The 134163-nt window shown below is 43.5% G+C and overlaps 1 protein-coding gene across 1 annotated transcript; it reads left to right on the forward strand.

The window, feature by feature from the left end:
* Positions 1–26694: 26694 nt before the first annotated feature.
* On the forward strand, positions 26695–83318 carry LOC309566934 (NXPE family member 1-like; the record flags this gene model as incomplete). The annotated part of the gene is made up of 8 exons (XM_082272262.1): positions 26695–26728; positions 29294–29358; positions 42024–42061; positions 59824–59923; positions 69143–69855; positions 75766–75827; positions 79164–79382; positions 82783–83318. The coding sequence occupies 8 exons, from the start codon at positions 26695–26697 to the stop codon at positions 83316–83318; spliced, it is 1767 nt and encodes a 588-aa protein (XP_082128388.1).
* Between the last annotated feature and the right edge of the window lie 50845 nt (positions 83319–134163).

Genomic DNA, 134163 nt, shown 5'->3' on the forward strand with positions numbered 1-134163 from the left:
TGCGCTGGTGGCCCCATGCGGTCAGTAACAGCTGATGTATGTCTTTTTCTCGTTGCTGCCAAGACTTCTTCACAGGATCGAGGCGGAAGGGATTCCCGTCATTCTTGTGGCTCTGGACTGGCCTCCCGAGCTTGGTACGCCGACCTGATCAGGCTAGTCTCAGACGCTCCTTGGAGACTTCCTCTCAGGGAGGATTTACTATCTCAGGGGCCTATCTTCCATCCTGCTTTACGGTCGCTGGCATTGCCGGCGTGGCTGTTGAAAGCCAGGTGCTGAAGGACAGGGGTTTGTTTGCTTCAGTAATTCCTACTCTGCTTAAAGCGAGGAAAGTGACTTCTAGGAAGATCTATCATCGTATGTGAAAGTCGTATATTGCGTGGTGTGAGTCTATTGGGGCTTTTCCTCGCTCTTACTTGGTGGCTTGGATCTTGGCTTTCCTTCAACGGGGAGTTAATCAAAAGTTGGCGTTGAGTACTATCAAGGGTCAGGTCTCGGCCTTGGCAATCTTCTTCCAAAGGCCATTAGCCACCCATTCCCTGGTGGGTAACTTCATCCAGGGGGTGCGACACTTGGTACCTCCGGTGCGACCTCCGTTGCCACCTTGGGACCTTAATTTGGTGCTGTCGGTTCTCCAGAAACCTCCTTTTGAAAGTATTCAGGGGATTCTCCTGCTTACCTTATCCCAGAAGGTGGCTGCCTTGGTGGCTATTACTTCTGCGCGCAGGGTGTCTGAAGTTGGTGGTTCACAGGGATAAAGTAGTACTTCGTTCGAATCCGTCCTTCCTTCCGCCGGTTGTTTCCAGTTTGCACTTAAATGAGGACATCGTGTTACCCTCTTTGTGTCCTAAGCCTAAACATCCTAAGGAATTTGCACTGCATACTTTGGATGTGGTTCAGGCAATCAAGGTGTACTTGGCAACTACTGAGTCTTTTCAGAAGTCGGATTTGTTCTTTGTACTCGGGGATGGCTCAAAGAAAGGGCTACCTGCATCTGCTGCGACTATTTCTAGATGGATCAGACACAGTGGTTCAGGCTTATTCAGTTAAGGGTCATGTTTCTCCTTCCCCTGTTAAGGCGCATTCTACTCCGGCGCTTAGTGCTTCCTGGGCTTTTCGTCATCAGGCTTCTGTGCTTCAGGTTTGCAAGGTCGTCTGTTCATACCTTCACAAAATTTTATAAGGTGAATCTGCTGGCATCTGCAGATCCCTGTTTCGGCCGCAAAGTTTTACAGGCTGCTGTTTAAGGGGGTTTGTTAGTCTCCTCCCATGAGGGTGAGTCCTGTGTTGCCTATGGTTTAGTCTTGGGGACTTATTTTTCTGCTGTTCCCACTCCTCATTATATGGCACTGCTTTGGGACGTCCCTACTGATCTGAAGCTCAAGAGACGGCGTCCATCAATGAACGATGGAGAAAATTGGATTTTGTCCGTAAAAATCCTTTTCTCTGAATTTCATTGACGAATGCCATACCTACCCCTCTATTTTGAGTTGGGTTGATATTATTTTCTCTGACACTGCTTTGATACAAAACTGACATCCTATAGCAGGGAGAGAGGGTTTACCCCCTGGGACTGCCCATAGGCATAGCCAGAACTTTTTTCTGCCTAGTGTCCTACTCCTGTAGGGCACAGCATAACCCTACTGATATGAAGCTCAGAAGACTGCGTCCGTGAACTTCAGAGAAAAGGATTTTACGGTAAGACAAAAATCCAATTTTTTTTTTTTTTTCTTCCTCTGTGGTGTTTAATAGTCGTAAAATGAGACTGTGAGAATCCAAGCAGTGTACCCACAAACAAATCTAAAAAAAACCTACAATATGCAGTTAAATGCTCAATGTATTAGCCAGCACAGTGAATAACAACCTGCTCACTTTTACTGTTACAGCCTGTGGAACGCAGGTGTGTGTTCCACACAGCTAAAGTGACGTTGCTGCAAACAAGCCCTGCCCAGCATGTTTTGTTAGTCTTAGGCTGTGGTGGGCCCTGCTGTAGTGTATTGTTGTTCACCGTGCTGGCTAATACACCGGGCATGTAAATGCATACTTGTTGTTTTGTTTTATTAAAGACGGAATTACACTATTCTTTTTACGGCTGTTAAATACCAGAGAGGAGGAGGGGGGGAAAAATGTAGGAATTTAAAGAGTTGGGTGTAATAAATGGATGTCGCCTGAATTGTGGGATTTGTTGCTTCTAGGAGGAGAGAAATGACGAGACCTAGCGGGTCATTAACAATGGAAAGCTCCGATGCTTCTGTTAATAAGATGCAGTGTATAACAGCTCAAGCCTGTATCAACCAAACATCTATCATAGTTCAGGAGTAAGTCTTGTCCAGAGCAATAGAAAAAAGAAACCAAACTAATGGCGCTTTTCCACTGCATAGAACCGTACCGGCTCGGCACGCTTTTGTGCTTTTCCACTGCGGTACCGCATGGTATAGGGTCGGAACGGTTCGGTATGGTACGGTATAGGTTTGCTTTTCCACTGCATGGAACCGAACGGTACGGTACGGTACGGCTCTGAAAAAACAGTACCTACTCGATTGTGGTTCCAACAGGTACCAAACTGGTACCATATCCCACAATCCTTTGCATGCAGTCACTACTAGCCACTGATTGGTCAGAGAATCACACCCACCCCGTTGTTATCCCACCCACTTAACTTTAGTACTACTTTAGTGGAAAAGCAAACCTATACCGTACCGTACCGAACCGTTCCGACACTATACCATGCGGTACCGCAGTGGAAAAGCAAACCGGGCCAAGCAGGGCCGAGTAGAGCCGAGCCGGTACTAGCCGGTACTTGCAGTGGAAAAGTGCCATAAATATCCCCAAAAAAGAAATGTAGGCAAGGTGTTGTACATCAGCGATGATCAACTACGTAACGTAATGGAGAAAAGTAGGGGGAAGGGTGGGTGACAGGGAGGAGAGAATAGCCCTTCACTGATATGAATCAAATATCTCTTAGAGGGGAGCTAGTACCCCGAAGCGTTCAAAAATATACAAAAAGGAATAAGTTAAATAGGTAAAATTAATTTACTGACAGACTAAAGTACAAAAGTTGGAGTTGCTGTAAGCTCTCCAGCAGGTCCATGTAAAATGGACTTTCTCTGAGTCAGTGCTATCTTCTGCTACACGAGTCTCCATTGCCATAATGTTATTGTGTATCTGCACCCATTTCAGGATATGAGGAGGGGCAGTAAATTTCCAGTGCTTAGAGAAAGTGACCCACACAGGCACTGGCGTAGAATGCCCTTATTGCTAGAAAAGGATCCAGGTAGGATCTGGCAATTTCAGGAGAAGCGTGGACATCATAGGTAAACATTTCAATATAATAAACAAACTTTTTGCCAAAAAGCAGAAATCAGGCAGCATCCCCACCAGATTTTTAAGATAGATCCCTCACTCTCCCCACACCACTCCAGTGGGTCTTGGGTAAAGAAGGGAAAAACATGCTGTAGGTCCACCGGGGTCCTGTACCATAAGAATAGGATGTTATAACTGTCTTAATTTTTTCAGGAAAAAAAAAAAAAAAGAGAGCGTTTGAAAGTTAATATAAAGCATTTCTGCCAGTTGTCTGCCGAGAATGTCCTGTGTAAAGAGGCTTCCCGCTTAGCAATAAACAGTCCATCTTGGGAAGTTTCCACTCTCAACCTGCCATACAACAGAGAAACAGTGTGATCTAGAAGGTCAATCTGCAAGAATAGTGATTCCAACAGTGTGGCAGAAAAATGTAATGAGGATCGGATTTAAACCGATGAAGAAAGCCAGTAAGTTGTGATGAGGAGAGGCAGGTGTGGTTAGACAGTGTTACCACTGATTAATAATCTAGGGCTTTAGTGATGGTATAGTCCAGGGGCAAGTTTTGCAGCTGTAGCCAATGTGTGCATGATAGAGAAATTGTATTAGTTTGTAGGCCAGGGCCAAAAGAGGGATTGTCAAAAATGGGTGTCAAAAGGCCTTTATGATGGGGAAAGATTGTGGGGTATGACAAATTGTCCCAAACAGAGAGGAAATGATAAACCGAAAATGGTAAAGGGGAGGAGTGAGACCACTGAGTGGAGGTAAGCTAGGGTAGTGCTTATAGATCAAATGTAGAGACAGCTTGTTTTGTTGGACTAAGTACTTATCAGCAGAACAGTAGAAGCAGGCTCGATGATAGAGGGAAAAGTCGGAAAGACCTAGGCATCCTGCCTCTTTAGGTTTCACAAGAACTGCTATTTTCAGGTGAGGCTGACAAGATCTCCAGAATACACCTTCCAAAAAGGCTGACCTGATTCCCTAGGCCAAGTTCAGAAGAGACTGTCCACAGCCCAAAGGTCTCTAGAGTGCCTTTTTTTTTTTTTTTTACCCACACTAGGTCTATGTTGGTTTAAGAACTCTGGTCTACTTCCTGAAATGTTCATGATGAGCAAGTTTCTTAACCTGAAAGTCAGGGTGGAGACTGCTTGTCTCCGACTACACTGACACAGGTACCCACGGTGACAGTGACAGCTGTTATCTCTTCCCAACAGAAGCTACAAGTCAGGGGCAAGAGGAGTTGCACAGAGAGACTGAGGATGAGCTGTGACTGAGGCTCTGCTCATTACCCCTGCCTGGAGAGAAGAATGAGGGGAGTTGTCACTGGCTGCAGTATTAGGGGGGGATGGCCAGCAGGGAGCAGAAAGGAATTGTGTGCAAATTAGTTCCAAGAGAAACTGGGCGTAGAGCTGTAGAACTGTGTCCTGAAGGAGAACAAAGCGGAAGCATGGGCAACAGAACAAGTCTCACATGGAAAGCTAAGAAGAGAGGTTTTGCTGGAGGGATCACTGACTGAGAGGAGAGACCCTTGAGGCTGCTGGTATAGGACTGTGTGCCACAGTTGGTGACCATGCTTACTGTTTCTCTGTCCAAAAGGAACTGCAAGGCCCAGTGCTGCACCTACATCCAGATTGCCTGCGGTTATACCTGGGGTGGCGGTTATAGTGGTCAGGACTGTTGTATAGCCCCTGTATATATATATTTTAGGAGGGGTATTCCATATTGGTATGTATGCTCAGGGCTCGACAAACCCCGGGTGCCAGGTCGCATTGGCAACTAGAATTAGCAGCCTGGTGCCTGGGTTACCCTGCAGAAGGTGTCTTGTTGCCAGGCATCCCAGGTCTCCTGTAAGGTGCGGAAGTCTCCTGCATGCGGGCTGTGGCTCCCTGACACCTGCAAGTGCTGCTTTTGCATGCGGAAGACTCCTGCACCTCGCAGGAGACCTGGGATGTCCGGTGACAGAACGGTGTTTGTCAACTGTGACAGAATGGAGCCAATGCTTCCTGTGTAGCTCCGACCCTGTCCTCTCGCAGGCGCAGTGATATCAAAAGCACTGCGTCTGTGACAGGAGAGATACAGGAAGCATTGGCTCGGTATGCTTCCTCCTGCTCTGTGAGCTCCGCCAGCATTTACCGCCAGCCGTACCCACAGCAGTACCAGCAATAAGTACCCACATCAGTACCTGCCAGCAGTACCAGCAAGAAGTAACCACATCAGTACCCGTCAGCATTAAGTCACATGTGCTAGGGGTGTAACTAGCCCCCAGCACTTAATTTGTAAATATCCCAGCATGTGCAGTATTTCTGATTCCTACCACCATGACCAGTTCAAATCACTAGTGGTCATGGTGGTTGAAGTGTTTCTTTAAATCTCTCAGAAGAAGTAAACAATGTACACACGGGTCAAAGGCTGGGCAACATCAGCCGGTTCATTAAAAACTGGCCACCTTTAGGCCCATGTGTATGGCAGCCGGTCTGACAGAAGTCGGCCATTCAGGATGCGCAAAAAAAAAAAAAAAACTGGCTCCTAACTTTTTTAGCTAGCTGGCTGGCTTTCAACGAAATTTCTCAAGCCCTGTGCATGCACATCTGTGTTGCACGCATATCTGTTGCTCACGCCTGTGCATCTGTCGCCCGCATTGGCGCCAAGCGGGGTATTTAAACTGAGCCTGTGCTATGCTTCAGTGCTGTCTTGTCAACAACATTCCCATGAATGTCTGCAACCTGTTATTCTGCATCTGACTGTTACTGACCCAGCTTGTCTTGACTATTCCTGAATTCTCCCTGCATTGAAAAATATAACTAACTATGAATGAATGTGACAGCTGCCCCTTTAAGTGTGAATCACCCTAAAATATCAAAAACCAAAATAAAGTAAGCACTTTCCTCCTTAAAAATACATGTTATTCCAATCTGTTCTGAACCACAAATGTTATAAAAAAAAAAATACAAACACATATACAGATAGCGTGATATGTGATAATTGTGAAATACATGAAAAAATATAGTTTTATATAATAAATATCAATAAAAATGCTTTGTGTGGGTTCCTCAATAGAGTCCAAAATGTTGCCAACTAAACCCATAGTTTCATCCAACCGTGCTTCTTTTAAGGTGATCCTGAGCAAAACACAATCGGTGCTCCACCACAAGTGCCTCTTTGAGACCATAGGGTTTTGGTGCACTCACCAAAACCCTATGGTCACCAGGACTAAAAGCTGCCTTATTATTGAGCCAATAAGATCAGATGAACAGGGTCAATCCTCCTCTGACCATCATTTCTTCCTCCAACTGCTGTGTTCTCCCATGAATGGATAAACCAAAATTCACTCATAAAAGAGATGACCGGATAATCGTGCAACACCGTTTTATTCAAAGTTCTTTGTTCACTAAAAATATATCCCACAGTCAGTTGCGCTTATGTAATTAAGTGTTCAGACCGACACCAGCTGGACCCACTTGTATGCACATATAAAGGGCCCATAAATATGTTCCATTGCACTGCCGTTCCTCTGACCAAGCCTCGGCGCGCTTTCCACTACACTCGGATCTGACGTCGCTGGCAAGACAAACAAGCAGTCTCCGGGACTTTCTCATGACGCTAGACAGCTAAATGTATTGAGGTCGGGTAGCTGCCCATTTGCCTTGGATTGCCAGTGACGTCAGATCCGAGTGTAGTGAAATGCACGCCGAGGCTTGGTAAGAGGAACGGCGGTGCAATTGAACAGTTGGACAGATTTTTGGGCACTTTGTGTGCATACAAGCAGGTCCAGCTGGTGCCGATCTGGGCACTTTATTTTAAATAAGGGCAATTGACTGTGGGATAAGTTTTTTTTTTTTAGTGAACAAATAATTTTTTATTAAAAGGTGTTGCACGATTATCCGGTCATCTCTTTTCTGTGTGAATTTTAGTTTATCCATTCATGGGAGAATACGGCAGTTGGAGGAAGAAATGATGGTCAGAGGAGAAGGAGTGACCCTGTTTATCTGATCTTATTGGCTCAATAATAGGGCATTTTTTGGTCCTGCTGACCATAGGGTTCTGGTGAGTGCATTCATAGAGGCACTTGTGGTGGAGCACTGATTGTGTTTTTGCTCAGGATCAACTTAATAGAAGCACGGTGGATGGGGACTATATGTTTAGTTGAAACAATTCTGGACTCTATTGAGGAACCCACACAAAGAATTTTCACTGATGTTTATTATATAAGATTAATTTTTTTTATTTTTTAATGTCTTTCACAAATTTCACATATCACGCTATCTGTATATGTATTTTTTTTTTTTTATAAGATTTATTATTTGTATATGTATTCAATATAACATCAATAGTAGGTAAAAAATTGGACGAATGATAAGGGAATATATCCAAGAATTTGCTGAAGATAGCAATATCATTAGCAGTAATCAGTATGAGTTTATGAAGGGCCGTTCTTGCCAGATCAATCTGTTAACATTCTACGAGGAAGTGAGCTGCCAGCTAGATGGGGGGGGGGAGGCCTGTGGATGTGGTGTATCTGGATTTTGCAAAAGCATTTCATTCAGTTCCCCATAAACGCTTAAATTGCAAGCTGAGGTCTGCAGGCATGGACCATAGGGTTTGTTTTTGGATAGAAAACTGGCTACAGGGGCGCGTCCAAATGGTAGTGATAAATACCATGTACTCAGACTGGTCTGGAGTGGTAAGTGGGGTACCCCAAGGCTCTGTCTTGGGACCAATTCTGTTTAATTTATTCATAAATGATATAGAGGTTGGTATAAATGGCTCAATCTCAGTTTTTACGGACAACACAAAAATAAGCAGGGCAATAACTTCACATCAGGATATAGAAATTTTTACAGAAAGACCTGAGCAAAATAATGGAGTGGGCGACTACATGGCAAATGAGGTTTAATGTGGAGAAATGTATTGTAATGCACTTAGGGGCTAAAAATATAAATGAAAACTACTCTCTAGGGAGAGAGCCTCTGGGGGAATCAAGGATGGAGAAAGATCTGGGGGTCCTATTAGAAGATAAACTGAGCAGTAGCATGTAGCTACCAAAGCCAGCAGTATATATGCATACATAAAAAAAAGGGATATACTCCAGCGATAAAACTATAATCCTGCCACTAAAAAAATTTAGTCCAGACACATCTGGAGTATTCTGTCCAGTTCTGGTCACCAGTCCTCAGAAGGAATGTCCTGGAGCTGGAGAGAGGCCGAAGAAGAGCAACAAAATTAATACAGGAATTGGAGGACTTCAAATATGGGGAACGACTACAAGCACTAAATTTATTCTCGCTGGAGAAGAGACACTTGAGGGGAGACTTGATAGTGATTTACAAATATGTAAATGGTGATCCCAGCATACGAAAAAAAAAAAAAAACTATTCAGTCTCAAAGAGTGTAAGAGGATACAGGGCCACACAATGAGATTGGAGGGGAAGCGGTTTAACCTAAAGCTGTGCTTTTCACATTAGGATGTGGAACTCTTTTCCACAATTGGTGGTGTCAGCAGGGAGTATTGATATTTGTAACCCTTTCCCCACCAGGCCTTGTGCTCCACTTTTAAACTTAGCTGGCCAGGCCATTTTTGCAATTTTTCCATTGCTTTTTTTATTTTTCCCTTACAGCTTTCAGAGTTTGTTAAAGACCCCCCCAAACCATATATTTTCTGAAAGCATATGATCAATAGAATACAAATGACGTGCTACTGATTTTTAGGGCACAATGACATTTGGGCAAATGTTTATAAAAACAATTTCCCTTTCTTTCATTGACAGAGTTCCTGATTCTTTTTAACTATTGGGATATACTGCCCCCTACAGGAGTAGGACACTAGGCAGGAAAAAGCTTGACTATGCCTATGGGCAGTCCCAGGGAGTATACACCCACTCTCAGCTATAGTCAGGAGTAAGGACCTAGTTCCTTGCTGGGATCTCTGGTCCTGGCAATTTTTTTTTTCTCTAAATCTAATTTTTTTTTCTCTTTATTATTTTGAACTACAATCAAGTGTCGGACTAAACGACGAACTTGATAATATAGATCCTTGGGGTCTATTCATCGGAACCTATGTGAGGATGGCTGAAGCCAATGCCTGCCGCAATGCATCGGCCTTCCCCCTCCGCTGCCCCTGGGTGGTCGGCTCTGCTGGGGCTCGCGTCCTGGCGGCCGGGCAACTTTAAAAATTTAGGACTGCGGTCTGCAGCCTATTAAGCCATGCAGCCAAGTCAGGCACCACCGTCGGGGGCGACCTCAGTGCGTGTAGCTGAAACCCCCACTCTTCCTTTGGGCAACTGCTGGGCTGAGGATCTGTGAAATTGCGGCTGGGCCCCCACAAAAATGTAAAACAAAAAAAACAAGCGCTCTTAGGTATAGGCTATGCTCAACTATAACAAAGCGTTCCAGCTTGGTCCTTGGCACCCAGCCGAACCCGGGAGATGGACGATTCACTGCACAGCGTCTATCCGTCCACCTAGACCGGCTCAAGGATCTCCATCCTCCAGGACCCCTGGACTTACACCTGACATACCACCGGAGTTTCTAAGCCCTAACTACTTTCAACTATGTGAGTTGATACTATATGTCTTATGCTTACCAATAAATGCTGCACTTAGAGGCGCTCTGTTGTTTTTCCTTTCCCACAAAAATTTAGGCCGCGTTTTGCGGCCTACTGGGCCACATGGTCAGCTTGGCACCTCCCTTGGACCAGGTGGCGCTGTGGATGCGCTTTTTTTTTTTAATGACAGTCTTGCCGCCTTTATTGTTTGGGACACCTTCCTTGTTTTAGCGAGGGTACCCTGCCTGCGCGTTCACGTCACGGCAGGCGGATCCCTTTTAAAGGGGCTATGTCCTATGGAGGGCTCGGAGGGTGAACCCCCCCTTTTTTTTTTTTTTTTGCATGGTCCAATAGGTGGTCAATTTGTGGCCCTTGGCCGGTGTCCCCTTTGCAGGATTGCAGTCGGCGGCCTCCCCTGATTGTTTTGTTTTCGGGTTAAGCTCAGTATATACTACTGGGTCTGCATCCTCTGCTCCTCTAGCCACGCTTATATAGGCGCTGGTGGATGCACTGTTTGTGTCAGTGCGTGAAACTTTAAAATTGGAGGCTGCAGCTGATGCCACATCTAAGGCACCGGTTCTTTTTGGCACCCACAGGCCCTCCAAAGCGGCGAGGGTGTTCCTCTTTCCGCTTACCTTGACAACATTGTCACAAAACAGTGGTTGCTAGGTGTTTTTTGCTTGTGGTATTCTGGATGGTATTCTGGTATGAGGATTTACTGCGTAAAAGGTGGACAGCCCCACCTGTAGTGGACTCACCGGTTTCCAGGTCAAATTGAGGTACCTTCATCCCGGTTGGGGAGTCCCCGACCTTTACAGGTCCAGCTAATAAGAGGGATGATGCTCTGGCCCACCATGTGTGCGCTGTGGCTAGTTCCGCAATTAGGCCGGTTATTACTATTGCCCTGTTGTCGCGAACTCTGACCGAGTGGGCTAGGCATTTATGCCAGGACCTTTGCGGAGCCATCGGACCGGTTGGTCCAGGGGCTACAGTTTGTCTGTGATGCCTCTTTGGATGCAGGTTCTTTTGATTTCTAGGCTGTATATATCAGCAGTGGTCCTTCAGGGTATTGTTTGTCTGAAATGCTGGTCTGCGGACTAGACTTTTAAGAAGGCCTTATCTGATCTCCCTCTTGTAGGGGATCACCTGTTTGGAGCTTCCTTGGATGATATCGCTTAGGGTCTCACAGGTGGGAAGAGTACTCTTCTTCCGCAGGCTACCAAGGGCAAGGAGCCCTTTCGTAGACGTGGGCCAATCTTCTCGGCTCCTAAGTGGCCTCTTCGTCTCTCAGGATCTCAAGACAAGGGATCAAAAGTCTACCAGAGATTCCGAGAGGACCTTGTCTGGCAAGCCATGAGCGTGCTCTTCCAGACCTGCCTACAAGGTTGCCTCTGCATGAAGGGGCGCCCTCACCCATATGTGGGGTGGGTGGACATCTTCGCTGGTTTCCGGATCCATGGACCTCCTTGGTACAGGAGAAGTGGGTCCACAAAGTTATTCAATCAGGCTACGAGATCGAGTTCGGCTTCTGTTCGAGTTCTGTTGTGGCAGTGCCAGACTTGTTATTTTAAGGGGTGATTGTTCAGGTTCCAACTTCAGAACATTTTCAAGGGTTTTTTACTCAAACCTCTTTACAGTCCCCAGGAAGGAAGGCAGGGTACGTCCAATTCTGGACCTCAAGACGCTAAGCTGCTTTTCGCGAGTACAGAAGTTCTGCATGGAGTATATTCATATGGTAGTGGCGTTCCTACATCAGGGGGATTTCGTCTCACTTTTTTTTTTTTTTACATCAAGGAAGTCTACCTGCAGATTGTAATATCCACTGGTCACCAGCGCTTCCTCTGTTTTGCCGTGGATGAGGAGCATTATCAGTTTGTGGCATTGACCTTTGGTCTCACCTCGGCACCTGGTCTTCACTGGAGTGTTGGTCCCAGTGCTGGCATTGTTTAAGTCAGCGGGGGATCGCGGTACTGGTATACCTGGATGATCTTCTTCTGCGAGCAGAGTCTCTGACTGCTCTGATGGACAACTGGAGATTTCTCTGCGAACTCTGAGGGAGTTTGTGGGATCCTGTACATTCAGGAGTCTGCTTTGGTTCTGTCCACGAAAAATGGCCTATCTGGGCCTGACTCTGGACTCGGCCTCAGCCAGAGTGTTTCTTCCTCGGGAAAAACTCCAGACATTGCAGGAGGCAGTTCAGCTGCTGTTGTTTAGCAGACGGTAACCTCTCCGGGCTTGCATGCGCGTGCTGGGCCTGATGGTGTCCACCCTCGAGGCGGTCTGTTTGCACAGTTTCACACAAGATCTCTGCTAAAGAGATTCTGGTAAAATGGGTCAAGGATTCACAATCTCTAGAGGTGACTTTGCTCTCTGGCACTTTGACAGGGAAATATCTTTCTCCTCCTGTACTGGACGGTTGGCTCCATGGATGCCAGCCTGTTCAGGTGGGGAGGTGTCCTAAGCACAGACATGCTCAGGGGGTCTGGACTCTGACAAAGCCCAGATTTCCGATTTGGTGTACTGGAACTCTGAGCGATCAGACTTTGTCTGGCTCATTGGACAATTGTCTTCAGGGGTGTCTGGTACAAATTGATTCAGACGATGCCATGGCCGTGGTCTAGGTCAATCACCAAGGTGGCACAAGGAGTGTCCTGGTGGCTCAGTGAATTTTAAGGTGGGCTGACTGATTCGTTCCAGCCCTCTCAAACTTCTGCCAAGACTCCTGTACAGGATTCAGGCTGAAGGGTTTCCGGCCATTCTAGTGGGTCCAGACTGGCCTCGACAGTCTTGGTATGCTGTTCTGGTACAGCTGAACGCCGATGTTCCTTGGGGACTTCCTCTCAGGGAGGATTTGCTGTCCCAAGGACCAATCTTCCATCCTGCTTTACAGTCTCTGGCTTTAACGGCTTGGCTGTTGAATGCTAGGTGCTGAAGGATGGAGGTTTGTTTGAATCTGTGATTTCTACGCTGTAAAAAAGCTAGGAAATCTGCCTCTAGGAAGATCTACCATTGTACGTGGAAGACGTACATTGGGTGGTGTGAGTCTCTTGGGGTTCATCCTCGATCCTTCTCAGTGGATTGGATCTTAACCTTCCTTTTCTGTCTGACATTTGTTTCTTTCAGTGCAGGCTCCTTTGCCACCCTGGAATCATAATGTGGTGCTTTCAGCTCTACTGAAGTTTCTTTTTAAGTTTCTTTCCCTGCTAACTTTGCTCCAGAAGGTGGCCTTCTTTGGTGGCTATCACCTCTGCATGCAGGGTGTCGGAACTGATGGCGTTAACCTTGTGAAGCACCATAAGGTGAACGACAGGTTAAGGTGGTGCTTTGCCTCTGTCCGTTATTCATTCCTAAGATGGTCTCTGACTGTAATTTGAATGAAGACATTGTGTTGCCTTCAATGTGTCTCAGGCCTAAACATCCTAAGGAAATTGCCTTGCATGTCTTGGATGTGATCTGGGCAATTAGGGTGTACTTGGCAACTACGGAGTCTTTTAGGAAGACAGACTCTATTTGCGCTCATGGACGGACCTCACAAAGGGTTGTATGCTTCTTCTGCGACCATTTCCAGAGGGATCAGATAGACGGTGGTTCAGACCTATTGCATCATGGGTCAGGTTCCTCCTTTCCCTGTTTAGGCGCACTCCACTAGGGCGATTAGTGTCTCCTGGCCTTTCCGTCTTCAAGCGTCTGTGATGCAGGTTTTGCAAGGCGGCCACCTGGTCATCGGTGCACACTTTCACAAAGTTTTTTGTAAAGTGGTTGTGTTGGCATCTGTGGATGCTTCTTTTGGCTGAAAGGTTTTACTAGCTGCTGTTTAGAGGACCTGGTCCTCTTTGAGGGTTTATTGTTTTTCAGGTGAGCTCCAGTTGTTTATGGTTGAGCTCTGTTACCTGGTTGGCTATGGTTAGCCTCAGGAATTTTTTCCTGATGTTTTCGACTCCTGTTTAATACTGCTTTGGGACGTCCCACTGGTTAAGAAGAGTCAGGAGCTGTGTCCATCAATCAATGAAAGAGAAAATGGGATTTTTGACTTACCGTACAATCCATTTCTCTGATGTTCATTGACGGACACAGCACCCACCGCTCTGTGGAGTTGGCTTTCTTCTGACACTGCTTGTAACAAAACTGAGTGCCTATATCTGAGAGTGGGTGTATACCCCCTGCGACTGTCCATAGGCATAGTCAATCTTTTTCCTGCCTAGTGTCCTACTCCTGTAGGGGGGCAGTATATCCCAATGGTTAATAGGAATCAGGAGCTGTGTCCGTCAATGAACACCAGAGGAATGGATTTTACGGTAAGTCAAAATCCAGTTTTTTGCTAAAAATATACTAAAATCATTATTAGCAGATAAAATACAGCACATTTTACAAAAGTCCTGCTAAATATAAAAGCTAACCTGTATTGAGTTAATAAGTAACCACATTTTAAATTGTGCCTTTTTTGAGAAATGGTGAAAATCGAACATATGCAAAAATGGAAATATCCAAATTTCTCAAATCTAGAGGTTTTCATTGTTCCCTTACAGCTTTCAGAGTTTGTTTAAGACCCCCCAAACCATATATTTTCTAAAGCTCATGGGCCTGTAAAATTTTAACTCCCTGCGATATTTGCGCAATTGTTTATCAATACGACATATTCACTAAAAATTCTCTAAATTCATTTTTAGCAGATATAAACACAGAAAATTTTACAAAATCCCTGCTAAATTCCTACTAAACACAAAAGCTTAACCTGTATTGAGTTAATACCAAACATTTGTAATTTTTAAATGACGCCACTTTGCAAAAATGGTGAAAATTGAACGTATGCAAAAATGTAAATAACCACATTTCTCTAAAAAAATCTTAAGGTTTTAATTTTTCCCTTACAGCTTTCAGAGTTTGTTTAAAGACTCCCCAAACCATATATTTTCTGAAAGCACAGGACGAGTAGAATAAGATGCTACTGATTTTTTTAGGCCTCACGATATTTGTGCAAATGTTTCCAAAATCAATATTTGATAAAAAATACACTAAAATCATTTATAGCAGATACACACAGCAAATTTTACAAAATTCCTGCTAAATTCCTACTAAATAAAAAGCTTAACTTGTATTAAGGTAATAAATAACAAATATTTGTAAATTTTTAATTGCACCTTTTTGCAAAATGGGGAAAACCGAACGTACACAAAACTGTAAAAAAAAAAAAATTCTCTAAAAATCTGGAGTTTTTCATTCTTCGCTTTCAGCTTCCAGCATTATTAAAAAACCATTACCATGAATAACAATTGGGACATATACTAGAGAGACAGCTAAGATCCGAAAGTTATAAGTTCTTCACCACATACTTACCGTAGACACGAATAGCCCGGTATACCAACATTCAAGACTCTGCCACATGCACTCCTAGAACCCACCACCACCGGTTTGAGACCACACCAAACTACAAGGATTTCTCCCCCTTAGCTCCCAGTGCCAAATTCATGATGTGTATATCTTTGTCTCTCAGTTCCAGAGACTGGCATATGTCATACTTGATTGTTTTGTTGATACTACTTGCCAAAGTGCCTTTGTATTTCCAGTTTACTGTTGTACTCTGTACTTTTTGTATTTTATATGTTCAATAAAAAGTTTGAAACAAAAAAGAAAAAAGTGGATTCATACTAGGGATGCACGGATCCGATATTAGGATTGGATGTCGGCGCCGATATGGCCATAAAAGCTGGATCGGGGGATCTGTAAAATTAACAGATCCATGGGCCTATCCGGTTTTGCTCTTTACATTGCTGTGAGGGACAAGAGAACAGCTGTCAAAGTAAAAAAGTCGCCTGACAAGTCGTATTAGTGTGAACCGGCACTCAGTCTCCCAGTTAAGTAAACACAATGAATACAATGTATCTTTTCGTTCCGCCGGAGGAGGGAAGTTTAACCTCTTAAATGCACAATTGTTATAAGGTATCTGCTGATACCGATACCGAGCCATAAGTATTATTTTGTTAACCGGTTGCCGGCGGTCAGCCCCGGCCAGGCAGAGTGACGTATGGATACGTCACTCGCTTATCACTGACTTGAGAGCCAATTGCGGGCGGGCGCGCGCCCGCCGCGGCTTGTTCACTGACAAGTCAGTGCGTGTGACCGGCGGACCCGATGTCCGCCGGTCACACTACGATCGCTCCGGTGAAGGGAGAAAGGCGGAGCGGCTTATGTAAACAAGCCGCCCGTCATTCTCCCTGGTGTAAAAATGAAGATCAGACGGTTCTATGTAGGACCGTTGATCTTTGTTTTTACACCAATAGCAATGTCCCTATACAGTTAGAATCACGCCCCTAGGACACACTTAACCCCTCCCTGTCCAATACAGTTAACCCCTTCCCTGCCAGTGTCATTTTTGCAGTAACAGTGCATATGTATAGCACTGATTACTGCAGTAATGTCACTGGTAACCCCAAAAGTCAAATGTCAGTCAAGGGTCCGATCTGTCCGCCGCAATGTTGCAGTACCGAAAAAAAATCGCAGATCGCCGCCATTACGCGTTAAATAAAAAAACACCAAAAATGACAAAAAATCTTTCCCTTTGTTAGTAAACGCGATAACTTTTGCGCAAACCAATCAAAATACGCTTTTTGCGATTTTTTTTTTTTTTTTTTTTTTTTTTACCAAACACATGTAGCATAAAACAAATTGAAAAAAGAGAAGTGATTGGGACCAAAATAGGACTACAAACACTCGCCCAGCGCTCTTAATGAGGGAGATATAACCACAAACTAGATCAAGGTATTGACAGTAAATCACATAAAATTTTGCTGATCGCAGCCGCTGTGTTAAAAACAATATATATAAATGATTAAATAAATACTGTAAAAGTACATAAAGTATAGTCCAGCATTAAATTGCTTCCAGCAGCGCACAATATATCACCATATATTGTAGACCATAAAATCCTTAAAAGGAACAAAACTGTCCTCAGGCACAATAAAATGTTCTTAAAAATTCTCCAGACAGTTCATAAGGTGCTGATAATAATGATCCCCGGTGCAAAGATGTCAGTAGTTAGGCTCCAACCTTCACCACACCAAACGTGACCCCCCTAAGAGTGGGCACTCACCGGAAATATTATAAACACACGCCTGTAAGCATAGGTAGCTTGGAACCTTTACACCCTTGGATATCCACGTCACTACCAGATGACTTCCACATACGTATTCCAATATAGGATTCAGATGTGTCATGGAAATAAAGATGGGGGCACAATAGCGTGATACTGTTTCAACATTTATTGCACAAATCACACCCAAAACACCCCAAATCCAATACGCTTACATATAAACAGAATTTTTCAAGCAGAATAAAAGTAACCCGTTGGTTAAGGCCAGCTCACCACGGCTGCATTGAAGATAATCACGACTCCACTGTTTCATGAGAATGTTCAAGCCCCCTTAAAGGTGAGATCCGGATGCCAGCCAAAGCCACTTGTGGTTACCAGGGAGACAGCATGCCTGTGTCCTGACGCGTTTCGTCCGTGTGGACTTCTACTGTGGTCCTCAGTAGAAGTCATCTGGTAGTGACGTGGATATCCAAGGGTGTAAAGGGTCCAAGCTACCTATGCTTACAGGCGTGTGTTTATAATATTTCCGGTGAGTGCCCACTCTTAGGGGGGTCACGTTTGGTATGGTGAAGGTTGGAGCCTAACTACTGACATCTTTGCACCGGGGATCATTATTATCAGCACCTTATGAACTGTCTGGAGAATTTTTAAGATCATAAAACAAATTGGCCGAAAATGTTAAAAAATTTTGATTTTTACATTTTTTTTATGGGAATTTCATATAAAAAAATGTGAAAAATAGTTATTTTTGCAAAATTGACGCTCTTTTTTTGTTTATAGCGCATGATCAAAAAAATCGCACAGGTGATCAAATACCACCAAAAGAAAGCTCTGTTTGTAGGAAAAAAAGGACGTCAAATTCGTTTAGGTTCAGCGTCGCACGACCGCGCAATTGTCCGTTAAAGTCACTCAGTAAAAAATCGCAAAAAAACCCCTGGTCTTTTAGCAGCCAAATCCTACGGGGCTTAAGTGGTTAAAAGCTCACAAAACAGTACCTCGGGATCGTCAATTTCACAAAGCAAAAGATCGGGATTGGGACCAAAAAAGTTTGATCGGTGCATTCCAAATTCATACATGTCAAAATGTACAAAATTCCTACTAAATATAAAAGTTAAAACTGTATTGAGTTAATAAATAACAAATATTTGAACATTTTAAATTGCACCTTTTTGTGAAATGGTGAAAACTGAATGTATGCAAAACTGTAAAATAAAAACAATTTACTCTGAAAATTCAGAGGTTACCATTTTTCATCTACAGCTTTCAGAATTTGAAAAGTCCCCTCAGGCTCGTTTCACATTGGTGCGATGCGAGAAACCCTGCAAATCCAGTGTGGGTTCCCACATTGCACCTGAATCGCTGGCAGTTCACACTTCCCTCTGAAAACTGCTGTGGGTGTCTATTCAAAGTTGATGACACCCCCCAGATCAGTTTGCAGATTGCAGTGCAAACTGTGATTTTGGACAGGAATCTAATCCGATTCTGGTGTGGACAAAAAAAAAAAAAGAAAAAAGGGCTCTGCATGAGATTGGTCCAAATGCGATATAAATTCAGCCGCCATACAATTTGTATGGCTGAATTTGCATCGCACAGACATTGCATGTGATCTGCACAGCAATGCGCTGCGAATCACATGTGATGTCTGGCATTGCACCAGTGTAAACCGGCCCTCAAACCAAACATTTCCTGAAAGCACATGACCTGTAGAATAAAAAAAGTGCTACTGATTTTTTGGGCCCCACAATAGTTGCGCAAATGTTCATCATATCACTATTTTTACAAAAAATACACTAAAATCATTGATAGTGCACATAAACACAACATAACTTACAAAATTCCTACTAAATTACTACTAAAGCATCCTTCACATGAGGCATACTAAAGTGTATGCCCATGGAGGGCAATGTTTACCCCCACAATGACGCACAGGTGTTCCGTGCATCCCCGTAAGGCAGTCCCATTTATGTCAATTGGGATGGAACGGCTGCACAGACATAGCTGCTGTTCACCATCTGACATCAGTGTGGGTGTGGGTGTATGACCCGGAACGCAGACAGTGTGCGCTCGGGGACATGCAAGCAGACCTACATGGATGTCAAATTGGGAGTTTCGGCTCTGTTCGTGCAGCTTCTACATCCCAAATGACATCAATAGGACTGCCTGCACAGATGCACGGAACACCTGTCCATCCCTGTAAAGGTACGCTGTGTATGCCCGGTGTTAACAAGGCCTTAGGCCCCTTTCACACAAGTTGACCGATCGGGTCTGCCTGCCTGTTTTTCAAGCGAGCCCAATCAGTCCACCCATTGTTTTCTATGGAGAGGCTGATGTAAATGGAAATGTGTCCCTTTACACCCACCTGTATCCGATCCGGTCCACTAAAAACAGATGGATGGGGATCCCATTCCCCATCCATCTAGCTGATCCAATCGGATGGAAATGGACAGGTGGCCCGTTTCCATCCGACCGCCCCAAAGAGAACAGCAGGCTGTGTCTGTGTTCACTCTTCATCAGTGGAGCGGACGTGGACCTGTCATCCCCCTGCTTTACAATTATATATATATATATATATATATATATATATATATTTTTTTTTTTTTTGGGGGGGCACAGGGGTCTTTGGTGAGATATCAGAGGTCTAACCAAACCCCCTCTTTTTCTGAGACAGAGAAAGGGACTTAGTCTCTTTCGTTCAAATGAATTTTATTGCAAATTTTTCAAACAACCAGGGTAAAGGAACGAACAGGTATTAATCACAATGCTGCATAAAAGAAAACATTTCCAATAACAGTAAAATTTGAGCATCCTTTAGAGCAGGTTCAAGCTACAGACACAGTTTATTAATTGCAGATGTATGGAATGCGAACGTGTGGAGTGCTCCCTAGTGGCTCAAATAGGTATTGCCTATAGCAAGTAATACAGATTATAATATGTTCCCGGGATGTAATCTATGGCCATCTAGCGTTCAAAACCACCATTGCAGGGACTGTATTTCTCAGGTGAGATCATGTGGAGAAGTGCGTATCATACCATTGTATCCATGTTTGCCATCTGGATTTCTCCCTTTGATAGAGCTCATGAGTGGGAGCCATCAGCAGGTCAAAGGTTTTGTGTGTTTGGGTAGTATTGATAATCTCCAGGAGGGAGGGGGGTTGTTTGTCTTTCCATTTTCTTGTAATGCGGGGAGTATATTTATTACCATTTTACGGGATTTTAACGGGATTCATTCGATTGACAGGTTCAGTAGAGGGAGGGATGCGGATCCCCATAATCTTAGAGATCAAGTCAAACACATCCTCCCATAGGGTGAGTATAGGGGGACATGTCCACATTATGTGTTTAAGCGTGCCCAGGAGGCCACAACCTCTCCAACAGGTGGAAGGGGCTGTGGGGGCAAATCTCGCAATCACGGATGGCATGAGGTACCACCTGAGGGTTAGCTTTAAGTGCAGTTCCCTAAGTGACGTGCTTAGTGTGGTTTTGTAGCCTGATGTCAGTTCTGTTTTCCACTGGGACGGAGTGAACATGACCCCCAAGTCTTGTTCCCATTTAGTGAGAGGGTGGGTTTTGGTGAATGTGTATTTTTCACCCAGTAGAGGGTATATAAGCTATATGCCTCTGGCTATCGGTACGGGTGATGTCAGATACCTCCATATGGTAGTGGGTATTTTGGCCCTAAGCTAAGGGTTGCGATGTAGACAGGAAGCTATTTGTCGATATCTATACCATTCCCCGGGCTCCAGGTGCAGTTCAGATGATAGTTGTGAGAAGGGTTTCAGTAGGTCATCTTGGTATAGAGCAGGCATGTCCAACCTGCGGCCCGGAACCCCAGGCAATGCGGCCCACTGCCCCCTGACATTTTTTTTTGTTGCTGGTGAGGAAGGAAATCGGGTCGGGGCATGTCCACAGCGGCTTCCAACTAACGGTAGGCAGAGGCTGCCTCAGAGAGGAGGGGGGGGGGGGTTGGGGGGATGTGAGCATGTGCAGTGTTTCTGACTCCTACCACCATGACCACTTCAAATCACTGAAGTGGTCATGGTGGTTAGAGCATTCCTTTAATATCTCTCAGAAGAATTAAACCTCCGTATACTGATTCCATTTCATTTGATTATCCTCTAGTTGTGTTAAATTAGTGCATGGGGTGCGGCCGCGCGGGAAGGGCGCGGCGGCATTTTATTTCTTATATACCTTAACTTTAGTATATATTTTATATGCGGCCCGAGAACATTTCTCTACACTCAATGTGGCCCAGGGAAGCCAAAAGGTTGGACACCCATGGTATAGAGCATCTGGAGAGATATGGGTAGATTTACTCCATGCATTTAGGTTAACGTCAGGGATAACCTGCAGTATGCTCAGTAGCGGTAGGGAAATAGTGGTGAGCGGCGTGCTCTTCCATCTGGTGTGTGTCAGGTGGATCCATGCCATTGCTGACGCTGTCTACTGCACAACCAGGTACGAAGGTTGGAGTGGGGGATCAGATCCCGTTCTATCATTCCCCATAAATTTTCAGGGGTTGATTGGAACCACGTGCGCATTTGCGACAGTAGGGTAGCCATATAGTATTCCATCAGATTTGGCATGGAGGCACCAACCACATCCTTGGTTTTCATTAAAATGGTTCTATCGCATCTGGCCCTTTTACCCTGCCATAAGTAGCGGGAGAGCATACCTTGAAGTGAGTGGATGAATGATTTGGGAATGGGAATAGGCAGGGATCTATATAGGTAGAGTAACTTGGGTAGGGTGCACATCTTAAAGGCAGCTAACCTTCCCGACCAGGTGAGTTCAAATTTGGAGAGGGACTGGAGTTCTTTAGACATTTGGGATTTAAAGGGGGCATAGTTGGCCTGGAATAAGTGTTTAGTGGATCTGGTGAGCTTTATACCTAAATAGGTTATGCTGGCAAAGGTCCACTTGTAAGGAAAGGAGCGCGTGAGAAGATTTCTCGTTGTGCCATCCACTCCTAGGTCTAAAATGTGGGATTTAGCTTTCCATCACTTTATAAAGAGATATGTCACCAAATTCTGGGAGAATACTCTTAATACGCGGTAAGGTAGCAGTGGGGTTTGATATCATCAGGAGGACATCGTCAGCAAAAAGGCTGATGCGATGCTACTGGGTGCCTACTGTGATGCCTGTAATGCGGGGTCAGTCCTTATTTTTTGGGCTAGAGGCTCTATAGCCAGGTTAAAAATCAGAGGAGACAGGGGGAAGCCCTGTCTCGTCCCGTTCGTGATGTCGAATGGTGTGGACAGTAGGTTATCTACCAGGACCTGGGCCGAGGGGTGCGCGTACAGGGCTAGTATAGCTGAGTGCATTCTACCATCTATGCTGAAGCGCTTAAGCACCTCACGTAGATAGCCCCAATGGACCCTATCGAACGCCTTCTCTGCGTCCAGAGAGAGGAGCAGAGAAGGCGTTCTAGTGGTGTCCACGGCATGTATAATGTTGATGAGCCTCCTGGTAGCGTCCGCTGACTGTCTACCCTTAGTGAAACCTGCTTGATCTTTGTGTATAAGTTGCGGTAAATATGTCATTAGTCTAGTGGCTACAGTTTTGGCATAAATTTTAATGTTCGTATTAATGGGAAATCGGGTGGAAGTTTTGTGGAGAATTAGGTTCTTTCCCTGGTTTAGGCAGGGTGATAATGGTTGCTTTAACCACTTAAGCCCCGGAAGATTTTACCCCCTTCCTGACCAGGGGGCTTTTTGAGATTTTTTTTTTTACTGCGTCAATTTAATTTGTGACGCTGTACCTAAACGAATTTGATGTCCTTTTTTTCCCACAAACAAAGCTTTCTTTTGGTGGTATTTGATCACCTGTGCGATTTTTACTTTTTGTGCTATAAACAAAAAAAGAACGTAAATTTTGTAAAAACAATATTTTTCAAATTTTTTTATATGAAATTCCCCCCAAAAAAATGTAAAAATCAAAATTTTTTAACATTTTTGGCCAATTTGTTTTCTGCTACATATGTTTGGTAAAAAAAATCGCAAAAAGCTTATTTTGATTGGTTTGCGCAAAAGTTATTGCGTTTACTAACTAAGGGAAAGATTTCTGTCATTTTTGGTGTTTATTTTTTTTAACGCGTAATGGCGGCGATCTTCGATTTTTTTTTTTTGCGGTACTGCGACATTGCGGCGGACAGATCGGACCCTTAACTGACATTTTTGACACTTTTGGGGTTACCAGTGACATTACTGCAGTAATCAGTGCTATACATATGCACTGTTACTGCAAAATGACACTGGTAGTGAAGGGGTTAATTTATTTGAGAGGGAGGGGTGGTGTGTGTCCCTAGGGGCGTGATTCTTACTGTGATTGGCTGTGGCTTGAGCTGTAGGAACAGTGATCAACGGTCCTACATAGTAGAACCGTATGATCACTGTTTCTACACAGGGGAGAATGACAGGTGGCTTGTTTACATCAGTCGCCTGACTTTCTCCCTCTGCACCGACGATCGGGTCCGCCGGTCACACGCATGGACTTGCTGGGGAACGAGCCGGGGCGGGAGCGTGCCTCCGCGGGCGTGCGCTCGCCCGCTATTGGCTCCCAAGCAAGTGACAGGCTAGTGACGTATATATACATCACTTTGCCTGGCCGGGGCTGACTTCCGACGTATATCGTCGTGCGGCGGTCGGCAACCGGTTAAGCTTTGCTGATGGGAACGAGGCTGTCAAGGCAGCATCATTAAAGACTGCACATAGGTGTGGTGCTAGGATGTCTTTGAGTTGTTTATAATATTCATTAATCATGCCGTCCGGGCCTGGGGATTTTCCGGTGGGCAAGGACATGATTGCTAAGCATATTTCGTCTACTGTAAAGTGGATGTTAAGTTGTGCTAGTTGCTCAGGAGATAGTGTAGGGAGAGTTATGGAGTCAAGAAAGGCATTTATGAGTTCCGGCGTGGGGGAGGTGGATTGGGCAGCTTGGAGGTTGTATAGGGAATCATAGTAGCTACTGAAAGCATTTGCGATATCTCTAGGGTCGTGTAATGTTTCGCCCGTGATCGGATGTATAATGGAGTTGATCTTACTTTTAGTGCGTTGGCCTTTTAATTTGGCGGCTAACAGCTTACCCGCCTTGTTGCTAGTGGCATAGTATTTTGCTTTGGACCTTTGGAGGTTTCGTTCGTATGTGTTGAGTAGATGAGACCTAAGTTCCTGTCTAAGCGCAGTAAGCTTCTGTTTAAGGTCTGCTGTGGGATTGGACTGGTTTAGGGACTCTACAGAGGCTATTTCCCGAGTGAGCCTGTCTATATGTTGTGACCGTTTTTTGTTCGTTCTGTGTTGCAGTTGCATCAACATTCCCCTACTGAATGCCTTATGGGCGTTCCAGAGAACCGCGGATCCCGATACCGACCCCACATTATTATGGAAAAATTCCGATACAGATTGTCAGGGCAATCCGGCATTTTCAGTTATTTTAAGTATGTCAGCCCTCGCCCGCCACGGTTTGTGCGTGTGAATGTTGGATGAAATGGTTATAGAAATGCTCACAGGAGCATGATCTGACCAAGTTATAGGGGCTATCTCGGAGTCCGCGGTCCTCTGAAGGAGTACTTTATCAGTTAAAATCACATCTATACATGCATATGCATTGTGAACAGCAGAGTGGTGGGAAAACTCCCTGCCTAGGGGATGATGGCACCTACACACATCGTATAGGTCATTTTTGTGGATAAAACCTTGTAGGGACTGCTGATGTCTGGTGGTCTTAGACGAGGTGTCCATGAGTCTGTCTGGTGGCAGATTAAAGTCTCCACAAATTATCAGGGGCCCTTTTTGGACGGATTGGATGGTTTTGATCGTGCGGTTCAGAAACCGTAGTTGGTGAACATTGGGGGTATAGACAGATACCAGGGTCAGTGTGGACCCATCAATAGAGCATACCACAATGAGGTATCTTCCGTTGGGGTCTGCAGTGGAAGATATGAGGCGGAAGTCAATCGTTTTGTGGATTGCTATCAGGACCCCCTTACGTTTTTTGGAGCATGAGGCCGTAAAGACGGCGGGAAAGTCTCTGTGTGTACAGGCAGGCGCATGAGATTCCAAGAAGTGAGTCTCCTGGGCACAGATAATCTTGGCTTTGTGCCTTGCGGCCGTGCGCCACAGGGAGGCATGTTTGGCTGGGTGATTTAAGCCGTTAACGTTCAGTGACAATACTTTAACTGACATTGAATAGTAAGAGCTTGCGTGTTGTGTAGTTACTCACATATTTCAAGACGTTCTTGTTGCAGTTGGTGGTGGTGAGAGTGTCTTGACTTGGTAGGAGGCTTTCGGTGGAGGAGGTGCTGTACAAGATGGAGATCCTTGCAGTGTTACCAGTTGTGTTGAAGGTCAGGTAAGTCGTGCGCACAATATTCATCGCTGGGGCGTTGGATGTACCTGCATAGGGGAAGAAGGGGAAACAAGGAACAAAACAAACCAACAGGAAACACAAAGGCATAGTGGAGATTGCTGGCATGAGTTGCCTTCTCCTGTTGGGGGTAAAGACAGTTTTTAGCCAAACGGGCTGGATGGCTCCAGGCATTTCCGATGTGACAGACAGGATTCCAGGGGTGTAGACCAAGAGCCGAGGGAGCAGTCAGATGTAGGTTTTCAAGTGTCTCTCGGATTGTATGGGGGCACTGTGTGCCACTGCTGGGGCACTCTACTCTGGGATTTTTTCGCACCCGCCGGAGGAGCAGTTTCAGGGATTATTCCCCACGATTTGAGCAGGGATAGACCTCTTTCCAGGGTGGTTATGGAGTGTGATGCTCCATTTCTCTCCACTACTATCTTTGAGGGGTGCTTCCATTTATAAGGGAGATTGTGGTTCCTTAGAGCTTTCGTGATAGTGGACAATTGCCTCCTCATGTCCAGAGTGTGTTTGGAGAGGTCAGCAAAAATTTAAAACGTTGGAGTATGGGTCAGGAAGCTGGCCTAGTAGCCCAGATTTGTGCAGGATGGATTCCTTTGTTTGGTAGAATTTCACTCGCAGTAGGGTGTCGCGAGGTGTTTGCTGGGGGAGAAATGGGGGCTTTGGAACCCTATGGATGTGATCTATGGTAAGCTCCAGAGGGGTCGCTCCAGGGAGAATTGCTGTGAAAACATCAAGGGCAAATTTGTGTAGCTCAGCAGGTGGCACAGATTCAGGGATGCCCCGTATCTTTAGATTATTTCTTCTGGAGCGATCCTCCAGATTGGCAATCTTTGCTTTAAGCCATTGGCGTTCCACCACATTCTCTTCCTGTGCCTCTACCAGGTCATTGACTGTAGTGACTATGTCAGACATAGAGGATTCCACATTATGCACTCTATCACCCAGTGAATGTACCTCTGCAGTGAATCTGTTAGCAAGTGTCAGGATGTCTGATTGCAGGGAGGTATGGAGAGTGAACATCATGTCTTTAAGAGCAGTGTCCAGGATGGGTTGTCCCACAGTGGGGAAAGCAGCTATGGGAGATGTCCCTAAGGAGACCGGTAATAAAGAGGTGGCTGTGCGGCCTGGGACTGAGGCCTGGTAGTGGGGTTCCAGCCTGATTTTAGATTTTTCAGGGCTACTGCATGATGGGCTGGAGGGCTCCGAGGTGTGGGGGGAGAGAGTACCTTCATGCAGGTGTCCCCCTGAAGGGGTATCCTCCGGGAGGTCCGAGTAGTGGACCCGCTGCCTCTCCGGGATGGCAAGGCCTGGGCTGCCGGCGCCATCTTGTCGACCGCGCCAGGGTGGCGGCGGGAAGAAAGCCGTGAGTTTCTTCGCCCCCTTCTCGTCCTTGCGCTTCCTAGACATGTCGGCAGGGTCTGTGCAGCTTCTGGGTGAGAGTAAGATCTGAATCTTGTCTCTAGTGCTGGATTAGCTGTGCCTGGAGCCGGAGCGACAGATTAGGCATCCATCAAGGTCCCGTGCTGGCCACGCCCCCCCCCCTTAAAGTCTCTTTCTCTGCAGCACTTTACATGAATTAATAAGGAGTCTGTATAGAGACTCCTCGTTCATTCATAAACTGACAGTCTGATATAGTAACACTCAGTTTACTGTGATTAGCTGAGCTGTCAGTGGACACAGGTGTGATCGGTAGCGATGGCTGCCTAAAGCCACTCCACTACAGGAAGGGGACTGGTAAATCACATGACTAGGGATGACCTTGCGGTTCGCCCGGCGGTCGGTTCGCGGCGAACTTTGCTACTTCGCAGCCCGCCGATTTTTGCAAACATATGGCGTTGTTCACGGCGGTCATATTAGTTTACATTGGGGAGTACTTTGACCCATGACACAGCCATCAGGTGGAACGGGACAGCCAATTGAAACATTGCAGCACATGGACATACACCCTACCCTGTAAATAGACCTGAGCTGGCGGCCGTTTCACATTCTGCTTTTTGTCAGTGTAGGGAGAGGTCTGCTGTGTGCAGCAGGGACAGATAGTTAGTGACACAAATCGCTCTGTTAAAGTCCACAAAAGTCCTTTTATGGGCTGGTATTTGGTATAGGTCTACAGTCTCTTTTGTCAGTGTAGGGAGAGGTCTGCTGTGTGCACCAGGGACAGATTTGTCAGTGACACAAATCGCTCTGTTAAGGTCCACAAAAGTCATTTTAAGGACTGGTATTTGTTATAGTTGTGCAGTGCACTATATAGGGGTGTAATCCACTTATAATATACTTTGTAATATAGAAAGCATATTATAGTGGATTTGTATTGTGCAGCAGTGTGACTGCTGTGTTGAGAGTTTCTGCAGCAATACTACAAACAGTGACAAAAGCACTTTTAAAGTATTATAACTGGTGTGATAGACCAGTGGCCCCCCAATACCACATATTGAAGTGGGTTGTTATTTAACAGTATACTTTTATAAGAGTGTATTTTAGTCCTGCAAAAAATTGGCCTCTTTTGCTGCGTTAACTGTGCTGTACACAGTGACAACAGTTACTGGCCAATTATTTGTAGAACTGGTGCGATAAACCTGTGGCCCCCCAATACCACGGATTGAAGCGGGGTGTTATATACCTTGTTCCACATATACTGCGCTTCTCTAGAGACTTTTGTCACAGGGTAATTTAAAAAATGACAGGCAGAGGAAGAGGCAGTCCCTTGCACAGTGGTGGTAGGGGTAGGGCAGGAGCAGTAGGCCAGAGCCAAAGTGTGAAGTTTCAGAAGGTGCGTTTGATTACCTCAAAGGACGCACCAGACTTGGTTGAGTAGCTCACTCAGCCTTCCTCTTCTGCACCCTCCTCTTCCTCACTATCTGCACCCTCTTCACTCTCTGCTGTGTGCACCCTAAAAGACACCACCAACACCACCACCACCATATACCCTCCGCTTGAGTTACTGGAATTATTTTCCGATCCATCACAAGACATTTGCGATGTGCAGCCATTGTTGGCATCGGATCAGGAAGAGGAGGTAGCAACAGCCGCCACGCAGCAGTCTGATGACAGTACCCAGATCAGCCCAAGGAGGTTGGTCTCCGCTGTTGCTGCCTACTCCGAGATCTCGAATGTTAGTGGTGGGGAAGGTGACATGGATGATGACGTGTCTATGGATGTCACGTGGGTGGCCACAAGAGAGGAAGAGGAGGGGAGTTCAGAGGGAGAGACGGACCAACAGATAGGGAGGAGAAGCAGGCGGAACTTGCAAAAGCAGACTGCAAATGTATCAGGAGCGAGCCTGCAACCATGTACAGTCACATCTGGCACTCCCAGGACGCTGACACATGGCTCCGCAGTGTGGGCTTTTTTAATGTGTCCGCTGCTGACAATAGTGTTGCCATCTGCAGCCTTTGCAGTTAACCCATAAGTCGCGGTAAGCCCAACACTCACCTAGGGATGACCGCCTTAAGAAGGCACCTGAACTCCCATCACCGAGCCCAGTGGGAGCAACACCGTCAGAACCCATAAAGCCACACTCCAGGCTCTCACCGTCCAGCCTCTTCTCCTTCTCCTCTCTCCTCGCAATTGTCCTCCACTTCACCTTCCATGATGACGTCGTCACATTGTTCTAGAAAAAGGCAGGAACGTAAAAAAATGATGATGCCGGATAACCCTCTTGCCCAGCGTTTGACTGCTGGCTTGTCGGAACTGATAACCCGCCAACTACCCGCCAGACCATCCAGTTACATCTATCTTTCACCATCTCCCCAAAGTTCATAAGGGCTTAGATCCAGTTTTGGGGAGACCCATTGTTTCTGGGATTGGATCTCTCTGTGAAAAATTGTGTGAATGGTTGGACGGTCAATTACAGGACCTTGTACTAGAACTCCCCAGCTACTTAAGGGATACTAAACATCTTTTAAACATTATGGATGCATTTTCATGGACGGAAGACTACATCTGGATTACATGCGATGTTTCCAGTTTATATTCCTCTATACCCCATGATCTTGCTGTTACAGCCATAGATACTTTTCTCAAACAGCGCACTCATTTCAATGCCGAACTACAAGCCTACATTCTTGAGGTATTGTCATTTCTTTTGCAACACAATTTCTTTTCATTTGATGGTAATTTTTACCTCCAAAGGTGTGGGGCAGCGATGGGGGCTAAGTTCTCCCCCTCTCTCGCCAACCTATACATGGGTTGGTGGGAGAGACCCCACATCTTTGGAGGTGACAATCCATTTAGAGATCGAATTGCACTTTACTATCGCTACATAGACGACCTCATCTTTGTCTGTCACAATAGTGTGAATTTGGATGATTTTTTGTTACATTTAAATCACAACTCTTTGAATTTAAAGTTTACAGGCACTTCAAGTGCACAAAAAATAGAATTCTTGGATGTTGTGTTAAGTCATGAAAACAACAGAATCACATCCAATTTATATAGGAAACCTTTGTCCGGTAACAGTTTACTACACGCACACTCTAGTCATCCAATTCACACGATTAAGGGCATCCCTGTAGGACAATTTCTTAGAGTTCGCAGGATTTGCAGTAGCTTACAAGACTTTAAGAAACAAGCGACATTATTATATCATCGTTTTTTGGACAGAGGCTATCCTAAATGGATGTTAAATAGGGCTTATTCTATCGCCTTAAATAAAGATCGCTCAGATCTCCTAACATTAGATAGCTCAAGAAACCCATGTCACACACAACAAGATATTGTTCCCCGGAACAACCATAGGAACACAACATGGAAAAATGCCAGAAAATCTAGGAGTCCCAAAAAAACGATTCCCTTGATCACACTATCTTTGCCCTACAGTTTAGAGTTTAACAAGATAAAAAAGATCATTCTGAAGCAATTGCCCACATTATATACAGATGATATTTGTGCAAATGTTCTTGAAGATGGGGTGAATATAGTAGCAAAGAGGGCAGCCACCTTGGGTAATTCCCTGTCTCCCAGTCTTTATATTTCTGAAAAACCCAATACATCTAGGACATGGCTCTACTGTAAAGGGAATTTCAAGTGTGGCATGTCAGATTGTGTCACCTGCCCACACATTACCAGCGGGGACAATTTTGTCTCTACTTATGATGGGAGGATATACACCATCAAAGATTTTTTCAACTGTAACACAAAATACCTCATTTATTTAATTTCATGTAAATCATGCTCCATGCAATACGTAGGCAGAACCACCCGTAGATTAAAAGATCGGTTCAGAGAGCACCTTAGTGACATCCGTACTTTAAAATCCACTAACATAGCTAAACATTTCAACAATATACATCAAGGAGATATGTCTTTAGTACAGGTCCAAATCATTGACCGTATCACCAGACCTCCTCGAGGTGGTGACATTTTTAAACTACTCTGCAAAAGGGAGGTTTTTTTGGATTTTTAAGTTACACACACGTATACCTCATGGGTTAAACTGGGAATGGGATGTCACTCATTTTTATGAGTGATCTCCCTCCCTCGGCGTCTTTTAACATCTATAACCCATTTCTTTTGGTTTTCATTTGCTCTTTACCCAGTCTGAGCTCAACTTCCCACATCATATTCATGTGCTATTTTCTTGCTTAAACAGGGAACAAATATACTTATCTATTTATAGCGTCCTCGTTCTGTTTCTGATATCAGTGGTTATTGTTATATGTCCACATGTGTGCATTTACAATTTACATGACATCCATCAAATGCGGTCATTGACTATTCTGACCACTTGTTTTCATTACAGTTATGAGGGTCCTCCGTTCATCTCTTTCCCGTTGGTTTTTGGTCCCATGAACTCGCTGCTTCGTTGGCATTAATTAACTATTTATCAGTCTTAATTTTCATGTTTGCCTTCGACTGCCATTATGTGTCTTTTACTAATGCAGCATGTGTTGATATTATTACCCTTGTCTGCTATGGTTTATTGATCTTTTTACTCCCCTTTTTCCAACGGGTACATGTATATAGTGTTTATGGAATATATTCATCTCGACTATGATCTTGCGTCTCCAGACATGCTTCATTATTTTTTATTTCATTTTCTATTAAGTTCACAACAATAAACATCTTCAGTGCAATATTTAAGTTTTATCACTCTCATTTTTGTTACACCCACATCACAGTGTATATCTTCATCAATTAATACATGCACACCATACAACAGATGGTTTTGTCCATTTTATCAGGTTGATTCACCATTTTACATGGTTCACATTATTTTTCTGTTGTTTATTATTCCTCACATCCTTCAATTCAATCAATTCCATTTTTGTCACTTCACTGACACACATATTGTTATTTATTCATTCACATATTTCACTAAATAGCCTTTTACTGCCAATCATGGCATTTCATACATCCTTTGCATTCACTTTTCATCACCTCCAACTACTCACCCTTTCCCCTCCCCCCCCCTTTCTTTTTTCCTTCTTTCCCCCTTTTCCCTTTCCTCTTCCCTTCACCACCCCCCCCCCCCCTTTCCTTTCCTTCTCTTTTTTCCCTTCTTTTTCACATATTCATTGTACATATTTCACGTTCACACACTTGGTTTGATTATAATACTCAAGATCGACATGATGATTTAGATATATGGTGCTGGGTTTGATTGCTATATTTATTTATGCATACATGCACGAATCTTTTTGTAGGATGACCCTTTTTTTGTAGGATGACCCTTTTTTGTATGATGACTTTTTTCTTATATATGAATTTCTCCTACATGAACATGTATGTCATTATATGTTACTATTTTTTATGGTCTTGAGAATATTACCCATGCATGTTCAAGTGTGTGATTGTGCACACCTGTGTTGCATTTGATACATTAGCATACACGTATATATTATGTACACTTTATATATTTTACATTATATATATATCTTTATAATTTTATTGGGAAACAGTTATATCATTATTATTCTTGTTTAATTGTTCACATTCATATAAGATATTTATATCTGTTTTTCCAATATTATCTTTCTTCATTTATTGCTATTTAGATACAGGCATGTCTCGAGACCCAATATCTATGCAAGATAACAGAAGAAAGTTATGCAATATCATGTATTTATATAATGCATTTTTCATTTTGATGTTCATGTTTTGTTGTACATATATTTTCCTCTGCATTATGCCGAGATGGATTTTCCTCTTGCATTTCATGATTTTATTATTATAGTTATTATCACTCATTTTGTATACCCTTTTATGTTGTTCACATTTATTGTCATGTTTGTGAAGCACTCCAATATGTATGTCTAAATATCCCAGGTGCTGAATCACGGACTCATCGGTCTCTCAATTGAGAAACATCTAGTTGATGACACAAACCTGCGATCAATCATCAAATCAGAATGTGTATATTAAACCGATTTCCGTGATCCATCACTACGGTTATGAGTAAGCGGCTGTATGTGCCGTGAAACGCGTTAACCTTTGGATTGCCTGTTCCCCTGCACTGTCTGTTCATCTATGATTTGAAGAATAAATAAGTATTATTTTACTTTCATCTACCTGAGTGCGGTTCCACTACTTCTTTGCAACCCGCCAACTACTGCCATATCAACTGGTGGACTCGGAGGCCTTTCGGAAATTTGTGGCCATTGGAACACCACAATGGAAGGTCCCAAGCAGGAAATATTTGTTGCAGAAGGGCATTCCAGAGCTGTATGGCCATGTTCAGCGGCAAGTGAATATATCTCTGGCACACAGTGTTGGTGCCAAGATACATCTGGCCACAGACACATGGTCTAGCAAACACGGGTAGGGAAGGTATATCACTTTTACTGCCCACTGGGTGAACTTTCTGACGGCTGTCAAGAATGTAACCCGTGGCACCCGTGTAGATTTGGTTGTACCGCCACGGATTGCATGCAGGCCGGCCTCTTCTTCTCCTCCTCCTCCATCCTCCCTCTCCTCCTCGGCTGTCCCCTCCTTTTCCGCTGCGCCTCCCAAGATCCCCAGAACATATTCCACATGCCAGGTGAGATGTTGCCATGCTGTGCTGCATCTGTTGTGCCTGGAAGCCGAGAGCCACACTGGTCCTGCACTCCTTTCAGCTTTGCGTTCACAGGCAGATCAGTGGCTGACACCGCTCAATTTGACAGTTGGTAAAATGGTGTGCGACAATGGTGCCAATCTGCTGAGCACACTGAAACAGGGCAAAATAACACACGTGCTATGCATCCTGAACTTGGTCGTGCCGCAATTTCGTTGCCAAACACCCTGGGGTCCAGGACTAGGGATGATCGAACGGTTCGGGTCCACCATCGGTTCGGCCCGAACATTGGGTGTTCGAGGTTCGGCCGAATTTAGAACTTTTTGCCCAAAAAGTTCGGAATTCGGCAACCAGAACCGCCCAAAATGCAATGCTTCAGGAAATGGGCTTTAAAAGCCCGTGATTGGACCAGAACCATTAGCAAAAGCCAATTGAGGGGGCAGAAGAATGCTAGGAATGTGATTGGAGTGACTAGGGGGTCCCTAGACCAATCATTAGTGAATACGCCCCCCAGTATATAAGATCGCCCCCGCCATATTCCCAGCATTGTTATACTGGACATGGAAGAGAGTGGAAGCAGTTCTGTTAATTTTACTTTAAAAGTGTCATTTAGCTATTTTTAGTGTGAGGAAAGGGATATCTAGTGTAGTTAGAGTGCTCCTTTACACTTAAGTTAGCTTCAAAAATTTAGTTTCTGTAGGGAAAGTGTTAAGTGTCAGGGGACCGTAGTGTAGTGTAGGGTTAACTGACAGTGACTGCTATGGCAGGGTGACAAAACCCTTCCATAGCAGGGTGACCGCTATAGAGAAATGATCATTTCTCTGCTTCGGGACAGGAATGTGGCTTCTCACCAGCAAGCATTTTTTAATGCTGCAGGGGCTGCCACTGCCAGTGCTTTTTTGAGGACATGTTTGATGTCAGACATGACATCTGAATATGTGTATAGGGGGTATATATAGACATATATGTCTGAATATATACCCCTAGACATATATAGGTGTGATAGTAGCAGAAATAAATGCTTGGGCTAATGAAATCATTTACAGTAATATATTTCTGCTACTATCACACCTATATATGTCTAGGGGTATATATTCAGACATATATGCCTATATATACCCCCTATACACATGTTCAGATGTTTTGCCTGCCTCAAAAGAACCCCAAAAAATGCCAAAAAAACGCTAGTGTCAAAAAAAAAAAATGCCCAGGTGTGTTTTTGCTGGCATTTTTTGGGGGGTTTTGGAGGCAGGCAAAACATCAGAACTTGTGCACAGTACCACTATACACAAGTTCAGATGTTTTGCCTGCCTCAAAAGAACCCCAAAAAATGCCAAAAAAAACGCTAGCGTCAAAAAAAAAATGCCCAGGTGTGTTTTTGCTGGCATTTTTTGGGGGGTTTTGGAGGCAGGCAAAACATCAGAACTTGTGCACAGTACCACTATACACAAGTTCAGATGTTTTGCCTGCCTCAAAAGAACCCCAAAAAATGCCAAAAAAAACGCTAGCGTCAAAAAAAAAATGCCCAGGTGTGTTTTTGCTGGCATTTTTTGGGGGGTTTTGGAGGCAGGCAAAACATCAGAACTTGTGCACAGTACCACTATACACAAGTTCAGATGTTTTTCCTGACTGCAAAGAACCCAAAAAAATGCCTGCTATTAAACCGGCAAGGTGTTACAGCAGAGAAGCCATATTCCTGTGCTTAAAGTTTTCTAATACAAACGATCTTTTTTTTATGGTTCTGGACATGCTACAGAGCTGAAACTTCACAGGTACACCTTTTAGACCCCCCAGACATAAAATCACACAAAAAAAAGTTCTTAAAAATTGTCATTTTTGATAAAAAAGCCAATTATTGAAAAATTAAAAAAAAAAAAAAAAAAAGAGATTTTTTGATTTTTACTTTGGATTTAGTATCTGGGGGGTCTAAAAAGTGTACATGTGAAGTTTCAGCTCTGTAGCATGTCCAGAACCCCCCAAAAATTAGCATTTTCTTATAATTTTTATTAGAACAGGAATACGGCTTCTCTACGGCGCTTTTTCTTGCATTTATCGGGCATTTTTGGAGGCAGGCATGACTTTTTTTGGATTTAGTGTCTGGGGGGTCTAAAAAGTGTACCTGTGAAGTTTCAGCTCTGTAGCATGTCCAGAACCAGAAAAAAAGATAATTTTTCAGTAGAGCAGGGATGGTGGGACCCCTCTTTTACACTTATATGATCTTTTTTTGGGGTTCTGGACATGCTACAGAGCTGAAACTTCACAGGTACACCTTTTAGACCCCCCAGACACAAAATCACACAAAAAAGTTCTTAAAAATTGTCATTTTTGATAAAAAAGCCAATTATTGAAAAATAAAAAAAAATAAAAAAATAAAAAAAAAAAGAGATTTTTTTGATTTTTACTTTGGATTTAGTATCTGGGGGGTCTAAAAGGTGTGCATGTGAAGTTTCAGGTCTGTAGCATGTCCAGAACCAGAAAAAAAAAGATTGTTTGTATTAGAAAACTTTAAGCACAGGAATATGGCTTCTCTGCTGTAACACCTTGCCGGTTTAATAGCAGGCATTTTTTTGGGTTCTTTGCAGTCAGGAAAAACATCTGAACTTGTGTATAGTGGTACTGTGCACAAGTTCTGATGTTTTGCCTGCCTCCAAAATCCCCAAAAAATGCCAGCAAAAACACACCTGGGCATTTTTTTTTTGACGCTAGCGTTTTTTTTGGCATTTTTTGGGGTTCTTTTGAGGCAGGCAAAACATCTGAACATGTGTATAGGGTGTATATATAGGCATATATGTCTGAATATATACCCCGAGACATATATAGGTGTGATAGTAGCAGAAATATATTACTGTAAATGATTTCATTAGCGCAAGCATTTATTTCTGCTACTATCACACCTATATATGTCTAGGGGTATATATTCAGACATATATGTCTATATATCCCCCCTATACACATGTTCAGATGTTTTGTCTGCCTCAAAAGAACCCCAAAAAATGCCAAAAAAAAACGCTAGCGTCAAAAAAAAAAATGCCCAGGTGTGTTTTTGCTGGCATTTTTTGGGGAATTTTGGAGGCAGGCAAAACATCAGAACTTGTGCACAGTACTACTATACACAAGTTCAGATGTTTTTCCTGACTGCAAAGAACCCAAAAAAATGCCTGCTATTAAACCGGCAAGGTGTTACAGCAGAGAAGCCATATTCCTGTGCTTAAAGTTTTCTAATACAAACGATCTTTTTTTTTCTGGTTCTGGACATGCTACAGACCTGAAACTTCACATGCACACCTTTTAGACCCCCCAGATACTAAATCCAAAGTAAAAATCAAAAAATCTCTTTTTTTTTTTTTTTTTTTTTTAATTTTTCAATAATTGGCTTTTTTATCAAAAATGACAATTTTTAAGAACTTTTTTTGTGTGATTTTGTGTCTGGGGGGTCTAAAAGGTGTACCTGTGAAGTTTCAGCTCTGTAGCATGTCCAGAACCCCAAAAAAAGATCATATAAGTGTAAAAGAGGGGTCCCACCATCCCTGCTCTACTGAAAAATTATCTTTTTTTCTGGTTCTGGACATGCTACAGAGCTGAAACTTCACAGGTACACTTTTTAGACCCCCCAGACACTAAATCCAAAAAAAGTCATGCCTGCCTCCAAAAATGCCCGATAAATGCAAGAAAAAGCGCCGTAGAGAAGCCGTATTCCTGTTCTAATAAAAATTATAAGAAAATGCTAATTTTTGGGGGGTTCTGGACATGCTACAGACCTGAAACTTCACATGCACACCTTTTAGACCCCCCAGATACTAAATCCAAAGTAAAAATCAAAAAATCTCTTTTTTTTTTTTTTTTTTTAATTTTTCAATAATTGGCTTTTTTATCAAAAATGACAATTTTTAAGAACTTTTTTTGTGTGATTTTGTGTCTGGGGGGTCTAAAAGGTGTACCTGTGAAGTTTCAGCTCTGTAGCATGTCCAGAACCAGAAAAAAAGATCATATAGGTGTTAAAGTTAAAGGAGGCTCCCGAACCACATCCCTGTTCTACTGAAAAATTATCTTTTTTTTTTTCATGGTTCTGGACATGCTACAGAGCTGAAACTTCACATGCACACCTTTTAGACCCCCCAGATAAAAATCAAAAAAATCTCTTTTTTTTTTTTTTTTCTAATTTTTCAATAATTGGCTTTTTTATCAAAAATGACAATTTTTAAGAACTTTTTTTTGTGTGATTAATAGTCCCTGGGGCATGACCCAGAACCCTAGGCACTTTTTAGGGGCATTTATTGGGTTTTAGGGCTTAAAAATGGTGTTTTTGATTACAGAAGTTCGGGTCCCATTGATTTCAATGGGGTTCTGAAATCCGAACCGAACTTTCGTGAAGTTCGGGTGTTCTGGTCGAACCGAACTTTTCAAAAGTTCGATCATCCCTATCCAGGACGTCTTGCGGAAGGCCAGGAAAATCTCAGGCCATTTTAGAAGATCTTACACAGCCATGGCTCGCCTTGCTGACATTCAGCGGCGACATAACCTGCCCATTAGGCGTCTTATTTTTGACTGCCCAACGCGATGGAACTCAACTTTGCATATGCTTGATAGGCTGCTCCAGCAGAAACGTGCAGTTAACGGCTACCTTTACGAACTCTGCGGCAGGACAGGTTCTCAGGAGCTTGGGTTTTTTTCACCTCGCCAGTGGCTGCTCATGCGCGACGCATGCAGACTTCTGCGACCATTCGATGATATCACCAAACTGGTCAGTCACGGCCAAGGCACCATCAGTGATATCGTACCTTACGCCTTTTTTCTGGAGCGTGCATTGCGTCGTGTCATTGATCAAGCCGTCGAGGAGCAGGAAGATGAGGAAGTCGCAATGTTGGATGAAATCCCAGGGGGTGCTACTCCATCTGAGACAAGTCAACAACAGGAGTCTGAATAGGAGTCCGAGGAGGATGGTGCGGGGGCGGATGAGGACGAGCAAGAAGAGCATGCTTTAAACCTTTCTGGGATCCCTGGTGTTATCCGTGGATGGGAGGAGGAGAACGAGGACAAAATTATCCTGGATGATAAGCTGGAGCCAGGCCACTAGACCGCTTCCAGTTTAGTTCGAATAGGGGCCTTCATGCTCCAGTGTTTTAAGGGGGACCCCCATATAAAAAACATAAAGGGCAAGGACCAGTACTGGGTGGCAACGTACTTAGACCCCCCGGTACAAACAAAACATGGCGGAAATGTTACCACCATCACAGAGGGCGGTCAGAATGCAGCACTTCCAAGCCTTGCTGCGAGAAATGCTGCATTCTGCTTTTGCGTGCGCTGGCAGAGGAATTTCTAGTCACAGAGAGACAGTTGCGGGTAGCAATCCAAAAGCACCTGCAAGAAGAGGGCGGTTTGAAGATGTGTTGGTCACTTCAGATATGAGATCCTTCTTTAAGCCGACCCATCGACAGCTGTACTCCGGTCTAGGACCTCAACCCGATAGAACACCTTTGGCATAAATTAGAGCAAGGACTGCGAGCCAGGCCAAACATTTTCATAGACACACTCCTAAACCTTGTAGATAGACCTTCCCAGAAGCAGTGTTCCAACACTTTTGACAATATAGTGTATAATGGAAAGCTTACCTATTCCAAACGTCACTAAACAGAATACCCAAACCATTAAAATCTGGAAGCTTAGAAAATGATCTTCACAAACCACATAAAAAAGAGACAAGGCCACTTCCTAAACTTGAAAGCCACATAACTTAGGACCTACCATGGGTAAGTCCGTTATATCACCCAAAAAATAAAGAAAAGCCTTACCCCAAAAATGTGTGTTAAAGTGGTTCGAAAGCCAAAATGTTTTTTACTTTACGGTATTGCGGTAAAAAAAAAACATTTTACATTTTGCTGTTCTCCCCCCACCTCCAGAAATACTTACCTGAGTCCTCAATCAATCCAGCACTGTGCACAGCTGGATCTCTTCTCATCTCTCTTCCTCTTCACCCAAGGACTTGGGCAGTAGCAGGAGCCATTGGCTGTGAGGAGGAGGCAGAGGGTGGGGTCAAGCCACACTGTGTGTGTCTGTGGAATGCGGCACTATAGACACACACAGCTTGGGAGTGAGCACACATGTGTGCCCCCATAGCAAGTGGATTGCTATGGGGGCACACAGAGAAGAAGAGGAGCCAAGATTGCCGGTGGAGAACCTGAGAAGAGGAAGTTCAGGGCTGCCCTGTGAATTACCATTGCACAGCGCAAGTGAGTATAACATTTTTATTCTTTTTCATTTAAAAAATGGACTTTAGGATAGTAATAATGAGAAACCAAATAAAGACTCTAGCAGTGTAAAAATAAATACAAAGGTTTCGCTTACCACAATCTTCCAGTCACTATCTCAAGTTTTTTTAAATCTTTCCAGGGGAAGTCCTACAATATATGGGCACATTTAATCAAAATTCATAAAATTCAAAATCATTAGGTATCTTCATATTTTGATTGTACTGTATTTATGTATGCCGTTTTTCTTTTCAAGTGGATCATCATTATCATAGATAAAAGGTAGCGTGGATCCTGAGAAAGTGAATTGACCATGAAACGCGTAGATCCAAAGCTATCACATTACAAAAAATATAGTTTGTGAACTGATTTATATTGCTCTGTCTCAAGCACTAATTGATGTTTATCAAATATTGATTTATAATGGTTTTTAATTTTTGTAATAGGGTTGGTTTTGTCTTTTATGTGTTTTTTTTATATCTGATTGCTACAAGGAAAGTCTCCCTTTTTTATCCCTCCTGCCATTCCCTCTTTTGGTTGGCTGTATGGCTGATTCTCTGCCCCCCCCCCCCCCACACACACACACATACACACACACACACACTATTCATCACACTGCCACCTTACAAAGACTTATCACTGGATCTCACCTCTTTTATCCAGCCATGTGCTCAAGCTCCGTGCTTCTCTCCCACAGTCTGTTATCAGCGCTGCCTCCTTCTTCATCTCCCACTTTCTGCACTACTCCCGCCACCTCCCTCTGAGTTCACAGGAGCCAGAACTACATTGGATGCTTTGGTTATCAATGTATCAATCAGTATTGACTGTCAGCGTGCATTGAGAACCACATTGGGAGGTACACATCCACCACAATGTTGATTTGCGGCAGAACCCCTGGGGGGCCACCAAAATTTTCTCATGGACCATCAATGGTCCACAGCCCACTGGTTGGTGACCTCTGTATTAGACCACAGTACATAGTACAGTAAAACCTTGGATTGCGAGCATAATTCGTTCCGGAAGCATGCTTGTAATCCAAAGCACTCTTATATCAAAGCAAGTTTCCCCATAAGAAATAATGGAAACTCAGATGATTCGTTCCACAACCATTTATTCATAAATCTTTCAATTTATAGTCCATATAAAAAGATTATAGCAATGTGATAGGTTGTGTAACCATAAAATGTCCATCCACAAATAGCCGCTTCCACAAGGGGATTGGAAGCAAAATCCAGCAGGAGCTACAGAGTATCAAAAGAGAAGAGAGGCGCCTCTAAGTTTAGCAAAATGGTTCCATTTAATGAAGGTACAACATTTAGCAACTCACATGGTTGATGAATAAAACAGGCACATCTAAGGATGCAGGCATCCGGGGTAAAGCTGTCCACATAGACCATCTTCTGAACCACCGGCTGCTAGTCTGTAATCCTGATCGGGAAGACCACCCTGGAGTAAAGCGATCTGATAGCGAGGGGCAGCATGGAAGGGATGACGTAGATGGTGGTGCAGAGGATGGTCTATGTGGACAGCTTTACCCTGGATGCCTGCATACTTAGATGTGCCTGTTTTAATCATCAACCACGTGATTTGCTAAATGTTGTACCTTCATTAAATGTAACCATATTGCTACACTTAGAAGCACCTCTCTTCTTCTTTTATACTCAGCTGTGACTTGAGGCTACTTGTATATCAAGACATTGCTTGTATATCAAGTCAAAATTTATTTGAAAATTTTGCTTGTCTTGCAAAGCGCTCTTAAACCAAGTTACTCTCAAACCAAGGTTTTACTGTATAGTGAATATAACTTGTGTTCAGGTAAACATGTCAGTGAACATAGAGGTAACGAATGAAAACTAAGTGATAAAACATATGATTAGTCCTTCGATTTTGGTAGTCTTAGGCCGGGTTCACACTTTTGCGGGTGGTTGCTGCTGCAGAACCGCACCTGTTCCCGCACCCGCAATCACCCGCAGGCAAAAAGGTGCTGCAGTTTAGGAGATGTGTGGGGGTGCCATTAATCCCAATGGCACCCCCACGCACCGGATACTGCAGCGCGGTTTCCCCACATTGGGAGCTGCACTGTACTTGCAGACTCCGTGCCAGCAGTGTTTTCAGGAAAAGGTGCAATGAATAAGCTGCCGTGCCCACGCAAAATGTGGCTTGCAGCGCCGCACAAGTGTTAACCTAGCCTTAATGCAGGGTGAGAAGCACAATAAAGTCATTTTTGAAGATGATGTGTATTTGATCCCTGCTTTTATGCATATTACATGTTTCTGTTGGTAAGTCATTTAGTAGTAGAAAAGACAATTTGTCTGTAATATGTAACTTTTTTTCAGCTGGAGTTCATAATGTTTTTTTTTTTTACATTTGCAGCAGATTTCAATTTTTATATTGCAAATGCTATGAACATTCATGTGCTGTATGTGTGCATCAGTATTTGTGTTACGCCTCCTTTCCAGTACAAATGTATAAGCTGTGCAGCCACTGTGACACAAGAGTTCAACGTTGCTCCGATCACCTTCAGGAGATCTCAAGTAAGTCATACCTATTGGTTTAAGGAATGCCTTAATAAAGTACTAGCTTGTTGGTGCTTTGTTTAATTACCATGCAACCCTATGCTAATATATTATAAACTGCATTATTACATATACAATATAGTAACATTATGTATTTGTGTGTTTTTTTACCATTTTTCATATTTGTAGGTAACCATTTAACATTTTATTTGTCTTGCATGTTTTTATTCACTTTTACATTATGTATAGCTTATCTTGATATTATATCCTATATGTAATTATTATGCATTCCTTTATGTAAGTCAAACCAGATTTCCTGATTTACACTGAGATTTTGTATTGCACTACAATTTGTAGGTGAAACTAGAAATTATCACTGGCTGCAAAATCTTATTAAGGTCTCTCAGATCTTACCTAGATAGATATAAGTGAATTTTAAAGTTTTCAGTTTACCTAATTTTCTGTGAAATTTCTGACATTTCGCCTAAATTGGTGTAGGGCAAATTAAGATTTTTGTTTCAGAGTGCAATAGGGTTTAAATTGCCCCTTTTTTTCTTTTTTTGTGTATTTATTTGCCTTGTTTGACTTTTCTTTCCAGTAGGAAAAAATGCAAAAAAAAAAAACAAAACCAACAAGGGAATTGGTAGCTTTAATGGCATCCTAGTCTAAAGCCCCGTACACATGCAACGATTATCGGCCGACCGATCGTCCGTCTTTTGTCCAGAGTGGTGTTTTGTTGGTTGGAATGTGCCTAGACTGCACGCGAATTTTCTCGCCCAACAAAAATCTACTTCAGAAGTGATGTCATGTGTTGGTTTGATTTCTTTGTGTTCTTTCTTCTCTGAGAATGCCCAGTCTTGCTCATCAGATTTTTCCCTGTCGAAATCAGTACTGACTGCACGAAAATCGTCCGTGTTTTGACGGCCAACAAAAATGTTATAGTCTGCACACCAGATTTTTTTCGGCCGAAAAGTTGGAGTCGTTTGTCGGAAGCATCATACTAACAAGCCGAAAATCGGCAGATTGGATGTTGGACGAAAATTCCCTGCCAATTTTCGACGCGTGTGTACGGGGCTTTAGTCCGTAGGGTTTAATATTGAGTTGGCCCACCCTCTGCAGCTATAACAGCTTCAGCTCTTCTGGGAAGGTTTCTCCACAAGGTTTAGGAGTGTGTCTATGGGAATGTTTGGCCATTCTTCCAGAAGCACGTTTGGGAGGTCAGGCAATGAGGTTGAAGAGAAGACCTGGCTCACAGTCTGCGCTCTGATTCATCTGAAAGATGTTCTATCGGGTTGAGGTCAGGACTCTTTGCAAACCAGTCAAGTTTCTGCACCCCAAATTCACTCATCCATGTCTTTGTGGACCTTGCTTTGTGCACTGGTCCAAATCATTTGGTGAGGGGGGATTATGGTGTGGGGTTGTTTTTCAGGGGTTGGGCTTGGCCCCTTAGTTCCAGTGAAGGGAACTCTTAAGGTGTCAGCATACCAACACATTTTGGACAATATCATGCTCTCAACTTTGTGGGAACAGTTTGGGGATAGTCCCTTCCTGTTCAAACATGACTGCGCACCAGTGCACAAAGCAAGGTTCATAAAGACATGGATGAGCAAGTTTGGGGTGGAGGAAATTGACTGGCCTGCACAGAGTCCTGACCTCAACCTGATAGAACACCTTTGGTATGAATTATAGCGGAGGCTGTGAGCCAGGCCTTCTCATCCACATCAGCCCCCTCAAAAATGAGCTTCTGGAAGAATGGTCAAAAATTCCCATAGACACACTCCTAAACCTTGTGGACAGCCTTCTTAGAAGAGTTGAAGCTATTATAGCTGCAAAGGGTGGGACAACTCATTATGAACCCTATGGACTAGGACAGGTATGCCATTAAAGTTCATGTGCGTGTAAAGGCAGGTGTCCTAATACTTTTAGTAATATAGTGTATGTATACAGCCTTTGATGGTACAATGCATACAGTAGATAAAATGTTGTACAGGTTGATCTTTATTTAGTTAGGCAGTAGCTTAGAAAAAAAAAGGCCCAGAAAGGTCCATGATAATGAACGCAATCCGGTGTCTAATGAGTCTGAAAGGGGAAACACATGGGCAAGTTATATCTGATACAGTATAAATGTAATTTCTTGGGTGTTTGGCACTCCAAGGCCTCCCAAAAGTGATACGTAGTCGGAAAACAAAAATGGTTGATACACTATATTACCAAAAGTATTCAGACGCCTGCTTTTACACACACATGAACTTTAATGGCATCCCAGTCTTAGTCCAAAGGGTTCAATACTGAGTTGGCCCACCCTTTGCAGCTATAACAGCTTCAACTCTTCTGGGAAGGCTGTCCACAAGGTTTAGGAGTGTGTCTATGGGAATGTTTGACCATTCTTCCAGAAGCACATTTGAGAGGTCAGGCACTGATGTTGGACAAGAAGACCTGTCTCGCAGTCTCCGCTCCAATTCTTCCCAAAGATGTTCTATCAAGTTGAGGTCAGGACTCGCCACGCCACGTCAAGTTTCCTTCACCCCAAACTCGCTCATCCATGTCTTTATGAACCTTGCTTTGTGCACTGGTGCGCAGTCATGTTGGAACAGGAAGGGGCCATCCTGAAACACAAAGTTGGGAGCATGAAATTGTCCAAAATGTCTTGGTATGCTGATGCCTTAAGAGTTCCCTTCACTGGAACTAAGGGGCCAAACCCAACCCCTGAAAAGCAACCACTCACCAGAATCTCCCCTCCACTAAATAATTTAGACCAGTGAACAATGCAAGGTCCCTAAAGACATGGATTAACATAACTAGTCATCTAGAATCTCATATACACAGTACTATACCCACAGTTGATCCAGAGGAAGGTGAAAACCCCCAACAAAGCATGGTCCAATTTTCTCCAGTAGGGGGAAAAATTCCTTCCTGATCCCCCGAGAGGCAATTGCATATTCTCTGAATCAACTTTGACAAAATTATATAGTGAAATATAATGGCTGCGCTCAACCTAATAATGAATATATAGAGAAAAACAATTGTGCAATACCATGTGCTGTGAGTGAATATAAACAAACAGTATATCTATAATGCAAAACCCAAATGATTGGTAATATTTGCTAGGTGAGTATATACTTAAAACATAAACATAAATAATATGCCATACAAATAAATATGGTGCCAAATAAATCGTGACCAAGTGGCAAAATAGTCCCAACAAAGGAATAAGTTTAAACCACTGCAAACAGTCCGATGTAGATGGAAAAGCTGAAGAATCCTATATTTGTGCTTCTTCCAATAGAAAGACACCTCCACCAAATCACAGGGTCACCCAGTGAGTCAGGCTGCTTACCAGATATGGTGGACCCCTAAATTATAGGGGGTCAGTAAGGACCTTTCTCATAAGTACAGTATAAGCCAGGGTTAGTAGTTGATTCCCACTGTATTCATCAGACCGGATCTATAACAGCCAACATGAAGTATAAACCAGGTATATGATTCCAATAATATCATACCTGATGCTCAGACGATGGGCATTCATCAGTCTTTCTCTCTCTTATTAGTGGCAGTCTCTCATCCTGACAGAGCGCTCTCTCTCAAATCAGATTTCTGACATCCCCTGCAACAAAAATGTCATTTTTGGGGAGATACTCCCAATAGGAACACGTCTAAAGGGATGCAGGCTCAGCAGCTTTCCTCATTAAAGCCCTGCAGCTGCCACAGCTGAAACCACTCCCATTTCACGCACTCAGCACAGAGGCACAAAGGAACAAACAATGCTTTCTTCAGAATAACAAAATGTAGGAATCTGCAACAAAGTTTGTTAAAATCCTTCTAATGTAAATGGATCACCCAGAGGGGAATGTTTTTTTCTCAAGAGAGAATCAATTCAGTTCCTCTAATCTATTCTCATAGATAAGCTCCTCCATGCCTCTTATCAGTTTGGTTACCCTTCGCTGTACTTTCTCCAGTTCCCTGATATGCTTTTTGAGAACTGGTGCCCAAAACGGAACTGCATATTCCAGATGATGTCTTACTAATGATTTGTACAGGGGTAAAATTATATCTCTCTCTCTGCAGTCCATGCCTTTCTTAACTACTTACGACTGTCCCACGTACATTTACTGCGGCAGGGCAGCCCTTAAGTGCAAAATCATGTACCTGTACATGATTCTCGTTGTCGGCTCTGGGGTGGCCACCGGCGCCATGCTCCTGCTGTGACTGGACAAAGGACATCAATTTTTATTTGGGTACAGTGTCGCATGACTGCGCAGTTGTCAGTTAAAGCAAGGCAGTGCCGAATCCCAAAAAATGGCCTGGTCAGGAAGGGGTTTAAAATGGCCTGGTCAGGAAGCTCCTTCTGGAGCTGAAGAGATTAAATACCATCAAAAGAAAGCTCTATTTGTGTAAAATGATAAAAAATTCATTTGGGTACAGTTTTGCATGACCGCGCAATTGCCTTTCAAAATACGACAGGACTGAGAGCTGAAAACTGGCCTGGGCAGGAAGGGGGTTAAAGTGCTGTATTGAGTTACATATATATACATACATAGTATATACACCAGTATTGAGTTGGTTAAGGAGTACCGTAATTTGTCATCATTCCACGAGTGTGCGCAATTTTAAAGCATGACATGTTAGGTATCTATTTATTTGGGGTAACCTGATCTTTCACAGTATACAAACAAACCTGGGCTACCTTTACTGTTTTTTTTTTTTTAAAGTGTATTTCTTTAAAAAAAATTGTGTTTGTAAGACTGCTGCGCAAATACGTTGTGACATAAAATATAGAAATGATCTCCATGTCATTCTCTAGGGTCTCTGCTAAAAAATATATCATGCTTGGGCGTTCTAAGTAATTTTCTAGCAAAAAATACTGATTTTAGCTTGTAAACAGAAATAGGCCCAGTCCTTAACCACTTAAGCCCCGGAGGATTTGGCTGCTAAAAGAGTGTAAATTTTGCAAAAATAGCAATATTTTTCACATTTTTTTATATGAAATTCCCCCCCAAAAAAATGTAAAAATCAAAATTTTTTAACATTTTCGGCCAATTTTGTTTTATGCTACATATGTTTGGTAAAAAAAAAAATCGCAAAAAGCATATTTTTATTGGTTTGCACAAAAGTTATCGCGTTTACTAACAAAGGGAAAAATTTTTGTAATTTTTGTTGTTTTTTTTTTTTAACGCGTAATGGCGGCGATCTGCGATTTTTCTTTTGCGGTACTGCGACATTGCGGCGGACAGATCGGACCCTTGACTGACATTTTTGACACTTTTGGGGTTACCAGTGACATTTCTACAGTAATCAGTGCTATACATATGCACTGTTACTGTAAAAATACACTGGTAGTGAAGGGGTTAACTTTATTTGAGAGGGAGGGGCTGTGTGTGTCCCTAGGGGCGTGATTCTTACTGTGATTGGCTGTGGCTTGAGGTGTAAGGACACTGATCAACGGTTCTACATAGTAGAACCTTGTGATCAGTGTTTTTACACTGAGGAGAATGACAGGTGGCTTGTTTACACAAGCCGCCTGACTTTCTCCCTCTCCCCTGACGATTGCCGAGTGACCGGCGGACATCGGGTCCGCCGGTCACACGCGCGGGGGGGGTCCGTGACCGCGCGGGAGCACGCCTCCGCGGGCGCGCGCTCTCTCCCCATACCCTCCCAGGCTAGTGACGTTCATTAACGTCACTTTGCCTGCGAGGGGCTGACTGCCGCAGTAAATCTACTGACGGCAGTCGGCAAGCGGTTAAGTTGTTAAAAAGCTTCAAGGAAAGATCCCACTCTTCAGCTTCCAACCAGCAAAATCTAGCAAATCTGGCTATGGATGAGTGAATTGGGGTTCAGGAACTTGACTGGCCTGCACAACCGGATAGAACACCTTTGGGATGAATTAGAGTGGAGACTGCGAGCCAGGCCTTCTCGTCCAATTTATTCTTTCTTGAGAAGAGAAGATTAAGGGGGGAAATTATTAACATGTACACATACATAACTTGGTGTTGAATTATTCACTTTAAGGTCATCACAGATGACAAAGGGGCACTCTTTACGTCTAGCGGAAAAAAGATTTTATCTTTAAATTCAGAAAGGTTTCTTAACAGTAAGAGCTGTGAAAATGTGGAATAGACTCCCTCAAGAACTGGTTCTGGCCAGCTCAGTAGATTGCTTTAAAAAAGGCCTGGATTCTTTCCCAAATGTACATAATAGAGCTGGATACTAACATTTTATAGGTAAAGTTGATCCAGGGAATATCCAATTGCCTCTCGGAGGATCAGGAAGGAACTATGGGTATAGGATTTAGTATATAAGATTGTATGATTTTTTTTTTTTTTTTTATATTGGTTGAACAAGATGGACTTGGGTCTTTTTTCAACACGACTAACTATGCAAATCCATGTCTTTATGGAACTTGCCTTGTTCACTGGTCCAAATCATTTGGTGAAGGGGGGATTATGGTGCGTGGTTTCTTTTCAGGTGTTGGGCATGGCCCCTTAGTTCCAGTGAAGGGAACTCTTAAGGTGTCAGCCTACAAAGACATTTTGGACAATTTCATGCTCCCAACATAAAGACATGGATGAGCGAATTTGGGGTGGAGGAACTTGACTGGCCTGCACAAATTCCTGTCCTCAACCCGACAGAACACCTTTGGAATGAATTAGAGAGCAAACTGGGAGCCAGGCCTTCTCTCCAAAATCACTGCCTGGCCTCACAAATGAGCTTCTGGAAGAATGGTCAAACATTCCCATAGACACACTCCTAAACCTTGTGGACAGCCTTCCCAGAAGAGTTCTAGAGGACTAAGACTGGGATGCCATTAAAGTTCATGTGCGTGTAAAGACAGGCATCCCAATGCTTTTGATAATATAGTGTACCTTATTCCCACAGCTGTTGGTAATCTGCAAATCCTTCTTTTTTTTTCTAGGATATGGCCACTGCTTTATAAATGGGCCCCTAAGTACATTGTATCTAATGTGACCCCTGTGTAACTGTGTTCTGAATGTATTTGCTTTCTACAGCATATATCTATTTGAAACTGTCACAAATGCATGGGAAAACAGGATCCTCCATGGGTCATATTTATACACGACATAAAATGACCCCAGGGCATAGATAAGAGCAAAGGAAACATTGACATGCTAGACATATTGACATACCTGTGCAAATATGTTCAATCAATCAATCTGCTAAGCGCTTGAAATGTAGTGGAATATTTTGTTCTCATCTGTGTGAGCAGAAAGACTTAAACTTTTGACTATTTACTCAGCAGACCTACAACTTAAACACCTAGGATCATATATTCCTTTCAGAAAAGCAAAAGTAATATTTGTGCCATGCACAGTATATGAGACTATTAAATCAGTGCATATGGGAAAACAGTCTTTGAACAGAAGGTATTAAAAGTTAAGGGTTGTGCTATCAAAATTATGGATTTATTATCATTATTATTATCATATAGGATTATCATACAGGAGGCCATCAGTTTGCACAGCGCTTTACAATATAAAGGTACAGTTACAATACAAGAGGGTTAAGAGGAGCCTGCTCATAAGAGCTTACAATCTAGTAGGGTGAGAGAAATATAAAAGGGAATAACTGTGGGTGATGAGCTGATGAAAGAATTATTGAGGAAGAATGGGTAATCAACAGTATCAAAGATGCAGAAAGTTCTAGTAGTAAGAGTGCGGAGTGGTCGCTGGTTTTAGTAGTTAGTAAATAGTTAGTGAATTTTAGTATTGCAATTTCTGTGGAGTACTGTGAGTGAAAACCAAACTGTAAGGGCTCAAGAAGGTTGTTTTCAGAGAGGCAGGAGCTCAGACAGTTGTAGACTAAGCATGGGCCAGGAGGATGTATTTTTATAATATAACTAAACTAATACTATAAATAAAAACAAACACAAATTAATTTTTTGGCATAAATAAATGGCCGTGGCACTTTATTGGTTATAAATAAATTAAATAATTATTTATTCAAAATTCCATCAAATAAATTTCAATTCCAACAAAATTATAAAACATAAATCTGTATCGCTCAGTCCCAGAACTCGAGCGAAAATAAACATATTTAAAACCACCAAAGTCCCCCCTTGATCCAAGGGTGACTCTACCACATAAAGTGCCAGCGACGGGTGGGGGGGAGGGGAGCTCGCCAGGCAGTCACTTCCTAACTGAGGGGCTTACCTCAGAGACCCCCTATATAAAGCCTTGGGTCAGAATGTTCTAGAGGGGCGCGCGCTGCTGTGAAGCCCGCCAAAACTATGAGGGGCTACTTTATAACATTTAAAGGGGCAGTGTCCTATAAATTAAATAAATTCTGACACAAATTTTTTTTTTTTTTAACATCCCCTGTCCCATGTGCGAGGGCACCTATTACTTGTGCCCTCTTACCATTCTAAAAGTTTAGAGCTAAATGGGAGCAATGAGATGGGTCTTTCAACCCCAATTCCAAATAAATTGTTAATAACGCTGTATAAAATCTGCCTAAAAAACCAAATGCAATGATTTGCAAATCTCATAAACACATATTTTTTTTGCAAAAGAAAACTTTGGGCCCTAAGATCGCACTGCAATAAAAACAGGCATGATTTAGTGATGGACATCACTGCCGCAGAATTTGTTTGACTAAGTATTTTTTGAACAAGTATAAAAAAACCTAGGCAGTGTGAACTTTATCCCTTTCAGTCAGGACTCAGGTACCTGGTAAGGTTTGGATTCAGTAACACCCAGTTTACACCATGTTGTCATTATAATACGGTTTCTTTGTTGGGTCTATAGCCCAAATAAATATTACTTCTTCAGCCTTGGTTGTTTCAGAGGGTGTGGCATTGCCCGAAGAGCTGTTGTCATCCGGAATCAAGGGGAGGACAGGCTACATAAACTTTTATCAAAACAGGTGGTTCTGATAGGGCCACCCACAGTTCAAATTTCAGCCAATTCAGCAGGAATCTGTTGAAAAGTATTATTAAAGTAAATACATACAGCCCATAACATTATAGCCAGCAAAATATTCAGAAAGCTACACATAAACACACAGCAGTAATAACATCTCTATTTCCAAAATATATTTCAAGCCAGGGGAGCAGCCCATCTAGTAGGGGTAGTGCAGGTAGGTCTAGAAAGTTGGTGGTAATAGGGGATCCTAAAATCATAAGGAATATTAGAATAATTTGTCACCAGGATCGCCTCAACCAAATGGTTTGCTGCCTTCCTGGTGCCAGGATTCAGCATGTGATGGACAGGGTTGATAAATTTACATCGGAGACCCAATCGGAGCCGAAGGCGGCTTTGTCTGAGTCTTCGGCCAGCCGGTGGAGGTGGGATGGAAGACCTGGGCGAGTCGCAGGAGGCGGCCCTTGGCTGTCATTACAAGAAAGCAAGCCGTCGGCTCTAAACATCACCCCAGTACAACCCCTTCAAGCCGAGGCCGCATATTTGCGTTACGTCGGCGCAAAATGGTTAAGAACCAATTTATTGAACTAGACTGCCACTTTAAGGGAAGGACCTCCAAGGTGATATTCTCTGAAATATTGCCTGTGTCATGTGCAACAAAGGAAAGACAGGGGGAGATTAGAATGCTGAATGCATGGCTAAAGACCTGGTGTAAGAAGGAGGGATTTGGGTTTTTAGAGCACTGGGCTGACTTTTCATCGGGGTGCAACCTGTATGCTAAAGATGGTTTGCACCTAAATGGAAGGGGGTCTGCTGTGCAGGCGGAGAGGTTTATTGGAAGGCTGGAGGAGTATTTAAACTAGGATTGAGGGGGGAGGGTGAATTAGAATAAATTGGGGCAGACAGGTTCGATTGGAAATGGCAGTATTTGTACTAAAAAAAAAACATTATAAGTGTGCAAAATATGACAATGAATTAAAGTGTTTGTTCACCAGAAGTCTGCCAAGCAAAATACGTGCTGAAAAGAAGATGTACACTGCTAAGGTGGATCTATATCCACAATCAGCCATGGGTGCTGGACCTCGGAACGCCACAGTATAAACAGGAACATAAAGAGAAAGTGGCCGCACACCAAAACGATAACTTGATAGTAGCAAAGATTTATTTGTACAAATCTAGATACAAGGTACAACAGAATGGAAATGGTAGACGCATTTAACATGACCGACCAACAGCACGCTTGTTCCCTACTAACAAGTAGTAGTAGTAGTATACTACACAAGTAGTGAACAAGCACGCTGTTGGTCGTGTCTACCATTTCCATTCTGTTGTACCTTGTATCCAGATTTGTACAAATAAATCTTTTCTACTATCAAGTTATTGTTTTGGTGTGCAGCCACTTTCTCTTCATGTTCCTGTTATCCGGAAGCAAAATAGGTGAACTGGAAGCTCTGGTGCACGAGGAGAACTATGATTTAATTGGTATTGCTGAATCTTGGCTTCATTCTTCACATGACTGTGCTATTAATATTCCTGGCTATGCTCTCTTTAGGAAAGACAGAGTAAAATGGAGGGATGGTGGTGTCTGTATCTATGTGAGAAGTGATCTCAAATGAGTAGGTAAGAGGACCTAGTTGATGGAGAGGGTGATGAGGCTGAAGCAGTATGGGTGGAAATGTACATGGGTGTGCTTAATTCAAAGATTATCATTGGAGTTTGTTATAGACCTCCCAGTATTAATGAGGAGGTGGAGACTCAGCTCTTTGCACAGATAGAAAGGGCTGCAAGAGCTGGGACAGTGATAATAATGGGGGATTTTAACTACTTAGACATTAACTAGGGTAATGGCATTGCAGGAACAGTTAAAGAGCATAAATTTATAACAATATTACAAGACAATTTTATGGTGCAGTTCATTGAGGCCCCGACTAGGAATGATGCTCTGCTGGACCTGGTAATCTCAAACCATGCAGAACTTATTACCAATATTCATATAAAAGAACATCTGGGTAGCAGTGACCATAATATGATTTAATTTAATGTTAGCTGTAAGCAACAGGAAATATAAAAACACTTAACTTTAAGAGAAAAAAATGTCCAAGGATGAGGGCTGCTCTCCAAGACCGGGAGGGAATATTGGCATTGATGAAAACAGAAATGGGAATTGTTAAAAAAGACTGTATGCAAACTCACTGCAAAGTATATTCCCATGGGCAATAAGGTTAAAAGGCTAAAAAACCTATGTGGCTCACGGCCAAAGTTAAAAAAATCTATAAATAAGAAAAGAGCTTTTAAAAAATATGAAAATGAAGGAACACTATCCTTGTTTAACCACTTGCCGACCGCTCACTGAGCTGGTACTGCAGCAAAGTGGCTCGTTATAGTCTGGCGACGTAGACCTACGTCACCAGACTCTCCCCTCTCTCTGCGGCACGCACGCGCTGTCCGCCGCAATGTCGCAGTACCGCAAAAAAAAATTAAAAAAAATCGCAGATCGCCGCCATTACGCGTTAAAAAAAAAACAACAAAAATGACAAAAATCTTTCCCTTTGTTAGTAAACGCGATAACTTTTGCGCAAACCAATAAAAATATGCTTTTTGCGATTTTTTTTTTTTACCAAACATATGTAGCATAAAACAAATTGGCCGAAAATGTTAAAAAATTTTGATTTTTACATTTTTTTGGGGGGGAATTTCATATAAAAAAATGTGAAAAATATTGTTATTTTTGCAAAATTTACGCTCTTTTTTTGTTTATAGCGCAAAAAGTAAAAATCGCACAGGTGATCAAATACCACCAAAAGAAAGCTCTGTTTGTGGGAAAAAAGGACGTCAAATTCGTTTAGGTACAGCGTCGCACGACCGCGCAATTGTCTGTTAAAATCACGCAGTGCCGAATCGCAAAATACCCCTTGGTCTGTCCACCGCAATGTCGCAGTCCCGCAAAAAAAATCGTAGATCGCCGCCATTACTAGTAAAAAAAATAAACAAAAAAAATGACAAATCTTTCCCATAGTTAGTAAACGTGATAACTTTTGCGCAAACCAATCAAATACGCTTATTGTGATTTTTTTTTTACCAAAAATATGTAGCAGAAAACAAATTGGCCTAAAATGTTAAAATTTAGATTTTTACATTTTTTTGGGGGGGAATGTTATATATCAGAATGTAAAAAATATTGTTTTTTTTTTTTTCAAAATTGTCGCTCTTTTTTTCAAAAATTAAAAATTGCACAGGTGATCAAATACCACCAGAAGAAATACATTTTGGCCTAAATATATGACAAAAATGGAATATAGTGGATATTTTTTAACTGTCGAAAATAGAAAATGTCAATTTTTTTCGCAAAATTTTCGCTCTTTTTTTATTAATATCGCAAAAAATGAAAAGCGCAGAGGTGATCAAATACCACCAAAAGGAAGCTCTGTTTGTGGAAAAAAAGGACATAAATTATGTTTGGGTACAGGGTTGCATGACCGCGCAATTGTCAGTTAAAGTCGCGCAGTGCCAAGTTGCAAAAAGTGGCCTGGACGTAAAGCAGGAAAATCCTCCGGTGGTAAAGTGGTTAACCATTTTAAGACAATAAGAATTTCCTGCTTAATGACCAGACCCTATTTTGCGATTCGGCACAGCGTTTCTTTAACGGACAATTGTGCGGTCGTGCGACACTGTACCCAAACAAAATTTACGACTTTTTTTTCCCCACAAATAGAGCTTTCTTTTGGTGGTATTGATGTGCGATTTTTATTTTTGCGCTATAAACAAAAAAAGAGTGACAATTTTTTAAAAAAAACAATATTTTTCACATTCTGCTACATAACATTCCCAAAAAAATCAAAATTTTTTAACATTTTAGGCCAATTTGTTTTCTGCTACATATTTTTGGTAAAAAAAAAAAAAAAATCGCAATAAGCGTATTTTGATTGGTTTGTGCAAAAGTTATCACGTTTACTAACTACAGGAAAGATTTGTCATTTTTATTTTTTATTTTTACTAGTAATGGCAGCGATCTGCGATTTTTTTTTTTTTTGAGGGACTACGACATTATGGCGGACAGGTCGGACCCCTGACTGACATTTTTGACACTTTTTGGGGTACCAGTGACAATCGGAGCCGCCTGACACCTGCACTGGCTTCCCCCCTGACGATCGGCGGCGGGAGCGCGCTCACCCCCTAGTGGCCTCCCATACAGATGACGCCTATTAACGTTATTTTGCCTGGGAGAGCCACACTGCCTACGTAAATAGGCAGTGCAGTGACGGCAAGTGGTTAAAGGGTAACTACACTTTTGTGGGGAAAAATAGAAAAGCAAATAAAGAAAAAGAATATAGTGTATACAATTGCGACACAAATCATATTGTAATTGAATGTTGTTAAAAATGACCCTTCCTTTTCAATCTGCAGCTGCTGTATTTTCTGAAATTGCAATGCAATATGGCTACCTGGAGCTGTTCTGTACACAGAATGTGTACTGATCACACCCCAGAAACATAATTTCCTGCTTGTGTGATTGCCTCATCAATTTTCCCAGAAGTCTGCTTAAGAAACAAGTCAGATTTCTGGCATCCCCTGCAGCAAAAATGTAATTTTGGGTGAGATACTCCAAATAGGAGCACTTTTAAAGGGATGCAGGCCCAGCAGATTTCCTCATTAGTGTCCTGCAGCTGCCACAGTTGGTAGATAATTATGAAACCACTCCCATTTTAAACACTCAGCAGAGAGGAACAAACAATAATTTCTTCCGAATAACAAAAGGTAGGAATCTGCAACAAAGTTTGTTAAAATCCTCATAATGTAGAGAGTGACCCACAGGGGAATGTTTTTTTCTCAAAAGTGGAGTTACGCTTTAAATGTTACAAAGCATATAACAGAAAATGTAAAAAGGAAATCAAGGACGCAAAAATACAAAACGAACGACAGCTCGCAAAAGAAAGTAGGACAAACCTCAAAAAAGTCTTCAAATATATTAATAGTAAAAAGACTCAAAAGTGATAGAATCCAGAAATATTTAGACAGAATAAGGGTGGATAAAGCGCTTGAACCAGATGGCATCCAACTATGGATCCTAAAATAATTGAGCTCTGTCATTTTAAAGCCATTGTTTCTCATTTTTAGGGACTCTTTAAGGACTGGAATAGTACCACTGGCATGGCGTAGGTAGCCAATGTGGTGCCTATATTTAAAAAGGGATCATAGTCTTTACAAAGTAACTCTAGACCTGATAGTTTAACTTTAATAGTCGGGAAGATACTGGAGAGTTTAATAAAAGACCACTGTGATAAACTCACCCAGGACAGAGGCTTTTGGAGGGGACTGCAGGCTAGCCTCTTGCCTACTGGCTATGGGCCCTGGCTTTTAGGGGAACACTACTCTTTGTGAGTTGTATCCTGGGGGGAGCCTTGAAGTAATGTTACTTTGGATTCAAGTCCATGTCTCCTCAAGACACACAGACTCTAGGACTCTAGGCCCGGGGTCCCTGTTAGGGCCTGGCTGTCCATTACTAATAGGGACTGCTCCACACAGTCAGACTTATAGCAGATGCTAATATCAGCTCAACCAACTGTCTTCCATATATTGTTATTTGTGCTAATTAACTCACCTATTGTACCTCATGATAGATACTTCATGAGCTCAATGCCGGCAAGTCTGAAGGAATGAAACACGAATGTCCCGGTTAATTAGCTTGTTAATTAAATCACTGTCAGCTAGTAGTTGCTAGTGAGAAAGTAGTATGCTGTTTGTGTTGGTTGTTCCTTAGGTATGTTAATTATTTTTCTGTATACAATTTCAACTGCATACGATAATGCAATCAAGCACCTGACCTGATGGGGTATATATTCTGTGTGAGTTTTTTTAATAAACAGTTCCAGATTTGCAGCTAAAAAAGTTCTGCCTAGTTCTTAAATGCAATAGGCGGCTATAATATCTGATATCGATGTTCAAGACTGGAGGAAGCAGTATACTGACGGAAGCACTCAAGCATGGTGTGGGCCGGTTCCGTCACAACCACATAGATGAGCTCTTGCTGCAAAAAATATTTTAAGCAACAGACAGCATGAATTCATGAGAGACAGAAGTTGTCAAACAAACCTGATTTCTTTTTATGAGGAGGTAAGCAAAACCTTGGACAGAGGGGTAGCTGTGGAACGTAGCATACTTGGATTTTGCAAAAGCGTTTGACATAGTTCCCCACACATTGCTAATGTGTAAGGTAAAGTCTACAAGCCTCGAAAGATCAGTTTGTAAATGGATAGAAAACTGGGAGTAGTAGTTATTGATTCTTACTCTGAACGGTCTAAGGGTATCAGTGGTGTACCCCAAGGGTCAGTGTTTTGGACCCTTTCTTTTTATTTATCTTTTTAAATGAATCGGGGTCTGGGATTAAAAGTACCATTTCAGTATTTGCAGATGACACCAAGCTATACAGTGGAATAACTTCCTTACAGGATGTCTCCAACACACAAGCTGACCTAAATGCACTGTTTCATTGGGCAACTATGTGGCAAATGAGGTTTAATGTTGATAAATGTAAAGTTATGCACTTTGGGGCTAAGAATATGCATGCATCATACATACTATGGGGAGGACAACTGGGGGGAACCATAGTGGAGAAGGAGCGGGGTGTTCTGGTAGATCATAAGCTTAATAATAGCATGCAATGCCAAGCTGTGGTTTCCAAAGCAAAGTCCTTTCTTGTATTAGGAGAGGTATAGAATCCAGAGAGAGAGATATAATTTTGCCCCTGTACAAATCATTAGTAAGACCTCATCTGGAATATGCAGTTCAGTTTTGGGCACCAGTTCTCAAAAAGGATATCAGGGAACTTGAGAATGTGCAGAGAAGGGCAACCAAACTTATAAGAGGCATGGAGGAGCACAGCTATAATGAAAGATTAGAGGAACTGAATTTATTCTGTCTTCAGAAGAGGAGATTAAGGGGGATATCATCAACATGTATAAAAACATAAGGGGTCTATATAGTGAACTTGGTGTTGAGTTATTCACTTTAAGGTCATCACAGAGGATAAGGGGAAATACTTTACGTCTGGAGGAAAAGCGATTTTGTCTCCAAATACGGAAAGGTGTCTTCACAGTAAGAGCTTTGACAATGTGGAATAGACTCCCTCCAAAGGTGGTTCTGGCCAGCTCACTAGATTGCTTTAAAAAGGCCTGGATTCTTTTCCTAATAACTGGGTACTACTAATATTTATAGGTAAAGTTGATCCAGTGAATATCCAATTGCTTCTCGGTGGATCAGGAAGGGATTTTTTTCCCCTGCTGAAGCAAATTGGATCATGCTTTGCTGGGGTTTTTGGCCTTCCCCTGGATCAAATGTGGGTAAAGGATTGTGTATATGGGAATGTATGGTTGTGTTTTCTTTTTTGTTTTTTTATTGGTTGAGCTAGATGGACTTGTGTCTTTTTTCAACCTGACTATGTAACTACAGTATATAAGTGAATACCATCCCATAAGTTTCAACAAATCCAAGAACCTTTATTATACCACAATAAAAATGCAACACAATCAGGTATTTTTTGAGTCATCATCGTCTGGCATTCATGCCAAGCAGCCTTTCCATGACCAGATCTCCCAGGGCGAGCCCGGGTACATCCAGCCAAAGGTCCCAGAGTTTTTCAATTCTTTCGCGAACATCCCCTATGCTGATAAATAACCTTCTCCATCTGGAGCATATTACCAACAGCAGCTATCCACTCTTTGACTGTAGGAGAACTCTCTGACTTCCAATGCTTCATTATCAACTTGCGAGCTAAAATTAGGATTGTGACAATTGCCTCTCTAGTGTACTTATCCCATTCAAATTCATCCATTAAATTGAGCAAGCAGGGTTTAGGGTCCAAAGGGATAAAGATCTGAATATCCTGTTAAAATTCTAACTGTGTATGGCAAGCCTAAATCTACTACCTTTACTTTTTATTGGGGCCTTGCTAGGTTACCTACTTAAAAGCTCATGTATACAGATTAAATTTGTAGTGTAAGGATCAAATTTATTCAGGTCTGAATGCAACAGTATTTGCTATGGGCCCATGCACACTGGTTTGCTTTGGTTTGCAGTGTTTAATTCCGTAAACCAACATTAGAAAAATCTATGTTCACAGTTCTGCTTGTGTGTATTTTTCTCTGTATGCATGTAAATGTTTAAACTAAGGTTTACATGCATACAATGTAATGCCACTGCTTGCACACTATTGATGTTTACATCTTCATCTAAATGAGCCACTCATGCATTGGCGGCGCATGCTAGAATGACCTCAGACGATTCTGAATGCTGGGTCATCCTGCACATGTGCTGCAACTGCATGAATTATTTATCCAGAGGAGATGTAAATATCAATGGTAGGTATGTAATCAGGCAGTGGCACTATTGGCTACACAATATTGATATTTGCATGTCTGCCCTGAGCAGCCGCTGCATTCACTAGGTTCTAGGTATACTTGTACTGTAAACATTACCACAAATGCCCACATAAAAATAATGTGCCTATGTGCATGAGCCTTAAAAAAAAAAAAAAAAATCCCATTTATCCTGGTGATTTTTAGATCTCTTCTATGGTTTTTAGTTAGATCCCTACCTCTCCAGCGTTGTCTACCCCTGCTAGATAGGCTATGGGTTTCTCAACTAGGGTTCCTCTTGAGATTGCTGGGGGTTCCTTGAGCAATGGGAAATTTCTGCCTCTGAGATTAGTTTCCAATTACACCATTGTTACTTTTAGCTATCTGTAAGGGGGTAATTCTTCCCAATGATGACAAAAGTAAGGAGCATTCTTCCCACTGACTGTCACACTAATGTGTCATGCGTTGTAGATTTTTAATTTTGATAGATAGGATGGGGTTAATTTTTTTTCAATATGATTCTCCCTCTCTTTACATCCATTCATTTCTTTTCTAGGGCAAGTGGAATGCCGAGTAAAGCACATCAAATAATATGGGCCATTCTCTTTCTTTGTATCACAGGATTTATCTTCACTGTTTATCACAAACTAGTCCAGGTATTTTATCTTTACTAGATATGAGAGCTTCAGTAAAAACTGTAAAAACGAAAGTTGAAAAGGATTAAAAGAGGTGCATGGAAGCCAGCCAGCCCCCAGTCTGATGTACTCACCCTCCAGTCTGCCTCCAACCAAGTAGACCTGTCTCATGATATAAAGAACAGGGGTTTAGTTGACACGCATTTGCAAACGCATGTGTAAGCTGTAGGACCACTACACGGCACCCTGTGTTACCTGCAGTCCTAACACTTTCTAATTTGAGTGTCTCCACAATGGAAGCACATGGCTTCTAATGGATGAATGGGAGACAGGTGGGAGGGAGGCAGCCCAAATCCCCCCCAACCCACCCCCATCCATGACTGGTCTAGTATATCAAAACTCTAATCGCAATGTTGTAGCGATGGTACAAACTGGAAAGGACCAGCTGAGAAGCATATACCTCCATCCCCTTGGCGGATGCAGTGTAAAACACAGATTGGGACTTTATATGAGGCATTGGCCTGTAAAGCACAGTACCTCCATCCCTAATTTCATATAATATTTGGGACTTTACATGAGACAAGCAGGTCATGCTATTGGTCTCCATCCCTGTATATGAAAAAACTGGGGTCAAATCAGACTGCATCCACCAAAAACTCACGAAAATCGCATGGTGGGACTTTAAATGAAGCACCAGCCTGTAGGCAAGGTGTCTCCATCGCTGGTTACATAAATAATGTAGGCTATGTGGGATTTTAAGTGACACACCAGCAGGTAATACCCAGCGTCTCCATCCCTGTATCAGAAAAAACGAAAGTTGAAAAGGTTTAAAAGAGGTGCATGGAAGCCAGCCAGCCCTCAGTCTGATGTACTCACCCTCCAGTTTGCCACCAACCAAGTAGACCTGTCTCATGATATATAGAACAGGGGTTTAGTTGACACGCATTTGTAAACACATGTGTAAGCTGCAGGGCCACTACACGGCACCCTATGTTACCTGCAGTCCTAACACTTTCTAATTTGAGTGTCTCCACAATGGAAGCACATGGCTGCTAATGAATGGATGGGAGACAGGTGGGAGGGAGCAGCCCAAACCTCCCCCATCCATGACTTGTCTAGTATATCAAAACTCTAATAACGATGTTGTAGCGATGGTACAAACTGGAAAGGACCAGCTGAGAAGCATACACCTCCATCCCCTTGGCGGATGCAGTGTAAAACACAGATTGGGACTTTATATGAGGCATTGGCTTGTAAGGCACAGTGCCTCCATCCCTAATTCCATAAAATATTTGGGACTTTACATGAGATAAGCAGGTCATGCTATTGGTCTCCATCCCTGTATATGAAAAAACTGGGGTCAAATCAGATTGCATCCACCAAAAACGCACAAAAATCACACGGTGGGACTTTAAATGAAGCACCAGCCTGTAGGCAAGGCGCCTCCATCCCTGGTTACATAAAAAATGTAGGCTATGTGGGACTTTAAGTGAGACACCAGCAGGTAATGCCCAGCGTCTCCATCCCTGTATCAGAAGACCTGTCTCATGATATAAAGAACAGGGATTTAGTTAACACGCTTTTGCAAATGCATGTGTAAGCTGCAGGGCCACTACACGGCACCCTGTGTTACCTGCAGTCCTAACACTTTCTAATTTGAGTGTCTCCACAATGGAAGCACATGGCTGCTAATGGATGGATGGGAGACAGGTGGGAGGGAGCAGATTTAGATTTCCAAAAGGCTTCTGGGAGAAAGAGATGTACAGTATGCTGCTACAAACACTTTCTGCCTTATATCTGCTATAGTTGTTGCCTGAGCACCCTTAGCATGAGTGCCAGTGACACCAGGTTCTACATATCTATTTTAGCATGCCTTGCCAAATTTTTATAAAGAAATGAGCCCAGGCTTTTGTTGGCCCTATAATTTCATCAGGTAGGTGTCTCGAGCAATTCTGCACAATTTTGCAACATAAAGAAGGAAATTCCCCTATTGGTGGGACTTTTTGGGCACTCACGTATACACAAAAATTGTAAAAATTTGTAATTTTATTGAAGAAAATTGTTACAAAATATAAAAGGCAAGTAGAATAGAATACATCACATGTGCAATAAAGAATGACCACACCAGTTCAGGGTGAAGACTCAAATCCCGACTAGTTTTGGAGTTTACAACAGATACTCCTTCTTCAGGGGGAGAGAGGAGACCCTGTGTGGTGGTCTGTAGATAATTGATCAAAAATAGATCAGTCAATAAACAGCATGTCACAATCATTTTTACATCATATCAATCTGAACAACAGATTCAAAAAGACAAAACAGCGTTATAACTTACATTCTAGAACAAATGAGAAAGGGTTGGGACTTTGAGTGAGGCATAAAACTGAGTCTGATTGTAAAGCAAAAGCATGATATAAATGTTCATAGATTTTATTGAGTACAACAAATGACATTGTTAAAATTATATAGATACAAGATAACATGCATGGATGATATCTGTCTGACCAAGGCTTAAAAGAATGTACAGTGTCACAAAAATAGGAAATTGACTGAGACAGGCATATGTATATGATGTAGGGAGAATTGTCCATGAGGATTGCGTCCTCTAATGCTCTACGCGTTTCGTGTTTCTACACTCATCAGGAGCAGAAGCAATCATTGTTCTATCGAGAGAATAAAAATGTCAAAAAAATGTATAAAAAGAATATATATCTGGTAGTATCATCGCCAAGGCGTGACAATGTCTGTCAACAAAAAAAGGTAGTCTACTTACAAATTAGTACAAAACTCCGCCACAAGGGGCTGATGAGGAAGGATGCTCCGAAACCGTCTCTCCCGGGAGCTGAGGGAGCAATATCCTGCGCTTGTGGGGTGACAAAACCCCACTTTTACACTTGGGTCGGCATTTATCATTAATATTTATTTTCATTATGTTATATGCATTATAATGTTTGTACTCTTTGACAGACCTATGTTATTTACATTGATCATCTCATTTTAGATCTGGCCCTTCTGACTTGTAGGGATGGATGGCTTGTACTCTGCCTCATTCCGGGAGCTGCGATGCGCTCCGTCCACTCCCTGCTCACCTCCTCCTCCTCCCCCTCTCAGACGGAGGGAGAGGTGTGGGCAGGTTGTGGCCGCAGCGGATCGGCGCCACGCCTCTTGCGTGCTTGACGTGCCGCCGCCGTGGTGGTGGTGTGTCGTCGGCGCGCTGCTTTTCCATCTGCTTTCGCTCATGGGGGAGATTTGGCGCCATACACCTGTCAGGATGTGACGGGATCGGCGCACACTCCCTCTTGCGAACCGCCACGTGACGCTGGGAGCTCTGCTTGTGCTTGTTTGAGGGGGTATTTATATGCCTCCTCATTTGGGGATTTCCACTTGGCTTTCTTCAGGTGCACACTCTTTTCTGACCATTTCAAACACCATTATCCTTCGGTACAAGGTAATTCTTTATACTAAGCTACTATATATCACCTTATTCATTTGGCTACTTTAGTATGGTCATTTCCGTTACCTGCACACTCCAATGGGGTACCTGGGGTCAGGTTACCTCTACACCCTAGCACTTCTTTATTTTCTCACCTTGCACTCACCTCTTGCCACACCCGTGGTATTCTTTGGTCACACTCTCCTCCTCACTATGCTCACTGCACCACCTTTCACCCCCATTTTTCCTTTACTACATCTCCATGCACCTTATGCATGATCTGTACAGCGCATGCATTTCCTTTCTTTCTTTCCTTTTTCTCCTTTTGGGCGTATTGTACTCATTCCCTGCCTCACCATACATGATACCTAGGATTCATATCTTTTGATACTCATACTTTTACATATGAATCTACTTATCTTACTACATGCATTCCTTGGTACTATATTGGATGATTAGTCAAGGCTGCGGTTCTCTAGCCCATGGAGATGGCACCTATTGCACATCTTTGGTTTTGTCACCCCACAAGCGCAGGATATTGCTCCCTCAGCTCCCGGGAGAGACGGTTTCGGAGCATCCTTCCTCATCAGCCCCTTGTGGCGGAGTTTTGTACTAATTTGTAAGTAGACTACCTTTTTTTGTTGACAGACATTGTCACGCCTTGGCGATGATACTACCAGATATATATTCTTTTTATACATTTTTTTGACATTTTTATTCTCTCGATAGAACAATGATTGCTTCTGCTCCTGATGAGTGTAGAAACACGAAACGCGTAGAGCATTACAGGACGCAATCCTCATGGACAATTCTCCCTACATCATATACATATGCCTGTCTCAGTCAATTTCCTATTTTTGTGACACTGTACATTCTTTTAAGTCTTGGTCAGACTGATATCATCCATGCATGTTATCTTGTATCTATATAATTTTAACAATGTCATTTGTTGTACTCAATAAAATCTATGAACATTTATATCATGCTTTTGCTTTACAATCAGACTCAGTTTTATGCCTCACTCAAAGTCCCAACCCTTTCTCATTTGTTCTTGAATAATAGGGATGGAGGTACAACGTACAGTCGTAACCTCATTTAAAGTCCCAACCCCTCTCCATATATATATAACTTACATTCTATGCAGTGATGAAGAGCACTATATACTTGCGCACATAATGTTAAAATCAAGTGGTCTGCATGCTCCGCTGAATCCAAACATTGGCTGTATCAAAGATGTAATTAGAGTGGCAGTGCCTCTCAATTATATATTGTATCAGAGAGGGATTGTTATGGTATGTAGTGGATGGCCCCCGGAGAGCACCAGATAAAGACAACTGGATCCCAAGTATGGCTGATCAGCTGGAGGGGAGAGACATGAAAATATAAGATGGGAGCCTTTAATTAAAGGTAAGTTAAAAATGGCTCTATTAGAAAGGAGGAGAGAGCAAACAAGGGAGTTAATTGCCAGTATTATACCGTGCAATAGTATATTAAAATCAGGTTCAGTTTCGTTTTGCAACAAGGGACAGGAAAAGCCCTTTATTCTGGAGTGTTGGTGGTAAAAGCCACCAATGCTTCCAATTTAATATTCTATTCCTCCAATTCATAATAGTAGCCATTGAAGAGAGAGATAAACTCTAAAAAATATGGGATAAATGAGTGAAAGAGAGGGATGTGGAGTTACCTTGTTCGGATGGCAATTGGCTTAGATACTGCTGAACAGTCCTCAATGTTCTCAGCGAGCGAGCAATGTAGCTCACCGCTGGGAACCCGAGGGTTTAAATAGGTAAATCAATTATTATTGCAGCTGTATTCACTTATCTGATTGCGCTCCTGTTTCAGCTGGTCGCCTGGTGGGGTCCCTGGTGCGGAGGGGCCGAGCGTTCCCCTATCCCCGTGTGTCCGGAAGTCCGGCGGGGCGGAAGTGCGGTCGGCTCCTGCGTTCCACCGGCACGTCACACGCCCGTCAGCGTGGATTGCAGGCGGGGCATTGTGTGAGTCAGCGTCTGCACGTCTCGTAGAGGAACAAGACTATTGCAGACAGCTTGACTCATGTTGCGGCTCGCCACTAGGTGGCGGCCGCCTCCCGTGCCGGGTTGTTTTACCTGGTAAGCATCAGAGGGCCAATGTCTCCACTTGAGTATCATCTGTAAGAAGCGCATGATAGTGGACAAACTAGATATTGCACCTTCTTTGGGCAACATTTTGTAAAGTGACATTGGGAAGACGATGGAATTATGTAAATGAAGCCCCTCATGAATTAGTTCTAATGTCCTCAATCTATAAGGCTTTTATAACATAAAAAATAAAAAAAAATAAAAAATACAGCCTCAATGTGCCCCAGACGAGCATGAGATAACACTTGTAGGGAGATTAGGAGCCAAGTAATGTGCATGTACCTAATAACAGCGATCCTGAATTTGAAATTGTACATCTGCTTGCGATTGTCCCCTGCTGTTGAAAATACAACAGCAGGGTTGTTGGGTCCACCATGAAATATGATGGAATAATCCAGAGGAAAGAGATGTTATTTCTCCATACCCCCTGAGGTGAAGCCCTCCAAAAAGGGTTTGAAGGATATCATCTCATTGAGTCCTGGGGGTTCAGTGGCCCTGAGGAGATATAGCCACCGTAGCTCCATTTGCAGGAGAACCTTGTTCCAGTCTCCTCCTCTGGAGCTAGGGTGGATCCTGTCAAGAATTAAAAATTTTTGATCCATTTGCAGGAGAACCTTGTTCCAGTCTCCTCCTCTGGAGCTAGGGTGGATCCTGTCAAGAATTAAAAATTTTTGATCAAATTTTTAATTCTTGACAGGATCCACCCTAGCTCCAGAGGAGGAGACTGGAACAAGGTTCTCCTGCAAATGGAGCTACGGTGGCTATATCTCCTCAGGGCCACTGAACCCCCAGGACTCAATGAGATGATATCCTTCAAACCCTTTTTGGAGGGCTTCACCTCAGGGGGTATGGAGAAATAACATCTCTTTCCTCTGGATTATTCCATCATATTTCATGGTGGACCCAACAACCCTACTGTTGTATTTTCAACAGCAGGGGACAATCGCAAGCAGATGTACAATTTCAAATTCAGGATCGCTGTTATTAGGTACATGCACATTACTTGGCTCCTAATCTCCCTACAAGTGTTATCTCATGCTCGTCTGGGGCACATTGAGGCTGTATTTTTTATTTATTTTTTATTTTTTATGTTATAAAAGCCTTATAGATTGAGGACATTAGAACTAATTCATGAGGGGCTTCATTTACATAATTCCATCGTCTTCCCAATGTCACTTTACAAAATGTTGCCCAAAGAAGGTGCAATATCTAGTTTGTCCACTATCGTGCGCTTCTTACAGATGATACTCAAGTGGAGACATTGGCCCTCTGATGCTTACCAGGTAAAACAACTCGGCACGGGAGGCGGCCGCCACCTAGTGGCGAGCCGCAACATGAGTCAAGCTGTCTGCAATAGTCTTGTTCCTCTACGAGACGTGCAGACGCTGACTCACACAATGCCCCGCCTGCAATCCATGCTGACGGGGCATGTGACGTGCCGGTGGAACGCAGGAGCCGACCGCACTTCTGCCCCGCCGGACTTCCGGACACACGGGGATGGGGGAACGCTCGGCCCCTCCGCACCAGGGACCCCACCAGGCGACCAGCTGAAACAGGAGCGCAATCAGATAAGTGAATACAGCTGCAATAATAATTGATTTACCTATTTAAACCCTCGGGTTCCCAGCGGTGAGCTACATTGCTCGCTCGCTGAGAACATTGAGGACTGTTCAGCAGTATCTAAGCCAATTGCCATCCGAACAAGGTAACTCCACATCCCTCTCTTTCACTCATTTATCCCATATTTTTTAGAGTTTATTTCTCTCTTCAATGGCTACTATTATGAATTGGAGGAATAGAATATTAAATTGGAAGCATTGGTGGCTTTTACCACCAACACTCCAGAATAAAGGGCTTTTCCTGTCCCTTGTTGCAAAACTAAACTGAACCTGATTTTAATATACTATTGCACGGTATAATACTGGCAATTAACTCCCTTGTTTGCTCTCTCCTCCTTTCTAATAGAGCCATTTTTAACTTGCCTTTAATTAAAGGCTCCCATCTGATATTTTCATGTCTCTCCCCTCCAGCTGATCAGCCATACTTGGGATCCAGTTGTCTTTATCTGGTGCTCTCCGGGGGCCATCCACTACATACCATAACAATCCCTCTCTGATACAATATATAATTGAGAGGCACTGCCACTCTAATTACATCTTTGATACAGCCAATGTTTGGATTCAGCGGAGCATGCAGACCACTTGATTTTAACATTATGTGCACAAGTACAGTAAAACCTTGGTTTGAGAGTAACTTGGTTTAAGAGCGCTTTGCAAGACAAGCAAAATTTTCCAATAAATTTTGACTTGATATACAAGCGATGTCTTGATATACAAGTAGCCTCAAGTCACAGCTGAGTATAAAAGAAAAGAGAGGCGCCTCTAAGTGTAGCAATATGGTTACATTTAATGAAGGTACAACATTTAGCAACTTACATGGTTAATGATTGGAACAGGCACATCTAAGAATGCAGGCATCCGGGGTAAAGCTGTCTACATAGATCATCCTCCACACCGCCATCTACGTCATCCCTTCCATGCTGATCCTCGCTATCAGATCGCTTTACTCCAGGGTGGTCTTCCCGGTCAGGATTACAGACTAGTCTATGTGGACAGCTTTACCCCGGATGCCTGCATACTTAGATGTGCTTGTTTTATTCATCAACCATGTGAGTTGCTAAATGTTGTACCTTCATTAAATGGAACGATAATGCTACACTTAGAGGTGCCTCTCTTCTCTTTGATACTCTGTAGCTCCTGCTGGATTTTGCTTCTAATCCAATTGTGGAAGGGGCTATTTGTGGATGGACATTTTATGATTACACAACCTATCACATTGCTATAATCTTTTTATATGGACTATAAACTGAAGGACTTATGAATAAATGGTTGTGGAACGAATCATCTGAGTTTCCATTATTTCTTATGGGGAAATTTGCTTTGATATAAGAGCGCTTTGGATTACAAGCATGTTTCCGGAACCAATTATGCTCGCAATCCAAGGTTTTACTGTATATAGTGCTCTTCATCACTGCATAGAATGTAAGTTATAACGCTGTTTTGTCTTTTTGAATCTGTTGTTCAGATTGATATGATGTAAAAATGATTGTGACATGCTGTTTATTGACTGATCTATTTTTGATCAATTATCTACAGACCACCACACAGGGTCTCCTCTCTCCCCCTGAAGAAGGAGTATCTGTTGTAAACTCCGAAACTAGTCGGGATTTGAGTCTTCACCCTGAACTGGTGTGGTCATTCTTTATTGCTCATGTGATGTATTCTATTCTACTTGCCTTTTATATTTTGTAACAATTTTCTTCAATAAAATTACAAATTTTTACAATTTTTGTGTATACGTGAGTGCCCAAAAAGTCCCACCAATAGGGGAATTTCCTTCTTTAGATTCAGATTGGGATGTGGCACCATTATTAGTACCCAACACAGGCAACCTTCTTTGAATTTTGCAACATAATACACACTTTTTCGGAGCTGGGTTCAGATTGGCATTGACTTCAGTTGAACTTGCAGCTCAGAAATTCAGACTTTCCAAGGTTCCACAATTTTTAAAATTTTTGGTGAAACCACAACTGATCAAGTTTTTTAGATGTTCGATATATTTACTGTTGTTGTAGTTATATTTTTAATATATTAGTTAATACTTGATGTATTTGTGTCTTTTCCATATTTTTAGCAACTGTCAAATGTTCAGTTTCTCCCACATGGGTCTCCTGCATTTGCTCAGCCTACAAAATCTACAACAACAAAGCTCCATGATTTAGAACAGCAAGTGATATGCAAATTGGACCATATAAACCGAACAATTCCAAATGTGTTCTTTAAAAACTTAACTGAAATAAGTAGTGGTACCAACAGTACAGCAACAATATTAAATTATAAACCCAAATACTGCCTTGGAGACACCTTAATTGTTCAAATTCAGATGTTTAATTATTTGGGGGAAAGGAAAACCTATGGAGGAGACTTTTTACGAGCAAAGATCTTTTCACCAAATCTAGGAGCTGCAGCTTCCGGGAGAATGGAGGACTTCAACAATGGAACATATAATGTCTATTTTACATTATTTTGGGAAGGACGGGTGCAAATGTCCATACTCCTAATGCATCCCAGTGAAGCAGTTTCTTCTTTATGGAGAGCAAGAAACCAGGGTTATAAAAATGTTAAATATATAGGTAAATTTCTTAATAGGAGCCAAGAGGTTCATACAGAATGTGGATTTCAGTTGGACTCGCAAGGAGAAACATGTGCTTATGGGGATGACAAATATGAAGAGTTCTTCTATTGTATGAAGCTTCCTGGTGTTCGTTGTGAGACTTTAATTTCAATGAGGAGTGAGAACACACCTCATGCGTACCTCACTGACAACGAGAAGATGCTTTTTACGAGGTAAGCATTATTTTTTCCATCAACATTTATTTATGCATTCCTCAAATGGAAGCCATTATTTTGTGTGGGGTTCCCCTCAAAATCCATACCTGACGCAAAGGGCCTGGTATGGAGCCTGGGGGGGACCCCACGCCAATTTTTTTTTTTTTCATTTTGGTGTGGAGTCCTCAAGATCCTCAGCGCAAGAAAAAGGGAGATTTGCAATGTGGGACTTTAACGATACTCAGAACATAATTTGTTTTAAGAGATAATCATCAAGTATTATAAAATATATCAACTTTATTTTCATACAGTTAAAATGAGATCACATTTGAGCAAGGCAAGTTCATGTAAACAAATTATTATATTAATACATGAATTTCCAACCGGTTTCGCCAAGATAGCTTCTTCAGGGAAATGAAGATATATATTACATGGTTTACTGAAGAGACAAAATACACATATAAATTGCATATACATGATACATTTAATGTTTTATTAAAATAGCCAAAATAAGTCAATGCAAAGGAATTTGAAGAGGTAGGAGGCCCATACCTGAAGCATGGAGTCTCCAACAAACTGTGAAGCGAGAAGTAAAATGATTTGCGGGCTCAATTCCACATGCTCAACATAATCAAGCAACAAATTGGCAACACCTAATGGGTCTCCCGCAGAGGGGGTGTTCAGCCCAATCGTGTGGACAGATAAAAGCTGCCAACAGGCACCTAAAAAATACACATAGGATAATAAGCATCTATATGTTATTGACAACCACTCTAGTGTCAATGTTGATTAAAGTGTTGTATATATGTCTATATAAATATATATATTAATGCCAGGGAAAAATGTAGTACTTACATATATAAAATAAGTAGTCTCATCTACCTAGCGCGCCATGAAAATCTCAACTGCTAAGGGCTTGTAAATTCGAAAGGACAAAGTCCAAACTCCAATGTCCAATATACCGATAAACCGAAAAAGGAGCAAAAATCAAAAAAGTGAATCAAAAAATGGACAGGTAGATATGTGGCTGGTACCTGAGACAAGCCACAAATTCCCAGGTGCAGAGCAGGTAATGGCCTATAAAGACAAATATAACAGCGTCTTTTAAGTCAGATATTCACATAACCCATAGTAATGCACATGATGCTTCATGTGAACCTCAAACAAAGGGAGTGTATGGAGACACTGAGGAAATGCTTACCCGGGCTTCAAATAAATACCCCCTCCACCCCGCCCATATACTTGCGTCAGAGCGGGGTGCGGACGTGAGCTTGAAACCCACACATGTGCACTGAGGTGTTTCCCCGACAACCGCTGCCATGGCCGATCCTAGGGTAACAGACGCCTGGGTGCAGAAATATTTATGGCGCCCCTGTGTGGGTGTGGTCATCTTACTAACCCCTCCCCTTTCCTAATGGGACCGACCTGGAGGGGGTCTCTCCAAGGAACACAGAGAGGGCCTCTGTTAGAGAGTCTGTTAGAAAGAGCCTCCACCAGGCCCCATTAGAGACTACAATGGGGTTGTATCATGGGACCTGGAGGGGGGGTCTCTCGAACAGAGGTCATCTTTGTGTGCATTTTAAAGTCTATGTTAGAAAGACCCCCCCACCAGGCCCCATTAGAGACTACAATGGAGTCTAATGGGACCTGGAGGGGGGGTCTCTCGAACAGAGGTCATCTTTGTGTGCATTTTAAAGTCTATGTTAGAAAGACCCCCCCACCAGGCCCCATTAGAGACTACAATGGAGTCTAATGGGACCTGAAGGGGGGTTTATCTTACAGAGGCCCTCTCTGTGCCTATTGGAGAGTCTCTGATAGAAAGAGTTCCCTCCATCCCCGATGAGAGACTACATTAGAGTGTCACTGAACAATAGAAAAATAAACAATATTATATTAATTAATAGCACTTTGATGCCCAGGCCCAAGACTAGAAGACTTCACTTACCTTAAATAATGGGTACTGGGGCTGGCTGCTGGTCCTGGGGCCTGGCTTCTGGGACTGGGTCCTGGCTTCTGGGGCTTTGCTGCTGGTCCAAAGGTCTGGCTGCTTTGGCTGGCCTGCTGGTCCTGATTCCTGGCTGCTGGTCCTAGTTTTTGGGGCTGGGCTGCTGGTCCTGTATTCCGGCTGCTGGCCCTGGGGTCTGGCTGCTGGTCCTGGGGTCTGGCTGCTGGGGCATTGGGGCTGGCTTCTGGTCCTGATTCTTGGCTGCTGGTCCTGGGGTCTGGCTGCTCATCCTGATTCTTGGCTGCTGGTCCTGGGGTCTGGCTGCTCGTCCTGATTCTTGGCTGCCTGTCCCGATTCCTGGCTCCTCTGTGGTGTGCCAGTCTTTGTGGTATGCTGGGCTGTGGTGCCAGTCTCTGTAATATGCTGGCTCTGTGGTGCTGGGCTCTGTGGTGCTGGCGATGCTGGGCTCTGTGGTATGCTGGGCTCTGTGGTATGTTGGGCTCTGTGGTGCTGAGCTCTGTAGGGCTGACTCTGTAGTGCTGGGCTTGGTGGTGCTGGTGCTTGGTGGTGCTGGTGCTTGGTGGTGCTTTGGTTGGTGGTGCTGGGCTCTGTGGTATGCTGGGCTCTGTGGTGCTGAGCTCTGTAGGGCTGACTTTGTAGTGCTGGTCTCTGTGGTACTGGGCTTGGTGATGCTGGGCTCTGTGGTATGCTGGGCTCTGTGGTATGCTGGGCTCTGTGGTGCTGAGCTCTGTAGGGCTGACTCTGTGGTGCTGGGCTCTTTGGTGCTGGTGTTTGGTGGTGCTGGGCTCGGTGGTGCTGGGCTCTGCTGGGCTCGGTGGTGCTGGGCTCTGCTGGGCTCGGTGGTGCTGGGCTCAGTGGTGCTGGGCTGTGCTGGGCTCGGTGGTGCTGGGCTCGGTGGTGCTGGGCTGTGCTGGGCTCGGTGGTGCTGGGCTCGGTGGTGTAAAGCTCTTGTGTGATATTTCAGCGGGGCTGTCACTGTGAGAACGGTGCCTCCATAGTCCCAGCTCACAGATGGAGTGATATCAAATGCACTCCGTCTGTGAGAGGAGGAGCTGTACAGAGAAAGCAGGCGGCTGCAGTAGAAAGCAAGGCCGCTGCTTCCTCTGTACGGCTCCTCCTCTCCAGGGCCGGTGCAAGGATTTTTGGCGCCCTAGGCAAAATAAAAATTAGCGCCCCCCCCCCCATATGCTCGTGAATGTGCGTCACAATGCGCATTATTAGTACACATACACTTCCATAATGGTAATGTGACATCACCATCATGTTTTGGAAGTGTATGTGTAGTGTACATTACATGGTCTGACTGTAACTTATCAAACCCAGTGATCACACTGTGATCAGCCCAGTGGTGTATTTTGGTTTTGTGCTGCCCTAGGCATGACTAAAATTGGGCGCCCCCCTAAGTAAATTTTCCCCTCTCCTTCCTTTTTAACGGATGTGACTCCCTCCAAAATTGAAGGACTACAAGTCCCAGCATTAATCCCTGAGATCTTACGAGAGGGGGGGGGGTGAGAGGAGGTGGGAGAGAGAGAGGGGGTGGGTGAGGGAGTAAGAGAGAGAGAGAGGGGGGATGAGAGAGAGAGAGGGGGGGATGAGAGAGAGAGAGAGGGGGATGAGAGAGAGAGAGAGGGTGGGTGGGTGAGAGAGAGAGGAGGGGGGATGAGAGTGTGAGAGTGGGTGAGTGAGAGAGAGAGGAGGGGGGGTGAGAGTGAGAGGGAGTGAGTGTGAGAGAAGGAGACAGAGAGAGGGGGGGGTGAGAGAGGCACCTCTAGCAACCAGTGGCCAATAGAGTCTCAGGTGGAGGGGGTGGCTTTTTTGCTGCCCCCTGCAAAGTGCTGCCCTAGGCCTGGGCCTTGTCGGCCTAGGCCAAAATACAGCACTGGATCAGCCCATACACAGGCAGGCACTTTAATTCAGCTGTCAGTGTGGGACTGAGATATGTCCCCTGGTAGAGTCTGCCTCCCTCCCAGGCTCTGCTAATCAGTGTCACAAACTTTATCTGTGGCTGACAGGGTGACTGTTGCAGTGGGGGAGGGGAGGATTCACACTCTGACATGCTTGGATTTCTCAGGCAGTGGGGGGAAGATAAAACACTGACAGCAGGCTGACAACTCACACACACAGAGGACACCCGAACTTTGCGATCACACAGTGACAGATACACAGCTCAGAGGATGTCATCAATTCCTGTCACTGATCGCTCTGGCACAACCACCAGCAACACTGATAGATCAGCAATGCCAGCATACACTAAAACTTCAGCAGACTATGGGATCATGATTTAATCACTGACATTGCACATGTGATGGCCGGGTCACACTCACACACATGCCATGAGACAGTTTCTTCCTCCACAGCTCCGCATGGGAAAAAGGGGCTGGACTGGAACTCTCCGGTGTCTCTGAGCAGCCCCCAGCCTGCTTGCAGTAACAGACTGAGAGGAAGATTGTAAGGAGAGGCAGCTGCTACACTACTCAGCAATCCGATCAGGGTTTAGACCTCCCATCTCACCTGATGATCTGTCATTGTCATGCCTTTTTAAACCCCCCCCCCCCACCGCCAGACACCCGGCATCTCCCTCTGTCTCTTCTTCCTCCCCCACTGCCGCCCCTCCCCTCAGCACTGCCACCCCTCCCCTCAGCTCAGCTCACCTCACAAGGATCATTTATGACGTTCCTCACTGCTCCTCTGTGAGGCGGGACTACAAAGGATAGTGGCACTGGCTCCGAGGCTGCAGTGAGAGACTTGCAGGAGAGGATAGTGCGCCCCCCATCATGCGGCGCCTGGGCGCACTGCACCCTAAGAACCCGCCCAGGATCGGCCCTGACCGCTGTGAGACCCGCCTTACAGACACAGTGTTCAGTCCGGGAGGGGAGAGACAGCTCACAAACTGCATCACATTGATGGGGATGGAACTCAAACTGTGGATTGGGCCAGGGGAAATCAGATGCGTCGATGCAGGCCAAACAAAAGAGGCGACATCCAATATCGATCCTAACCTAACAAGGAAGACAAGCTGCCAACCTTAAAGGGGGAAAGAAAATTAGAGCGCCTCGGGGCGTCCATACGGGGACCCCCTAAAAAAGGGTGATCCTCAGCGCAAGTCGCACCACAAGTCGGATCATCATGATCCGACTTGGATGTGACTTCCATTAAAGTCAATGGGCTTACAGCCATATCCAAGATGGCTCATAGGCAACCATTCATTTTGAATAGAGGCAGAAAAATGCTGCCTAAAGCTAACATGGCTAAACGTGCATTAACGCCAAAGGAAAAAGCTACTAAAAGCACGTTTTTACAGCTGATTTTTCCTGGCGTTGGTAGTGGCTCTGCAGCTCGTTTTTTCTATTGCCCGGTGTGTATGAGGCCTTAATATCACAAATTGCACAATTGGGCTTCAGTGCTACTGAGGAAAAGGTTAGTCAAAAATGCCAAATCACTTTTGGTGCACTTGACAAGGACAACTACTTCCTCTGAGGAAGTGGGCTGAGACTGCTGTTGTGTGTTGCAATTTCAGGCTAATATTATAGTTTTTTTTAATGTAAAATGGACACCTTGATATTAATGGCTTCAAAGTCAACCAGAATAAAAGAAGACTAGGTTAAACTTTTCTCAACTTACTTTTCCATACAATGTGGTGATTGCAATAGTTTTAATTTTCAAATAACATTTTCTAAATAAACCTGTTTATTTTGCCAGACATGCAATGTCCTTGTCACTTCCTATACACTGAACAGATATATCAAAACAATGGTATCCATTTTCCTAGACACTTTCTGTTAAATACAAAAGAACACCTCCCTATGTACTGGGGATTAGGAGTGGAGGAGGGGTTAGTAGTCCAAATCAGGAACGCAGCCTTATGACAACCAACCATGGCTCCTGAGAAGAGGTGTGTTATTAGCAGGGTCACGAGGGGAAAATTTCACATATAAAAATGTCTTATTTTTTTTAACCTAAAGGTCGAACATCGGTGTTGAAATTCCACAAGACATTAATCAAGTTGATGTAGTAAAGTGTAAAAGTAAGTTTTGATCTTAATTATCCCCCACTATTTTCCACTAAGAAACTTTCGAATGTGTGTCTAGTTCTTTTTGCTCGTAATGATAACTATTTATGATTTATATTAGGTGAACAACCAACTCTTGGCAACATTTTTTTTTTAATTAATTTTTAGGATGGAGTGAGAAATGAATGCAGCCTTCCTTAGGTTTTTATTATCGGCGAACATATGAAATAGCCCGAACCCTTACTTGAGAGGCTACACACATTTTTAGGTAGAGATTGGTCCAAAATGGAAAGTGGTTTTATTCAAATTAAGAAGCCAACACATTTTAAAGTTCTGCACCTTCTTCATCAGAGTTCTTTCAGCAATAGGAAAGTGGCAGTCAATGGTGTAGCTTTCATGGTGGCAAACTAGTTGGCCTGCTATTCAAAAAGCAGTACATAGTGTACTGGCATATTTTTTGTTGCTGAAAGAGCCCTAATAAATGTTCATCCTTAACCACCTCCCGCCTGCCGTATAAGGAAATGACAGCGGCGGGTGGTTCCATTGTTCTGGGATACCATTCCATTCCCAGTTCTTATGACGTCACTCTACTTACGCACCTACAGGGGTGCACAGTGCGCTGTGTCCCCGGGACACGGCACATTTCTTATCTCGGTAAAGAGCCAATGATGTGGCTCTTTACCCATCTGATCAGCTGTGTCCTATCACAGCTGATCACATGTAAAGCGGTTATTGGCTTCCCTCCCCTCACACTGACCGTGTGTGAGGTGAGGAGAGCCAATCAGTGGCATTTCCACACAGGGGAGACCTGCACAGATAATCAGTGCCCTGATTATCAGTGCAGCCCCAACAGTGCCCATTAGTGATGCCAGTTAGTGCCCATCAGTGATGCCAATCAGTGCTGCCTTTCAGTGCCCATCGGTGATGCCAATCTGTGCAGCCTACCAGTGCCCATAAGTGCCACTTATCAGTGCTGCATATCAATGCCCATCAGTGCTGCATAGTAGTGCGTCCTCATCAGTGCCACCTCATCAGTGCAGCCTATTAGTTGCAGCCTCATCAGTGAAGGTGAAAAATTATTTATTTACAAAATTTTCTAACAGAAACTGCATGGCCGGGCAATTGTCATTGAAAGTGCGACTGCGCTGAAAGCTGAAAATTGGCCTGGGCAGGAAGAGGGTAAAAGTGCCCAGTATTGAAGTGGTCAAAACTGGGTGATTTTATTTTTTTTTCAATTTTTACAAGCAAAAAGCTTCCTTTGACCCTTTATTTACAAGCAGCTTCCAATTCTTTGGACCCATTTGTATATTCCTAGTGAAACACAGACAACAATGAAATCCAACAGAGGTTGTATCTCTTTAGCAGTCAATCTGTAGCAAAAATAGAATTAATGGGCATCCAAGAGGCGCTGGGATTTTGATATGATTTTAAACAAGGTAGTGAGAGGGAAAAACATTTAAAGAGCCCACTGGCTTAGGTTAGGCTGCTTAAAACAGGCAAGGCTACCCTACTGTAGGTACTCCAGCAGGTTACCAGGAAAAGACATGTATATTTGTTTAGCACTACCCCTTTGGGAGTTGATGTAGTTAAAGATTCCCCACTTTTGCAAAGCCAGGCACACCGACACTTCACAGGCACTCAGAGTCAAAGAACAGTCCCGAGCTTTGTTTTTGTTGTTTATTAGGGGCTTAACAACTTGGATAGGGATGGGAGATTATACGATGCCCACCTGACCTGAACAAAATCTTCAGGGACAGTTGTCAGTTCAGTAGCAGCCCCTTACAGGCAGGAACTCAAAGTCCCCTAAAAGTAGAACAGTTGGAGTGAAACAGCTTCCCTTGGGGCCACTGATCCCAGCACCACTTTGTCAGGCAATGCCAGTCGACCTGGCTGCATCTGCCTCTTTCACCAGCCCTCCTGGCTGCCTCTCTGCACCAGTCTGCCCAAATGACTCTTCCTCAACCCACCCGGCTAAATCTCAGGAGATCTCCCAGGGAAAGAATAGAAGATTAAAGCATACTGCTGTCTTCAAGGGAGACTGGCTACATGTGGCAGTCTCCCCCATTTGTTAGTCCCCACAGTTATCCACTACCCACTCCACTCTGTCCGCTCTTGCCTCCAGGAAAGCCTCCTCCCTTTGTGTTTTTGGCAGGATCCTTTCCAGCACCCGAGTCCAGGCCCAAGGCAGGACACCCCCCCCCCCCCCCCAGACTAGGGGGTTTGCCCTAGAGGCCACGACATCCTCATCAACACTGAATCTCCGTCTTTCACCGACTACCCCTGCTAGCATGGCCTATGTCTATTAATGGAGTAATTTCAGCCCCTTTCCAGCCCACCGCTGAGGATTGGCTGAGGCAACATACATATTCAAGGCAGCTCCTCCTTACCCCCACCCTCTAGTTCTAAAATATTCTCCAATCTTCCAGACTAGGGGGGAGGTACGAGAGAGAGCTGCCAAGATGAGTCCTTCAGCACTGGCCTCTGATAACCCTGACCCAGTTCCATGACTGGCCAGCAATATGCTTTTCTCCTATGCTCACTTCTAGCACACACTAGAGGGTGCTACATATGGAAGTAGTGCCAGACCAAAAGATAAAAGTGTTCAAATTAATTTATTAAATGGCTTAGTTGGACTACTGATGCAAATACCATTGGCCAGGAATCCTAATCTGGCAATCAGCTTCCCTGCACACATTCAAACAGGAAAGCCTTACTTTGAGTCCACTCAAGCTTTTCATTTTTAACTGAAGCCCTGATGAAGACAGCCAAAATGCGTTGGCTGTCTTTTAACACAATATCAATAAATTATTTTGGACTGGCACTCCTCGTGCACAAAAATACAAATAAGGCCAGCTTCAGTTGCTCTCACTGCTTTACCACACTTCACAGTAAGTGCCGGTTCACATTTCTGCGATGCGGGAACGCTGCGAATATACAGCGTTTTCCTGCATCGCATCCGCACCCCTGGCAGTTCACACTGCCATATGCAATACGCTGGGGGGTGTCAATTAAAGCGATCCGATTCTGCTGCGGATCAAAAAAAGGTTCCTGTGTGTGTTTAGTGCGATTGCGGTGCGAATTCAGCCATACAAACTGTATGGCTGAATTTGCACCGCACAGAGATCGCATGTAATTTCAGGAGCAGTGCGCTCCGAATTACATGCGATCTCTGTGATCGCAGAAATGTGAACCGGCCCTAAAGTATGCCAAAGTTATTTAAAAATTGTTAAAATGTAACCATACCCTAATTGAAAACATACCATAGTGAGGTTTTTTTTTTGTTTTGTTTTTTTGCATTTTACATTTTTTTTTTTTTGTTTAGTTTTTTTGCATTTTACATTTGTTTTGCAGATATGTCAATAGAAGTTAAACCAAAATGCCAAACTGGTATGTCTCTTCCATTCCCAAGTGGGTATTTTTTGGGTAACATTTGGTATCCTCTTCACTGTGATGTGTCTTCATATGAACCCTTGGCTAATATCACCACTTGCCTCACTGGTAAAATCATATATCTGATGGGAGATTCAACACTTCGTCAGTGGATAGAATACTTCCCAGAACATCTACAATGTGAGTATCGAAATAGTTCAATTTCAATGAGTAAACTATGCTGCACTGAGATGAACTGTACTGAAGTATTATGTATTTGTTCAGTTGGGAGAAAGCTACAGGAAGGGTAACACTCGGTGGAGGTGAGACCAAATCGGGCACACCAATAGGAAATTCGTAGGAATGCTGCTTTTGGAGTGGCTGATCAGACTGAATGCACTGGTTTTCCTCCCTATCCAAAAAATTCACCTTCCTTTTCTCAAACATATAACACCTGTTCTAGATGTCATGGTATCGTGATGGTTGGATTATGTATTTAGAACAGAGTGGTTCCATAAACTTCCACAACTTTCATCTTGTTCTTTGACAATTAACATGTGCTGTCACCATTACACACTAGTAGCAATACAAAACTGTTGCATTATAAGAAGACATCGGATCCATATACCTGTTTCATTCATGTTGTATGTTATATTTTGCTGCACTTGTGTAACTGCTGGAGAAACAGATTAGGGATAGACCGATATGGTTTTTCCAGGGCCGATACCGATACCGATATTTTGGTCACCATCGGTATCGGCCGATATTCTGCACATTCAATCACACATCCAATTAAGAGTGACCAGTGCCCCCAACAATGCAGAGTGACCAGTGCTCCCATCCAATGCAGAGTGAACAGTGCCCCCATCCAATGCAGAGTGACCAGTGCCCCCATCCATTACAGAGTGACCAGTGCCCCCATCCAATACAGAGTGACCAGTGCCCCCATCCAATGCAAAGTTACCAGTGCCCCCATCCAATGCAAAGTTACCAGTGCCCCATCCAATGCAGAGTGTCCAGTGCCCCCATCCAATGCAGAGTGACCAGTGCCCCATCCAATGCAGAGTGACCAGTGCCCCCATCCAATGCAGAGTGACCAGTGCCCCCAACAATGCAGAGTGACCAGTGCCCCCATCCAATGCAGAGGGACCAGTGCTCCATCCAATGCAGAGAGACCAGTGCCCCCATCCAATGAAGAGTGACCAGTGCCCCCATCCAATGAAGAGTGACCAGTGCCCCCATCCAATGAAGAGTGACCAGTGCCCCCATCCAATGAAGAGTGACCAGTGCCCCCATCCAATGCAGAGTGACCAGTGCCCCCAGCCAATGAAGAGTGACCAGTGCCCCCAGCCAATGAAGAGTGACCAGTGCCCCCATCCAATGAAGAGTGACCAGTGCATGAGGATTAGAGCGCCGCCTGATTACACAAAGAGCAGGGTTTTTCTGCTTACCCGGCTCGGGCGCTGTCTAATACGAAGTCCCGCCTCTTGGACCGAATCCTATGATAGAAGTCACCAGTGTGCTGTCTATCATAGGTAGGAGCCAGTCCAGGCGGCGGGACTTCGTATGCAGAAGAACCCTGCTCTTTATGTAATCAGGCGGCGCTCTAAGCCCCATCCCCCCCTTCCCCTCCAGGGTCAGGCCTACCCTAAGAAAATATCGGTCATATTTGGCCAAGTTTGTGGCCGATACCGATATTTTCAAAAAAGTGAATATCGGCCAATCCCTAAAACAGATTACAAATTGCTAGAAGCAAGCTGTCTTTCCACACTGTAGAGAGCAAATATCTATAAACTTGAACTGAAAACAAGAAAGGCATCAGGAATACTTCTACGTAACGTGTGCAACCTACTTTCCATAGTTGGCTGAAATTATGAGCAATGGAGAGCTGTAAAGGGTTTAGCTAATTCTATACAGGGGCTCCCTTTTTCCAACAGACTCTAATCTCGTGTTTCAAAGATTTCTGAGTAAATAAGTATCAAAGCTATGGGATAAAACAGGCATGAGGAACAGATGCTTTGTTTGTTGTCTCTAGTTCTGGTGTGCAGTTACAGTGCAGACAGCAGACAAATTGAATGTAAACAATGCAGAATTTGCATAGGCTTGAGATTTCAGCTCTCAAAATGCAAGGAATGGAAAGGCAGTGGTAACCCTTTATTTGATGTTTATGTTCAAAGTTACTATACACTCACTTTATTTGGTATACCTTGTTAGTATTGGATTGGACCCTCTTTTGCCTTCAGGACCGCCTTAAAGTGATACAAAATTCTCATTTTTTTTTTTCATTTAAAAATAGCAAACATGTTACACTTACCTGCTGTGTGTAGTGGTTTTGCACAGAGCAGCCCAGAACCTCATCTTCTGTGATCCTGGCCCCTCCCTCCTGAGTGCCCCCACAGCAAGCAGCTTGCTATTGGGGCACCCGAGCTGCTGCTCTGTCTGTCTATTCAGACACGGAGCCACGGCTTGGCTCAGCCCCTCTCTCTCCTCATTGGCTCACTGACTTTGGTTGACAGCAGTGGGACCCAATAGCGCCACACTGTTGTCTCAGCCAATGTGGAGGGAATGTCCTGGGCAGCCGAGCCTCTTGTACAACATTGCTGGATCGAGATGGGGCTCAAGTATTAGGGGAGGGATCCAGGCTTTCTTGTGGTTTATGACAAATTCTGATCCTACCATCTGAATGTCGCAGCTGAAATCGAGACTTATCAACGTATTTTCCAATCTTCTATTGTCCAATTTTGATGAGCCTGTGTGAATTGTAGCCTCAGTTTCCCGTTCTTAGCTGAGAGGAGTGGCACCTGATGTGGTCTTCTGCTGCTGTAGCCCATCTGCTTCAATGTTCCATGTGTTGTGCATTCAGAGATGGTATTCTGCATATCTTGGTTGCAACGAGTGTTTGAGTTACTGTTGCCTTCCTATCATCTCAAACCAGTCTGCCCATTCTCCTCTGACCTCTGACATCAACATTTTTTCATGGCATCATGGCATTTTTGTCCACACGACTGTTGCTCACTGGATATTTTCTCTGTTTCAGACCATTCTCTGTAAAACCCCAGAGATGGTTGTGCGTGACAATCCCAGTAGATCAGCAGTTTTTCAAATACTCAGACCAGACCGTCTGGCACCAACAACCATACCACATTCAAGGTCACTTAAATCCCCTTTCTTCCCCATTCTGATGCTCAGTTTGAACTTCAGCAAATCTTCTTCACCACATCTAGATGCCTAAATGCATTGAGTTGCTGCCATGTGATTGGCTGATTAGCAATTTGTGTTACCAAGCAATTGAACAGGTGTACCTAATAAAGTGCCCGGTTAGTGTATATCCCTGAATATATTAACAGAGCTCATATGTTTTAAAATAAGTTATCCTAAAACTTATATCTGATCCGTGTTGCATATTAAAAAGTCAGGCTTCAAACAATCAGGTTACTAGTAAAATCCAAAACACATTTAAAGACTTTGGAAGAAAGTCATAAGTAAGCTAAAGGGTGTTTTATATACGTATTTTCCTAGACTTTTTTCGTACCTTTTATGTATGTGTATTTATATCTATATCAAACATTGTAATAACAATAAATTGGTTTTGTTTTTAAAGATCTAAAATTCTTTGACCTCCATGGAAATGGCTGGCACAAGACCTACTTGGCCATAGACCAAACCAACAACATCTACATACAGTGGAAAAAACATGGGCACCCTTTTGTAACTCTGAGCTTCTTCAATATCAGGGACTATGCTGATGTCCCTCACCAAATTGACCAAATTGGTGGAAACTCGGACACGGTTATTGTCATCACGCTGGGACAACATTTTCGAGCTTTTCCTATTTCTCTGTTCATCAGAAGACTCCTAAATGTTCGTAAGGCCATAGAGAACATGTTTTTACGAAGCCCAAATACAAAGGTGATCATCAAATCTGAGAACACCAGAGAGATTAATTTGGACGTGGAACGTTTTAGTGACTTTCATGGGTATATTCAATATCTCTTAGTGAAGGATATCTTCAATGGTCTTAATGTTGGAATGATTGATGTTTGGGACATGACTGTAGCATTTCAATCATTTAATGTTCATCCACCAGAGATTGTTCTTAAGAATCAGATCAACATGTTTTTGTCTTATCTTTGTTAACCTCCTTAGCGGTATTCCTGAGTGTGACTCGGGGTGGAATTTTAGTGCCATTAGCGGTAACCCCGAGCCACACTCGGGGTACCGCCAGGGAGCATCGCTGGATCCTGGTAGAGGTTACTTACCTTGTCCCCGGTATCCCGCGATATGTCCCTGCAGCATACGGCGGCCGGATCTTCCGCCCGATGCTGTGAGCCCCGGCTTCCGTCTCCTGCGACGTGACACTCGCAGGGGGGTGGAACCGGCGGCAAATTTGATAAGTAAAACACACAAACACACTTATATATTGTAATCCTATTGGATTACATTACAAAATAAAATAAATTTACATTAGTTTGCCCCCCCCCCCAGTGCCCTTTCTTGCAGTTTTACTGTGCTTTATATACAGTATATATATATATATATATATATATATATATATACACGTATATCTATATATATGTATACACACACACATACTGTGTATATATATATATATATATATATAGTTACATAGTTAGTGAGGTTGAAAAAAGACATCAGTCCATCCAGTTCAACCTATGATGTGTGTGTGTGTTTGCTTTTAACCGTACATTGTATACCCCTGTATGTTGTTGTCTCTAAGGTGCCCATCTACTAGTTTTTTAAAACTATCAATGCTTCCTGCTGATACGACTGCTTGTGGAAGAGAATTCCACATCCTTACCGCTCTTACAGTGAAGAACCCCTTACGCACTTTAAGGTTAAACCGCCTTTCCTCTAGTTTTAGTGAGTGGCCACGTGTCTTATTGTATTCCCTTTCTCTGAATAGTTTGTTCCTTATGCTAGGGTCGCCAGTACAGTATTTGTACATTGATAACATATCCCCCCTCAATCGTCTCTTCTCCAGAGAGAAAAGGTTCAGTGCTTGTAGCCTATCCTCATAGCTGATGTCCTCCATTCCCCTAATTATTTTTGTTGCCCTTCTCTGGACTTTCTCCAGTTCCAGCACATCCTTCCTGAGGACCGGTGCCCAGAACTGGACAGCATACTCCAGATGTGGCCGGACCAGAGTCTTGTAGAGCGGGAGAATAATCTCTTTATTTCTGGAGTGAATCCCCTTTTTTATACATCCCAGTATTCTGTTGGCTTTGCTTGCAGCGGCTTGGCATTGCATGCCACTGCCAAGCCTGTTGTCTACCAGTACCCCCAGGTCCTTTTCCATCCTAGACTCACCCAGAGGTTCCCCCCCTAGTGAGTAGCTTGCTTTCTGGTTTCTGGCCCCCAAGTGCATTACTTTACATTTTTCAACATTGAACCTCATCTGCCATGTAGTTGCCCACCCCGTTATTTTGTTCAGGTCCTCTTGCAAGGTTTCCACATCCTGCATAGAAGATATTGGCATATATATATATGTGTTTATGTATATGTGTATAAATTTATTTATAGTTATCTGTTATATTATAATTTATGATTTTGTGTTTCAAACTTTATCATACCCAAAATGTTATAAAGAAGAACGCACAGTAAAAAAAAAAATCATATGTAAATAGTTGGTTTGGGCTGCTCATCCTTAAGAATTACATGCAAAATAATTGTATAGCTTTAAGCAACTAAAATCGGAAACAACCTTACCACCAGGGAGGTTAATGTAATACTCTGAACTCCATGATTGAAAGTTTCTGAGAGAAGAATGTATTGACTACACCATACAGTCAGATTCTACACATTTTTGACTTGCATTAACAGAAACTAAAGATTTTTAATAAGGGATTTTTTTAAAATATATTTTAGCGTCTTAATGTTATAGACCAGGGGTGTCAAACTCAATTTTATTGTGCACCGCATCAGCATTAGGGTTGTCCTCAAAGGGCCAGTTGTATCTGTAAGATGATGCATTTACTTAGATGCATATACTAAAGGCCTGTACACACGCACCGATTGTCGGCCGTAAATGTTTGGCCAACGTCCGATCGGCCGATTGTCGGCTTGTTAGTATGATGCTTCCGACAACCGACTGCGACTTTTCGGCCAAACAAAATCTGGTGTGCAGGCTATAAAATTTTTGTTGGCCGTCACCAGAACGGCCGATTGTTCCTCAGTCAGTACAAATTTCGGCCGACAAAAGCCAGATGAGCAAGACTGGGCATGCTCAGAGAGGAAAAAACACACAGAAAGTTAATCATCACATGACATCACTTCTGCAGTTGATTTTTGTTGGCCGACAAAATTCGTGTGCAGTCTAGAGCACATTTCAACCAACAAAACAACACTGGACAAAAGACGGCCGATCATTCGGCCGACAATCGGTGCGTGTGTATGGGGCTTTAGGAATACGCAGTGTACAGAGTGTAGAGTTCACGACTATGCTACATACAGATTGCAGAGTTCAGGGGTGCGCTTTGTACAGACTGCAGAGTTGAGGAGTGTATGACATGCAAAGTGCAGGGTTTTTTGGGTGCACTATTTACAGAGTGCACGGATAAGAAGTATGTGGTGAGCTCATTTGCCTGGCTCTAGTACCTCCTGGCAGTGTAGGTGGCTCCACATCTCTCTCTCTCACTTGCAGGGAGATCATTGGTGGGCACTGTTGGGCCCCACGGTGAGTGCATAACGGGTAGGTGGGGATCTGCAAGAGCCATTCCAGCTAAAAAAATAAAAAATAGCCCTGTGTGTGAGGGCCACATGAAATGGCCTGGTGGGCTGGATTCGACCCACGGGCCTTGTGTTTGACAACTGTGTTGTAGACAGATCCTGGTCTCTGTGATCAGGAGGTCAAAGGACAGGCTCACGATCATGTGACTACTATGACTACTATGGTCACGTGATTGGGAAGTCTGCCCCTCTCCCTTGTGGCATTAAAACTCAGATAAAAGGCTGTTGGAGAGGTCAGGATGGGGTTAAGCTCAAAGTTTTCTCTGACTTCATGTACTGATCCAAATCAGCATTTTAAATGGTAAGTTTTCTTTTATACCCTTGGAGATAGATACATTTTCCAAAAGGACAACCCAAAGGTGGTTCAGTTGATTAAGCTGTTTGATACAAAGCAATTGTTAACCACTTAAAGTGGAACTACACTTCTGAGCAGCACAAACGAAAAATGCTATTTAATTCATTTTTATATGCAAAGCAATCCCCCTCATCCATTCATGTTTCCATGCTTTATTTTGGGAAATCACTTTGAAAAACACCCCCTAGCATTTTAAGTAAGGGCAGATGATTCCTGAAGAATTTACTTTCTGGAATCCACCTGCCCTTAGCTCAGGCATGCGATCAGGAGAGGGTGTGCTTAGCTGAGAAAGCCCCTCCTCCCCTCCTGAAGACAGGAAAAAACTCACCCAAGCTCTACTGCTATATAATGCAGGTATGTGTGTGGGAGGAACCAATGACGTACGGCGTTCTTGCAGTCCAACAACCATACTATGTTGGGAACAGGACCCTGTTCATTCCTTATTTACCTGTACCGTAAGTGTTTTTTGACTTGTTAATAAAGTGGAAATTGATAGATTACACTATGAGGAATCTTCCATTTATTCCTGCATGATGTCATCCGCTTGAGATATTTAGGAGAGATTTACCCTTGAGGCAAGTCGTTGGGATTTGATACTGCCGAGACCTAATGAACCATCTGTTGATCTGCCTACATAAACCTTTGTAATAGGGGGGTCTATACCATTTGGTAAGAGGCTGTGAAATTGGGTGTTGGTGGTGGTCTCCATAATATACGATCTAAAGAACCTCTTTTTTTCTGGATGAGGAGTTTTGAGAGACTGGATAGCGCTGCACTTTCACTTTATTTATGTGTGCAGATTAGTCGGTGCTCTGGCTAATTCAATTCTCAATAGATCCATAATAAGTACAAGCCGACAACTCAACAGCTTCTTTATTGGAAAACTTTTATTTAAGCATCATAGCAGTAACATAATGCAAAATGCTGATGCTTTTTCGGCCTAAGCCTTCCTCATAGCAGAAGTACAAAACATTAAAAATAGGTATATATAGAAATACAATGGTCCTGAAATGAGGAGGGCTGTGTGAGCTTAATTAAAAAAATCTATCACATTAATTAGTTACAACTGGAGATTATCAAAACCAGGGTCAGAAGATCCCATAGAACCAAGGGTTAAACAGGAAATACAGAACATCACCATTTATGTCCTACTGATGCAACCGTAGAATATCTTCATTTCAAACATAATACCAGATAAACAATTCATTTCAAACATAATACCAGATAAACAATTCATTTCAAACATAATACCAGATAAACAATTCATTTCAAACATAATACCAGATAAACAATTCATTTCAAAGAATTATTTCAAAAACAGATTATCCATCCTGCTGTAGCACCCTCCTAGGTAGGTGCTAGGTAAATGCATCTATTGCTCCTTCTGCTTATCACGGGAGCCTGATCTGTTAGGGGGCCTGTTGCATGTCTCCAGGTGTGATTCACTGGGTTTGAGGGAGTGTCCCCACTGTATCCATTGAAGGAGCTTGTTGGACAGTGGAGGAAACCCAGCCAGTGACATATTGGCTTTTGTAGGAGTCCCAGTGGGAGGGCATTCTTGCAATGCCTCCTGGGATTGCTCATAAAAGCCGGGGGGACATGTAAAAGGGCATCTTTGGCGGGAAGCAGAGTCCCAGGAGGAGGCAGATGGCTATCTCTCCTCCTGCTGCTGTGAATGAGGAAGGTGGTCTTAGGCAGTCGGCCTGGTGAACCAGGTGTGGAGCTGAGCTGCAGAGGATCCAGTGTAGCTGACGGTGGAGCTTCTGGCAGAGTCTTCCGGGAAAAATAGTGTCCGTGAGTACTGAGGGACTTGCCAAAGGGTTGGCCCAGGAAGGGGGACCACTCCAATGAAGTCAGGGGATCAATGAGCTAGCTCACAAAGAGGGAGATACAGTAAAGGGGGTGCCGTGTAGAACCCTAAAGAAGAGGGATAAAGGGGGTGCCTAGTTGGGCCCTGAAGAGCGATTCACAGAGCAATACAAGTGCATTAAATTCTTCTTCACTGCTAGTGACAAGGTGAAGCAGCGGCCTTGCCGCACTCAGTTATGTCTAGACATCCCAGCAAATTGTGCATAGTTCATTCAAGTTGGGGTATCCCACTCATTCCCTTCTCCTATCCAAGTTCTCAAATAAAACTACAAAACCCCTGTTTGCTGACTGAGCCAAGCACTTTGAAAATGCTAAACTGTGATGTTGTTGCTATGGGTAACCCAGGGGAACCTGTAACTAGCAGCTCCCAAAGGAGTAGTGCTACACTGTTATTCCTAACAAAAGGCATCCTGGTATTTATTCTGTGTATCCACCACAGCCTCCCGTTGGAGCAGGATGTAATGTGTATTCCCCTCCCCCCTCTTGTGGGTTTCCTAATCTGTTCCAGACCAAAAAAAAGAAAAAAGGTTTCAAGATTACCTACATCCACTGTCCTAAAATGTTTAGATATAGTATCTTACAAAAGTGAGTACACCCCTCACATTTTTGTAAATATTTTATTCTATATTTTCATGTGACAACTCTGAAGAAATGACACTTGGCTACAATGTAAAGTAGTTAGTGTACAGCTTGTATAACAGTGTAAATTTGCTGTCCCCTCAAAATAACTCAACACACAGCCATTAATGTCTAAACCGCTGGCAACAAAAGTGAGTACACCCCTAAGTGAAAATGTCCAAATTGGGCCCAATTAGCCATTTTTCCTCCCCGGTGTCATGTGACTTAGTTAGTTTTACAAGAACTCAGGTGTGAATGGGGAGCAGGTGTGTTAAATTTGGTGTTATCGCTCTCACTCTCTCATACTGGTGACTGGAAGTTCAACATGGCACCTCATGGCAAAGAACTCTCTGAGGATCTGAAAAAAAACAAAAAAGAATTGTTGCTCTACATAAAGATGGCCTAGGAGGTGGTTCATGAACCTGGGTGGTTCATCCTTGCCACGGCCCCAGATCAGACGTCTGCCCTGGCGCGTTCATTTCATCCCCCCAGATGCTGGGTATATTTTTAAAGCCGACATGTGTAAGTGATGAGGCATTCATTATTTTTATTTATTTATTTTTTGGGGATTTTCTGCATTTCTATACACACCTACATATTATACATTTACAGGTAATTCTTTGGCTTGAAGCGCTTGATGAGTAGGCAGGGTTCCACGAAACGCGTAGAGCTACTTAGACACACAGATGCAACATTTAGCAACAACCATGTACTTTTTTACTGAATATATCTTACTGTTATAACAAAGTTTTTACTATATGCATGTTTTTGTGTCAGCCTGTTCTGTATACATGTCTGCATCATATTTAGTACAATAAATTATTAAGTTTATAATCTAATTTTGTATATTTTAGTTCGTAACCTGCCTCATTTAAAGTCCCACGACCTCTGTTTTCTGTTTGCGTTACCTATAGTGGTCTGCATGCAAATGCAGGCTCCCTAGGTAATCCCACTCCTCCAGACTGACACTTGCCCATGTTGCATTTCAATATTTGCATTACACAAAAGCCAGCCCACTGCTTGCATCAGGGCTGAGAGCTCTTGAAAGGAGTACTGAGGCAGGGTGCTATGATGTCTTCAGGGAGCTATGTATAGTTCCCATCAGCCATAGTCTCCCTGTACTCAATAGAGAAGCACAGAGGCCCAGTGATTGCATCTAAAATTTAAAAGGTGAACTTATGCGCTAAAATAGAGTAAACAACGTTCCTAAGGACAACAAGCAGCAGAATCCGGGCAGACGTGGAACACCACAAGAATAAGCAGCCAATTCAATAGTGTCACCACATATTTCAACAATTAAGAACAAATAAATTAATCGGCGCTCAACTCTTTCAGTGCGATGAACCACTCATAATATGTAAAACCAGCACAAAAAGGGTCAGTATAAATGATAAAATGCTTCTGCATAGAGGTGGGACAATCCAAGATCAATAAATCTTCTCTGTATATGTATAAAGGTAAAATTTAAAATAATTGGTGATGTCTAAAAAACGCAGGATATTAAGGAGGGAAAAAAGCTCTGGGAATAGATCACTGTAAAAATAGATCTGGGTGTAAAAATTCTCAACGTGATGGGTCACAAAAAATCAGTGACAAAAAGATTAATGAATGAATAAAGGTGACAAGTGATAAATAAATTTCCTATCATAAAATATAAAATAAGTAAATATATCAATATTCCTCGTATCAATCTTCAATATCAATATTTCTCATACCAATCTTCAATTCAATCTTAAATATGTAAAGTGATGACATCCACGTAGTAAAAATTCAACAATGGTGATTAATTGTATAAAATACACACGACACATATATTTGTGAATGAAAAAAATCTATGAATAAAGAAAGTGCTAAAGTGCTATAAAAGGTGCATCAAAGTCCATTCAATTCTTGAAAAAATATCTTGACAGTGGTTAAGGTGCTGAGTGCTCAAAGGAATCAAATAACACATATAGGTGAATAGACGAGTGAGATCCAACTTCCAATCACAGCAGGGTGCATGTGCAGGTGAGCTAGCAATCCAAAGCTAAGTGAAATGGCCACTCACCTCCATATCACTCAAAAAGAGCATTTTAGGGTTGTAATCTCAGCTCCTCTCAGATATCACAATCCTCTCCAATCAGATTTGCCTCCAATATATAATGGATTTACATTCAGGAAGGAGCATATACTGTATTCAGCCTAAGGATATGCCGATCTCCTTATTCCTCCAACGATCGATCTAATATTTGCTCAGACAAAAGGAAGCTCTCATCGTGCAGTATATTAGGGTAAAGTTTATTTAGCAAAAGTACAGGTCACTTACTAGATTGCAGAAAATTCAAATGCAGAGTACAGTCAAACAACAGCCGCCGATGCGGTCCGCTCCGATGCTTCCGGTCTCGGCCGAAGACCGGAAGTGACGTCAATACGGCTTGTCTCTGACGCGTTGCGCTACAAACTCACGTAGCTTTCTCAAAGGGGTAAGCCGTAACATGATCGTCTCCAGAGTTATATCAGGAACGGTTGCCAAGGGAACCAAGTAGGACGCCGCCTGTGTTTAACCCATCTCTTGTTACTTCCGGTCTATTGAATTGTACTGTTTTATGAATTTGGCGGGGCTTCTTTTAATCAGTAATAACCATCATTTATACAAGACATATCAAGCGTATGGTCATCAGATGAAAGACTATTCTACTTAGCAATATCAAAATAACTTAGAAATAAAAACAATTTTCACTCGGAATTGGGTTAAAGACACGACTGTGTGCTAAATCCTGACTCTTGCAATTAAAAACATACACATTAACATTAAGAGAATCTCAATCCTTCAGATGGACATTCTCTCACATATCAATATAAAAATGCCTAAATGCCCGTGGTAAAGGCTGAACATATCATTAAAAACAAGGAGGAGCTCTAATAGACACAATTCAAAAAAAGCACAAAAATATATACATAAATAATTAAGGTGCAATTTGATTAAATAAAATACATCGAGTGGCGACTCAAGTACTTTGTACAGGCTAAAAATAATTTGGAACTAAGAGCCTTAAAAAGGGATGATAAAAATTGAGGAGAGAGGGGGATAGGTCTAACATCAGTTAATAAGTACCCAGCAATGTAATTGGGACAGCAAAGGGAAATGGAGAGTGGGTGCACTAGGGACATAGGCTCTCTCGAAAAAAATCTAATAGAGAAGGAACCTAGTCGATGTGTGAGATTCCAAAAATCATTCCATCACATAAGTAGAAAGAGATTGCTATCTCCACCTAGGGGTGATAGCGTAACCAGTTAAAATCTGTGTACTTAAAAACCGCTAAAAGCACGTATCAATAAAAACTGCGGGACTGCTATCTGTGGCAACATAGCAGAAAGTGAGGAAAATGTAAAAAACAATAAAGACAGCTAATAATCAGAAATAAAACAATTCAGGTCGAACTCAATGTTCAAACCTGCCGGCGTGAGTGTCTGGAGTTCAAATATCCATCTGGATTCGGCCTGACTCAAAGTTTTGACTTTGTTACTACCTCTCCAATGAGGTTTGTATTTTTCAATACCTACAAATTGGAGGGATGAAGGGTCCTTATGGGGTACCTCGGCATAGTGCTTAGACACACTATGCTTCGGATATCCCTTGGATATTTTGAACATGTTCACGTAATCATTTCCAATGTGGTCTTTTAGTTCGTCCCACATATTGAATGTGGCACGGACATTCTAAAACATAGACCACTCCCTCCGTTTTACATGTTATGAACTCATTTGATTTGTAGTTTTTGCCAGTTCTTGTAGAATACAACACCTCTTTCTTCTTTTTGCTAAAATTAGTCCTTTTGCATGAATAACACTGTTTGCAAGGATAAAAGCCCTTCAGTTGGAAATAGCTGACTTCATTCTTCTTGGAGGGATCGATAATATTTTTAGCAATCATGTTTCGCAAAATTGGAGCTCTTCTATAAGTAAAATTAGGGTGTACAGGTAAAAATTCAGCTAATGTCTTGTCTGCTAAAAGGATTCTCCGATATTTTTTATAATTGCTTCTACTTTTTTATGTTGAACATTAAAATTCAGAATAAGAGAGGAATTAGAGTAGGCAGAGTCATGTTTTTTTGTCTTTTCTTTCAGTAGTAGATCTCTATTCATTTTACCTACTTCTTCAATTTTTTTTATCAATAAAAATATTTTCATATCCTTTTTCTAAAAACCGGCTTTTTAAAATTCTAGCTTGTTCTTGATAATCGGATGCGTCTGTACAGTTTCGCCTGATCCTAATCAGTTGGCCCTTTGGGATGTTGATCAGCCATGGTTTGTGGTGACAACTATTCACCGGCAGGTAGCTATTCCTGTCAACTGGCTTAAAATACGTCTTCGTCTTTAAATGGTCATCTTCTCTCCAAATTTCTAGGTCTTAATAACATTCTTTATTTCAGACAAAGTGATTGTATCACTTTGTCTGAAATAAAGAATGTTAATAACCTAGATGTAGCCCCCTACAGGTAGGTGCTAGGTAAAAATATAATGGGCCTTGGCTACCTAACAGCAGGGCCATGATTTCAGCTGGGCTATTATGTCTCCCAGGTGTGGTTACCGAGAGGGGAGTCTCCCTCTCTACAGGTGGGATCATCTTAGAGATAGTTAGGTAGGGGGTGCATCAGTTCTAATGCACCTTAACCACTTGCCTACTGTGCACTTAAACACCCTTCCCATCCAGGCCAATTTTCAGCTTTCAGCGCTCTCACACTTTGAATGACAATTGCGCGGTCATGCTACACTGTACCCATATGAAATTTTTATCATTTTTTTCACACAAATAGAGCTTTCTTTTGGTGGTATGTAATCACCTCTGGGTTTTTTATTTTTTACAAAAAAAAAGAAAAAAGACAGAAAATTTTGAAAAAAAAAAAGTTTTTCTTATTTTCTGCGAGTAAATTTTGAAAATAAATTTTTCTCCCTCACTGATGTGCGCTGATGAGGCGGCACTGATGGGCACTGATAGGCTGCACTGATGGGCACTGATGAGGTGGCACTTATGAGCACTGATGAGGTGGCACTTATGGGCACTGATGAGGTGGCACTAATATGCCGCACTGATGAGCAATTGATAGGCGGCACTGATAGGCGGCACTGATGAGCACTGATAGGCAGCACTGCTGAGCACTGAGAGGTGGCACTGAGAGGTGGCACTGCTGGGCACTGAGAGGCGGCACTGACGGGCGGCACTGATGGGCACTGATAGGCAGCACTGATGGGCACTGGCGGATGGCACTGATGGACACTGACGGGTGGCACTGATGAGCACTGATGGGCGGCACTGATGGGCACTGACTGGCAGCACTATGGGCACTGATTTTGGGCATTGATGGGGGCACTGATGGCGGGCACTGTGGGCACTGATGGGGGGGCAATGTGTGTGGTTTTTTTACCTTTAGTAATCAGGGCACTGGTGATCAGTGCCCTGATTACATTTCTCTGTGTCCCCAGCGGCTGTCGACTCCCCCTCCTTCCTCACACTGCAGTGTCTGTGTGAGGAAGGAGCGCCGGCGATGAGAGATGATCTCATATGTTTACATATGAGATCATCTCTCATTGGACGGCTTGATCACGTGATGAATGGCCGCTGTGATTGGCCATTCACCACGATCACAGATTCTCCCCGATGCGCGCTCGCGGGAGCATGCGGGGGGAGAGTCTTTCTGGGAGGCCGTTTAAAAACGGGCTCCCGAAAATTCAAGTCTGCGCTGCAGCCGTATATAGGCTGTAGCGCGGATGGGAAGGAGCTAAAACGTTTGTATATTTGTACAGCAGAGTATGTAAAGCTATATTTTTTTCACCATAATTTATTTGTACATTCGTTTTTCCCTTCTCCCCCTTTCCAGGTTTGTGGGATACTCCTGAATTTTTGGCAGTGTTTTTGATAGGAGGCGGCTGCCTCAGACTCAGAGGGACCTGACTCAGTTTGGTGTGGGGTGGATGTAGGCGACCTACAGGTGCTAGGTAAAAGTATAATGGGCCTTGGCTGCCTAACAGCAGGGTCATGATTTCCGCTGGGCTGTCATGTCTCCCAGGTGTGGTTACTGAGAGGGGAGTCTCCCCACTGGCTCTGTGAGAGGATTCTCATTGGGCAGTGGAGGAAACCCAATCAGTGACCCATTCGGGCTTGTATCTACCCCAGAAAGCAGATTCTGCCGCAGAGGATTCTGGGAGGGGGTATAAGTATGAGGGGAGCGCATGACACAGCGTCTTTGGCAGGAAGCAGAGTCCCAGGAGGGAGAGTACAGCTGTCTCTCCTCCTGTCAGAAGGATCGGGTGTCTTGGGTGGCTGGCTGAGTATCCAGAAGGGAGAGCTGAGCTGCAGAGAGGATCCGGTGTGCCGAGAACCAGTGGAGGAAGAGGGGTTCAGTTCCAGGAAAGCCTTCCAAGGTCATGAGTACTGTGAACTGCCCCTGGGGTCTGCCTAGTGTAGAGGGGGGACCCCTCCGGTGAAGGTCCCAGGGATCCTAGAGCCTGCAAATGTTAAGGGGGTTGCCAAGTGAAAAGGTCCCTGAAGTGTAAAGGCGGTTGCCTAGTGAAAAGGACCCTGAAGTGTAAAGGCGGTTGCCTAGTAAAAGGACCCTGGAAGTGTAGAGGGGGCGCCAGCGGTTGGGCCCTGAAGAGTCAAGTTTGCAGAGTTAAGAGTTGCAGCAGTACAAGCAGTTACAAGGAGCTACCTCAGTCAGTGAAGGGCTGGAGGGAGTCATACACAAGACTTTTGACTTAGACAGAGTGTCAAGAGTCAAGGATCATTACAGTCCTGGATCTTCTGAGTTAACCAAGGAGTTAAAACCAGAGTTTCAGCACAGTTCAGCAGAACAGTATTTAAAGCGCCAGGAAGCGTTGGTCGGCATTTAGCTGGCATCAGGACAGCGCTAATAGACATTTTTCTACAAGGTGTCCCAGTTGAACCTAGTTGAGCCAGAGGAGTATCCCACTCATTCCTTTCTCCCATCCCCATTATAAAACAAACAACACAAACCAAAGATACCGGAATGGTCATTGTCTCAGTTCTCACACTTGGGTTTTCAACTTAAATGTGTTGGAAGTGTTTCTGGTAACAATGGCAGACCCAATGCCTGGAAATATTGCTACATAAAGGTTTGATCTAAAAAACACATTAGTAGTGTTGAGCGAACACGGACTGTATTATTCGTGTTCGTACCGAATAATTGGATTTTTTTTACCCGAACACGGACACGGACACTTTACTGTATGTTCGGGTAAAAATCCGTGTTCGGTCGTTTTATTTCCGGGTTTTGCATGCTTTGGCGCTCTTTTCATGGCGGGCTTTCAACAGCCAATCAACAATCGTTTAACTGGTGTGCCTTAAGCCATCCCAGCCATGCCTGCAAATGTCTTAGTAGCTGTGATTGGCCGTCTGAAGCATGTGACCAAGTCTTTATAAGTTCGAGGCAGCCGCCGCAGCAGCGTCATTCTGCTGCTTAGCTAAGGGACAGAGCACACATCAATGTGCTGGCTGCTGATTAGGGACAGATAGGCAGGAAAAAACCATTTGTGTCCGGATAGAATTGAGGGACAGGTCGGAGTGTTTAGGCAGGGCGAGTTGTAGGCATTTTAGGGATAGAGTCTGCTGAATTATAGGGTCAGTGTCTTCTACAAACTACAATCGATATTGCTGTGTGGGGGGTGGGGTGAATCTGCACTCAATCCTGATCTACGATCTCTTCTCAATCCTGTTAGGGACAGAGTCTGCTGAATTTTAGGGAAACTGTGTTCTACAAACTACAATCGATATTGCTGTGTGGTGTGGGATTGGAGATAGGCAGGTGTCAGTGATCCACATCCATTTTTCTGTGTGTGAGCTGCAGTGAACACAATCTTTTTGGGCTGCAGTGAACACAATCTTTTTGGGCTGCAGTGAACACAATCTTTTTGGGCTGCAGTGAACACAATCTTTTTGGGGTGCAGTGAACAAAATCTTTTTGGGGTGCAGTGAACACAATCCTTTTTGGTGTGCAGTGAACACAATCTTTGTGGGGTGCAGTGAACAAAATCCTTTGTGGGGTGCAGTGAACACAATCTTTTTGGGGTGCAGTGAACAAAATCCTTTTTGGGGTGCAGTGAACAACATCCTTTTTGGGGTGCAGTGAACACAATCTTTTTGGGGTGCAGTGAACAAAATCCTTTGTGGGGTGCAGTGAACACAATCTTTTTGGGGTGCAGTGAACACAATCTTTTTGGGGTGGAGTGAACAACATCCTTTTTGGGGTGCAGTGAACAAAATCCTTTTTGGGGTGCAGTGAACACAATCTTTTTGGGGTGCAGTGAACACAATCTTTGTGGGGTGCAGTGAACACAATCTTTTTGGGGTGGAGTGAACAACATCCTTTTTGGGGTGCAGTGAACAACATCCTTTTTGGGGTGCAGTGAACACAATCTTTTTTGGGGTGCAGTGAACACAATCTTTGTGGGGTACAGTGAACAGAATCTTTGTGGGGTGCAGTGAACACAATCTTTGGGGGGTACAGTGAACACAATCTTTTTGGGGTGCAGTGAACACAATCTTTGTGGGGTGCAGTGAACACAATCTTTTTGGGGTGGAGTGAACAAAATCATTTTTGGGGTGCAGTGAACAACATCCTTTTTGGGGTGCAGTGATCAAAATCCTTTTTGGGGTGCAGTGAACACAATCTTTTTGGGGTGCAGTGAACAAAATCCTTTGTGGGGTGCAGTGAACAGAATCTTTGTGGGGTGCAGTGAACACAATCTTTGGGGGGGTACAGTGAACACAATCTTTTTGGGGTGCAGTGAACACAATCTTTGTGGGGTACAGTGAACAGAATCTTTGTGGGGTGCAGTGAACACAATCTTTGGGGGGTACAGTGAACACAATCTTTTTGGGGTGCAGTGAACACAATCTTTGGGGGGTACAGTGAACACAATCTTTTTGGGGTGCAGTGAACACAATCTTTGTGGGGTGCAGTGAACACAATCTTTGGGGGGGTACAGTGAACACAATCTTTTTGGGGTGCAGTGAACAACATCCTTTTAGGGTGCAGTGAACACAATCTTTGTGGGGTGCAGTGAACAACATCCTTTTAGGGTGCAGTGAACACAATCTTTGTGGGGTACAGTGAACAGAATCTTTGTGGGGTGCAGTGAACACAATCTTTGGGGGGTACAGTGAACACAATCTTTGTGAGGTGCAGTGAACACAATCTTTGTGGGGTGCAGTGAACACAATCATTGTGGGGTGCAGTGAACTCAATCTTTGTGGGGTACAGTGAACACAATCTCATACTTCTGAAGATTTGAGGGTGCTGCCTGTTCCATACTCCCCCTACTCCTCATCTAGCCTTTTAGGGGTACAAACAATAGTAATTGGGGCCTAGTGTGGTTGTGTACGTGTGATATACATACACTTTTTTTGGATCATATTTTCTATTCCGCTATTTAATCAAAAACCTTTGGGGATCAGTTAAATTGGGGGATAGTCTGTGTTGGTACGTGTGAGAGAGATCCACCTTTCCAAGTTGTTGGGGTTCATCTCATACTTCTGAAGGTTTGAGGGTGCTGCCTGTTCCATACTCCCCCTACTCCTAGCCTTTTAGGGGTACAAACAATAGTAATTGGGGCCTAGTGTGGTTGTGTACGTGTGATATACATACACTTTTTTTGGATCATATTTTCTATTCCGCTATTTAATCAAAAACCTTTGGGGATCAGTTAAATTGGGGGATAGTCTGTGTTGGTACGTGTGAGAGAGATCCACCTTTCCAAGTTGTTGGGGTTCATCTCATACTTCTGAAGGTTTGAGGGTGCTGCCTGTTCCATACCCCCCCTACTCCTCATCTAGCCTTTTAGGGGTACAAACAATAGTAATTGGGGCCTAGTGTGGTTGTGTACGTGTGATATACATACACTTTTTTTGGATCATATTTTCTATTCCGCTATTTAATCAAAAACCTTTGGGGATCAGTTAAATTGGGGGATAGTCTGTGTTGGTACGTGTGAGAGAGATCCACCTTTCCAAGTTGTTGGGGTTCATCTCATACTTCTGAAGGTTTGAGGGTGCTGCCTGTTCCATACTCCCCCTACTCCTCATCTAGCCTTTTAGGGGTACAAACAATAGTAATTGGGGCCCAGTGTGGTTGTGTACGTGTGATATACATACACTTTTTTTGGATCATATTTTCTATTCCGCTATTTAATCAAAAACCTTTGGGGATCAGTTAAATTGGGGGATAGTCTGTGTTGGTACGTGTGAGAGAGATCCACCTTTCCAAGTTGTTGGGGTTCATCTCATACTTCTGAAGGTTTGAGGGTGCTGCCTGTTCCATACTCCCCCTACTCCTCATCTAGCCTTTTAGGGGTACAAACAATAGTAATTGGGGCCCAGTGTGGTTGTGTACGTGTGATATACATACACTTTTTTTGGATCATATTTTCTATTCCGCTATTTAATCAAAAACCTTTGGGGATCAGTTAAATTGGGGGATAGTCTGTGTTGGTACGTGTGAGAGAGATCCACCTTTCCAAGTTGTTGGGGTTCATCTCATACTTCTGAAGGTTTGAGGGTGCTGCCTGTTCCATACTCCCCCTACTCCTAGCCTTTTAGGGGTACAAACAATAGTAATTGGGGCCCAGTGTGGTTGTGTACGTGTGATATACATACACTTTTTTTGGATCATATTTTCTATTCCGCTATTTAATCAAAAACCTTTGGGGATCAGTTAAATTGGGGGATAGTCTGTGTTGGTACGTGTGAGAGAGATCCACCTTTCCAAGTTGTTGGGGTTCATCTCATACTTCTGAAGGTTTGAGGGTGCTGCCTGTTCCATACTCCCCCTACTCCTAGCCTTTTAGGGGTACAAACAATAGTAATTGGGGCCTAGTGTGGTTGTGTACGTGTGATATACATACACTTTTTTTGGATCATATTTTCTATTCCGCTATTTAATCAAAAACCTTTGGGGATCAGTTAAATTGGGGGATAGTCTGTGTTGGTACGTGTGAGAGAGATCCACCTTTCCAAGTTGTTGGGGTTCATCTCATACTTCTGAAGGTTTGAGGGTGCTGCCTGTTCCATACCCCCCCTACTCCTCATCTAGCCTTTTAGGGGTACAAACAATAGTAATTGGGGCCTAGTGTGGTTGTGTACGTGTGATATACATACACTTTTTTTGGATCATATTTTCTATTCCGCTATTTAATCAAAAACCTTTGGGGATCAGTTAAATTGGGGGATAGTCTGTGTTGGTACGTGTGAGAGAGATCCACCTTTCCAAGTTGTTGGGGTTCATCTCATACTTCTGAAGGGTTGAGGGTGCTGCCTGTTCCATACCCCCCCTACTCCTCATCTAGCCTTTTAGGGGTACAAACAATAGTAATTGGGGCCTAGTGTGGTTGTGTACGTGTGATATACATACACTTTTTTTGGATCATATTTTCTATTCCGCTATTTAATCAAAAACCTTTGGGGATCAGTTAAATTGGGGGATAGTCTGTGTTGGTACGTGTGAGAGAGATCCACCTTTCCAAGTTGTTGGGGTTCATCTCATACTTCTGAAGGTTTGAGGGTGCTGCCTGTTCCATACTCCCCCTACTCCTAGCCTTTTAGGGGTACAAACAATAGTAATTGGGGCCTAGTGTGGTTGTGTACGTGTGATATACATACACTTTTTTTGGATCATATTTTCTATTCCGCTATTTAATCAAAAACCTTTGGGGATCAGTTAAATTGGGGGATAGTCTGTGTTGGTACGTGTGAGAGAGATCCACCTTTCCAAGTTGTTGGGGTTCATCTCATACTTCTGAAGGTTTGAGGGTGCTGCCTGTTCCATACCCCCCCTACTCCTCATCTAGCCTTTTAGGGGTACAAACAATAGTAATTGGGGCCTAGTGTGGTTGTGTACGTGTGATATACATACACTTTTTTTGGATCATATTTTCTATTCCGCTATTTAATCAAAAACCTTTGGGGATCAGTTAAATTGGGGGATAGTCTGTGTTGGTACGTGTGAGAGAGATCCACCTTTCCAAGTTGTTGGGGTTCATCTCATACTTCTGAAGGTTTGAGGGTGCTGCCTGTTCCATACTCCCCCTACTCCTCATCTAGCCTTTTAGGGGTACAAACAATAGTAATTGGGGCCCAGTGTGGTTGTGTACGTGTGATATACATACACTTTTTTTGGATCATATTTTCTATTCCGCTATTTAATCAAAAACCTTTGGGGATCAGTTAAATTGGGGGATAGTCTGTGTTGGTACGTGTGAGAGAGATCCACCTTTCCAAGTTGTTGGGGTTCATCTCATACTTCTGAAGGTTTGAGGGTGCTGCCTGTTCCATACTCCCCCTACTCCTCATCTAGCCTTTTAGGGGTACAAACAATAGTAATTGGGGCCCAGTGTGGTTGTGTACGTGTGATATACATACACTTTTTTTGGATCATATTTTCTATTCCGCTATTTAATCAAAAACCTTTGGGGATCAGTTAAATTGGGGGATAGTCTGTGTTGGTACGTGTGAGAGAGATCCACCTTTCCAAGTTGTTGGGGTTCATCTCATACTTCTGAAGGTTTGAGGGTGCTGCCTGTTCCATACTCCCCCTACTCCTAGCCTTTTAGGGGTACAAACAATAGTAATTGGGGCCCAGTGTGGTTGTGTACGTGTGATATACATACACTTTTTTTGGATCATATTTTCTATTCCGCTATTTAATCAAAAACCTTTGGGGATCAGTTAAATTGGGGGATAGTCTGTGTTGGTACGTGTGAGAGAGATCCACCTTTCCAAGTTGTTGGGGTTCATCTCATACTTCTGAAGGTTTGAGGGTGCTGCCTGTTCCATACTCCCCCTACTCCTAGCCTTTTAGGGGTACAAACAATAGTAATTGGGGCCTAGTGTGGTTGTGTACGTGTGATATACATACACTTTTTTTGGATCATATTTTCTATTCCGCTATTTAATCAAAAACCTTTGGGGATCAGTTAAATTGGGGGATAGTCTGTGTTGGTACGTGTGAGAGAGATCCACCTTTCCAAGTTGTTGGGGTTCATCTCATACTTCTGAAGGTTTGAGGGTGCTGCCTGTTCCATACCCCCCCTACTCCTCATCTAGCCTTTTAGGGGTACAAACAATAGTAATTGGGGCCTAGTGTGGTTGTGTACGTGTGATATACATACACTTTTTTTGGATCATATTTTCTATTCCGCTATTTAATCAAAAACCTTTGGGGATCAGTTAAATTGGGGGATAGTCTGTGTTGGTACGTGTGAGAGAGATCCACCTTTCCAAGTTGTTGGGGTTCATCTCATACTTCTGAAGGTTTGAGGGTGCTGCCTGTTCCATACCCCCCCTACTCCTCATCTAGCCTTTTAGGGGTACAAACAATAGTAATTGGGGCCTAGTGTGGTTGTGTACGTGTGATATACATACACTTTTTTTGGATCATATTTTCTATTCCGCTATTTAATCAAAAACCTTTGGGGATCAGTTAAATTGGGGGATAGTCTGTGTTGGTACGTGTGAGAGAGATCCACCTTTCCAAGTTGTTGGGGTTCATCTCATACTTCTGAAGGTTTGAGGGTGCTGCCTGTTCCATACCCCCCCTACTCCTCATCTAGCCTTTTAGGGGTACAAACAATAGTAATTGGGGCCTAGTGTGGTTGTGTACGTGTGATATACATACACTTTTTTTGGATCATATTTTCTATTCCGCTATTTAATCAAAAACCTTTGGGGATCAGTTAAATTGGGGGATAGTCTGTGTTGGTACGTGTGAGAGAGATCCACCTTTCCAAGTTGTTGGGGTTCATCTCATACTTCTGAAGGTTTGAGGGTGCTGCCTGTTCCATACCCCCCCTACTCCTCATCTAGCCTTTTAGGGGTACAAACAATAGTAATTGGGGCCTAGTGTGGTTGTGTACGTGTGATATACATACACTTTTTTTGGATCATATTTTCTATTCCGCTATTTAATCAAAAACCTTTGGGGATCAGTTAAATTGGGGGATAGTCTGTGTTGGTACGTGTGAGAGAGATCCACCTTTCCAAGTTGTTGGGGTTCATCTCATACTTCTGAAGGTTTGAGGGTGCTGCCTGTTCCATACTCCCCCTACTCCTCATCTAGCCTTTTAGGGGTACAAACAATAGTAATTGGGGCCCAGTGTGGTTGTGTACGTGTGATATACATACACTTTTTTTGGATCATATTTTCTATTCCGCTATTTAATTTAACTGGGCCTCCATGCGAGACCTGTGTGCCTTGTTGCGCTGTTTTGAGTACTCCACCAACATGGCCAGTGGCAATGACGCCGTTCTCAGCTTAACTATCCCACTTCTATGCCTCCTTGAAAAAACAATTCGGGCGATGATGGAAGAGGATGTGGCACAGGATGAGGAGGAGGAGGAGGATGAAGAGGTAACATTTCCAAGGCTTTCAGGGCAGTCATTCGCAAGGGGCTCCGAGGGTGGGTTCCTGCACACGCAAACGCCAGGGACGCAATTGTCCAGCAGGGGCACAGTTCTGGAGGATGAGGAGGATGAGGAGGAGGAGGAGCTGGAGGAGGAGATGGAACCATGTTCACAGCAGGGTGGCACCCAGGCCAGCTCATGGCCATCACTGGTGCGTGGCTGGGGGGATACAGAGGACACGGACGATACACCTCCCACAGAGGACAGCCTTTCGTCGCCTCTGGGCAGCCTGGCACACATGAGCGATTACATGCTGCAGTGTCTCCACAACGACCGCCGAGTTGCCCACATTCTAACTTGTGCTGATTACTGGGTGGCCACGCTGCTGGATCCCCGTTACAAGGACAACGTACCGTCCTTAATTCACTCACTGGAGCGCGATCGCAAGATGCGCGAGTACAAGCGCACGCTGGTAGACGCCATGCTGCTGGCATTCCCATCTGACAGCGGGGCCACAGTGGAAGCACAAGGCAGAGGAGGAGGAGGAGGAGGTCGCCAACGCAACCAGGGCACCGCCAGCACCTCAGAAGGCAGGGTTAGCATGGCCGAAATGTGGAAAAGCTTTGTCAGCACGCCACAACAAACAGCAGCACCAGCAGCTCAGATGGAACGTCTTAGCAGGAGGCAGCATTTTACCAACATGGTGGAGCAGTATGTGTGCACACGCCTACATGTAGTGAATGACGGGTCTGCCCCCTTCAACTTCTGGGTCTCCAAATTGGGCACATGGCCTGAGCTTGCCCTTTACGCCTTGGAGGTGCTGGCGTGCCCTGCAGCCAGTGTATTATCTGAACGGGTATTTAGCACGGCTGGGGGCGTTATAACAGACAAGCGCAGCCGCCTGTCCAGAGACAATGTGGACAAGCTCACGTTCATTAAAATGAACCAGGCATGGATCCCACGGGACTTTTCCGTACCTTATGCAGAATAGCAATGGATACCGACCTTACCCACCCATTGTTCCATTTTTGCTCTTTCTCACTCTTTTGGGGTGTACCCTCATTTAAAATTTTTGAAAAGAAGCAGTGTTGGCTACCTCGTCCTCCTCCTCAGGGCCAGATTAATGTAGGGGCTATTGGAGCTGCAGCTCCAGGCCCCTACCTTTTATATAGGCCCCGGGTTGGCCATATTCACTGTTACCGCTCTTCTGTCACTTGTAAACACAGAAGTCTGGCTTCTATGCTCGCTTCCCCAGGCAGCACCCTCAGAACCTCCCCACACAGCGTGAAGGCCGGACAAGGAGGGACAGTTGGCGATGCATGGATGTGTTTATGGGCTTCAGAGACAGCATCCCATGTTGAATTAGGCATGCATGGCTGCACCCTTCCTCCTCTGGGTGCATGGCAAGGCACGGCCCTTAAGGCCCTTCAAAATCCTCAGCACCAAGCCCATGATGCTGTTAATCCGGCCCTGGTCCTCCTCCACCGCCGCTTCCACCTACACCGCCCATAGGTGTGCGCAGCCTATTGCATTAAGGTGTGCACCCCAAAGTTGAAATACACATGCATGTGTTTGCCAGCAGGGAGAGTAATGTATCGGGGCCATGTACCTGTAGGCAAGGAGAAATAGAGCAGAGCAGGTCCCAGGGAGATCTTTCCCATCTCCTCACTGGCAATGCTATGTGCCCTAGGTGATTAGGGTGTGCCCAGGCACACCCAGCACACCCTGTGCGCACGCCTATGTCACCGCCACATCCACCACCACCTCAACCTCCCTCCTACTCCATATGGGCCTCGTCCTTCAGAGATGAAGAAGAACATTGTTTTATTTTTCTGTTTTTTTTTGTTGTTTTAAGTTATTTCCCTATCCACATTTGTTTGCAGAGCACTTGCCATGCTCTTAATTACGTTTTGCTGCCATTTGCAGCACTCTAGCCCTTTCCTTTGGTGTTTTAGAGCCATTTTAGTGCCTTAAAGTTCGGGTCCCCATTGACTTCAATGGGGTTCGGTGTCCGGGAAAAGTTCGGTAAAAGTCCGGGACACGGACCCGGACTTTTTTTTAAAGTTCGGCCGAACCCGTCGAACACGGACATCTAGGTGTCCGCTCAACCCTACACATTAGTATGTTAAATAGGAGGGTAAAAAAAAAAAATCAGGTTTACTGCTTTGCATTAACATACCTGAAATCTTTCCCATGACAAGAGGCAGTGCTTACCTTTCCTAGCTACTTCTTTTACAGTAGATAATCTTCTTAACCACTTCAATACCGGGCACTTTCACCCCCTTCCTGCCCAGGCCAATTTTCCCCTTTTAGCGCTGTAGCATTTTGAATGACAATTGCGCAGTCATGAAACACTGTACCTACACCAAATTTATGTAATTTTCCCCCCACAAATAGAGATTTCTTTTGGTGGTATTTGATCATCTCTGGGTTTTTTCCTTTTTGCTAAACAAATAAAAAAAGACCGAAAAGTTTGAAAAAAAAAAAAGTTTTTTTGTTTAGGTTATACAATTTTGTAAATAAATAAGTTTTTTCCTGCACTGATGAGCACTGATGAGACTGCACTGACAGGCACTGATGAGGAGGCACTGATGGGCACTTATGGGCACTGATAGGCGGCACTGGTGGGCACTGATAGGCGGCACTGGTGGGCAATAATGGGCACTGGTGGGCAACACTGATAGATGGCAATGATGGGCACTGGTGGGCAGCACTGATAGGGAGGGCACTTGCGGGCAGCACTGATGGGGAGGGCAATGGGGGGCTCCCTGAGCCCTGATTGCCATCCCTGGCGGCCATAGTGAGCATCCCTGGGGTCATGGTGGGCATCCCTGGGGTCATGGGTGGGCATCCCAGGTGGTTCTAGTGGCACCCCCCCCCCCCGAGGGTCTGCACTGGTAATCAATGATCTGATATTACCAGTGGAGACCCCCCCCCCCCCGTCAGGGGAGCCGCCGATCGGCGCTCCTTTACTCGTGCCTGCCTGTCAGGCACTAACTAAGGAAAGCCGATCAACGGCTCTTCCTGTTTACTATGTGACCAGCCGTGATTGGGCACGGCTGGTCACATGGTAAAGAGCCTACATCAGTAGGCTCTTTACCGAGATCGGAGATGCAGGCTGACACCTCGCATCACCGATCGCCGGGGGGCACGCAGAGCTGTATTATCCTGCCGCCGTCATATGACGTCCGGTCAGGATAATACAACCACAGTCCCGCCGTCATTTTGCTATAGGGCGGGCGGGATGTGGTTAAAGGCCACATGTGGAATCAGGCATGAAACCAGATTGCAAAACACTACAGCATGCGGTAATGAGTGGTGAAATATGGAAAAATAGATAGCTTTGCAAACATACCCTATGAGTCTCACACTGGGCGTTAGTCAAATGGCAAGTTACCATAAGGTGGAACAAAACACAACAAGGAAAAACCACAATGGTTTAAGTTTGTATAAAGTGCAGAAGGATTAGAACCTCTGTCAAGGTTTTACAGCTGCCTATGTCCACTTAAGGGAGATTTCCATTTACTTCCTGTCCCAGAAGGGAGTATAAATTTCCCCCCTCTACATCTGTGCCATAGACAACAATACAGTTTGGAATTGTATATCACTTTCGTGGCCACCAAAACAAAGGTTGGAGAAATCTCCCTAATCAGAACATAGGCTAAAAAAAAAAAAAGGAGATTTACCTAGAGCAATGTTTCTCAAACTTTTTTCCGTTGTTCTGCCCTTTAAAAGTTTGCAAAACCTTGAGACACACCAGTCTAAAATGTAAAATACTTAAACATTAATTATCTATGAGAAACCTGAGCCTTGGATGATGCACACAACCACCTTTGTGAAATTAACCTTCCATCAGAGGTCCCCCTATCCCATCAGAGGTCCCCCTATCCCATCAGAGGTCCCCCTATCCCATCAGAGGTTTGACTCATGACAGAGGTTTCCCCATCACATCAGAAGTCCCCCCATCCCATTAGAGGTTTGACTCATGACATCAGAGGTTTCCCCATCACATCAGAGGTCCCTGCATCCCATCAGAGGTTCTTCCATCCCATCAGAGGTTCTTCCATCACATCAGAGGCCCCCCAATCACATCAGAGGTTTCCCCATTCCATCAGAGGTCCCCTTGTCCCATCAGAGCTTCCCCCATCACATCAGCGGTCCTGCTATTACATCAGAAGATCCACTTCACATCAGAGGTCCTCCCACCACATCAGAAGTTCCCCCACCACATCAGAAGTCTCCCCATTACATCAAAGGTTCACCCATCACATGAGAGGCCCCCCATTATATCACAGTCACCCTTATGCATGGCTATACATGAGTCCTCCGATCACATCAGAGGTCCTCCCACCACATCAGAATTTCCCATATCACATCAGAGGTCCTCCCACAACTTTAGAAGTTCCCCCATCACATCAAAGGTTTACCCATTACATAACAGTCAACCTTTACATGGGCTGGCTATACATGAGTCCTCCAATCACAGATCCCCCATCCCACAGCCTCCCCCCATCATAGAGCCCCCCATTCACATCAGAGCCCTACCTTTTGCCTCCAGCAGTGTTGCGGGGGTGAGAGGAGTTCTAGACAAGGCAGACTTCCATCATCCCCTGAATGCTAGGGGCAGCAGTGTATGTCACCTGCCCTAAATCAGAACATGCGTTGTCATGGTGCAGGTACCATAGAAATAATTGATGCCTTATGTCCTAAACCTAGACCATTAATGGTTGTTATGGTGCTGGAACCCGGCCCACCTGCACTGTGCCAACTTATGATGCAGATCCAAGAAAAACCCATGCTCGTGGCACCCCAGGGGAACCCAAGCAACACCCTGGTTAAGAATTACTGAGTTCTGCTTTGATACCACTATTGATAGATGGGACATCTATAATGCAGTCTGTATTAGGACCGGTGTTCCTGTGAAAAAACCATACCGTGAGAAAACCATACCCTCGTCACTTCCGGAGGGTATGGATTTCTCACGGTACATAAACTTGCCACGGTTAGAAGAAAACAGCTCCCCTGCAACATGAATCATCTCCGCTCCTTCCCCTCTCACTTCCCTGCTCTCGGCTAATAAATATAAAAGCGCATCACGGAGCCGAGATGTCCGTCATATCCATTCCATACACCCGCCGCCGCTTTTATATTTACTAGCCGACATCAGGGAGGTGACAGGGATAGCAGAGGAGATGATTAATGTTGCTGCCGAACTGTTTTTATGTACCCGCCGCAAGTATCTGATTATACACACTTCCGTTATGATTTCCTACCCTCCGAGCATGCGCACTTCTAATCTTCACAGCTGTTCCATGCTGTTTTCGGGGCTCTGAGCATGCGCACTGCTGCGCTGCTCAGCTGTTTCACACAGGAAGTGACGAGGGTATGGTTTCTTCACGGGGTATGGTTTTTTAACGTTACACCGGCACTATGAGAAGCAGATCTGTTGTAATAATACTCCACCATGAATAGAATATTAATATATTTAGTATTCTCTTCTTATTTCCTAACACCCCTATTAGAGTAATTATGCGTAAGACCATGGCATTTCGCAAAATTGCATCTTGAATAATATAGATGGATGTCAAGTACTTCAGGATTTTCATTAGCATAATATGAGTGTTCGCTTCCACACAACTAAATGAGCCTCTAGTGAACCCCATGACTTAAAGCAAAACTCCAGCCCTTCAAGTCTTGCACAGTAGTACAGGCTCCTCTCCTGTCCTGAAATTGTTTACTCTGATCTCACAGTGTGCATTAGAAGCTGCAGCAAGTCAGTTAGAGCTTGCCTCATTTCCTGGCTGGAGGTCAATTAGCTCTTCCCTCCCCAGCTTTACTATCCCTTGCCTGCCCCTCCCCAGCTTTACTATCCCTTGCCTGCCCCTCCCCAGCTTTACTATCCCTTGCCTGGCCCTTTTAAGTAATTACTTTTTAGTTCTTTCAATTATGGAGGTTTTGGCATTACGTGTCCAGATTTGAATTAAAGTTCTTGTATTGCATTAGTATGGTGTGCGCACTTTTTAGGTTTTACTTTACTGTTCGCCATTAGAGATTAAAGAGGTTGTACACCGAGAAAATTTTTTTTTCTCTTCTTTACATCCTGAAAGAGAAACCCATAATGAGCTAGTATGCATCGCATACTAGCTCATTATGAAATACTTACCTTAGAACGAGCCCCCGCCGTGCCGTCCACTTACCTGTATGACGGGCGACATGTATAGTCGCCCGTCTTCCGGGATCGCGGCATCCGGCCATCTGATTGGCCGGAGCCGCGGTGACGTCACTCCCGCGCACGCGCGCGGGAGCTGACGGTCATGGCACGGGGCTCTGAAGGAACGGCACGATCTGCCGTTCCTTCAGAGCGCATGCGCCAGTGACGTCACTGGCTGCATCAAAGGTAAATATCTCCTAAACGGTGCATGTTTAGGAGATATTTACAGTACCTATAGGTAAGCCTTAATATATGCTTACCTATAGGTACAACTTCCTGAGGAGGGTTTACTTCCTCTTTAATGGAGACTGCCATTGCTGACCTCTCCTTCTGGGAATCTCACTTCGCTGACTGTCAAGTTGATGCTAAAGTTTAAGAGCTGTGATTGTAAAATTTCTCTGATGCTCATTTACAGCATGCGTGTTCTGTAACCCAAAAGTGTGATAGCCGGACACAGCCAGGCAACTAGTATATTTCAGAAGGACACCAGTCATCTTGGTCCCCAATCCCCATACTTTTCATAAAATAGACTTCTCAGTGGTTTAGTATTTATACAAGGCTGCCATCTAGTGGAATAAATTGAGTACGACGCCCTTTGAAAAATCAAAAAATCTCTTCTTGCAAACACATTAGCACTGAAAAATATATACTATATTTTAAGCAGAAAAAAAATTGCATATTATAGAAGGACTATTGCTAATGATTTTTTTCTAATTCAGTACTGCTTATGCACTTTCAGAAACCATTCACAGCAGAGAAAATAAACTTTAATCACTTCCTGCCCACGCTATAGCCAAAAGACAGCTACAGTGCAGGCTTAAAATCCTGGGAGGGCATACATGGACATCCCCCCATGCTTGTGCTGCCCACGCGCCCCCTGCGGCCTGCTCTGTAGTTGCAGAATCCTTCGAACTCAGCTAATCACTGATCAGGGTAAAGAGCCAATCTCGGCCCTTTACCACGTGATCAGCTGTCAGCCAACGACAGCTTATCACACGATGTAAACAGAAACCGGTTATCGGCTTTTTTTCCCCCCTCACACTGACAGTTTGAGGAGAAAAGAATAAAGCCGATAACCAGCTTCTATAAAAGGGACATCGGTCCCAACATATTCCCACCAGGGCTGCTAACCAGTGCCCACCAGGGCTGCAAACCAGTGCCCACCAGGGCTGCAAACCAGTGCCCACCAGGGCTGCTAACCAGTGCCCACCAGGGCCGCTAACCAGTGTTGCTAACCAGTGCCCTTGAGGGCTGCCAATCAGTGCCCATTAGCAGTGGTGTCACTAGGGGCGGGGGGTCAGAGGAGGCCATGGACCCCATTAACATTATACTGTGCCCCCCCATTTGTCCCCCTCAACAGGATCCCAGCGCCACCTTCTGCTCTGGGATGGCGGGTCCGTAAGCCCAGATTGCGGATTCCCGACCCGCCATCCTTAAGCATCACTGTGAAGAACGGAGCCTGAACTAGAGGGAGCAGAGCCGATGCTTTCTGTATAGCGCCAGCTCCTGTCACAGGTGAAGTGATATAGGGCTACAACTAACGATTATTTTCATAATAGATTAGTTGGCTGATTATTGTTTCGATTATTGGATTAATCAGATAAAAACCTTTAAAAAAAATCTGGTATATTATTTAGTTAATATGTAAAGTTTAAAAAAAAAGGCAATTTATTCTTAAATATCTATATGCAGTGGTAAATAGAAATAATCAAGTATATGGTTAGGGAGCAAAAGCTCTAATCCACTCTAATCCAAAGATAGAAGAGATATACTGTATGTACTATTAGAGGTTGAATCTGTTAAATATCATTAGACTCCGAGATCAAATTTTTTATTTAAAGAAAAAAACAAAAATGAAAGACTGTTTTGCCGATTTTCAGACAGAACTGTAACATATGATGTATGACAGACTCCCTGGTTACTCATTAAAAGCAGGTGGATTGATAAAAGCTCCCTGTGCCTGCTGTAACTTATGCTGCCCATACAAAAACAAAGTCTTCCTTCAAAAAAATGTTCATTTTAAGAACGTTTGTTCGATTTTCTAAACGTTAGGGAGCAGAATAGAAAACTTCTTGGTTAAAAGGAATTTTCAGACAGTGTATGTGGTTTTCGTTCAGAAATTACATTGATTTTCAAACTGAACGTCAAAAGCAATTGAAATTTTTAAATTACATTCTTTCATTCAGCAAATGTACAAAGATTTTTTGCATGAATATTCTCATCTGAAAATAGATACGTGGGATAGAACCCTGCGAATAAAGAACACGGAGGAAAAATGGGAGTGCTTCAAGAGCATACTAAACAAAGGGATTGACCAGTGCATTCCACAGGGAAATAAATTTAAAAGAGCAAAACTAAACCCTGGGTGGCTAAACTCAAAAAAAGGCCTTCAAAAAATACAAGGCTGAGGGGTCATTGGCAGCATTCAAGCATTACAAAGAGTGTAATAAGAAATGTAAAGACGAAATCAGGGTGGCTAAAATAGAACACGAGAGACATATAGTGGAAGAGAGTAAAAAGAACCCCAAGAAATTCTTTAAGTATATAAACAGTAAGAAAGCGAGGCCAGAACACATTGTCCCCATAAAAGACGACAAGGGAGATTTGGCCACAGAGGACAGAGAGAAGGCGGTAGTGTTAAATAATTTCTTCTCTTCAGTCTTCACAAAAGAATTGGGGGGCTACACTAACCCAGCTTGTAAGGCCAAACTAAACAACACACCTCAGGAAGTACCGCCATGGCTGACAGAAGAGAGACTTGGAACTAAACTAGAGAAACTTAACATAAATAAATCACCGGGACTGGATGGCTTGCACCCGAGGGTTCTTAAAGAGCTCAGCCAGGTGATTGCCAGACCATTATTTTTGATCTTTAAGGATAGTTTACAGACGGGTATGGGGCCAGCTGATTGGAAAAAAGCCAACGTGGTACCAATATTTAAAAAAGGGCAGAGATATATCCCGGGTAACTATATGCCGGTCAGCCTAACATCAGTAGTCTGCAAGATTTAGGAGGGGATGTTAAGGGACCACATACAAGACTTTAGTAATGAAAACGGTATTATTAGTAGTAATCAGCATGGATTCATGAAAAATCGTTCTTGCCAAACCAATCTATTAACCTTCTATGATGAAGTGAGCTGCCACCTTGATAAAGGTAAGCCTGTGGATGTGGTGTATCTGGACTTTGCAAAGGCCTTCAACACAAACGCTTACTGTTCAAACTAAGGAAGGTAGGTATGGACCATAAGGTGAGTACCTGGATAGAGAACTGGCTCCAGGGGAGAGTGTAAAGGGTGGTGAATAATGGGGAGTACTCGGATTGGGCGGGTGTGGAAAGTGGGGTCCCCCAGGGTTCTGTCCTGGGGCCAATCCTGTTTAATTTATTCATAAATGATCTAGAGGAGGGGATATCTAGTACAATCTCAGTATTTGCAGATGATACTAAACTAGGCTTGCCAATATCTTCTATGCAGGATGTGGAAACCTTACAAGCGGACCTGAACAAAATAATGGGGTGGGCACACATGAACTGCATGGCAGATGAGGTTTAATGTTGAAAAATGTAAAGTAATGCACTTGGGTGCCAGAAACCAGAAAGCAAGTTACTCACTAGGGGGGGACCTCTGGGTGAGTCTAGGATGGAAAAGGACCTGGGGGTACTGGTAGACAACAGGCTTGGCAGTGGCATGCAATGCCAGGCCGCTGCAAGCAAAGCCAACAGAATACTGGGATGTATAAAAAAGGGGATTCCAGAAATAAAGAGATTTTCTCCCTCTCTACAAGACTCTGGTCCGGCCACATCTGGAGTATGCTGCCCAGTTCTGGGCACCGGTCCTCAGGAAGGATGTGCTGGAATTGGAAAGAGTCCAGAGAAGGGCAACACAAATAATTAGGGGAATGGAGGACATCAGCTATGAGGAAAGACTACAAGCACTGCACTTATTCTCTCTGGAGAAGAGACGATTAAGGGGGGATATGATATCAATGTACAAATACTGTACTGGAGACCCTAGCATAAAGGAACAAACTATTCAGAGAAAGGGAATACAATAAGACACGTGGCCACTCACTAAAACTAGAGGAAAGGTGGTTTAACCTTAAAGTACGTAGGGGGTTCTTTACTGTCAGAGCAGTAAGGATGTGGAATTCTCTTCCGCAAACAGTCGTATCAGCAGGGAGCACCGATAATTTAAAAAAACTATTAGATGGGCACCTTAAAGACCACAACGTACAGGGGTATACAATGTACAGTTAACAGCAAACACACACACACACACATTATAGGTTGAACTGGGTGGACTGATGTCTTTTTTCAACCTCACTAACTATAACTATATGTAACGTGTATGGCCAGCATAAGACTCGGTTCACACCTATGCAGTGTGCATTTGATCCATTTCTGCAGGTATTTTTTGCTGTGCATATTTGCACACGAGATTATGCTGCGATTTGCATTTTTTATGCTTTCTTTTGGCCAATTTGTTGTTGGGCTGATTATAAAATGCAAATCGCTGAAAAAAAAATGTACTACATGCTTTTCTGCAGGTTCTCCATTGAAGTCCATTGGACCAAAAAAGCACCATTGAAAAAAGTCCTTGATACCTTCCAAATATGCAGCGGCTGAAAAAAGCATAGATGTGAAAGTGTCCCATAGGAAACAATGTTAAATAAACTGTAGTGCGTTTCTGCAAAAAAACCACCAAAAAACGCAGCATGCTTTTTTTTGAATCACCTGTCATAATGGGGTAAAAAAAAAAAAAAAAAAAATAGCCCTTTATAGTACAAAAAGAGCAGATAATTGCTTCTATAAGGAGTTCATTTATACTGTGAAACAGTGAAAGTAATAATTATATATATAGCACTGCCTCCTTGAGGGTTGCTGGTTTTACACACATTTGGATTCCCCTAGGTTTACCCGTAGCAACTGCAAGCAGAAATCTTAGCACTTTACGTTCATGGCTCAGTCAATGATCAGTCCTACGGGTTGATGTTTTTTTGTTGTCTTTATTTTATATTGGGATGGGAGAAGGGATGAGTGGGATACTCAACCACTTGAACTATTCACAATTCTGAGGACTTCTAACTTGAGGATGCGGCAAGGCCGCTACTTCACCCTGCCACTGGATGAATCTGAGGTAAATGTTCCTTATAGTATTTCTCTTCAGGGAACTCACCTAGTACCCTCTTTCCTCCAGCTGACACCAGTCCATTGACTACACTACTCCGAAGTGGTCTCCCTCCTGGGCAGACCCTTAGGCAAGACCCTCTGTACTCACGATACAGCTTTCCAGATTCTCGCAGTGCCCCAACTTCTCCAGTCAGCTCTCCTGGACCTCTGTGCTCATCTCCACACCTCTGGCTCCCCAGGCCTACTGCCTGTGGCCACACACCAACCGCTTCAGAAGAGGAGGCAGCCGCCACCCTCCTTCTTGGACTCTGCTTCCCAGCCAAAGACCTTGTGCACCTGTGCCCCTGGCTTTATATACCACACCCCACAATGCACAAAGACAGCAGTCTGTGCCAATCCCTGGGGCTGTATCAAAGCATGTGTCCTCATTGGCCAGGTTTCCTCCACTGTCCAATGTGCCTCCCCATTGGGCACAGTAGGGACACTCCCTCAGACCATATGTATTACACATTGGGCACACTGAGCAGACCTAACTCACAGATCCTGCTCTCTGTTAAGCAGAGTGCAATATACAATTTACCTGCTGCTCCTCAGATAGGCAGACAGAGCCATAAACTATACTCACTCTCTAGCACCTACCTAGGAGGGTGCTACACTCAACCCCCACCAAACGAGCCATGTCCTCATTGGCTTTGGGGCAGCCACCCCCTACAAAAATTTCCTAACGGAGTATCCCACAAACCTGGAAAGGGGGAAAAGGGAAATAACGAATGTGCATAGTAATAAATTACGTAGAAAAATAGATATTCACTGTACAAATATTCACAAAAGCATTTTATACACAAAGGCGCATTAACTTAATGCACCCCCCACCAAACAAAAATCTGCTTGAGTGAGTAAAACACATAATCCTTACTAACTGAACTACATATAATATTCACATTGCAACTGTGGAGGGCCTAGCCAGACCCGGATACTTAATGCAAACCTGCAAAAGAAAGAACAGTTAGAGCATTTACAACATTTCTACCTGAACTGGTGAGACTGCTCTCTCCTCAGAGGCGACCTTCTCAGCCAAAGATTCCTGACTATACATTCTGGTAGATCGCACGTCCGGCAGACTTGACTCCGTGCTCAGCTGTTACTCTTGGACAGGTGACAACTAAACCCTATCAAGCTATCTGAGTCACAATTTGTGACTGAAATATGCACAGTCCCTTTAGCACCCGGGCACTGACTCTTCCCTATTTCAGTCAAGCCCACAAGTTCTTGAAGACATGCGGAGTCCATCCGACTGATGCTCACAGTGTCCTACCCACTTGTGGCACTGAGGGAACATGTCTTCTTTAAAACAAGTTGTTTGCTGGAGCCTGAACAAACTTGTCCAACTTGTATGGGTTAACAGTGTCTTCAGGGGCCCCTTGCACTTGGGCACCACCCACCAAAGAGACTTCAGACCACTACCTCCTCTCCTGAGGTAGCAACCTGCACAAAGTTCCTTCACTGGCCCATTGGCCCAACAGAATCTTTACAAAGTATCTTTGTAGAAAAAGACTCTCTGTAAGAGATTCTCCTCTTCAGCCCGATGGCCCAAACTACTCCACAGAGCGTCTTTTTAACTTGAGGTGACAAATGATCCTGGCCCGATAGCCCAAAGGATCTCCATTTTAGCATAGTCATAGTATCACTAGAGTACTCCTTTAACAAGGGTCTCTTTTTGTAAAGTTGGAGGGTTGGCCCTCTTTGGTGAAACCACCCAGTGGTGGCAGTTGTAGATTTCCCAATCTATTTTGCAAGGATAGAAGGGAAAGGGGTATTGGAAATAGGGCTTGGGGCCTTTAGCAACAAAGATAGCATTTTGAACAACAACTGTACACTTTACATTCGGGCTCTGCAGCCCCTGTTCTTCTACAAACCCTATACTCAGTCTCTGAAAAGGTTAACATCCTGCATCCTTAGCAGTAGCAGTCTGAATGAGGAATTCGGACAACCTTCCCCTCAGAGTCTCTGACTCGGATGGACCAAGCCTGGCCAGATCTGTTTGGATGGCGGACCTCCACACAATCTGTCAGGTCACCTGTGGCCAGGTGACAACTGCACCCTGTTGGAGGCAGGGGTGCACCGCAAGGTAGTGAACCCAATAGCAGACTGCTGTGGATGGACAGAAACGTGAGCCCAAGATTCCCCAGGGCATGGAGTCTAAGACCCAGCAGGTGTTCACCAGAGCCTCTAGTGGTGAGGATGGACTTGGCTGCAGCTGGGCCCAGGTCACGGCTCCTGTGATCCCCCGGGTCACGCTCCATAGGGAGAGAGGGGAAGCAGCCACTCAGGACACACGGAATGGTGATCGGTAAGCCGAGGTTGGGGTAACAGGCAGACGAGGGTAACCAAGGGACAGGCCAAAGATCAAGGTCACAGGCAAACAGGAGTAGTCAGAGACAAGCCAAAGTCGGTACACAGAAAGGTAGATCAAGCACACGGCAGACAGGGACACAACTAACAAACACTGTTGAACAGCAAAGCAGACCTGCAGTGCCCTTGTTAATATAGACTTCCTGGAATGGCCTGGGGTGGAGCCAAACAGGGAAGAGAGATGATAAAAGCAGCCAGAAGGAATAGTCTGGCCTCTAATGCAGACATGAGGAAAAGGTAAGCTGCCAGACACTATTGCATGTCCATGACACAATCAATGTAGATAGCCCACCCAAAGTTCCAGTTGGCTTTTTACAGACATAGGTTTTCCATAACTCTGGCTTTGACTGGTTGCGGTGGGGCTTTGGAATGTAAAGAAAGTCCCACGCAGCCTCATCACACCAAGCCTCTCCCTAGGAGTATAAGGATAGTCATATCCATATTCCAAGGCCACCCTTCTCTGTATCAGCCGTTGCAGTCTTGAGAACCTGGGGAGGGTTTGTCTGTTGCCTCTCCCAGGTGGGGAATACAGGGTCTCCTTCTTAGTGATGAGGGAGGTATAGGCCTCGTTTTGTTCCCGAGCCCGGACATAAGTTCCAGGCAGTGATAGATCTGGGACCTGTTTAGAGTAGGCCTCGCAGAACACCTGATTCTTGGCACACTGCCCACGTACCACAGAATCTCTTGGACTGGTGAAACTGCTCCGTTCATCCGACCCCCAGTCCCACTCGGTCTCTTCCTCTAACCTCCAGACAACAATCCTCTCCTCCAAGGATCCATAGCGATGCTGGAAGCTTGGAGACCCCATATAAATGGCCCCGGCCTCTTCCTCGCTGCTCACACTCACAGTCTTTCCCACAGCAGGCCATTGACTCCCCTCTGCCTTTGTTAGAGTGGAATGGGTATCTGCTGCCTTAGTCTTCTGTGCATCAGGTGGCCGCTCCTCGGCCCTCACTACCTGCACGCACATAGCTTCTGTAGTGCGGGTCTCCCTCACTTGGCATACTGTAATACCTGCAGGTGCCACTAGTCCCGGCCCCAGCAACGCCCTAAGTACTCCTCTTCCTCTGCTCACAAGGATTCCTGGTTCAGAAACTGTCAGGACTCGAGTGACCCCAGTCTCCCACAACACATTCAATCTTCTGGGCTGACCGTCACTTTTCTCCATTGCCTACAGAATACAGGTCTCAGCAGTACATTGCATACAGAATGCAGGTCTCAGCTGTGCGTTGCCTACAGAATACAGGTCTCAGCAGTACATTGCATACAGAATGCAGGTCTCAGCTGTGCGTTGCCTACAGAATACAGGTCTCACCAGTACATTGCCTATAGAATGCAGGTCTCAGATGTGCGTTGCCTACAGAATGCAGGTCTCAGCTGAGTGTTGCCCACACAATGCAGGTCTCAGCTGTGAGTTGCCTAAAGAATGCAGGTCTCAGCAGTAGGTTACCTATAGAATGCAGGCCTCAGCAGTAGGTTACCTATAGAATGCAGGCCTCAGCAGTAGGTTACCTATAGAATGCAGGTCTCAGCAGTAGGTTACCTATAGAATGCAGGTCTCAGCAGTAGGTTACCCATAGAATGCAGGTCTCAGCAGTAGGTTACCTATAGAATGTAGGTCTCAGCAGTAGGTTACCTATAGAATGTAGGTCTCAGCAGTAGGTTACCTATAGAATGCAGGTCTCAGCAGTATGTTACCTATAGAATGCAGGTCTCAGCAGTATGTTACCTATAGAATGCAGGTCTCACGTGTGCGTTGCCTATAGAATGCAGGGCTCAGCAGTAGGTTGCCTATTAAACTGAAATAAGTGCACAGCAAACTTCTAAGCTGCAGGATCAGGAAGAGTTTACCTCAATCCATCTCTGTACACTGGGGAATTCCATAGGAATTTGAGCCTCCCTCCTCACTCTCCAGATCTGGTGTATAGAAGCTGCTGTCAGACTGCACAGCGCTCGCTCCCTCCCCCTCACCCTCCATCCATCTACACCATATTGTACATTATATACAGATCAGTCTGTACCCTGCTGACACCATATTGTACATTATATACAGATCAGTCTGTACCCTGCTGACACCATATTGTACATTATATACAGATCAGTCTGTACCCCACTGACACCATATTGTACATTATATACAGATCAGTCTGTACCCTGCTGACACCATATTGTACATTATATACAGATCAGTCTGTACCCCGCTGACACCATATTGTACATTATATACAGACCAGTCTGTACCCTGCTGACACGATATTGTATGTACATTATATACAGATCAGTCTGTACCCTGCTGACACCATATTGTACATTATATACAGATCAGTCTGTACCCTGCTGACACCATATTGTACATTATATACAGACCAGTCTGTAACCTGCTGACACCATATTGTACATTATACACAGACCAGTCTGTAACCTGCTGACACCATATTGTACATTATATACAGACCAGTCTGTACCCCACTGACACCATATTGTACATTATATACAGATCAGTCTGTACCCTGCTGACACCATATTGTACATTATATACAGACCAGTCTGTACCCCACTGACACCATATTGTACATTATATACAGATCAGTCTGTACCCTGCTGACACCATATTGTACATTATATACAGACCAGTCTGTACCCTGCTGACACCATATTGTACATTATATACAGATCAGTCTGTACCCTGCTGACACCATATTGTACATTATATACAGACCAGTCTGTACCCTGCTGAGACTGTAGTATTATAAATACACTAACCTGTTTCCAGGACTTGCTACCCTCAGTTTGCTTCTAGAATCCAGGAACGCTTCCTTCCACCGCTTCCTATACAATGTTATCCACAGTCCTCCACATGTTCATGCTTCAGTGCCCTTGCCCCTTGGAGACCCTCCCACTCTCTGGCATTGGATGGCACAGGCAGCTGCTCTCCTATTGGTTCTTATTACTCCAGGACCGGAGGAGTCACTCTTCCCTTTCTCTGGTTACAGAGGCTGGCACTGTGATGCCACTTATAGAGATACGTCGGTTTTCGGTAATGCGATATATCGCAGGATTGCATACACACGGTATTGTTATCGTGGTCATTTTTGAAATACCGTATTTTTCTGCTCTCCAAGTCTCCATATACTGCCGGTCTGCCCCCCCGTCTCCCCGCGGTGTCCGGACTCCCGGCTCAGCTGTCCTTTACCAGAACGGAGCCGCTACTTCCTGTATAGGTCCGGCTCACAGGCGGAGTGATATCAGATGCACTCCATCTGTGACAGGAGGAGCCGTACACAGGAAGCGGCGGCTTTGCTCTATACTGCAGCCACATGCTTCCTCCCAGGCTCAGCCACAGACAGACACTGTGCCTACTACAAGCAAATCGCTGCAAGTACCTACCCACTACTATTACCGTATACTGTCACTGCGTATAGATAGATAGATAGATAGATAGATAGATAGATAGATAGATAGATAGATAGATAGATAGATAGATAGATAGATAGATAGATAGATAGATAGATAGATAGATAGATAGATAGATAGATAGATAGATAGATAGATAGATAGATAGATAGATAGATAGATAGATAGATAGATAGATAGATAGATAGATAGATAGATAGATAGATAGATAGATAGATAGATAGATAGATAGATAGATAGATAGATAGATAGATAGATAGATAGATAGATATGCACAGGCATAGCAGCCCACATTACATTATTATATAGTCATCAAGCAGTGTCTGGCCTACCTGGTGAAGACTGGTCCTGGCACTCAGCTCCCATGGCCTGGTCATTAAGGGGGCAAATCCTTGCGGTCCAGAAGTGGTTAAACCTGCAGGAAGACCAGTGTTTTTATTTATAAAATTACTTTACTATTGCTTTAGGCCTGGTTCACATGTATGCGGGTTGGCGGCCAACATTTGCACAGGCATAGCAACCCAATGATTCGAATGGGCTGCTGTGCCTGCATTTTCGGCTGAAAAAAAGGTGCATGCAGCATTTTAAAAAATGCACTGGCCGTGAAATCCATCCTGCTTTTGCACCATGCGACTTACCTGCAGTTCCTGCTCTGGCAAGCGATGCCACTGCCCTTTAGTCTGTCTGTCTCCCACAGACTGGTCACTCACCAACTTAGTGCACACAGCTAGCAGTCTCTTGCTGCATTGGCTTCCATGTGGAGCCCTGTTGTCTCCTGGGCCAGACCTCCTGTCTGCCAGGGTGGAGCCCAGAACCATAGTCAGGTTACTACTAAAAGCCCAGCACACACCTAACTGATAAGCAGTGTTGGGGTAGTTACTCAAAAAATGTAACTAGTTACTAGTTACTAGTTACTTCTGTAAATTGTAATGAGATTACTTTACTAGTTACTGCATTTGAAAAGTAACTTCACTACTTATTACTTTACTTTCCTCTTTCTTAATTGACCGTGTAGAAGAAGATACATGACACTCTTTCTGCATAGAGTTTATTGTATAAACCCAGGCTTTGGGAAACATGAGAACAAAACCTGAAAAAACTGAATAAAACATAAAGTGCAACAAAAAGTCATAAACTTTATCCCTCTCTATTCTTCGAAATAACGATTGTATCGCACGGCTTGGGTAACGCAGGAAAGCGCATTCCTATAGCCTAGTAAAGTAGTGTAGTTACCTCCTATAGCCTAGTAAAGTAGTGTAGTTACCTCCTATAGCCTAGTAAAGTAGTGTAGTTACCTCCTATAGCCTAGTAAAGTAGTGTAGTTACCAATATTAGTATTGTAACTAGTTATGTTATTTCGTTACCAAAAAAAGTAATGTAGTTACTGTAATCAGTTACTTTGTAACTTGTTACCCCCAACACTGCCGATAAGTATGCTGGCTGCTCTGAATACCTGGATCCAGGATTGGAGATTTCATCCCACCTGGATCACTTAGAAATCTCCACGCTCCAGGTCCCAAAATGGACTTCAACCACTTTGCGACCGGAAGATTTTCTCCCTTAATGACCAGGCCAGTTTTTGCGATTCGGCACTGCGTTGCTTTAAAAAGGAGTTCCGGCCTCAAAGTCGATTTTGGGCCATCCGCTTGCTGAGTGTCACCTGGAAAAGAAATGAATGCTCCCGATTTTTTTTTTGTTGTTCACTTACCTTGTTATAGAAGAAAATATACTCATCTTCCTTCCACTTCCTCTCTCTGCGGCTGCGGCCCGCGCCGTCTCTTCCAGCTTGCAATGACTCCTGGGAGCTAAACGTCATCGCTCCCAGGAGTCAATGCGCCTGCACCGGCCCAGAAGCTGTACAGGGATGCCGCGCCTGCCCCGGAAGTGACGAGCGGGGCCGGTGCAGGGCATTCTGGGACTCCGACGTCACCAAAGAGGACGTGCTGGCTTAAGCTGCCCACACCTGAGATGGCAGCGCCGGAGAAAACATTTTCAAGGTAAGTATTTCTTCTAAAAGGTAAGTGCGACCTGGGACAGTTCAGAGGCTATCCATTGTGGAATGTACTAGCCCTGACTGTCCCGGGGGTATTTTTATCTAAATTTCACCCCCGAGGCCGGAACTCCGCTTTAACTGACAATTGCACAGTTGTGCGACGCTTTACCCAAATCAAATTGATGGCCTTTTTTTTCCCCACAAAAAGCGCTTTCTTTTGGTGGTATTTGATCACCTGTGCGATTTTTTTATTTTTTGTGCTATAAACAAAAAAAATTCTGAAAAAAAAACATTATTTTTCACTTTCTGCTATATAACTTTCCCAATAGAAAAAAAAGATCAAATCAAATTTTGTTCATCATCATTTTAGGCCAATGTGTATTCTTCTACAAAATAAATCCCTTTAAGTGTATTTTGATTGGTTTGCGCAAAAGTTATCACGTCTACAAACTAGGGGAAAGATTTATGTCTTTTTTTATTTATTTATTGATTTATTTATTTTTTATTAGTAATGGCGGCGATCAGCATTTTTTTTTTTCAGCGGGACTGCGACATTGCAGGCAGACAGATCAAACCCCTAACTGGCATTTTTTACACTTTTGAGAGGACCAGTGACATTACTACAGTAATCAGTTCTAAAAATATGCACTGTCACTGTAATAATGACACTGGCAGGGAAGGGGTTAACACCAGGGGCGATCAAAGGGTTAAATGTGAGCCTAGGGGGTGTTTTCTAGTTGTTGGGGGGTGGGCTTATGGAATCAGCACAGAGACCTGTGTTCCTAAACAGGAGGAACCCAGGATTCCTGTGTTTATTGGTGACAGAACAACGGTCTGCTGTGTTTACAACAGCAGACCACTGTTCTCTCTTCACGGGGAGCGATCGCGGGTGCCCAGCGGCAATCATGGATGCCGGCCCCTCGGATCAGCTTTCCCGCTAGCAAATTGGCCCCCAGGATCACTCCCGTGAGCCGCCGTACAGGTACGGCGATTTGCAGAAACCTGCCAACTTGCAGCCGTATATCTACGGTGGCTGGTTGGCAAGTGATTAAAAAACATCAGTTTCCTCTCTGTGGCACAAGCTCCCTGGAGCCCCTTAACCCGCCTGGTTGAGAATTCTGAGTCACAATCTCTTTATAGACCCTGGCAATGCAATGCTCTGCCACAAGAGGGATGGGCAAATATATAGCAAATGAGATTCAATATTGAAAAATATAAAATTTATGCACTTGGGTGCTGAAATATGCATGCAAAACTCACATTAGAAAAAGCTCCTCTGGAAGAATCAGTGATGGAAAGAAGATTTGAGATTTCTCGCAAGTTATAGCCTTAGCAATAGCATGTAATGCAAAGCTGTGGCTACCAAAGCAAGCATAATACTCTCATGCATTAAAAAGGACATACTGTATATTCAAAGCATACCCTGGACTACAGCTGATAACAGCTGCATAGCTTCTTGCTTTGTTGCTGCTGTATTATCTTTCTGCAGTGTGGACAGGGTTAAACTGAATATTCAGTAAAGCAGATGTGCAACTGCCACCTTTAAGGAGACCACTTTGCAATGCTCAACTATGTAGTGTCTCCAGTACAGGGGGCAGGCAACTTTGCTGGGTTTGGATCAATTCTGGAAGGACAAAATTGGCTGCTGCAACAAAGAATGGAGAGCAGCATGTGCAAGCTGCTGAGAGGAATAGAGAGGGCAGTCTTAAAGAAGATGGGGTGAGAAAAAAAGACTGGACTGCTGGCTGAAGGAAACCAAGTCATAGTTGACCTCAAATGGGGTGAGACCTCGGTGAATGACTGTACATTGCACAGGACCTTGCTTCATAGATGGGAACTTTCTTTCTAGGGAAGTGTGAGGTGTGATTTTTGATGCTTGGTGGGATGAGACTGTACTAAAGAGCACTCTCACTGCTTGTAAGGCAGGAGTAGAGGGACTGTCTCAGCAGGATTGAAAGTGAGAAATCACAGCAACTCCTATTTCTGTCTGAGGCCTTGAACTGAATCGAGGACCCAGAAGAGGGCGCCATGGGTCTGTTAAGAGAAAAACATTGCACAAGATAATCTGTTGTCTGCTGGGAACTGCTGTGCTTTTTCCATGGGCCCCAACCTTGCTGGCCAACCATTTTTTTTTGCATCATTTTACTGGCCGGTGGGATAAAACAGGGACTGTTAATATTAAGTTAGGACTGTCTTTATATACTGTTGCTAAGTAAAAGCAATTCAGTTCAGTTAATTACCAATAATCAGAATATTGCAGGTGTAGTGTAATTCCACTTTTGTTGAGAAGAAAACATTCCCCTTCTGGGTGATCTCTGTACATTACAAGGATTTTAACAAGCTTTTTTGCAGATTCCTACCTTTTGTTATTCTTCTTTTTTTTTTTTTTTTTTTAAGAGATTGTTATTGTATTGGCATCACTAGGCCTCCCTAATATAACCTTTGTTGTATTATACTTAGTACTGTATAGTGGAGTTTACTTTTACTGTGTAATGCATGTTACCTTTTGTTATTCTGAAGAAATCATTGTTTGTTCCTCTGTGCCTCTGTGCTGAGAGGGTCAAATGGGAGTTGTTTCATAATTATCTGTCAGCTGTGGCAGCTGTAGGGCTCTAATATGGAAATCTGCTGTGCCTGCATCCCTTTAGCCATGCTCCTAATGGGAGTATCTCACAAAAAATTACAATTTTGTTGCAGGGGATGCCAGAAATGTGACTTGTATCTTAGGCAGACCTCTGTGAAAATTGGTGAGCCAATCACACAAGCAGGAAATTGTTTCTGGGGTGTGGTCAGTATACATTCTGTGTACAGAACACCTCCAGGTAGCCATATTGCATTGCATTTCCAGAAAATTACAACAGCAACAGATTGAAAAGGAAAGGTAATTTTTAATAACATTCGATTACAATATGATTTGTGTCGCAATTGTTTACGCTATATTGTTTTTTTTCTTTATTTGCGATTTTGTTCTCCACATCAAAGTGAAGTTACCCTTTAACCATATCTCTCAATATGGTCTTATCGATTATTTTTATTAGTATTATTATACAGGATTTATATAGCTCCAACAGTTTACACAACACTTTGCATCATGAGGGTAGACAGTACAATTACAATACAATTTAACACAGTAGGAATCAGAGGGCCCTGCTTGTTTGAGCTTACAATCTAAGAAGGAGGGTCAAGAGATACAAAAGGTAATAATTGTGGGGGGTGAGTTGATGAAGAAAATAAAAGTACAGGATGAGGGCAGAGTAGGCCTCTTGGAAGAGAGGAGTTTTCAGAGATTGTCTAAAAGTGGACAGAGTAGGAGATAGTTGGGGGTAGGGAGTTCCAAAGGATGAGAGAGGTTCTGGATAAGTCCTAGAGGCCAGCACGGGAAGAGGTGACGAGGAAGTTAGAGAGCAGGAGGTCTTGGGAGGAACTAATGGCGCTTTTCCACTGCATGGAACCGAACGGTTCAGCTCGCTTTTGTTCTTTTCCACTGCTGGTACCGCATGGTATGGTGTAGCAACGGTTCGGTACAGTACGGCGGCGCTTTTCCACTGCATGGAACCGAACGGTACGGCTCTCAAAAACAGCACCACCTCAATTGTGGTTCCAAGAGGTACCATACCGGTACCATATCCCACAATCCTTTGCATGCAGTCACTACTAGCCACTGATTGGTCAGAGAATCGTTGTTATCCCACCCACTTAACATTAGTACTACTTTAGTGGAAAAGCAAACCATACCGTACCGTACCGAACCGTTCCAACACCGTACCATGCGGTACCAGCAGTGGAAAAGCAAACCGGGCCAAGCAGGGCTGAGTAGAGCCGAGCCGGTACTTGCAGTGGAAAAGTGCCATAAAAAGAGAACAATTTGTTTGGTATTTTGAGACAAGGTTTAGTGATGAAGCTGGGGACAGAGATGTGGATGTTAGAATTTAATCAGTTGGGTGAATGGAAGCCAGTGAAAGGATCAGCAGAAAGGAGTAGTAGACACTGAGCAGTTGCTAAGCTGGATGAGTCTAGCAGAGCGATGGTGAACCTTGGCACACCAGATGTTTTGGAACTACATTTCCCTATGATGCTCATGCATTTTGCAATGTAGTTGAGCATCATGGAACATTTTGCAATGTAATTGAGCATCTTGGGAAATGTAGTTCCAAAACATCTGGGGTGCCAAGGTTCACCATCACTGGACTCTAGCAGGAGCATTCCTGATGGACTCTAGAGGGGATAGCCTATGCAAAGGTAAGCCAAGGACAAAAGAGTTGCAGTAGTTGAGGCGAGGGAGTAAACTAGGAGCTTTGTGGTTTGTATAAGTACACTTGCTCATCCTCTCTACTTTTAGACTGCGCTTGGCCTAATAAATTATTTGAAGTATCTCAAACTGTGACAGTAAGCTGGCAGTCACAACGAGTATGATTCAAAGTAGTGCAAATTCAAACCCAACTTTAAATACTACTTCAGCACTACTAGATTTGTAATGATTTGATAGGACTTCAGTGCTACTTCAGTGAGAGGGGCTGTCCATGTCACAGGGAGGAGCTGTCCATGTCACCTGACGGAGCCCCTCCAACCATATCTATACCCCCCCTTTGAGGTGCAATGGAACAGCGGTACTTTATCCGCCCACACCCCAAAAATGAAAAAAGTCCCTCTTCTGCTGCCAGATTAAATGTAATTTAAGCTCTGGTAAGCGAGTAGGAGTGGGGGTGTGATCTAGTAAAATCCTTTTATTAATTTAGACAGAAATGAGCAATAAAGCTGCTCTCGGCCCCCCTGTTTAGCTGATGGGTCCAGGGCCCAGGACCGGTTCAATTATCAGCAGCCCTGATGCTGTTTATTAGACTGAGGACTGTAAAAAAGTATGCAGGAGTCATTTATTGATTGGAGGTGAATATTACAGCAGAAGTGGGTTTTGTTATTTTATCTTTTAATGGGATATTTATTTTTATCTTGGTATTTTTGGCGGACATTTTGCTTTAAGTGAACGTAAGGACAATGTTTGAGCCGTACAATGTGAAATACATAGAATGTTGCCACATTTACCTCTTTGAATATCAAAAGAATAATATTACAGATATACAGGCAATTAGAGAATGAGATTATAGGTGCGGTCTATATTAGGTGTGTCATGCACAGCCTCCTCAAACAGCTGAATTTTTATCAGTTGTATTTTTTTTTTTTGCTTATGGGTTACAGTTATCCTTGTGTGGCATTCATTGAATGGTTATGAAAAAGTGCATGTGTGTATAAAAGAAAAAAATACACAGTGACTTTTTTTTTTTTGGAACTTTTTTTTCCCATTCAATCCCAGTGTCCCTGGGTCTTTTTTTTCGAAGCCCAAATCCAACGGTCATCATTAACCACTTGCCGACCTGCCGCCATACATATACAGCGGCAAGTCGGTAGGTTCCCGCGAAACAGTCAATATTGGTTGGGGAGTGGTCAATATGATCAATGGTTTCCGATCTCATCCCATAATAGTTTGAACATTTTCTCTTTTGAAGCAGTGGTGAGATATATAGACTAAAGTATCTTTACTAACTTCTTTGCTTCCAAGATCGTAGGAACTGTATTTTACTGTTGTTCTTTTTATATTATTATTTACATTATTTTATTGTGTAGGGCAAATTTATTTGCTAAATTTTTCCCACGTATTTAGTCTATTTTATGAGTTGAAATTGTACCGCAAATGGTTAATTGGTTACAGATCCGTGTTGCAACTAGGTTGCTGTTGTTGGTATACCAGGGTAATTGTCTAATGTTCATGTTAGTTCAGCAGATCTATTAATTTTAGAACTTACAGTATCTGATTATAGTGGTGTTTTGTTCTTTGAGATACGTTTCTTTCTTTCCTACGGCCGAGGAAAGTGAGAAAGAGCATTTAGGTATTTTATTTTGATATTTTGAATCACAATTTATCATATTTTTATGGTTGATTGTATCTGCTTCTGTGCTTTGTCTTTAAAATGTAAAAGTTGTCCCATGTCAATAGTGTTGATATTCTTTGATTGTGCGTGTGAAATATAAATCACCAGTAGCTTTAGTTTTGTATGTGAATATAGAATTATACTTGTATTTTATTAAATTATGATATTTATTAATTTCATTGGGAGACATTTATATATCGTGTGACAGGTCGAGACTCTATCACGGTGAAAATGGTCATTTAACCACTCAAGCCCCGGAAGATTTTACCCCCTTCCTGACCAGGGGGTTTTTTGCGATTTTTTACTGCGTGAATTTAACGGACAATTGCGCGGTCGTGCGATGCTGTACCTAAACGAATTTCACGTCCTTTTTTTCCCACAAATAGAGCTTTCTTTTGGTGGTATTTGATCACCTGTGCGATTTTTTGATCATGCGCTATAAACAAAAAAAGAGCGTAAATTTTGCAAAAATAACAATATTTTTCACTTTTTTTTTATGAAATTCCCCCCAAAAAAAATGTAAAAATCAAAATATTTTAACATTTTCGGACAATTTGTTTTATGCTACATATGTTTGGTAAAAAAAATCGCAAAAAGCGTATTTTGATTGGTTTGCGCAAAAGTTATCGCGTTTACTAACAAAGGGAAAGATTTTTGTCATTTTTGGTGTTTTTTTTTTTTTTTAACGAGTAATGGCGGCGATCTGCGATTTTTTTGCGGTACTGCGACATTGCGGCGGACAGATCGGACCCTTGACTGACATTTTTTACACTTTTGGGGGTACCAGTGACATTACTGCAGTAATCAGTGCTATACATACTGCAAAAAATTACACTGGCAGGGAAGGGGTTAACTGTATTGGAGAGGGAGGGGTTAAGTGTGTCCTAGGGGCGTGTTTCTAACTGTAGTGGGACAGGTCTACTATTGTAAAAACAGAGATCAACGGTTCTAGCTAGTAGAACCGTCTGATCTCCATTTTTACACAGGGGAGAATGACAGGCAGCTTGTTTACATAAGCCACCCGCCTTTCTCCTGCTGTACCGACGATCGTAGTGTGACCGGTGGACATAAATATGTCATTAAGGTGACACAATTGTGATCCGTGGATAAATCAACTGGTGCATAAACACAAAAATTAATAAGTGTCCATAAATGGGGTGATGATATTGCATAGAAGATGAAGAAAAATAAACTTGATTCCACATCCAAAATAAATCCACCACCAAGTGAAATTTCTCCTTACCGAACGGAAAAAAGTAAGGTGCCACTATTAAACATATGTGCTGAACAAAAACCAATCCCCGTAGTGATCCAGCAACCACCTCGTGAAAAAACACCTGGGTTAGCCTCTTACCAGATGGCAATCTATAAACACTTGAAACTGAAGGAACACTATCTTCCCCTTCTCCTAAGATCCACATGAGTCTCTCCAAAAAGCCACGCTGACGATCCAACTCCACCTTGCTGATGTTCTTATTGTCTCCTAACCAGACACCTCCTCAGTCCTCATGTCCCTAATGTCAGCTGAGGAGCTCTGCCCCGGACACAGCTGCACAAACAAGGAGGGGCTGCGGACGGGCGTAGAACGGAACAAAGTCACCAATCCCCACCCTTCCTCAGGCCTGTGTGTGTGTGAGGAGCTTACAATCTTCCTCAATCTTTCTAAACTAAACTAAGCTCATAATATTCCCTCCTGCCCATGCCCCCTCTTCTGACTTCTCCATCAAGATCAATAATACAACCATCAGTCCCTCTCCTAATTCCAGGATACTAGGTGTAACTCTGGACTCTGACCTGTCCCTTTAGCTCCAAATCCAATCCCTGTCCAAATCTTGTAGACTTCACCTCCACAACATTTCCAAAATATACCCCTTTTTTACCTCTGAAACCACTAAGCAACTTATTCACTCCCTTGTTATCTCTCGCCTTGACTATTGTAAAGCCCTCCTCATTGGCCTAACTCTTCGCAGGCTATCGCCTGTTCGCCATCCCTCACTGCCAATTCCTCCTCTGGCTTTCTATTGCCCAACAAAAAAAATTCAAAACATTAACAATAACATATAAAACCATATACTCTGCCCTGAACTACATCACCAATCTTGTCTCCAAATATCACCCAAACTGTCCTTTCCACTCCTCTTAAGACCTCCTACTCTCTAGCTCCCTTGTCTCCTCCTCCCATGCTCGTCTCCAGGATGTTTAACTGTCCCTCTCTTTCTGTCTCTGTCACTGCAAGTTTCTTTTACAATTATTAGGAGACCCCATACATGCTATAGCTTTGTTTATAAGGCCAGTTGCACAGATGTAATATTTTACTGATGTTCATACTTAGGATCGTGTTGACAGATACTAAATAAAATATTTCGTAAAGACCTTGCATAAATGCATGTAAATTCTTCTTAATTGCTAACATTGCAATATATTTGTGTATACGCACGTATTTAATCATTTGATTTACTGCATTCAAACATAACATTTTCCATTTTTGTTTTACAGCTCTCAACTCATCGCTGTATTGATTATACGCAGCTAATGAGACTAGCTTCTCGGAACAGAGTGCAATACCCTTCAATAGCCGAACTGGCTTTTATCATTTTTTATATATATATATATATATATATATATATAGCAGGTTTGCCAGACATTGAGCCTGAGGTGGGTCTGCTGTTGTTACCTGTTACCTCTCCAGCCCATGTGAGCTGTGACCCCAGGTGTGAGAACTGAGACAACGACAATTCCGGCATCTTTGGTTTGGTTGTTTTATTGTATTTAGGGGATGGGAGAAGGGAATGAGTGGGATACTCCTCTGGCTCAACTAGGTACACTTTTGGGACTCTTTTGGCAAGAAATGCCTATTAACGCTGTCTTGACGCCAGCAGACGCTAGCCAAAGCTTCCTGATGCTTGAATACACTGTAAAACTGAAAACCAGAGTTGTATAAAGTACTCAAACCCCTACTTGAGTAAAAGTACAAGTGCTCGATCAAAAAGTGACTTGAGTAGAAGTGGAAGTACTCTATCAAAAAGTAACTTGAGTAGAAGTACTAAAGTATTCAACATTTTTTGTACTTAAGTATTGCAAGTAGCTTTTTTTTTAAATTTTGCTACTCAAGTATTGAAAGTAAGAGTACAAGTACTGTGTTATGTAGTTATTAAAGAAAGAAGTCAAAAGTTTGAACATCATATTGTTTTTTATTATTTCAAATGATTAACCTAAAGGACAATCACAATTCCTTTGGCTGTAACTTTTTGTAAACAAAAACAGATAAAGTATGTCCCTCCCTTCCCCCTTTAAAGCATCCCTCCTTCTCTTCCCTGCATGTTTTTTTTTCTCCACAGCTTATTGGTGCGCAAAATCATATATAAACCCATGTGATATACAACAATATATTCCAATAATGAAATAAAGGAAGAGTGTATGAAATCAAAGTCAATAAAAAGTCCAAAATATTGTGAATCTTCAAATATATATATACTGTATGTGACAAAACAAGATGAATATATTTTCAACGGTGCAGGAATCAAACAGGTGCTATTCCAAATAATAGGTGCAGACTCCCACCACCTTGTGGATTTCCCCCTTACCCGGCGGATGAAGGTAAGTGCAAAATAATATCCAAATAGACTCTTCCAGTGAAACAAAATTGCAAAACCTGTAATACCTGTAAACCTGTGTACCTGTAAACTGTAAAACCTGTAAAATGCAAAACATTTTTTTGAACTTCATGAAACCTGCCATCTACTGTTCTGGCAGTGGTCATTTTTATAATTGTAACGAGTAACTATGCAGCACAAAAAAAAAAAAAATATCGGAGTAGAAGTATTGAAATCATCGAAAAAATGTAGTGAAGTAAAAGTGGAATTAGTAGAAAAAAATTCTACTCTAGGAAAGTACAGATACCGCCTTTCGGTACATAAGTACAGTAGTGAAGTAGTTCTACTTAGTTACTATATATCTCTGCTGAAAACTGTGCTGGAACCTCGACTTCAGTCAGAAGATCCAGGACTGTAGAATACTTGACTCCTGACACTGCTTTGCTCATAAGTCACTGAATAGCTCCCACCAGCCCTGCGCTGGCTTGAGGTAGCTCTTTGTAAATTCCTTTACTGCTGCAACTCTCAACTGGTACACTCCACACTGTACACTGACCTGTACACTTTAACCCTTAAAGCGGAGTTCCACCCTGGAATTTTTTTTTTTTTTTTTTTTAAAAATACCCCCGGGACAGTCAGGGCTAGTACATTCCACAATGGCTAGCCTCTGATCTGTCCCGGGTTGCACTTACCTGTTAGGAAAAATACTTACCTTGAAAAAGTCTTGTCCAGCGCTGCCATCTCAGATGTGGGCAGCTTGAAGCCAGCGCGATCCTCTTCGGCGTCCTCTTCCGCCTTTTTCGGTCCCACGATGCCCTGCGCCGGCCCCGCCGTCACTTCCGGGCGCGCGCGTCATCCCTCCACAGCTTCTGGGCATGCCCAGAAGCTGTTTAGAAGGGGATGACGCGCGCGCCCCGGAACTGACGTCGGGGCCGGTGCAGGCGCAATGATTCCTGGGAGCGATGACGTTCAGCTCACAGGAATCATTGCAGAGCCAGGAAGTGACGACGGGCCGCGGCCGAGGAAGAAGGAAGTAAGGTAAGCATATTTTCTTCGCTACGAGGTAAGTAAAAAAAAAAAAAAAATACGATTAGCCATTTGTTTTTCAGGTGACCCGGAGCAAGAAGATGGAGGTAAGTATAAAATTAGGGTGGAACTCTTTCAGGGTCCTCTGACTAGGTACCCCCTCTAACTTCAGGGTCCTCTGACCAGGCACTGCCTTTACAGCTAGCTGACACTTGGATCCCAGAACCTTCTCTGGAGTGGTCCCCTCTAACACTAGGCAGACCCCCAGGGGCAATCCTCAGTACTCACGACCTGTGTAGGCTTTCCTGGGACTGGACCCCTCTCTCTCCGCTGGTTCTCGGCACACCGAATCCCCTTCAGCTCAACTCAGCACCCTCTGGATTCTCAGGCAGCACCCGAGACATCCGCTTCCTCTGACAGGAGGAGAGACAGCCATCCTCTCCCTCCTGGGACTCTCCTTCCCGCCAAAGACACTGAGTCATGCACTTCCTTCAAACTTATACCCACTCCCAGAATCCTCTGCAGCAGAATCTGCCTTCTGGGGTAGTTACAAGCCTGAATGTGTCCCTGATTGGGTTTCCTCCACTGCCCTATGAGAAGCCTCTCACAGAGCCAGTGGGGAGACTCCCCTATCAGCAGACACACCTGGAAGCCATGACAACCTACCTGACAAAAAGAAATCATGGCTCTGCTGTTAGGCAGACAAAGCCCACTATATTTTACCTAGCACCTACCTGTAATATATATATACAGTGCTTTGCGAAAGTATTCGGCCCCCTTGAACTTTTCGACCTTTTGCCACATTTCAGGCTTCAAACATAAAGATATAAAACTGTAATTTTTTGTGAAGAATCAACAACAAGTGGGACACAATCACGAAGTGGAATGAAATTTATTGGATATTTCAAACTTTTTTAACAAATAAAAAACTGAAAAATTGGACGTGCAAAATTATTCAGCCCCCTTAAGTTAATACTTTGTAGCGCCACCTTTTGCTGCGATTACAGCTGTAAGTCGCTTGGGGTATGTCTCTATCAGTTTTGCACATCAAGAGACTGAAATTTTTGCCCATTCCTCCTTGCAAAACAGCTCAAGCTCAGTGAGGTTGGATGGAGAGCGTTTGTGAACAGCAGTTTTCAGTTCTTTCCACAGATTCTCGATTGGATTCAGGTCTGGACTTTGACTTGGCGATTCTAACACCTGGATATGTTTATTTGTGAACCATTCCATTGTAGATTTTGCTTTATGTTTTGGATCATTGTCTTGTTGGAAGACAAATCTCCGTCCCAGTCTCAGG

This window comes from Pelophylax lessonae, assembly GCF_965119305.1.
Source record: "Pelophylax lessonae genome assembly, chromosome: 11".
Lineage (NCBI taxonomy): Eukaryota > Metazoa > Chordata > Amphibia > Anura > Ranidae > Pelophylax > Pelophylax lessonae.